A 144,179-nucleotide genomic window follows, 5' to 3' on the forward strand; every position below is an offset into this window, starting at 1 on the left:
GTTTGTCTGCTTATGTGTCTGTTAATGTGCATATGAAGGTATGTCACTCTATGTATTGTCCATATACACCCATTACAACCCCCATTAGCATACTGTACATGTCTAGGGATGTTCTGCATGTAACATGTAACCTGGAACACACCTCAACCTAAACGCTGTATGGTGTGTGCAATGGAAGCCACACACTTCAGTGTTACTACATACCTAGGTAGGGGTCTAGTCCCACTGTTTCCAAGTAAGAGTGTGCGTGTATGTGGATGTGTCTACATCAGGTTGCAGATTATACATGCCCCAGTGGGACACCTGTCTATGTGGCACAGGCAATAACTGTTATACAAACCTGTGACATGTGTTCAGCTGTACCCCAGATATGTCACGGCCATGGTGTCACCACAGTGCCATACCCCATTGTGGAATATGACTGCAGACCATCCTTGTGCTGACACATGTACACCTACAACACAAATGGCTAACATTATGGAGACCACAATCAACAAATGTTACTAACAGCTATAATGCATCATTGCTGGGCTGCTACACTACCTGATATATATGCATTACACTTTACTCCTTACAACATGTTACACTGCAGTACTGTGGTACACTGTAGTACAGTCACCGTGTGCATCAGAAAAATATTAGCCTGTCCCTGCATCGATGGTATGGATGACAAGGATGTGGCACAAGTATCATCATATGCACAAGGTGTGTTGTTTGTTTGCCAGAGGCCGAAGGTGGGCCATACATTTGAAACCATATGTGGGGGTGACGGGTGTAATGAGGGGAACTGGGCATGGTGATCTGGTGTGTGTAGGTATGGAGTTGCCCTAGGTGTGTTCGTATAGTGTGTGTGTATGCATGCACACAGTGCTATCATGTGGCTGCCCTACACAGGTGTTTATAGATAGCTGCAGACCATACCTAGCAGAGTGTGCAGTTCACTGCCTCCGGCCACAGACATGTGGACTGTGCCTGCCAGGGTTTCCATGGGCACGTCCTGGTACAGGCCTCGATGTGCTACTCTCACCTGATGATGACAAATATCCACTGGAACCAGTTCCCTCCTGGGACTCGCCAGGACCACGTTCTCATGGCCTGCTGTGGTGTGGACAGTGCCCCCCCCCCACAGTGCCGGAGCTGGTACTGCCACTACAGGAGCCCCTTGGTGTCCTAGCATGTCCATGTTGACTGCCAGCTGTTGGCGTAGGCTGTCACCTTACTCCCACCACATATTCAAGCACTGACAGACCACTGTTGATGAGGGCCATCATCTCACCAGACTGTCTATCCATGAGCTCAATTAATGCACGGATGGCACCAGACAGTTCCCGAGAGTTGTCACTTGCAGATGTGAGAGCAGCCCTCTGCAGCCTCAGCCCCTGTCTGGTGTAATGTTCCATATGTGCCTGCACCACCATGACAGCCTGAAACATGCACCTGCTGGTACCAGCTGTGTTGCATCTGCTAGGGGCATGATGACCAGTGGCCCTATCACAAGCACCCTGGGACATCTGCCTATGTGGTGCCCTGCCAGACATCCAGCTATGCCTCTTGTGACCAGACAATGCAGGCATGGTGACCACACCTTCCTGTGCACTGCCACCAAATGCCAGCTGTCCCTCTGCTATGGCCACTGGTGATGGGGTATGTATAGGAACTGAAACTGTGTGCGGGGTTGGGGTGGCTAAAGGGGGATGTCAAATGATGGTGCTGTTTCAGCCCCTGACAACCCCACCTGTGCCTCAACAGTACTATCATCATCTTCGGTGTCTGTATGGACACCAACATCAGATTGCATGCAGGAGGGACCCTGACGCACCTCGCCACCTGTGGGGGAAAGCAATAAATGCACTTTAAAACCTGTACAGCATTGCAAAACAGTACACACACACACACACACACACACACACACACACACACACACACACACACACACACACACCACCTTAATACCTACCTGTCCATGACTTTACAGACAGTCCCACGTATATTTCCACACTTGGTAACATACACTCATTGATACCACTCATGAAAGTATCAGTACTCTAAATGCCTAGACAAGTGATCACAACACAAGACCTGTTACTACATTACCTGCCTGACCTGTGTGTAGTGGTTTTAGATGGCCTCACTGCTGTCATTCAGTGTTCACCCTGTGTATGTCCAGACATCATGAGCATGGTCCCATATGTGCAGGCTGCTATGTTCACTCCATAATATCACACACTGGAGTGTCATGTGTATGTATTGCTCAGTACATGCCTGATATGCTGCTCAGTCAGCCTATCATGTGACAATTGTAATATGTGGATACACTCCCTGGTGTTGACTAGTAATTCCCCAATATATTTGTAGTGCTGCATATGTGGGTTGTCGGTCACCTCTCTGCTGAATGCGATATTAAGGGTATACCTGGTGTCTACCTACCCTCTCAATGCCTGTTCCATGCTACATACTTTATTATGCTATCAGCTGTCCTGTGATTACATACATGACAAGTATAACTAGGCATGCTATGTGGCAGTCCATGTCCATGTACTGCACTATTCCAAAGGGAGGTACTGCTGTATGAACAACCCCACAATCACACATGTGCATACATGGCCACCCACACAAACACAGACACATGCACACATGCATCCTACATGCATCAACCTCCCTCCACTTCACCAAAGTGACCCTACAGACAAACTAACTACCCACCAAGATGCACACACACACACATACAGGTGAGGTTGCACAATAATAGTACACACAGTCCTCCTATTACCCATTTGTCAACGAGCATAACATATGGTACACAACAGCATGCAGTGCAGCTATAGTCAATCCATGCTAGCAACAGTATACATGTGTGTGATGCATGTGCTGTGTCACTAGGTGATTACCCTTCCCCTGGATATCACTGCACCCATATACACCATATTGCTGTGCACCTGTACTGTACCCTGCCATAAACTGTGCACCACACCCCACAGTTGTACTACCCATTGCTGGATGTGTAGTACTGTGTCGGTTATGTCAGCTTACATGCTCATAGCCCCTATGGTTTTCAGCAACACATACCTGGGATGATATGTGGACAGATGTCATTTGTGAATCCCTGATGTCTGATTTACAGCTCTCAACATCAGAGGACCATGTATGACCAATCCAATACTATTACACTGACAACCATCAGAGCATACCATGGCTATGGGGGGTGTACACACCCTTATTGATATGATGCAGCATTCCTTGATCTGCCATGGGACCATATCACTGCATATATTAACAGAACATGAGCCCGGTATGTGACATATGTCCTGTACTTTTACATGCAGTGTCTACAAAATGTGTTGGGTGTGCAGATGCTGACCCCAATGTATACTCTCTGTGTGGGGATATGTGTGCACACCCTTATCATGACGGTTTGTTGCACCTATTTTTATGTGTACTACAGCACTCACTACTCCTGGCAGGAGTATACTAGCGTGGGCCATCTGCATTTGCCAGTGATTGCAAGGTCTACTCATGTACACATCCCTTGGTGTTCACACACTGCTGTCACTATTGCTGTGGGGGTAGGGTTACATCTGCCGCAGTTCCTGAACCTGGCTATGTGCAGATGCACCCATTCTTAGCATCCTTAGGATCCCTGCTGCAGTGCACTGATGTGTCATGCTGACACCCCCGCCCACCTTCAGCCTTTTTGCAGATGCTTGACAAGTAAGGCCCACACATGTGTGTCAGTTTGCAGTGTCCCATACACTGAACACCACATGTTACACCCTAATGCTTTCTGATAATGTGGACCACAGTAATATGCTATGCCATAGTGTAACTCTGCAACAGTTGCCAGTGTCCTACAGGTATATACACTGATGTTGCACTGTTTATGGGTGTTGTTCCAAACATGTCCTTACTGTAGGCCTTGTCTCCCACCATTATGTTACTCCCTGTGGACACATTTTACAATGACAGGATGTTAGTTATCTTGCAGGTGTCTGACATACACTTCCAATACCTCATCATGGTCACCACTGTACATGCACATGTACAACATGCATTCAGGGTAGGCATGTTAAATGTGTGCATGGAATATACCATAGCCATTATATGCCCAGTATATTGGAAAGCATATACATAAACCATACTCACCAGCTACACGCTGCTGTCTTGGTGGTATACCGGAGAAACCTACATAAGAGGGTGAGAGATGAAAAGTCAGTGGCCACACCTGTGGCATTGCTACAGGGTGGGTGCAGCATTACAATACATCAACAGTATATATCCACAATACTACCACATATGCACACCTGTTTATCACTACTAAGCAGCAACAAACTATATCTATGACATGTCAGATATGCATGATCTACCTGTACAGATGCAGATGTATACGCAACAGTGGTCTACTGATGTGCCCTGTGGCCTTACCTGCACATTCCTCGGCTGGTGTGTGGGTATCACCCACCTCCACAAAGGTATCCGGCGGTTGGTGGCTATGCGGACGAGCAGGTGCCATGAGGCTGGCTAGCCACACGTGTCGGGGGAGGTGGATGGCATGCCCCCCCCCTGTGGTGAGGTGATCCCCCTGGACTGCAGCAGCATTCCGACGGGCATTGCGAAGCAGGTCAGAACAATGATGCCGGTGCAGTCTGACATCATTGACCCTGTGGACTAGGTCATTCCACAGGGTGGCCCGCTCCTGCAGATCATGGGTGGCCCGGCCAAACAAGACAGGGTAGTGCTGTATTAGGTCCACCACCACAATGTCGTTCTCAGCAGCTGAGTATGCTGGAAGCCTTCCATGGGACATCTTGCCTGAAAGACATAAAGATGGACACAGGTGTGAGCAAATCATGCAGCAAAGTTACCACAGTTCTTAATAGACATCACTGTCACTCCCATCACATCAGTGACAACAAACTGTACACACAGCTCAATAGGTATGGCTACAGCTTTCCTACCAGTGGGGCAGATATTGGATTGTACCAAACTTTGTGTAATGTATTTGTAGCCATTTTCCTTATGTGGACAATCATTACTGGCCTGTTACAGACTATTCACCTGCATGGCATTGTCAGAGCCACTATGGTTCCATATATGCCTGTGGTATGCTTGCTATGTGGTTGCTGCACATCTTAAATTCTATGTTATAAGGGTTATCTATGCATGCTGTTGGACATGTTTCGGGATTGTGTAGATTATTACTACTAACATATGTTCTATAATAGTTATACAATAGCATGTATATGTACTATTGGCCAGCAGAAACACCTCTCCAAACTCATCTGCCCATGTTACCAGGCCACATCACAAGTGTGACCCAAACTGGGGCCTCCTCATGTACTGGTCAAGCAAAACCTTCAGGTGGAACCAACTCAGGGGATGTTGTCCCCCCTGGGGATACACACAGACATGATCTTGTCCTCTGAGGTCAGTTCCAGGGTCTGTTCCATAATGGGCTCCACAGACACATGTGGGATGTGCTACATCACCTTGAGGCACCAAGTACACATTCACAGGGCCCACATGCTCCTCCTGCTCAGCCACCAGGCCAGGCACCTTCGGGACGTGGACTGCTGTTGTGAGTAGCAGTGGGTGGGAGGTTGTTCCCATTGTGTCCATATTGGGACCCATGGGGCGCCCACATCACAGACCACACACACACACCATCCACGGTGTTTACCCACCACATGTGTCATATACCACCCCTGTAGGCTGTCCTCTATATCTACCAACCCTGATCACCTCCACAACTATACCTGCCATACTTCCCCATACTCCCATTCCATACTTCGCAGACAAGGGCAATGTGGTCCCAACAAGAGGTTCACATGTGACATACCTGTCCATGTTGCACACACTGACAGCTGTAGATATCTGTGTGTATTATTATGTGTGCTGTTCCCTCACACATAGCATGCAGCACTGTGGTGGTAGTATAGGGGACGTATTTACATACATATGTTTGTGTGTGTGTTTGTATATATGTAGACATATGCATATAGGTATATATCTATATATATGTAGATATATATGATGTATATATGTGTTTATATATATGTCTACACATGGGTATCTGTATATTTGTGGACATACATGTAAATATATATATATATATATATATATATATATATATATATATATATATACACACACATATGCAGACCTATATATGGGGTACATTCAGACATCAGGTCCACAATCTCACAACACCTTCCTGCACAGCTGCACTGTTCTGCCTTGCTACAACACAGACGGGTGCCCCATATAGACACAGCCTGACATTAGGGGGGATATATGTAGGGTCAGATTGCAGATAACCCTATTACACACCTATGGCATTCCTGCATGCTACAATACAGGTTAACCTGAGTATCCTGCAAAAGGTGGACTGGGGAACCCATGTGTCCATCATTATGGCATTCCTTCCACCACCAGCTATTGGCCACAGTAATACACATACTTCCCATTACAAAGCACACACTGTGATAGCTTACATCTTATCAGTCAGTGCTGCTCTGCACAGTTGACAGGTATGGCCCACTGCCCACAGGGACAGACTCTATTGTCCTTAGCAGTTGTTCATCTGAACATCATTACAACAACACCTGATGGCACATATAAATCATTCCACATCATCTATACCTTTATTATGGACCAAGTACTATGGTCAATTACACGCATATATACTTCACATACCTGTTCTGGGAATGAAGTCTCCTCTGGATAGTTTGCTGGGTGTTGTTTTTTTTTTGTGGGGGGGGGGTTGCCTCTCTCTCTCTCTCTCTCTCTCTCTCTCTCTCGCTCTCTCTCTCTCTCTCTATCTCTCTCTCTCTCTCTCTCTCTTCCTCCCTCCCTCCCTCCCTCTCTCTCTCTCTCTCTCCCACTATCTCTCCCTTCAGTAAATAGATTGAGCTGCTCTGAATAGATTGCAGCATGGATTTTGTAGGTAATGCACATGATCAGGTGATGTCCTCTGCACCAGTCAGTGTCCTCCACTTGCTACCTACATGCAGCATGCTGTGTAGTACTTCCAATTACCACTTTCATGACAACCAACTACTATAAATCCCTATATCAAGTGGGTGTGATCCCTTTACCTTTCCTGTATGGTGGACATCCTTCCTGTGTGTGGGCAGCAGTGTTACAGACAGCAGGTAGCAATACCTCTTACAAGAGAACCTGCACATGCAGGCCAGCTACATATTTGTATGGGGTTCCAGAACTACAGACAGAGTGTGCGTAGTGCTGTTGTATGCATTGTATAGCAGCAGTGTTACAGGGTCTGTGTGTACATACTAGTTTAACTTGGAATGCAGTTTGTCTGCATAGATTTAAACTGTGGGCCTATCCACTTGATGGCCAGATGTGTGCCTATTATGTTTTTTCTGTCCACCACACTGGTCTTGTGTCAGATATATCACTGGCAGTGTGTGTGTTGAGTGCTATCAGTACATGGCTATATCCATGTCTGTTTAACTTCATATTCCTGACTAAGGGTATGTTGCAGACTATCCTGTAATGCCAGCAACTTGCTTAGTGTATGACAACAGTATTTCACATATGGGCCTGTGTTCCAGCCTCTGTCCTCCACCTACATACCAGGCTTTGTACATATAACATGCTGTCAGGGGTTGTTATGTAGTGGGCTGTGAGTATGTCATGCTGCCATTTCTGCCACCAGTCCACTGCTGTTGTGGCCCCCACACATATTGTGGTCTGGGTCCATATATGTGTAGGCTTCATCTACACAATACATGTGTGCCCTTATGCACTCCAGAGGCCAGTGTATGTAACAGTTGTATATAGCCCTGTATTATTCAGTCTTTGGGGGGGATGTACCATAACTAACCTAGGCTGTTACAACATGTGGGGGTATCAGGGGTAAGTTGCCTTTAGGTATCTGGATGTACATTACCATATAATTCACCTTGGGTAAATGCAAGCCTACTGCTTCCTGCCATACAGATTGTTCTGTTTGTCAGTGTGTTTGTGATGGTGTCAGTTATGCCTTGTTATGTAAGAGATACATCCCATTGTGAGAACTGAGGTCTTTACCCTCTAGTGATTGTGTATAGAGTGTAGTTAGAGGCTGCTGGACTATACATCTGCATTACTTACTGTTGATTGAGTGTTATCCTGTGGCCCAGTCTGTCTTTACTATTGTACTACTTGAAAGCCTCGGCCTGGACAGCATCATATGTTAACCTTTCCAGACTACTATACTAATATAACTATTTCGCAGTTGCATTACTCTGCTTATATGTATGTCAGAGTTTAAACAGCTATATGATATAGCATATACAACTGTAATAGTACAAATAAAGCTTGTCCATGTATGCAAACCTGTGTGTGTTGTTATATCTTTTGACCTCTCTGTGGGTATATGTTGCAGGCAACAATTTTCATTCATATGGGTGGCTCATACAGTGTCCAGTTGGTCAGGTGGCAACTGTAGGTATAGTGGCTGTTCCGTATTGTGTGCACGTTCTACATATGTATCATCCTATACATATCTGCGTGTGTGTGTGTATGTGTAGTTACATATATATCTACATATATGTATGTACACATATATATGTATCAGCATATATGTGGCTGTGTATATGTATCTTAGGAATATTGATTGCTTATACATTGTACATTCCCTATGGTAGCCAGACTGTACTGCATGATATGTTACCGATACCAGTCTGACATCATACAGGTGGGATGAAGTACTGTTAACATCTTGTGCTCATGTTGTGTCAGGTCCTGGTTATGGGATTTGCAACAGTTGGTATTGTATTTCAGAGCAGATGTGTTTGGCTGTGCGGTGGGGAATATCTATATGTACAAGATGTATGTTGTTTGGGCCCCCTCATCCCCATTAACAGTGCATGTGGGCATATATGTTTTAGTTAGATTCTCTTTTATATATATCAATATATGTCTGTATATATCTATATAGATATATATTTATGCTTACATATATTTATTGCTGTATATATATATATATATATATATATATATGTATATATACACATATATATATATATATATATATATAAATAGATATGTGTATATCTATTCATATATATATATATATATATATATATATATATATATATATATATATAGATAGATATATATATATATATATAGTTATATCTATTTAGATATAAATATATATATATATATATATATATACACACACACACACACACACACACACACACACACACACACACACACACACACACACACACACACACATCTACATGTTTAAATACATTTCCTATACTGTTGAATGACTATGCTGGATGATATGTTTGTGAAAACATCAAGGTTATGTATATCTGAAATGGCTTACTTTGGCTATGGTGTGCAGGGTCCTGGGTTTGTGCCTTGCAAAGGCTGTTTATTTTGTTGCTGGGCAGAATAAGGGCCGTTGGGTGCAGAGTGATTAAGGCACTTTTAAGCAGTTGTAAGTGGGTGTGCATGGGTTTGCATGGAGGTAAGCAGTGCTAACTTCCAGTTACAGTTTCTCATACTCAGTTAGCTTCTAAATTGTTTAACCTGTGTAGGCATTGATTACCCCCATGCAAACAGGCTTAAACCCACTTACTGCTGCTTAAAAGTGCTTAGTCCCACTTACCCCCGTGCTGATTTCTTTAAAAGAAAAGAAAAAAGGGTTGATTGCAAAGTGGTGAAAAAGGGGCACAAAGAGGGAAGGACAGTAGGAAATATAGCTAGGGATGAGCAGGAGAGTGTAGGGAAGGTCCATAGCTGCCCATTTGTTCTACAGCAACAGCTGTGCATATACACTGATTTGGATGTAGATTTGGACACTCAAACCCCTGAGAGATGGATGAGGACAACAATTATATGTTGTGATGCCAGTTAGACCAGATTACATGTGTCCAGTGGACATGTGTATGAAATGGACAGCTATGTATGGGGCAATTTTTTGGGGGAAATAGATTGCCTTTTTTTTAGGTGTGAGTGAGATGTTTGGGAGGGATAGTAGGTATATTTGGGGAGGTAGGCTGGGTAGGTTAACAGACAAGACAAACAAGATGCATACAGGGGTGTTATATGACACATGTGGGGGTAAACAACTTGATGGGGAGGGGTGTTGGGAAATCAGAAGCCCATGAGCACCCTAGTGGAAACAGTGTTACTGAGGTTCCCACCCATGGGCAGTCACCACTGCACCTTCACACCCCGAAAGTGGCTGTGCTGGGGGCTGAGAAGGAGATCCAGGCTGACCCTCTAGTCATGACATGCAGCCCTCGAGCTGGCATAGCAGATCTCTGACCTCCCTGCTGAGCTCACTATGCACCACGACCCGGACCTGGCGACGGGTGACAGGTTTCTGTCTGTGCTCACTCCCAGGGGGGCGAGCCCCATCCCCTGAGGCAGTTCCACCCAAAGGTGGTGCAAGATCAATGGACAAGAAGATCCCAGGTTGGGCCCCAGATGTGCTGGTGTCTGGTGCCACGGCTAGCTGAGGTGGGACAGGTGGGTCCACTTTGACCCGCATTCTCATACGTGCTATGGTGTTTATGGCTTATCAACATATGTGGGTTAGTAAAAGTTAATACATTCCAGGATTAAGTATAACAGCATGCATAGATATTCCCATAAACCCAGACACCAGATATGGAACAGTTGCATAGCACACGGAGCACATGCATATATGGGACCACAGTGGTAATAACAACATGCAGGTACAGTGATGGCACCATGCCACCAATGTTGGAGTATTTCAACATAGCACATGCATAGAAACAGATTTATATAATTATCAAACAATAGTGCATATGTCCCAAAGGGCGGGCACGGTGGTGCAGCGGTTAGCATTGCTGCATCACAGCAAGTGGTTCTCTGATTCGATCCTCGGCTGGGGTGCCTTCTTTGTGGAGTCTGCATGTCCTCCTCATGGTCGTGTGGGATTCCTCTGGTGCTCTGATATCCTCCCACATCCCAAAGACATGCTTTAGGTGGATCAGACAATCTAAATTGGCCCTAGGTGTGAGTGTGTGCGTGTGTGTGCCTTCTGTGGAAGGTTGAGCACCGGGCTGGCAACTCAACACTGTAAATCTCCACTGCCAATCATGAGCAGACAGGTGATCAGCTGTGGTGACCCCTAACCGGGAAAAAGCCGAAAGAAGAAGTACATATGTCTCAACATTACAGTGGTATTATCACGTACCAGTTGAGGTGGGTATTTAGTGTATTGTTGGAGATATGGTGGGGAGAGAAAGATGTCAATTAACAACTAGTATATTCCTGTAGTTTGCATGACTTTCCTAGTCAGTGCTATTATCTGTACCTTACAAGTATTACTACACTATCCTATTGCCTTAGTTTGGACAGTGATATGGCTGTTGACAACTATATACATGGACTGTTTTTACCTGCAGTATACACTTCTTACCTGGTATACTTGTGGAGGAATTGTTTGTTAACACTAACTGTTTCTACAAATACTCCCAGATTCCAGGTTGATGTTATGCACATACCTGTCCATCTCTTTTTGTACAGACTCTGTTCATGTCTTGACCACATGCAGGTAAACCAGGGCATATGTATACTATTGCCCTATTCAACCTTTAGTGACTTACAACACTGTTAATCTGGATTTCCTAGATAGTTATATTATGTAGCACAGTGTGGTTAACAGTGATCAGTGATACCTTATTATTCAGAGCAACTGCAACACCCACAATGCCATACAATACCAGAGTAAGCAGTACCAGTACAGGGTATCAAGCTTTTATTTCTCGGCACAGTGTTTGTATTTGATGATGTACCTGTGGGAGCAATGTTTGTTAGCACTACCTGAATGTTGCCATACAAAGTACCAAATTTCACATTAGTATTATGCACATACATCTCACTCTGTTACTGTACACACTCTGGTCACAGCTTGACAACATGGGGATGTAGATGGGACATAAGTGGCTTATTACTCTCATAACATTTTGAGGAGTTGCTAGTGTGACAAGTTTGTTCTTATAGATGTGTGACAATCAGTTGTATTTCTTGTTTGCTGCCTGTACATCAGGGATCATGCCACTGATTTCCCAGGGGGACAGAGTGACAGGCAGCATATATGGGTCAATTTACTGGACATTCTGGACATATATGTACAGTTGTGGGGTATGATTCTGTATGCAGACTACTACCTCTCCCATGATTCAAATCCATGGCTGCGTGTGCTAAAAATACAACAGTTCACATCTCAGTTGCATGTGCTATTCAGATTTTGTTGTATGTCTTTTCATTGTTTTCTGCCTATGTCTCTCTCAGTTGTACTAAATATCTTCTGGGGATTACACCAGTCATATACAGACATTCCTACACATTTTATTTATGTTGCACAGTGTGGGTAACAGTGCTTAATACAACAGTACTATTAAGTGATTGCAAATCTACATTACCATATGAAACCAGAGTAAACACATGCAGTCCAGCAATTAGACCTTTATTGTCTGGCTATTGTGCTTTTATTTACATACAAACTATATGAGACTCTTTCTGCCATATTCTCTAGTGTATGTAGCACTTGCCTTAAACAATACAGGTTTTATACTGGCAATTAACTTGCTAATACATTTAGATTTATTTTCTGTGACAGCGCATGCAAGAGTATTACTAACCTGCCTCACGTCGTAACCTCTCCAGGTGACATCCATGGGCATCCTTGTTCGCGGCCTGCTCACTTGCCACTGTGAAGGACATAAGAGGAATATTTAGTCATACCTATCCATAATATACATGAACTGGCAATTATTAAACAGGTAGTGGAGTGATACTTACACACAGCTGGGACCTCCCTTGCCATCCTAGCCTCTTGGATCCACTGATCCAAGAGATCCCCCTTTCACCACATCAGGTCAACATAGAGATGCCTGACTTGCTCACCAGTCCCGGGTATGCCAGTGGCACTGATGAGGTCATGGGCGAGACAGTCCCAGGCTTCCGCTTTATATTGGGAACCCTGGTACTGGCCCTGCAGCAGTCTCTGCTCATGGTCTTTGACAAGGAGTTCTGCCATGACTCTGGACTCCTGGATGTCCCAGCACTGCACCTGAAAGCACACTCCCTCTCCCATTCCTGACATGGTCCCTGCAAGGGGAAGCTACAACCAGTTATGAGATGTATTCCCACCTGTTGGGTTTAAGTAGGGCTGATTTCCCACACTTTGCCGTAATTGGACGGTTTTGAAAAAGCTAAGCTATGGGCAAACCTGCTTACCTAAGGTCGGCATTGTTATACCACTGGGAAAATTGAGTTAGCTGGCCTACACATTGCTAACACATACTAAGTTGGCCTGTGCAATGCATAGTGTTGATTTATATTTACTTTGCATTATATTTGCTTTTTGGCATTGATTTATTATTCATTACATGTTATATATATGTCTGGTATCCATGATTCATGTGCACGTACACTGTATGGGGTCCTTGTGTTTAATAGGGGACTTCAACATTCTATTACAATTACACCTCAAATCTGGGCTTACTTCAGTACTCCAGGTCACATATTTATGTTATGTAGTAGGTTATAGAACATATGACTGTATACTGATTCCTTTCACATGTTCAGTTTGATTTTACTATAGTGAGGATTTGTTTGGTGATACCTCAGTCTTATGCACTGCTGTGATGGCTTGGTGGTTAACTACTGTGACTATAGTTTATAGGGTCCTGGGTTCAAGATCTGCAAGGCTGTTTATTTTGTTGCTGGGCAAAACAGCGGCTGTTGGATACAGAGTGATTAAGGTACTTTTAAGCACTTGTAAGCAGATTTGTGTGGGTTTGCGAGAGGGTAAGCACTGCTAACCTTTGGTTAAATATGCTTACAGAGAGTTAGCTTCCATATTGCTTAACCTGTGTACACATTGCTTACCCACAAGCAAACAGGCTTAAACCCGCTTACTGGTGCTTACATATGCTTACTTCCACTTACTACTGCTTAATAGTGCTTACACTTGCTTACTAGTGCTTACTCCCACTTACCACTGCAGTAATTTAGACAGTAATGTCTAATGGTTCTTGGGAAGGTGGGGGATTTGGAAGCTGTATGGAGTCCTCATTCATTACACATTTTACCTTCCATTTGTATCCCTGATTCCTGTGTACATATACTGTATGGGGCACATGTGATTATCTGTGGACTTTGCAACGCTACGACACTGACACCTCACATCTGCATGTAATGCAGTACTCCAGTTCACAAATATATGTTATTTAGTAGGTTATGCAACTAAAAATATTGGTCATAATGTGATTTGACATGGAAAATGTAATGTGCTGTAGTGGGACTCGAACCGGGAATGACTACTCGTAAGGCGAATGCTCTGCCCAGTACACTGTTGCTATAGTGCTTCATTTGAATATATCTTGCTTTTTATTCAGTTCTGCCATTTAAGCTGCATTAACCGTAGCTAAGCGATGGGTAAGCCTGTGCACCTATGGTTAAATTTAATCTGTTTCATTAAAAAAAGTATCTTTATATTTTTAGTGTTAACTATTGCTCCTGTACACATGGGAGGATGTTGCTGCAGGTATGCATACACCTATGAGCGGTCTCACTCATTCTTTTAGGGCTTTCCGCTTTTCTTCATTGAATGGGCATGTATATTCTGAGAGCTCTGCTCTCAGACACGCCCCCTGTACTCTTACACACTCCATGTAAGATTAGGAGCTCAGGCAGCACGCCTTCATTAATATGCATGGTGCACTGCCATCCTGCTCCTAAACAGACACTTCCATGCAGGACTAAGCTAGTCTTGCATGGAAGAATAGTAAATCCGGGGGAATGCAATGTAGATGAGGAGTGACATAAATCTTCATATAGGTTCAGAGATTCATAGGTGGGTACTAGGCTGTTGGCCCAAGGGCCTAAGTAAGCCTAGCTAACAAGGTTCCCTGGCTTATGCCACCCAAGAAAGTTAATTTCCTGTGCCCCTGTCGAGCAGAGCCACATAAGTGATCCCGGGGTGTATTTCCTATTTCCCATCCACTCATCAAGATTTATCTTGAAGAGTGCTAATGAGGAACTTTGCTTGACATAGATGGGGTAGCTTGTTCCAGAGTATAGGAAGTCTCTGGGACAGGAATCTATCCCTCCAGCATGTCCTGTTTATTGTGGTGACAAGATTTAGGTCCCTAGAGCATGTAGCTTGGAGGGATTGAGATTTCTTTAAGTCTAGCATGTCCAACAGCTATGGGTTTAACATAGCTTCTTATGTTAGGCAGAGATCTCCTAGGAGTAGGCGATATGCTACAGAGTAAAACTGGAGTTTTTTGAGATGGTCAGTGTAGGGCATATGTTTGAGGCCAGTAAATCCTCTTTGTGACATACTTCTGTGGCCTTTCCAGCTGCTGCAGATGTCTTGTGAGGTACATTCCAAAAGGGCCGTTGTACTCTATAATGGGTCTAATGATTGCTGAGTAGAGGGGAACAATGACCTCTTTTTTTCTGGATGAGAACCCTTTTGTGATGAGGTGTGCCACATAGAAGGATTTCCTGACTACTGTGGCGATGTGATTATCAAAGGAGAGACTACTGTCCACCTGGGTCCCAAGGTCTCTTATCACACATTTGGCGTTAAGTAGACTACCGTTTTTTGTGGTAGTTCATGGGTACAGAGTTTTTACCAAAGGAGATGACAACGCACTTTTTGACATTAAGCCTGAGGCCATGTCTCTAACACCAGGTATCTGTCTCAGTGAGGTCCTTCTGTAGGATGTCCACATCATTTGGGGACTCGACTATGGCTCCTAATTTGCAGCCATCTGTGAACTTCATTAGCCAGAGACCTTCTGTGTTAGCCTGTACTTCAGAGAAGTAGATACCAAACAGGAGAGGTCCCAGGACTGAACCCTGTGATACTCCACTTGTCACTGGTTTGAAGTTAGATTTGGAGTCTGCAACTTTTACAGTGTGGGTTCTATCAGTGAGCCAGTTGGCAACCCATCTTATGATGTAGGTATTTTTACCTAGTTTAGTGAGTTTAGCTATAATTCTAGAATGGGGGATGGTGTCGAAAGCCTTGGCGAGGTCAAGATAGGCTGTCTGAACCACTTTACCCTCGTCTACAGCTTTGGTGACTGCTTCATGTCAGGACCAAGCCAGGACTATGCATGCTTTTTTATGGACTGGCACAATTCCCTGAGTCATATGCTAATGAAGTATGTTTTACATAATTTGCGATTCATAGTCTTATTTTCCTGCTTTTACCCACTGGTTGCTGATGTGCTATATAAAGAGAAGCCTTGGAAAATCTGTCATAGTTGCAGTTGATGAAACTGCTTTCACTTGCTGCTAGCTTTGCTATTTCCATGTCTGAGCTGCTTGTCATGGCTTGGCTAAAACTGCTTGCCCCCAACAGTGCTCACTGACCAAAAAGGCAAAAATATAAGCAAAGGATATCTCATTATAACTATAATAATCATGAAATCCTTGATAGATTCAGAGTTAACAGGGACATTATAAGGGTCTTAGGGTATATCTTTGACCCCCATAGTGGCACTGGAAGAATGCATGGACATCTCCCTGTGGACACCAAGGTATGTAAAACCTTACTAAACTTGGCACTGGGACCTTCCAGAGACAGGCTGGGAATGTCTTGGGGATCTCACAAGCTTCTGCCTTGGAGATACTGCAGTAGTTCCTGGATGTACTCTTGTCAAGTTTAGATGGGTATATCCATTTCCTCGTGTCATGTCAGGACCAAGCCAGGACTATGCATGCTTTTTATGGGCTGGCACAATTCCCTGAGGTACTTGGTGTGACAGATCGCACCCATGTTGCAATTAGGGCCCCTCCTGGTCCACAGGGGGAGCAGTACTGCAATATTAAGGGCTACCATTCCATCAATTGCCAGATAGTGTGTGATGCATGGGGTACATCACAAATGTCACTAACCTTCATCTTGACAGTGCTCATGATTTCCATAGAAGGCTCACTCTACTACCTCTTTCTGCATGGTAGGATGCCCACTGGCCATCTTGTTGGTAAATGGAAAATAATTTGTTTTTGTTTATATTGTATTTAAGTAGTTATTCATATTAAAATGTATTGCTAAATACTAAACTTTTTTTTTTGCCTTTTCTCTCTCTTTTTTTTCTTTTTTAGGTGATGTTGGATATCCACTGTAGCTATGGCTCAAGTCACCAGTAAGAAATACAAGTGAACCTGAAAAACAGACATATAACACATCCCTGTACTTGACCCACATTGTCATTGAAAGGGTCTATGGCCTCCTGAGAAGCCATTTCTGTTGCATAGATGCATCTGGTGGTGACCTTCAGTTTGACCCAGCTACTGCATGCAGAATGTTTACTGCATGTTGCATTCTGCAGAACATGATCATGAACCACTCTAGAGATAAAGTTATCCATGCTGTCACTACGGCTCCAAGTGCCAATTGAAATATGAGTAATGAAGACCAGCCAGCAGTAGTGGTAATGAAACCCATGTGTCAGACTTGTGCACAGCATGTGGCTGGGCAGGAGAAGAAGAGACTTACAGTCCACAAGTACGGACTATGGCATTCAGGTTAGTGTTTCCTTTATTGAAAAATACACACAAAATATAACAGATGCATGTAGTGATATCTGTGGGCTATGGTGTGTGGTGCATGGCCTGCTGTCACTGTGCATCTGACATTCTCACTCATATTAAAATATGTTTTATTATCTTTTAGAAAAGGTACTCCTTTTATTATCACTTAAACTCGTGCCTGAGTACTCACTGACTCCTGTGTCGTAAGGCATCATATAAAAAATAACTTACATTTTTGTCTGCTTTGATGAATAAGTTCTGCTTTACTGATTACTCAATTATATAAAACTAATGAATATTGTCAACAGTGAAATACTTCCTGAGTTAATGCATCACAAATTTAAGGAAAATGTAATAGACTGCTTTTTTATATTATGTCACCTCTTCTTTAATTATTTTGTGGTACTGCACATCAGATTAACTTTATACTGTCATGCACAATAATTTCTAACTTTAGAAACATAAAAAAATAATAATTTGGGCAGTGGGTAGGGTGAACAGTGTAATTTTATATGCCAGGATATTCATTTTAATAGGCCACTTGCTTATGATATATTTCTTCTGAATGTTTTTGTGCATTACTACTTATATGTTGTAGGTAACTGCCACCTGTAGGAATGGTGATACAAGTAGCATTGTTTTTGTCTACCTTTCATTGATGGTGTACATACTACAATTGCAGAGATGAAATGTATATATTTGAAAACTTCCCCCCAAACCCCCATTCCAGTTAAACAGACATCTGTGTCTTTAAAGCTGATTCACAGTAGCTCAAGATGAAATGAGTCATACACAACTTATATAGATAAGCTAGGTGATGGTGCAAGTGATCTTGAGGAAGGGCTACCATAAGAACTGTAAGGTGAGTTGGTCTGATGTTGTGACCTACTTGATGCTGGTGATCCTGCTGTCACTGAACTGGCAGTGCTGCATGTCTGTGATTGTGCCCTCAAATGTGAGGTTTTTCTAGGTGTAGATGAATGCTGACATAGTCTGTGTGAAATATCCTGCACTCACTCACCTTGACTACTGACATTACTGTCCTGAGAAGCAACGGTATTATTATGTGATCTCCCCCACATGCCTGGACAGTACCCTATCCTATGCATCTTGCAAGACTTGACTCTGGTATGTCCTAATTAATGTACAAATGGAGGCCACCACTGATGCTTTGTGTACCACCATAATATGCATGTGCATGATGATGGTATTATTCCTACTCTCTGCCATTTGCAAGTAGTGCTGGAAATCATTACTCATACTTGAGAGGAATATGACCATTTCCATCTTACTATCTGTGGGAGTACTCTGAGCCCTAACAATAGCATGGCTCATTTCCTGTTGGGTAGCCTTCCTGGGATAGTTGTAAGGAATTTATGCGCTTGGCTTCCCTTTATAAAGGTGTCATTGTGTTAACTGTTACCTCTGAATTCTTGCTTTCATTCTCAAAGTGCTCCTCTGGGTTTGGAGATACTGGTGTAGAGGTGCCAGGACATTCCTCCTGTCTGAACATAAGTGACATAACAGCTTGTGCTTGACTTTGCGATGCACTGTCACTTTTTGCAGTGTTACTAACATGTTGTGGGGTGAGAGATCCTGCCATTAAACTCGGGGCTGTCTGCCACTTTCCTCAGACTGCCTCCTAAATATAACTATGTTATCGTTAGAAGCAGCAGCAACAACTTCTATTTGGCTGCTGATGTCATCAAAAATTTATTGGTATAGTTCAATTGTTTGTTTCTAATGCTGACACTGTAAAAAATTATTTGAAAACATTAATAATAATGGAATCGCATAAAGTAATACATGCTTACAAGGGAATGAGTAGGACACTTACCATGCACACTTCCTTTATTTCCATTCTTTGCTAATATACAATATTCACCTAATAATTTTTCATTGTAATGTATTTAATTACCTCATTCCTTGTCAGCCTTCAGTTCTCTCTGTATAAATGTATGTTAATGATTTCAGACCAACCTTCATGAGCAGATGAGTATTGCTTCTGCTGCATACATTGGTAAGATGGAGCAGTGCCCATGCCTCCTCTAATTATTACCCCAATCTTCTATGTCATAGTCATCCCCATGGATGGACAGATGGTATTCCTTATCTGGTATTGAATAAGATCCAGAGCCCCCATAGTGGTATGGGAAATTGCATTATGGCTTGCCTTCCTTCTAGGATATCCTACCATATAATTTGCCCTTTTCTTGCACTGTGTCAGTACTTGATTTCTGCCACCCACTGCATTCATTTTAACAACTACTTGATTCCAGGTCTTGTTCCTCTCAGCTTGTCTGGGCCCCTTTTACCAAAAATAAGTTTTCCATATGTCCTAAGTAATTCCATGACGACACGGTTTCCCTCATGGTTGCAGTTATCCTTTATCTGCTTTGATCCTTTATTTTCCATCATTACTACATGTGCTAAAAAAGGGGCCACAGCCCAAAAGTGTGACAATAATGTTTTGATGTAATCAGATTTTAAAATACAAAACATTGGCTAATTCATCCTTCTACCCACATTAGATAAAAATGTTAATTAACACAAACCATATAATTACATACAGAAATCTCAATATAGTCATGTAAAATTGCAATATATTAATTACAGTTAATTTAGGTCATTATTATTTATTTATTTGCAATTTGTTTGCCAGGATTGTCCACTGGGCCACAAGGAGCCTGTTTTCAATGGAGCCCTGGGGAGAAAAGCTCCAGAAAAATACAAGTACATAGTAGACATTGAACATATACATTACAGATTATCTCATAGGAATACAAAGTAAATATGATAAGAAAAGGTTAACAATGACAGAATGCATCAGTATAGTTCATTAAACAGCAATAAAAAACAAAAGTAGCAGCATAGGGTAACTCTTAAGTAGTTGGTCAAATAGTTCAATAGAGCTGTGGAACTATAGGAGGCAGTGATGGCATATTTAGTTCTAGGAGAGTAGGAAGTAGTATTAGAAGGATTAGGTAGGATGGGAACAGGAGCACTTCTGTTGTGAGGTTAGGTGTGAGTGCAGCAAGGTTTTATATGAGGAGAGACTGCTGGTGGTGCGGATAGGAGATGGCAGAGAATTCCAGAGGCATGCAAGAGAGAAGGACATTAGGTGATTCCCAGCTGGCCGTGTGGGTTTGTGCAATTTAATTCATTTTTGGGAATTAGATCTTAGAAGTCATTTTGGTTCATGCATTTCAAAGGTAGTGGCTAGGGAAGGACAAAGAGAGGTGCTGTAAATGGGTTTGTGTCCTTGGATGAGTTGGGTATAAGTGAAGAGGTTAGGCAGCTCAAGCCAGTTTAGTTGGTGAAGATAATTACAATGGTGAGAAATGACTCTGTGATCTGCTGCAAATTTGGATATCTTGTTATAGCAAGAGGAGAGTTTTGTTTTGAGGGAAGATTGCAGGTTGGTGAGGATAGATGCACCATATAAGAGGGATGGGATGAGATAAGTATTGGCTAGTATGAGTCTGGTGGAAGGAGAGATATAACAATTATGGCAGTATAGCATACCAAGTTTTTTGCGTTTTTTTTTTATTTACTTGTAAATGTTTGTCAAATTTTAGTTGATCATCTGTGTACTCTGAGTAGTTTAGTGTCAGAGACTATTTCTAGGAGAGTATTGTTTTTGCTGTTGAATATGAATGAGCATTTATCTAGGGAGGAACTTTTGGAGGCAGTGAATAGCATAAGTTTAGTATTGGTTGCATTAAGAGCCAGATGGTTGTCTAGCAGCCACTGCTCAGTAGATGAGAAGATGCTTTGGGTAAGCCTATTTAGAGTGGTGATAGAAGGGGAGGAGCAGATAATGGTAAAATCGTCGGCATATTGGATGAAGCTGGAGTTTGGAATGGCTTGGTAGAAGTCGTTAATGAATATATTGAATAGTAGGGGGCTTATAATGGAACCTTGGTTGACACCTGTGGGAGTATTAAGGAAGGGTAAAGTGGTTTTATTCCATTTGACTCCTTGTTGTCTGGTTGTGAGGTAGCTGGAGAACCACTTGGTACAGGAAGGGGATAGGTTTAGTTTGGAGAGTTTATTAAGAAGCAGGTTGTGGGAAATAGTGTCAAACACCTTGGAGAGGTCAAGGAGAAGAGTGGACATGAAATGGCTGGAATCACAGGATTTGTTAATTGTTTCAAGGAAGGAGAAGAGGGCAGTGGAACTGCTATGACCGGGTCTAAATCCATGCTATGTGTCGGTAAGAAGCTGGTTGTTGATGAGAGGGTAAGAGTTGTTGGTGGATACATTTTTCAAGAAGCTTAGAAATAGGGGATAAGATAGCAATAGGGCAGAAGTTTGGAATGTCATTATTATTGCCTCCTTTATGTAGAGAAATAATAATGGCTTTCTTCCAGACCTGGGGGACCTGGCTTTCTAAGCTAGACTGATTAATTTGTATACTGATAGGGAGAGCAATGGCTTCTGTGGCTACCTTTAGGAAGTAGGAGGGAATTTTGTCAGGGGCATTGGAACCAGGTTTTAATTTTAGGAGAAGTTTTTTATGGTGGCTATAGAGATGGGATTGATAGAGAAGGGTGGAGGTTGGGGGCAAGGGATGCTAGGGGAGGAAGGGATGGGTGCAGGCTGAGGAGGGATCGCAGAGGTGTTGGTGAAGGACGATGTTAGCTTGCTTATGGACTCTATGAAGAAAGAGTTAAACTGGGTGGCTAAGTCCATATCAGAGGCATCTGGGTTAGGGCAAGGGTTTTCTTTTTTTCCCGGGTTGAGGAGAGATGAGATTCCTTTCCAAAACACTTTGGGACTGGTGTTGTGGTTGGTTTGGAGAGTGGAGAAATAGGCTTTGTGGTTTGAGGTAATCAGTTTTTTTACTTTATTTTATATGCATTAAGGGTGATAATGGTTTTATTTTTATGATAACGTGTCCAGGCTATGGTGTTTTTGTTTAGCCAGGGTACCAGGTTACTTTTTGTACATTTTGTTTTTAGAGGGGCAAATGAGTTGAGCAGGTTTGTGAAGTAGAGTTAAAGTAGGAGAGAGAGCATTATCTAGGGGAAGAGTCTTTAATAGGTTCCAGTTTGTGCTTTTTAGTGCATTTGAGAAGGTTTCAGAATTGAAGTTTTTTTAGGCAGCGAGTGGAAATATAGGTGTGAGTTAGTTGTATGGAAGAGGGGAGATGGTGGGCAAAAGTGAGGAAGTGGTGAGCTAGTGGGTCTGGGAGAATACCACTATCAGAGATATAGTGAGGATGGGATACTAGAATCCAGTCTGTTGTACATCTAGTAATGGAGTTCTTGGAAGGCCTGGTAGTGGAATTGATTAGTTGTGTAAAGTTATATAAGTTAATATTGAGTGAGTTAGTGGGAGACTGGATTGTGGCCCATTTTATGTTCATGTCCCCCAGGATTATGGTTTCATGAGTAATGTTGTTGGAGACCCAGGAGAGGATATCTTCAAGGGATGAAATATTTTCTCCAGGGTGAATATAGAGAGAGAGAACAAATATTAGTTTATGCTTGTTTAGGTGTAGTAGGGCTAGTATCATTTCTGCCTTGCCAAATATGGAAAAGGGTTTAGTATAGGAGGTGACTAAGAGGGATGCTGAGTAAAGGAGTGCTACACCACCCCCTTTTTTGTGTTCTGTCATTCCTTAATATGCGGAAGTTGGGAGGAGTTAGTTCAGAATCTTTTATGTGGGGCTTAAGCCAGGTTTCTGCGATGGAGAGAATATCAGGCTGGTTATGTAGAAGCCAGGCATGAAGGTTTGGAATTTTGTTACATAGGTTCTGAGTATTTAGAGCTTAGAAGTGGAGGAGTGTGCCTGTTGCTTGGGGGGGGGGGAGATGCGGGGCTAGATTCAGTGTGGTAGAGGGACCTGGGTTTGGGGGGATATCCCTGGAGAGAAGGATAGAGATAAGATGATGGATGAGGTATTTGATTTGTTTGGGTTGTAATATACAGGTAGAGAGTTTTGTGGACATTAGACTAATGTAGTTGGGAGCAGTGTTTTTAGATTTAGGTAGGAGTCTATAGGGGAAGAGCATGCTAGTGTTGAGGGGGTAGAGACTGGGAGATATAAGGGTAACAGTAAATGTGTACTTGTATGGGATGGGGTAGTGGTGTGAAATAGGGGGACTGGTTTGCATTGGTAGGTTGGGTGATATAGTTTAGGCAAGTTAAGATAATTAGAAGTATTATTTGAGTTAGTAGGGATAGATGCTTGAGTGTCATGATGTTGGTTTTAGGATAGTAGTAAGGGGTGCGTTAAGTTTGGAAGTTAGGTCATGAATACAATCACTTTTGCCTCAAAAAACATCTTCTTCCTGCCCTCTGCCTTTGTCATGTACTCATATGCTGCCATTTTTTATTCATCACTGTCAATCCAAAAATCTCCAGTTCATCACACAGGCCTGTTGATATCCTTAGCACTGAAGAATGTCAGTCATAAATTGCTGCATTTATAACCATTAATGCACAGTCAGTAAATTATACTACAGTAATCATCATTTTCTTTCATCAGTAAACATTTCCACTGCTGCTGTCATAAAATGCAACTTCCAAATAATATAAAAATTCATTACATATGACCCATTTTAAGTGTTTTTTATTAAATTATTATAGTTTTAAAAACATTTCCTTACTGTAATAAGTATTTGGTATCTTAATGCATTTGCCATCTGTCTCAGCTGTTTGTGAATTAATATGGCACTGCTCAACTTATTGGTGAAAATGTAAGGCCATTTACAAATGGCATATGCAAATTAGTCTAATTTACATTCATCTTTATGACTCATAGTAATATGTAAATGTATCCCGAGATGCATCATGGAATTTTGTTTTTTTTTTGACAATCATTAATGCGTGGCCAAAGTAACATGAACACATATCAGACTCACATGGATGTCCTGTAGACAGCTGTCTGCAGCCCTCCACAGCTGTCCCAGCTTGCTTCAAGGAAGTGCAAATGGCCATAGACTAAGCAAAATCAGAATGTGGTTAAAGAAAAACAAAATGGAGTCATCTGAATGTCCATGTCAATCAATCACATATTACAAGAATTTCAATTTTTTTTTTGAAATGAGAAACATCTTTATTAAATTATCACTTACAACATAGGCAATCATACATTTATATAAATTAAAACAAACCATACTGACGGATTTTAGTTGCAAATATTATACTTCACTTATAATCTATACAGACGTTGTCAGTCAAACATTACACTGGTCATTCAACTCCTGCATTCTTTTGAACCTCATTCCTCATTCAAAACATTATTCTGCATGTATTGTTTTCATAATTCTCATTTGTTCTGTGTAAATTGCTCCTACCCTTTTCTAAAGACCCCATTTCCAATTGTTTTTTCTGTGTTTCAAAATTCACTACTTCTAGTACAGCTGGCTTAGAATTTGATTTCCATTTTCTAGTAATTGCTTTTTTAGAAGCCACCATAATTAGACCGAGCAAGGCCTTACTATATCTAGGCAATTCTGATTCTGCATCATAGCTCCAAAAATCATTTCCTTAGTTATACCAATTTGCTCACCCAGTATTTCTGACAGAGTAGTATTCAGGGAATTTTTAAAGTCTGCCAAATCATTACAGTCCCAAAAAAATGTTCCCAGTAACCTCGTTCTTCCCCATCACACCTCCAACATTTGCTATCTACCTGAGGAAAATTTCTTTGGAGTCTACTTGGGGTATAAAAATACCTATGTAAAGACTTCCAAGCAAAGATTCTAAATCTTTTAGATTTTGTTGCATATTCAGGGATCCTAAATATATCCCCCGCATTCTTTCTTTGTGAATTGCTTATCCAGTGTCTCTTCCCAATCCTTTCAAACCTCCACTGATTTATTGTTATGGTTATCATGCAATATTTTCTATGCTGTACTAATTAATCCATTTTTAACAGCAATGTCTGTTCTAGATGGTACTTAAAACTGTACCAGTGCTCGTCTTTAACTTAGTATCCCCCTATTTCTTTCTCTTTACTTGTACTTTGATATCAGTCCTTGATAGGGAAGGCAATATCTAGCCTGCAGTCCAAATAAATTCTTGGCCTCTTCCCATTCTATTACCATTCACATTCACACTCTAATTATTTGCTTCTAATACATTGGTTCCTTTGCCAGTTTTCTCCAGTAAACTCCAGGCTCCTCTTGCCTGTTGCCTGTATCCCTAATTGCAGTTATCCCTATCGGCTGAATCTCCTTTCTCCATTCCTGTGTTGGCTTAGTTCATAGAATACTTTCTGACACTTTATAAATATAATATTCTGTATGGTTATTATTATTCTCTTTAAGGACATGTATCCAAAATAAAAAAAAACGATGGAACCAATTGCTCACAACAGTCTAACCAAAACACGAAAACCAAATTGAGCAAAGCAGAGTAAGAGGCTCAAATCCTTGTAAAACGTATCACTCTTTATTGTATAAAAATCAGAGAACTCCAAAGCACATTAACACTTTTCAAAACCAACAAGCGTTTTCGTTTCGAATGACTTCTTCAGATGAACAGAATGCATATCTTACAACACTCCCAGCCTTATATATCATTTGGTTAACTATCTAGAATTATTCAATAAAACAATAAAATAATTAAATAATAATTCATTAATTTAACCAATCCTTCCCTATATACATACATACACCTAACCTGGGAAAAAAACAAACACATATTTTTATAATTATTATTTAATTATTTTATTGTTTTATTGAATAATTCTAGATAGTTAACCAAATGATATATAAGGCTGGGAGTGTTGTAAGATATGCATCCTGTTCATCTGAAGAAGTCATTCGAAACGAAAACGCTTGTTGGTTTTGAAAAGCATTAATGTGCTTTGGAGTTCTCTGATTTTTGTGCAATAAAGAGTGGTACGTTTTACAAGGAATTGAGCCTCTTACTCTGCTTTGCTCAGTTTGGTTTTCGTGTTTTGGTTAGACTGTTGTGAGCAATTGGTTCCATCGTTTTTTTTTGGTTTTGGTGTAATTTTCGATGGACATGGAGGAGGCTGCAATGGCTACTAAGGCTATGGAGAAGGGAGGCGGCGATCCTGATATGATTGACAATCTAACTGACTAATTATCACAGCTAATCAAGCTGTTAACGCCTACTTGCCACTCACCACTGACATCACCGACTGAAGTACCGGGGAACCAGGAAATGTTAGTGAGGAGGTTCAATGGTGCGAAAGGACCCGCAGCAGCTGGAATACATGGCAATAATTATAAACATCATTTGGACATGGAACCAGGTACTTCTGGTCAGGACTTTCCTTCGATTTTTAGATCTAATTCGAGTGTTGTGAGTACTGATGCCCTAGGTAGGGCGGACGATGGACAAAAATCGACTGGTCAAAGGTACAAATTGGACTTTAAAAGCATTATGCATTTGAAATATTGTTTCAATGAGAAAAAATTATCTTCACATGTTGAGACTGATGTTAAATTAACTTATGAATATAATGTTAAGATGTTGGATGAGATGTTGTTTAAGTACAAGAATATTGAAATGAAGAATGCATATCTGAGGGAATGTTTGAGGCTGAAAATAGTGCCAAAAGGCTTAAGAATTTGTAAATATCCTAATAAAGTGAGGGGAAGGGAGTGAGGTTCATTATGAATTAATAGGCATCTTTGATAATTGTGGTTTTGAAATACTGAAAGCTATCATAAAAGAAAATGAGAGGGAAATAGAAAATTTACATAGTAAAATTGAAGGAATTAATTCTAAAATAACTGAAGATTTATTATTTTCTATTGATGAATGCCAAAAGAAATATTATGATACATTGAATAAAATTGAAAATAGTATTAGAAATGTTTATGAAAGGAAATGTAGAAAATTAGAAAGGGATATTAAAGAATACAAAGAGAAGGTTAGTTACCCAAAACCCAGAGAATATACTTTTAGGAATAATGTGTATGAGAATGGTTGGGGTCATAAAGAGCCCCCGAGAAGGGAGACACATGAAACAAGGGATGATATAGGTAATTTTAGTGATTATTCTGAGTACCCCCCTTTAAGGAGATCGGAAAGAATAAAAAACAATTATCAAAAAAAACTACAATTATGGGGGGGGGGCAACAACAACAAAAACAAGGGTTTTCAACAGTGGTAAGGAATGACCAGTATTCTACTGAATCTGAATATATGCAAGATTCAATAATTGTTGAAGGACATGTATGTAAGTTTAAAGATTATAACATTTATAATTATAGTAACAAAGAGCTTAGTGAGGTTCATTTTTCACTTTTTTCCAAAGGGCTCAAATTTGTTCCAAACAAGAAGGCAGATATTAGTAAGGTATTAATAGACTTAAAATTATTTTTAAGAAAGAAAAATTTTGAGCATTTGTTTCATGGACAGAATTCAAATGGCCCTAGAACAGAGGAACTAAGGAAAAGGAGCACATATAATCTCCCCCCTTCACCCACAACTGAAAAACTTTGAGGCCCTTATGGAAAAGAAATTAAGGGTAGAACTCCCTAAGAACAAAATTATATATAATCTTACTAAAGAAGAGAACAATTTATTAAGGAATATAAGGAGTGATTCATCAATAAGAATTATTAAGCCAGACAAAGGGGGTGGGACTGTTATTATGGATCAAATTATTTATGAAGCAAAAATGATGGATATACTTGAGAATTCGGAAAGATATGTTAGGGCATCGATTAATGAAATAAATATAGGGAATAAAAAAATATACTTTGTGTTAAATGACTTATTGCTGGAAGGCTCCATGAACTTACAAACTTTTAAATACCTCCATGTAGAAAAACCAAAAGTCCCTACATTCTTTGGAGTGCCTAAGGTGCATAAAAATGTTGAAAACCCGCCATTGAGACCCATAGTGGCCTCAGGGGCTTCAGTTACGGCACCTTTGGCCAAATGGTTAGATGTAAAATTAAAGGATTTATCCATGGAAGGGCATGGTGTGGTTAAAGACTCTTGGGATTTTTTACGGAATTTAACACATGAGGTTTATGACAAAAATATTACTTTTATCAAGATAGATATAGTCTACTTATTTTCTTCAATACCATATGGTGAAGGTATGAAATGGTTTGAAGAAGCTTTAGTAAAATATGGAAAATTTAGCAATAATGATTTTTACCTTATTTTAACGTTGATGGAGTTGGTCCTAACGAATAATTATATTCATTATGAAGGCAAATTCTTTAAGCAAATCAAGGGGGTAGCCATGGGGGCGAGATGTGCCCCCATATATACTAATATCATTTTGTCCGCTTGGGAGGACAAATATATTATTAATTCTGAATATACTCACTGTTGGAAATTTTATAGGTGTTACGTGTATGACGTGCTTCCTATGGGTGGCATCAGAGGATGAATTTTCAGCATTTTTTAAACATATCACAGAATCAACTGAATTTTTGGATTTCACCTATCAGTTCGATAAGAATATCTTAAATTACCTTGATATCTCTATAGGGAAGGGTGATGAAGGCTTCTTTTCAAAAATTTTTAGGAAGGAAACCTTCTCGAACTCTTATTTAGCTTATAGTAGTGCCCACCCTTACCATCAGAAAAAAGGTATTGTCAAGGGACAATATGTAAGGGGAAGCAGAATGACATCAAGGGATTCAGATTTTAATGAAGAGTGTATGAAGTTACGTGAAATGTTTAGTGATAGAGGATATCCCACTAAACCTATAGAGACAGTGGAAAAAGAGGTTAGGATAGGAAGGCAGGACAAATTTAAACCCATTTTGGGTGATAAAAGTGGATGGAATAATGGAGAAGCAAAACTAGATAAGTATGAAGGGGGAAGCAATTTTCTAATAGATTATTGTGGGGAAGCTGTAAAGATAAGGAACATTTTAGAGGAGGAATGGAGTAGATTTAAAGAAATTTTGGACCTTGAAAGTTTATTTGCTTTCCCCCTAAAATGTACTTATAGAAGGGGGAAGAACTTAAAAAACAGTTTGGAGGGTAAAAATGCAATTAATTTAGTTAGAGATGGAAAAGTAGGTACTTTTAAGTGTGGGAGATGTTCCCAGTGCCCTTTTATTTGTACTAGGGAGACTATTTACATTAGTAGTAGGGACTTTTTGATCCAGAGCAGACATTTCACGAATTGTGAAACCAGTGGGATAGTTTATATAGGGTTATGTGACCACCGTGATGCGTTCTATGTGGGGAAATCAGAAAGGAAACTGAAAAATAGAATTTATGAGCACAATTATGAAATAAGAACAAAATGCACTACTAATGCACTTTATAGACATAAAACATGTTTCCAGGAATCAAATTTTAATTTTTTTGTTTTAGAAGTGGTGGAAAAGGATGTAAGGGGAGGTTTATCGGAAACCTTTATAGAATATAAAGAATTGTTGTGGCAATTATCTCTGGAAGCCAATAAACCCCCAGGTCTAAATGATATGGTTTCCCTTGCTCCAGTGTTAAAGATGAGAGCAGCAAAACTTTAGGTGCCTACATGACTTGAATTTGTTCTATAAAGATTTTTGCTTTTTTGTATTTTTACCTTTTCTTTCATGTGTCGTACAAATCATTTATATAAATTGTATTTTTTGTATTCCAGCTTGATCAATTTTATATGTATTTATCTAAAGGTGCCATTGTTATAATTTATCAAAAATACTATGAGTATTATATAAAGTTTTTATTAAAGTTTTTATTGTGGTTTTAACATGTATTTAAAATGATTATTTATAGAATATATTATTAAAAAAAGTAGTATTTAGGGCTGTGTTAAGTGAAAATATGTGTTTGTTTTTTTCCCAGGTTAGGTGTATGTATATAGGGAAGGATTGGTTAAATGAATTAATTATTATTTAATTATTTTATTGTTTTATTGAATAATTCTAGATAGTTAACCAAATGATATTTAAGGCTGGGAGTGTTGTAAGATATGCATTCTGTTCATCTGAAGAAGTCATTCGAAACGAAAACGCTTGTTGGTTTGGAAAAGCATTAATGTGCTTTGGAGTTCTCTGATTTTTGTGCAATAAAGAGTGGTACGTTTTACAAGGATTTGAGCCTCTTACTCTGCTTTGCTCAATTTGGTTTACATGTATCCAAAATCCCACACTCTCCTTGTTTTTTGAGCTTCCCCTCTGTCTCGTCATCATCCCTTTCCACTATGAATTACAGCTTTCTGCTTGTGCTATGTATAAAAGCCTTACCTGTGTAGCTCTGTAATGCCCCTTCAGATCAGGTTATCCCAAACCACCTTGTTCTATTGAAAAAATCTGCTTATACCTCTTGACTCTTTCCATCTTTCCCTCACAGATAAAAATCCTTCAACTCTTTATTAATTGCACATCCACAATGTTTCCTCTGGTCGATAAAAATATGTCTGATCTGTGTATAAAACTAAGGGGACTAAACATTTTGACTGCTTGTATCTTGCTATCTATATCAAAACCAGACATTCCAGTTTCTCAGTTTTTCTATTATCTTTTGTTTAGTCTCTTCCCACATATTCTTAGCTGCCATAACAGAATCCATTTAATCGATACTCCTGAGTATTTCATTTTATCATGTCCCATAAATATGGGTTTTGCTGAGCCAATTTGTGTGTGGCTACATAGTTTACAGCTATTGTCTTTGTTTTATCTTTATTAATGTTGTATCCCAAAAAGACTTGAAGCTGTCTCAAAATGTTCCAGAAAACTGAAGTGTACTTTTCTGGTTTTATCAAGTATAAAATAACATCATCTGCAAATAAAGCCAGCTTTTCTTCACTAACATGCCAATTATATCCTTGAATTTCTGTCCCTTATTTTCGTTGGCAGTGGTTCTAAATATAATGAAAATAAGAGATGGGGAAAAGTTGCATTCAGATTTGTTCTAAGTCTGTAAAAATACATTTGTGTCATGCACTGATGCACTGTTCTATAAATATAACAGAGTGTCGGTGTCATGTGATGCATTCTTCTATTAGTGTCATTTGAAAAGTGTCAGATTACCTTTTTGAAATCCTTTAATGATGTAGGTCATTAAACTAAACATTAGAGGTGTTTGACATAAACTATGTTATGAAAGATTCGCCAACCTTAAGGTTCCTCATCTAGCCTGAATCCCAACTGATGTATATAAAGATATAGTAACTCTCACCCAACCCATATATTAAAAATAAATAAGGAAATGTTTATGAAGGGTATGTCTTGACCCCCTGCCTCTTCTGGTAATCTAATTTCCAAAGTACCTCTTTCATTCCTATTTTCTGTTGTGTAAGCTATTTAAATACTCTTTCCACCCATTGATTTTCATAGTCCATGATACAAGATACTGAGTGGCCACCCAGAAAACCAGTATTGCTCTTGAGTAAACCTCCTTGACTTTATATTGTCACCTAATCATTTTCCCAGAGCTACCATCTGCTTGGTATCCTTGCCACACTCATTGAGGATTCTGAATGAATCCTGCTCCATCCTTGACGGATATTATTTTGAACTTCAGTTATTTTTTTTAGATTGGTATTACTTTCATTTGATTTATTTGTTGATGTTTCACTTTAAATCATTTTAAAGGTCCCTAACACTTGAAATCACCTTGTCCAGGTAGTTTGTTTAAGTTGTTTTGTGATAGTGTTATGCTCTCAAGCAATCTTTTTTGTGCTTTTATTTAAGAGGGCAGGATAGTCCATCTAGTGGTAGTAGGTGGTAGCCTGGTCTTACTCAGTTGGGAAATGCATAAGAAAACTATAAGTGTAGTTATTTTATTAGCCAGAGGATGTAAGGGCCAGTTTCCTGTGTTTTCAGTGCCTGTATAAATTTGAAGCATTTGGGTGCTGCTTGCCCTATAAAACCACCTCTGAAACTCTATGAGTAACTTGGTGATGAGTAGCATACAGCAGCTAGTTTGCATGCTGAAGAGACCCATCCATTGAATTTAGTATTATATAGACCTTAGCACCTTAGTCAGCCCATTATGCACCCCCACATGTATCTCATCATTGTAGCTCACCAAATAAATGGAGTCCATGGATATGGACTTTTTTAATTTCTCTACAGCCATTTTGGTGGGTATGAGTATATTGAGACAATGTAACAATTGTCTAATGTTCACTGTCAACCATTTACTCCTAAAAAAACAAATACAGTATGGAAGAGATGTATATATGCAATATCTCTGGATGAAAGATTCTTGCTTACAAACACTCATAACAACAATCTAGTTGTCAAAAACACACACACACACACACACACTACACCTATCAAACATAGTATGCACTCCACATATAGACCTACTTGTATTGAAGCACTTATATGCAATCTTCCCAAACTCCAAAGACCTCCTAGGCATTCCACTTACACAAATTGTCCCAAACATACCTGAAAGCACTAAAGAGAAACAACACCTAACACTGCACATGCAGCCACACCCAGTGGAGCCTTAACAAACAAGTTGAATTATTGATAAATGGAGTCACATTCCTGGAACCCCCAGATATAGGAAATGTTCTGACTGAAAATTCAGATCCAACTTTACCCCCTACCCCCATATGCCCCCCAGAAAATATCATCTAAAATAATACCCCAACTATAAGTAGGGAACAAGTCTTAGATGCACTCTCTAATGGCAAGAATACAGTTTCAATGGATTTTGATAATATCCTAGGATCCCTCTTATATAGCCTGAAATATGACCTGTCAGGGTCACTGGTGTTAGTATTCACCCATAGTCCTCACACAGGCTTCATGCCACATGAATTGAAGACTGCAATGGTCATCCCTCTGTACAAGGGTGGACCAGAAATGGGTCCTGGGAGCTACAGACCTATTAGTCTGACTAGTTGCATACACAAAGCTATGGAAAACATTATCATGGAAATGATTAAAAATGACATAGAAAAAATCCAGACACTGGACCAAACCCAGTTTGGTTTTGTCAAAGGCAGGTCATGACTACTGATCCTAGTATACTTCTTTGAGAAGGTCACCAATGTAATGGATGGGGCAAAACTGTGTATACTGCCTATCTTGACCTAGCTAAGACATTTGATACAATACCTGACTCAGGCATTGTAAACAAAATCACAGAATTAGGCATAAACTCCTGGGCACCTCATTGGATAGCCAGCTGCCTCATAGACAGGACCCAGGAAGTTAGGATTGGAGAGACCACCTCCACAATCAGGCTGGTTATCAGTGGTGTCTCCCAGGGGTCTCTGCTGGGTCCTTTCATCTTCAGCATCTGTTTGTTATAACTCCAGTGTCAAGGCATTTGTCATACCACATTTGTTGACAATTTCAAGCTAAGAGAAATCATAGAAAGCAACCCCCAAATATACTAATATCTTACAAGAAGGCCTAACAGGGACAAATGTCTAGTGTCAAAACCATAGCTTAAAACTCACTCCCAAGAAATGCATAATAGTACCTTTTAGAAATTTAGCCACCCAGGGAAACTACATCATTGATAAAACACCCCTAAAAGTTGACACAATAGTCAGGAATTTGGGGAATCATGTAGATAGTAACTTGGCTTTCAAATAATATGTGTCTAAGGTTGTAAGAAAATCACTCAGCTTATAAGTGTGGTCATGGCATCTAGATCCAGGGAAGTTATCATACCACTGTACTCAGCCATCACCAGTCCCATCATTGAGTATAATGCCCCTTTCTGTATGTACCTGACCAGATGTTCCTCACAAAAAGAATACAAAGGATAAACACAAAGCCCTATGCAGATCACCTCAAAGCCCTGTCTCTATACTCTGTTTTCTAAAAACTGCTGAGAGAGACCTTTTGCATAGCTTCAAAATGAACAAGATTAGAACTACTAGATCTAAGGATTTAAACTTTGCCTGTGACTTAACTAGGACATGTTGGAGGGACAGATTCATATCTCAGAGAATTATCATTCTCTGGAATAAGCCTCCCATCCATGTAAAGCAGAGCCATTCCCTAACCCTATTCAAGCTCAGCCTGGGCCAGTGGATTGGAAATTGGGAATTCAACCCTTGGTCTGACAACTAAATATGTGGAAGCCATTAAATCATGCCCACCTAACACAAACCACTTTAAAACAACCTCTAAGGTGCAACAACATGTGGGATACATTTGGGTTACATGGCTAAGCTTATAAAGGCTATAAGAATAGTATAAACCTATGAACCTATGAATCTTTATTACTGCTCTTCCAAACTTGATAAAAACACCTCAGACATGGGTTAAGTACACACTGATATCTCTAATAAATGCAGAAACCAAACGTCATACAAGAATATTGGCAGCTAGATTAAAACAATTTTTGTCATGCCAAACTCCCTCCTACAAAGATGGTTTCATCAAAGGATATTTCAGCACAGATCACCTTGACTCACTGATCACCCATATTCATGCAGAAAGGAATCTGGCTCATCCCTTATGGCCATTATGGATTGACTTAGAAAAAGCCTTTGAGTCAATTGATTTGTAGGTACTTTTGGTCAGAACAGGTAGAAACTGTAAAACTTTCTTGAATGCCCCACCATTCCTAAATTTGTTGCTTGGGGAGGTACTAGTAAATGTGGGGCATGTAACCAATGTCCCCACATTTTAGAAGATGAGGTCTTTGTTTTTGATAGTTTTCCACATAAAGTTTTTTTAGCATTAGGCAATTGTGCCAGAGTGGGGGTGGTATGCATTGCAATTTGTAATGGTTCCACTAAATTCTATGTTAGAAAGACTTAGAGACATTTTAGGAAAATAATTTATGAGCACTAATATGTATCAAAAAGTAATGTCAACAACACACTATTTAAGCATACATTGGAATGTCTTCTTCTTCTTTCGGCTGCTCCCATTAGGGGTCACCACAGCAGATCAACTGTTTCCATTTCTTCCTGTCTTCTGCATCTTGCTCTGTCACACCAACCACCTTTATGTCCTCTTTTACCACATCCATAAACCTTATCTTAGGCCTCCCTCTTTTTCTGTTACCTGGCAGCTTCATCCTTAGCATCTTTTTCCCAATATACTCTGCATCCCTCCTCAGCACATGTCCAAACCAATGTAATCTTGCCTCTCTGGCTTTGTCTCCAAACCTTCCAACCTGGGCTGACCCCCTAATATACTTATTCCTAATCCTGTCCATCCTCGTCACACCCAGTGCAAAGCTTAACATCTTCACCTCTGCCACGTCAAGCTTTGACTCCTGCCTTTTTGTCAATGCCACTGTCTCCAACCCATATAACATAGCTGGTCTCACTACCCTCTTGTAGACCTTCCCTTTCACTCTTACTGGTACTCGTCTGTCACAAATCACTCCTGACACTCTTCTCCACCCACTCCATCCTGCCTGTACTCTCTTCTTCACCTCTTTTCCACACTTACCATTACTCTGAACTGTTGATCCCAAGTACTTAAAAGCCTCCACCTTCGCCACCTCCTCTACTCGCTGCATCCTCACCATTCCTCTATCCTCTCTCTCATTCACACACATATATTCTGTCTTAGTCCTGCTGACCTTCATTCCTCTTCTCTCTAGAGCATATCTCCACCTCTCCAGAGTCTCCTCCACCTGTTCCCTACTCTCACTAAAGATCACAATGTCATCTGCAAACATCATAGTCCATGGGGATGCCTGTCTGATCTCGTCTGTCAAACTGTCAATCACCATTGCAAATAAGAAAGGGCTCAGAGCTGATCCTTGATGTAATCCCACCTCCACCTTAAACGCATCCGTCACTCCCACTGCAGACCTCACCGCTGTCACACTACCCTTATACATATCCTGTACCACTCTTACATACTTCTCTGGCACTCCCGACTTCCTCATACAATACCACAACTCCTCTCCAGGCACCCTCTCATATGCTTTCTCTAAATCCACAAATACACAATGCAACTCCTTCTGACCTTCTCTGTACTTCTCCATCAACACTCTCAGAGCAAACATTGCATCTGTAATGCTCTTTCCTGGCATGAAACTATACTGCTGATCACTAATCATCACCTCACTTCTTAACCTAGCTTTCACTACTCTTTCCCATAACTTCATGCTGTGACTGATCAGTTTAATCCCTCTGTAGTTACTACAGCTCTGCACATCACCCTTATTCTTAAAAATCAGTACCAAAACACTTCTTCTCCATTCCTCAGGCATCCTCTCACTTTCCAAGGTTTCATTAAACAATCTAGTTAAAAACTCCACTGCTATTTCACCTAAACACCTCCATGCTTCCACAGGTATGTCATCTGGACCAACAGCCTTTCCGTTCTTCATCCTCTTCATAGCTATCCTTACTTCCTCCTTGCTAATCCACTGCACTTCATGATTCACTATCCACACACCATCCAGCCTTCTCTCCCTTTCATTCTCTTCATTCATCAACCCCTCAAAGTACTCTTTCCATCTGCTCAACACACTCTCCTTGCTTGTGAGTACGTTTCCCTCATTATTCTTTATGTAAAAATTCTAATTTTGTATTTGGATTATTGAAATTAGTTCCTAGTGATTTAAGAGGTGGCTCCTGGGAAAACAAATTGGAGTACCATGAACTTATTTGGCAGCTTCATTTGGGTGCATCCCAGGGTCTTGGTCTTAATGACCAAGTATCTATTTTTCCTGTTTTAAAACTAACAGCAAACAAAAGCTAACATTTTCCTCATATCCATAGTGTTTTAGGAATTTTATAAGAAGCTATTTGTTATCTTAAAATTATATTTTGTTTATTGTTTATAATATGATGGATGTGTTTGGATCATTTTTATGATTGGAAGAATTTAACATGTGACCTAATGGTAAGATTATTTAAATTGATGTTTTTAACAGCAACATGGTTCTGAAGAAGTCTCGTTATATGTTTAAGGGGCAAAAGTGCTTAACCAGTTCCAACTAACTTTACTTGGATTATTTTACAATAAACTTTAATTTTAAGATATGGTGGTTCCAGTCTTTTTATTTAGTGGTTGTAGAAAATATCTTATCTTGGTAGAGCACTACATGAGCCTGTTGCTTGTTTTTTTCAAATGTGAGCTTGTTGATATGGATCATTTACTTTTATATACATGTTAGTTTGCCTATGTCATAAGTGATAATTCAATAAAGCCGTTTCAAAAGGTATTTGGTCTTCAGGGGACAACTTTAAGACAATAATCAGATTTTAGGAATGCTAAAGATATTTTCATATTTTTACAAACCAGTTTATAATCTCCTATGGTTCAGCAGATTATAACTGTCCAGACAATGAGTATAGATACTTAAAGGTTAGAAAAGAAAGTTCTTGCAACTTTATATTTTGTCAAGGCCCTTGGAAGGGGATAGCTAAAACTGTTTTATCAGTTTTCCTGTATATAGTATAGATCCATTACGACCTGTAATCAGCAGATTCAGGTCATACAACCAAGTATTCTGAAAGTCAAATGTCAAAATATCAACAGTCAATATGTTGAAAATGAAATTAAGTCCATCAAAAACATTATTTTTGCAGGTGGATAAGTCCTACTACAGACCCAACACCAACTGTTAATTAAATATACCAACTCAGAGATCCCACTGCATCAGGGAAATGGCCTGTTCCCTGATCTTCACTGCACAGTGATCCCGCATTACACATTTCCCATTTCTCCATATACATCAACATTTTGTTTAGCCTGCTTTTTTGCAAATCTGAACATTTTAACATGGTTTGTTTACTTTTATATAAATGTTAGTTTGCCTATGTCACAAGTGATAATTCAATAAAGGTGTTTTTAAAAGATATGTGGTCTTTAGTGGACTACTTTAAGGCAATAATCAGATTTTTAGGAATGCTGAAGATATTGTATTTTTTTTTACTTGCTTATGTCACAAGCGATAATTCAATAAAGGTGTTTTTAAAAGATATTTGGTCTTCAGGGGACTACTTTAAGACAATAATCGGAGTTTTAGGAATGCTAAAGATATTGTGAAATTTTTACACACCAATTTATAATCTCCTATGGTTCAGCAGATTCTAACTGGCAAGACAATGGGTATTGATACTTAAAGGTTAAAAAAAAGATGTAACAATTCTTGTAAATTTATATTTTGCTATGACCCTTGGAAGGGATGATACCTGAAGAACAGATTTAAAACACCTAAGTGAGTTCTCAGAAAAATCCTCAAAATATATTTATATGTCACTTATTTTACATTTGCTTCTTCCTAATGTTAAATTTTATTTGTTATATGTCTGTATAACTTGGGCTGATCCTGAAAATGGGGCAATTGGATCAGTGCTCTATCCTGGTTTGTAAATAAAATAAAATAAAATAAAATAAAACAAAATAAAATAAATAAATGTTATACAAATGGAGAAATACCACACTGATAACAATTTGCCATTATTAAACAAAAGTATAAATGGAAAGGTCCATGGCACAATATAAGTAGTTACAGGTTAAAAAGGTTTATTGTTTAAGACAGGAAAAATCATGGGGATGATCATTTTCAGACAGCTTACACAAAGTGCTAAACAAAAATGTTTTGTTGAACATTTATCAGTTTTCCCGTATATAGTATAGAGCCATTGGAACCTGTAATCATGTCATGAAACTGAGTATCCTAAATGTTAAATGTCAAAATACCAACAGTCAAGATGTTGAAAATGAAATGAACACCATTGAAAGCACTATTTTTTGCAGGGGGACAAGTCCCAATGCAGACCCAGCACCATCTGCTAACTAAATATGCCAACTCAGAGATCCCACTGCATCAGGGAAAGGGCCAGACTGCACAGTGATCACACATTACACATTTCCCATTTCTCCATATACATTGATATCGTCACCATTGATATATACATTTCAATATTTTATCATTTGATGTTTACGCCTAGCAAGATTTTGTCAGATAGCTTAATCAGTTTGTTTTGCACTTATGTGACACTGATGATTGAAATGCATATACAGACTGGGAGGGTACATTTGCTGTTGAGTTTGACTGAATTAACCATGACCTTTAATTAATTAATCTGGTTAAGATCTACATATCCAGACTGTTTGTAAATTAGATAGTGGCATGGCTATAGAACAGAAATGACAGACTGAGAATGATTGCTGACATGGGTATGGGATGTGGTAGGGGGGTACCGCAAGTGTCTATTCTGAGGCCATGGCTTTTCAATGTTTTCGATATCAGAATTCCATCTGATGTCTTTTATTGCTTGAATGTAGACTATCTAAAACTATATGTAACAAGTAAGGAAGATCAGGCAAAATTCTAGTATTGTCTGGAGTCTAGGGAAACTATACATTTAGGCAAAAACAAAAAACAAGAAACTTGACGTAATTGAAACTAAGTAGCTAATTCTTGCCCTTCACAGTTGCAGTTCTGTTATAAAGTTGAAAGTATAGGAACAAAATAGATGTTTCTACTAAATGATCTAAGAAAACTGATTGATGGCAAACTTTTTTGGGGTGTCTCATTGATAATGTTGCAAAATTGTGTTTTATGATCACTGCCTATGTTATAAAATGTATTAAATCAATAAATAATAAAGACTATTTATACTAATCTAGTAATACTGAAAATCAAGTACAGAAACTACATTGATTTTCCATACACAAAAGCACAAAAAACACTATTAGAAAGATTACAGAGGATATATTATTGGCCAAAATCTTTATGGATTTTAGTATACTGCAATATAACCTTGACAAGGTAAACTATACTGATTAAAATCATCATTAACTAAAATCAACTGATCATCTGAATATAATAAAGATGATAAATAATTTGATAATTCCACTTTTGAAAATATTTTCAAAAAGTTTGCTGAGGCAACTTCTTTCGGTAATTTGAATAAATAATCACATCATTTTTTCACATATGTGGGGTAACATATTACAAAAATATAATAAGATAAAAAAACAACTGTTTTCAATTTATGGACATTATCCAATTAAAATTAATAATGAAAAGCACAACAAGATTAGTAAAACTTTGCAATTATCAATATCAATGAAAAGTATTTAACTATGAAAGAAAGACAGCAAAATATACTACACATAAGAAAACATGCTATGAATATACTAATAGATATACTATATCAGCAAATTGTCACTTTTTTTAGTTAATGCAAAATTGCATTATGAACCTTCTTTAACTGCTAATGAATTTAACCCAAGTTTTATTGCTTTCTATTATATTGTTATATCAGACTACCCTGATGAGTATGATGATAATATCTTTCAAGATACTCCATGTCCATGTCCATTTATAGCATGGGTCCCAGCAACATTTCATTGGTTTTAAATCACAATATAAGAAACTCAGTTATACCAGCATTAAAAACAATATTTAATAAAGTATTATATTGTGAGTTGGCTTCCCAACAATGAAAAGCATCAAATGTGACACCAATTTTTAAAAGACTTCTTAGGCCTGAGGTGAAATATTACTGTCCTATAAGTCTGACAGCTATATTGACAAAGCATTTTGAACATTGTTTCATTGATCTAATTCATATTAAAAATGCCTAAGGATCTTTAGCTATGTCCCAACATATTTTATCAAAGGCAAATCCATCTTAACTAATTCTATTGAATTTCATGATGAGTTATTCATAGCACGTGATGAATTTTCTGCTAGCGGTATCTGCCTAGACATTGCTAAAGCATTTCTTTCTTTAACAACATTAACTATTATAAAAGCTAGGAAGAAAGCCAACATTAATCCATAAGGCATAAGATGGATTGATAACTGGCTGTTGAACATAATCAGCCATTGTTCAAGGAGAATGATTTTGTTCTCTCCCTTTTCATTACAGAGCTACACATGGCTCACGTTTCAGGCTCTGTGTTTTTTAATATTGCCTTTGTAACAATTCCCCACAATAAATCATATTCCCTCAGTAAATATGCTGATGGTTTCAAAATATGTTTCATTATATCTAGATCTAATGATGTAATTAATACCTGCAATTATATGAATTAAATTTTCATATGGGCCAAATCAACTAGTTTCAGTTTTATTATTGATAAATACTGAGCTGTGTATTTTGGAAAGCCAGTGAATAAGCACACTGTACTTCTGAATCCTACTGACTTATCTGAACTTTTATATTTTTAAAGACCATGGAGTTCTAATTAGTAACATTTTTTTTTAATTTGGGAGACATGAAAAAACTATAAGTAATCAAGCCATTAAACACTTAGGAATAATTAAAAAAATGTATTTATGTTATGGCTGCAGGGTGCTTAATAGCACTTTACAAATATTATGTTAGACCTTTCCTAAGATATAACAGTGTAGCTGTATGTTCAGCAAGGGCCAGCTTTACATGCTAGACAGAATTCAATGTAATCTTAGTAAACAAATACTGTGGCCTGAAACACTGTATTATGAAGAAAGATGAAAAAATAATAATTAACTTACACTATATTTCTGCTACTTAACAAGTAAGCTTAATTTAGCATTTAAGAGGTTTTTGACCCATTTAGTCAAGATATATTTGATGCTAAAAATTAAGATTATCTAATATTCATAACAGTCATCTCAAGTTGTGCATTACATTTTTAGGACAAGGGCTAGGGAAACTTTTTAACTGTTAGAATAAAAGTTTCATGGTACAGATTGCTTTCCTTCATTAGGAAATCAAAGCAATTGGATAGATTTAAAATAAAGGTAGACAGATGGCGTGGTGACCTGGAACTTAAATGAGATTTGATGGGATTCATCTTTCTTGATTGTCTTCAGACCTAAACCATTGTCCAAATTGGGACTGTTCTCTGTAACTTATAGGCATAATTATGAGAACTTGATTCTGATATACAAGATGGCAGAGTATCTAGCTTTGCCATATTATATTGGCCTAAAAAAGAAGTGAAAATACAAAACATGGAAAGCTTTTAACAACTTTCAGGATAAAGGGCAATAGACTGGTGGCTAAGTGGAGTCCCACACCAACAGAAATAATGAATAACAAAAACCTAGCATGTTTTAAGAATGCTATAAATAAGTTAAAAGGGGAGAGACTTATGAGAACTGACAGAGTGAACAGCCCTGGGCCTGAGTCTGAAAACTGTATTATATTGTATTGCATTGCATAATATTGTGTGAAATAAATTTTCACTTGGAATGAAATTCCATGAATAAACGCAAAATTTTCTCTAAAGAGCTTCATATTCAACCAATGAGTCAATTTTGCTCAAATTTTAAAATGCAAACAGTTATTGCCAATTTATTCTTTAAAGCATAAGTATTTAAATTAAATGATTTGATAATAGTGCTTGCTTTAACATTTGGTGTTATGTATATTTTTATGTAAATATATGGTACATTGTGGCTTAATAGTGATCAAATTAATGTTAATACAAAACTATCACCTCTTGGTAATTTATAATCATCCCAATTCTCTTCATCAGATGTAATACACAATACATCAGACATAGGAGATTTTTATTACATTTTCTTTGATGCACAAGCAAACTATTGTGACTATTTTTTAGAGGTTTGAATAATGGTAATATTTTAGTGAGACTGAAAACAAATAACATGGGTATAAGTAACAATCAGCCACTCAAGCTATGTAATATTCCTTTATTCTTAAATTTGATTAAGTCTGTGGTAGATGTGAACATGAAAGCCTTAAATTCCTGCTGGAACAGAAGATTTTTGTTTATCTTGTTAAGCACCCATCATCACTATGAAATTCTAGTCTGCTGCTATAACATTAACATATGCAGCCACCACAGAACACCAGCAAGAACTTGAAAAGAGCTTTAAAGCATTAAGCTTCACTTAGCATGTTTTAGCTAAACTAAGTTTTAACTTGTTTCATTGCTCTTTGTTCTAGCTACTGATGTTATATGCTAGTCACTCACTGTGTGACAGTACAACACTTAGCTTTCTAACACTTTTGTCTTTAACTACTGTAGCATATGGAAGCAGGTTAAGCTGCATGCACTACAAGGAATTATTATCAAGCCTGTCAGATCATAACCCTTTTTATGTGTTCTATATATGGGCACCAAGATTTAGCTCTCAGTCTTCATTTTCATGCTAAATTTCTTGACATCCATATCTGCAACATATAACAAACTGATCATGATTAGAAACCTGATCATAATCCTCTGTTTTATAAATGCTCACTCACATCATCAAGTTGACATAGAAGTAGATGCCTCCTGAACCTGGTGGATTTCTTTGAGACAGTTACTCAGGCTATAGATAAGTGAAAGGAGGTACACACGGCTTACCTTGACCTTGCTAAAGCATTTGACACCATTCCCCATTCGGGTATTATTGATAAGCTCACCAGTCTGGGCATAATCCCCTACGTCACAAGATGGATTGCAAACTGGCTCACAGACAGATCCCATAAAGTAAGTGTAGCAGGATCTATGTTCGAATCCAGACCAGTAATGAGTGGTGTGCCTCAGGGCTCTGTCCTGGGGCCCCTCCTGTTTGGCATATACTTCTCAGAAGTACAGGCAAGCATGGAAGGGCTGTGGCTGACTAAGTTTGTGGACAACTGCAAACTGGGTGCTATAATGGAGTCTCCGGCCGACATGGAGATCCTCCAGAAGAGCCTAAATGAGACAGATGCATGGTGTCAAAGCCATGGTCTCAAGCTAAATGCAAAAAATGCGTAGTAATCCCCTTTGGAAATAACAGAGTACCCGCAAACTACAACATAGGAGGTAATCCCCTGAAATCTGAAGAAGAAATAAGGGATCTAGGGACCCAAGTAGATAGCCAGCTTTCCTTTGATAACCATGTTGCCAAAGTGGTTAGAAAATCCTTCTATGTGACCCATCTGATCATGAAAGGGTTCGCGTCAAGATCTGAGGATGTAATGGTGCCCCTCTACTCTTCCCTCATCAGACCCATTATTGAGTACAATGCACCAATTGGAATGTACCTGGCTAGACATCTCCAGCAGCTGGAGAAACCACAGAGGTACCTAACCAAGAGGATTACTGGCCTCAAACAGTTGCCCTATGCAGCACGATTGAAAAAGCTAAGACTGTTCTCTGTTGCATACCGCTTTCTCAGAGGCGATCTCTGTCTAACGTACAGAGCCATGTCCAACCCAGAATTGTTGAACATGCTCCATCTTAGCAAAACCAAATCTACTCGAGCTACATGCTCTAGGGATATAAACCTCAACACAACAATGAATAATACATGCTGGAGGGATAGATTCCCTTCACAGAGACTTCCCTTACTATGGAACAGAGTCCCGATCTACATAAGACAGAGCCCCACACTATCACTCTTCAAGAGGAACCTTGATGAGTGGATGGGTCACAGAAAGTTCACACCGGGGATCACACCAACAGCACTACTAGATAGGGGCCAAGGGTACTAGCTGCTAGTACAAGGGTCTAGGGGACTACTAAAGGGGCGGTGAATACCGCACAATGTGGCTGGGCTAATATATGCCTTCAGGCAGATAGCTCAGTACCAACCTATGAACCTGTGTCATCCAAGCTATGGCACATCTATACTGTCATGCTCTTAACCTCATTCTACCTGAGGGGGATATTGGTTGTTTGGCTACTTCTTGCCATTCACCATTATACATGACTTTACTGAATCCCAATTCCAAAATAAATTCATACATTAATTATTGTAGTCATGTAAGCTCATGAAAGGATTAATTCAGGGTAAAAATGTGTGGGGTACCTGCATCAGCAGAAAGAGAAAAAAATATGTAACAGCAAGTCAGTGAATTATATAAAGACACAGGCAAAATGAAAGGCAGCTACTGGTACCCAGATATGCACATATATATGAGTAATACTTTACTTATTGGTCTGACACCTATTACAGAGTATTAAGCCCCCAAACTGGTAATGAGCTTATTCCTGTAATGAAAGGTACAGAGATGGATCCCTTCCACTTCCATTATGTCTGCTGTATTAATCTAAGCAAGCCAATTAGCCAGAAAATAGTCAGTCCCCGGGATTCATGAAGCTTCCGCCAGGCGCAGGCGTAGCGTAGGCGGTATAACGCCAAATATGGCCACCGAGTGATTCAGGTACGATCCAATTCCACTTGTACTACCAGTGTATGCCAGATCTGCGCAGCTCTCTGCGTAGGAATGCAAATCACCATATGCGCAGTACTGCAGCATGCAAATGAAGGTACATAGCGATTCATGAAGTGGCGTAGTAAGCCTACAGAAATGTAAACCAAAAAAACGGTTTACATTTTGACAAACAGAACATCAGAGCCAGGAAAGTGGACCACACTCATGTATTACAAAGTTAACATATGCCAATGGCTAAATATACAGCCAATGGCATAGGAAAAGATGCACAACACATAAAAAATAACATTTAATGTGATGGCCACAGTAATGCAAAGTACAACCGTAGGGCATGTGTGCACAAATGGGAACACAAGGAAAATATATACAAATGTCATAAAATAGCAATGTAACACAAATCATGATTTCACCATAATAGTCAATGGTATGCATGCTACACCACAACCAAGCTGTAAGGGTTGCTAAGGGCCTGTGACAGTGTTCGGCGCGGTAACTATGAATTAGTAGTCAATGCCATGCAAATGAGGCAAGTAATAGTGAATCGCAAACGTCCCGCCGGCCTAAGGATGTACCATACAGCGCAGCACTACAACACCGAGGAGTGGTCTGGAGGAATACATTACATCAGCAGTGGGGTGTGCCACTGCAGCTGTAAGCACATTGGAGCAATGCAAATCTGGGCTGCCTGTTGCTAAGCAAAGCCGCAGGATAGGGGCGTGGATGTAGGTATAGCTTTGCTCAGCTAAGAGCACACATGGTGCCCGAAAGTGCATGTGTACATGGATGAAAACGTGCCCGAAACCCGGTAAGCGGACGCACGAGCCACGCACCACAGCCCAAAAAGGAAGTTTAGGGAAGACAATAAGGAAATGCCGCAGCAGGGTAATTGGAGTACAACTGAGCAATTAACACCTATTAACTCACAGTGGGCCATTGATGGCAGCGAATAAGGCTGCTAGTAGCAACCTGCAGAACAGGATAGGGGAGGTGTCAGATTGCAAAGAAAAGAGAACTGTAACTGCAGAGCAAAGCAAACCTGCAGTAGATCGGCTATAGAACACATTTCGCAAGACAATCTTGGTTCGGGAAAGTACAAAACAAGAAAGCAGGCTGCTGGATGCATGCCAGACCATGGGAGGGGAATCATTAAGAAAAGGTGAGGCAAGGGCAAGAGGTAATCCATGGCAGCTAAATGTAATTCAACACCAAAGGCAGCACAATAGCAGTACCTGTGGTACAACACATAAGATACCCTGCAGCTCCGAATGTACATACACATCCTATGACATCATCAGTGTTCAAAGCACAATAGTATAAAGTGTGAAGGTACCTCACAAACACTTGTGGATTCCCAAACACTGTCCCATCGGTGTAAACAGATGGAGAACTTTTACAATGTACTTGTTGGGAGCTGCCATAGCTGTGATTCATCAGCATGTGTTGGAGACTGAAGGTGTTGTGGAGGATGATGCTGACAACCACCTCAGGCCCCGGAAGAGGAGAAGAGTGTTTAGACCAATGGTAACCTACCAGGGGCTACATGATCTGGAGATAGTAGAGCATTACAAGGTGGACAGGGACATCATACAGCAAATAGTTGAGCTGTGCTGGCCACACCTGAGATCCAGAAATAAGAGAGGGGAACCCATCCCAGTGGACACGAAGGTATGTGTAAGCTTGAGAATACTAGCCACAGGTACCTTTCAAAGGCCAACTGGAGATATCATGGGGATCTCACAGTTATCAGCATCCAGGGTACTCCACCAGTTCCTGGATGCCATGTTACCACATGCCAGTGAGCATATATACTTCCCCCAAACACAGGAGGAGTTGGCCAGCAATATGCATCTCTTCCACCATGTGGCACACTACCTGGAGGTACTGGGTGCAATAGACTGCACGCACATACATACATATCAAGTCACCACCCGGTGAGCATGGTAGGCGCTACATAAACCGCAAGGGATACCACTCCATCAACTGCCAGGTTATGTGCAATGCCCCGGGCATTATCACGGATGTGTGTGCTGGCAGCCCTGGAAGCTACCATGACTCCCACATCTGGCATGCCTCACAGCTGTATCTGGTATTTGTCAGGAGGGACAGCCCATATGGCCACCTTGTGGGGATGCTGGCTATGCACTGGAGCTGTGGATGATGACTCCCATCTAAAATGCACACACACTCATGCAAGAACGCCATAATGAGGCACACGCACAAACCAGAATCATCATAGAGCATGTGTTTGGGATGCTGAAATCACGGTTCTGTTGCTTGGACATATCTGGTGAAGACTTGCAGTACTCTCCAGGCACGTGTGCCCACATCTTTATAGTATGTGCCATGCTACATAATATAATCCTGCGGAAACAGCTGCAGCAGGGAAATAATGGTGAAGGCCCTCACAGCCCACCGCAATTCCCAAGGCCATCACAGGCGCAGAGGGATTCAGACCAAACGGAGGCGTGCCCAATATGCCCATGCCTTGGCAAAGAGGGAATGTATAGCACATACACTGACAGTGTAAGCCCCGAAGGACTGACACACTTCTCCACCTGCACACACAGTAAAACGGATGGCACACACACATGACAACCTGCAAATTGTAATGAATAGGTGGCCTACTGTGTGAATCCTACATAGTCAGCCCTCAACTATTGCACACACACAACAGCTACTGGAACAAGGAAAGTCAACACCTGAACAGTAAACAAAGCTAACAGCATATGTTGATACTGTATGTATAGGTTCCTAGGTACATCAGTAGGCACATGCTCGATTGTCAGAGGCCATTCATCAGCCTAGGCAAAATGTGTCTGCTATCGCCACCCTATCGATTAACCAATAGTCCCTCTGTGGAGCAGAGCCAATTGCGGGATCCACGAGTGTAACCACTGTTCCCCACCTACTCTGCATGGATTCCCCAGTGTGTTAATGAGGGCCTCCATATAATGTAATCAGAGATGTAGTGCCAAAGCATGGGGAGTACCCATGACAGGTATCTGCCACCCCAGCATTCTCTAGTTATGGTTGTGTCAAGGTGTAGCACATTACAGTGTGTGGCTCACTGTGACATAGATTCCCAGTGCTGGAGCACATCCATTAAACATCACTTGGACATACCATTAATTGGTATCATCCATATGTAAACTAACTGAGTTACACATTTGACTGCAGTATGGAGGAACAGCCATAGCACAGTCCACATACAAAACACCATAACACTTGTACAAATCCCAGATGACCAAGTGGTAAAGCCACTGACAGTGTCGTGCATGTACCTGGTTCCACGTCCTGCAAGGTCCGTTACGTAATCCCGATGGCACGAATAATGGATGTTGGATGCAGGTCATTAGAGCACGTTTAAGCACGTTAGCGGGTTTATGAGGCAGCAAGTGACGGTAAGCATCGTTTAAACATGACTACACAGATATGCGCAAAACAGGTCTAAGCTTTGCCGAATTCTGCGCAGATCACAGTCAAAGATGTCCAGAACAGGTGAAACCAGCATTATTCACCCTTGTACTAATAGTGCCTGCTCTGAGAGGTAAAACGACCACTGGCAGGAGTAGAACACGCAACCATGTACACAATCACCTACCACTAAGCTACCCGAGATGTACCAACAAAAGGTGTATTGTGACAGGTTAAAACACAAAAGGGCGGAGTTCAGCAAACAGTATACACCGCCATGTACCCAACGAAAGGTGTGTACACTTTCTCTCTTTCTCTCCCTGTCTATATATATATATATATATATATATATATATATATATATATATATATATATATATATAGGGATAGAAAGGGTGAAAGAGAGATGTATGTCGATATATATGGATATATAGATATATATATATATATATATATATATATATATATATATATATATCTGTGAATATATAGACAGGTTAACGACTTGTACACAACCATGGAGGTACAAATAAATAGGATACTGCCAACTACCGAATGCTTTACATACCAACACACGTGATCACGAGGCTCAAAGACAGAAAGACCACAGTACCGGAACACCATAACCGCGAATAATATTATCATGATGTTAAGGGACATTTAGTTATTGCTGCTAGTGCTGCGGTCCAGGTAGGTACTGTGTTTAAGTGTGGTTCCGATTGCTGTAGTGTGTGTAAGTGCATGTTGAGAGTGCGGTGTGTGTTTCCATGGGACTGTAATGTGTGTGTGTGTTTGCATCGTGTGTCTGTTCTTGCTAACTCGGAGGTAGATTATTACAGTAGTTGTGGTCATAGCTGGCCTTAGGCATATGGTTACCACCTGTCCCACTTTGAGAGGGACAGTCCCTCTTTGGGCAGTTGTGTCCTGACAACAAATATTAAAAAGGGCAAATGTACCGAGATTGTAGGACATAATGATGTCCCATATATTATGTAATAGTTGCATTAAATAGTTATTCCTTTATCTAAAATACGTAAATTGTACAAGAAACATAATAAGCAACTAATGTGCTACAAGAATAAGGTTTTATTTAGGACAAAAGTAAGTTCTATCCTTTGTACTGACAGTGGGTATGTGTCGGCCTCTAAACACCGATGTGTGCCCTGCAAATGTCCCACTATGGCCATTTGAAAAGGTGGCAACCCAAGCCAAAGAGGTTGAGTCACCAACACAACTGCAATGAGTGCAAATATCTGTGACAGAAATACACGAGACAGCTTTCATGTAGCAACATTTCATTACATATCAATGTATTTCGGAGGGATTGAAGGATCAACATCACCTGCATGCTATATAGGAACCAATTAACAATGGCTTAATGAATAAGCCTGCAATAACCATAGTATTAGTCTACTAAATGACAGGTATTTAATTAGGGAAGGGGCCCCCACACACATATGGAATATGTATAAATGCAGTCCCCACAAACCTTTATCTGCTATGTACACCCACCTACATCTCCCCCACACCCAAAACAATTGCAATACAGACTGTAATAACATCACAAACATCCACTCACTCAATGACATCTGCAGAAGTGTTAACATACCTTGTAAGAGAAACACTTGTAATGGCGCCATGTGAAATCATTGCTGTTGTACAATGGAACAGACGCCGATGTTACAGGTTTTGTTTGCAATAGTCTCATATCAGACGGTTGAGATAACAGCTACACTCACATGTAAAACTATATACTCTAGCCATCACACACAATCCACGGGGGACATGAATTCAAAATATCTGTGTCTCTCCATATAGCAGTTGCAATTCATCACAATAAAACACATCCAGACAGTCTCACTCGAAGGTAGGGCAAAAGGACAATGCCCAAGTGGAGTATTCAATTATACCCCACTGTTGCCATGTAATTGACCAATGGAGTAGCTGCACAGCTGATGTGCATGTAATAATTTACTCCGGGACACAAATTGATGGCAGGATACCACATGTTACAGATATCCACGTATAAAATGATGGCTTGCCATACATTCAAACCATATGCTCATACCATAGAACCGTTTGAAGAGGAAAGGAGTAACACAGAATTATCATAAACTCGGACCACTAAGAAGGTATGTAGAACACTCAGTATGTTAGTGTATGTAGTGCCTGTTCTGTGTTAATGAAAGTGTACACAATGCATACAGTGGGAAAAGGTATTATGTAGTGATGTCTTGTTGAGCATAGTACGCTTGTAGAGTACTGCTGTGGGCCACAAGGTAAACACCTCATACACCACAAGGGATGCTACATAAGGGCTTTAAACATAACAATTCCACTCCAGCTGCTGTTGGTGGTAGGGTTTGTCCAACAAGTACGTGCCATAACAGGGGATAGTATATGTTGATATACTGTAGGCATATGTATGGGCATATAATGAGAATAACATGCCTAAGGTGGTCCTGCTGTGTAATTATGCTTTGCATTATGGGACATGGTTTAAAAAATGTGAAAAGTACAGTATTGTAGGTAGATATGTCAAATATTTTACATAGCATTACTGTTATATTATGCAAACATAAGGTATGTCTATTGGAATGTACAATACACAATAACAGGATGCATATGTCTTGTAGTCACCAGACAGTGTAACAGCATGATAGCTAATTGAAATGGAAGAGCTACTCAATTATCCATGCACAAAGGACATGTAATAGCTTCATAGGTTCATAGTTAGGTACTATGCTGTCTGGCCAAGTCCATTTCTAAGCCCAAATACAGTGTTTTCACTGGCGGCACCTCCCTAGGTTAGTGTCCTGTGCCTGTGAACAGCACAGCCATTTGTTTCCTGCACCTGTGTATAGTACAGCCACTGCAGTGATCCCTGGCATACATGTCTGTTCCCCATCCACCCATCGAGGTATCTCATAAAGAGTGCTAGTGAGGGTCCTGCCTGATGTACATAGGAATCATGTTCCAAAGCATGGTGAGTGTCCGTTTCAGGAATGTATCTGCCCAGCACGTGCTACACATCGTTGTGTTTGGGTACATATCCCAGAGCATGTTGCTCTCAGTGGCTTTTGCTCATGTTGCTTATGTGGAGCATATCCATCAATATTGTTGTGGACATGGGCCTTGTATGTTCAGCAGAGGTCACCTCTGAGTATGCAGTATGCAAATGAGTACAGTTGGGGTTTCTGTAGTTGTGCTGCATACGTCATCCTTCGGAGGTGAGTAATACTGTTGGTGTGTTAATGTTGTGGTATTTAAAGCTGTTGCTGCTCCGTAAGGTATACCCCAAATGAGGTGTTGTACTCTTGAACATGTTTCATAAGTCAGGAGTATAGAGGTACAATGGCAGCCTTTGTTCCGGCTACAAACCCATTACATATTAGGGTGGCCATGTAGAAGGATATCCACACCCACTTGGCAATAAGGTTATCAAAGGAGTGGGTGCTATCTACGTGTGTACTAAGATCCCTTATAATGTATTATGTATGTAGGGGACTACCATCTATGTGATAGTCACTGGGTGATTGTTGTAATCCAAAGGGGATGTCTATGCACCTTGTGGCATGCTGCTTGAGGCCATTTTACCAACACCGGGTATCCGTCACAGTGATACCCTTATGGAGGGTGTGTGTATTAGCTGGTGAATCAATCATGGCCCCTAGTTTGCAGTTGTCTGGAAACCTATTCAGGGAAAAGTCTTTCTGTGCTAGACTGTACCTCAGGGAAGCATATAACAAACATGAGAGGCCCTATGACCGAGGACTGGGGTACGCCAATTGTAACTGATGTACAGTAGGAACTACGGTATGCTACCCTCACTGCATGTGTCCTGTCCGTGAGCCACTTTGCATAACATCTCAAGATGTATGGGTCGCTGTGCAGGTGGATGTGTATATTGACAATACCAGAATGGTGAACGGTGTTGAAAGCCAATGAGAGGACAAGGTAGGCTGTGTGGACCTCCTTACCATCATCTACTACCTTGCTAACTGTCTCAAAGGACTCCACTAGGTGTAGGAGCCATGTTGTGGCCCTAAGAAATCCAACCTGGTGGTATCAAAGGTTTGGAGGCCAACAATGTCTCTGTGAATGACTTCCATGATGATGTTCTCCATAGCCTTGCAGAACAGTCTAGTCAGGCGTATAGGGCAATAGTTCCTCTGGTCCATTGTGGCACCACCTTTGTGGAGTGTGATAACTGTTGCTGTGTGCCATTCAGGGTCCAGAATGCCTGATACATGGCTATTAGTGAATCTGGTGTCCAAGTGGAGAGCCATGTTGTTCTGAGGTTTGTATAAATCACAGCCTGGGATGTTGGACGGTCACATGGAGTTTGTGTTCCAGGCTTTAGAGAGAGCATGTTTGAACTGCGTAGTTGTGACTGCAGGGACTCTGCATTGATCCTGTATAGATTTGGGCCCTTTAGGGTGTGAGAGGGGTGTAAAGTTAGCTGCCAGGATGTTGCCAATATCAGATGGTTCTGTAATGTTTCTGCCTAACCATTGTATGTCAGAGCAGATGTGGGTATTGCCATCGAGAGTAGTGACATATCTCCATAACACTTAGTGGTAGTCTTTGGAATGTGTTGCAGTAATGTTTATGTAGCTAGCTTTGGAGGATCTGATAAGGGATCCCAAATTCCTACTGAGGCTGACCAGGGAGCTACCCCACCCATGGGAGTGTACCCTACTTTGCAACAGTCTCCTCCTTCTGTCGTGCATTATGTCCATGGCAGTGGACCCCCAGAGTGGCATCCGTTATCTGGTGGGTACCGTCATGGCTCTGTTTGGGATAGCATGATCCATGCAGTCATGTAAGTGCTAATGAAGTGCAGTTGTGAATGTTTCTGTGTTTGTAACTATATTGTCCATCTGCACAGGTGTCATGGCATTTACTACTTCTGTCATACGAAGCCTGAAGTTGGCTTTGTAGAAATATGGTACTGAGTTGTCTGTGAAGGGTGTGGTGCCGGGATGTGGATAACAAGGGTGATTGGTATACATTCGGAACTGACCAACGAGGGGATAACCCCAGGTGTGGAACACCAGTCACACATGTTGGTAATGTCCAGGTCTAGGATATTGTTGGCCTTGGTGGTGGTGTGTATATGTTGATCCAGCTGATTGGAGTTTATGAATCCCTGAAAGTGTTGGCCTAATGTGTCGGTACATGAGTAGGTATCACAGTTAGGTGTGGGGTACTATCAGTCTCAGATCAGTAGTTCCTGTTTGAACCTTTCCAGTACACCAAGAAATGAGGGCCGTTAACCATGGGGTATGGTGTGGAATCCATAGCTAGCTACAATTTGTATAGCAGTTCTGGCCACAGTTAGTTGCACTTGGATTACCTCTGATGCATTGTGCTAAGCAACCAGCATGGAGGTGTGTACATCCCTGTGAAATATGGACACACCTCCGTCATGGGTGTTCCGGTCCTGGTTACATGACTGAAAGGTGTAGTCTGCATAATACTGGAACAACAGGAACCAAAGCAAATAGCAAAAAAACAACAGGAACAAGTTCCACCAGGATTTATTGTAAGCAAGAAATCTCTCTCTCTGACGTCTCGGCCAAAGCCTTCAAGGAGAATAAAACACTTACATAAAAAAGCAGTTTATATACACAAGCATAATGAAATGATTATACAATTAATCAATTAACACAACAATTCAACAAGCTAATACTCTCCAATTGAGCTCTTCATTTAGCCCAAAAGGAAACATAGTTTTGAATTTTAAAATATATACAGTTTCTTTCTGCACTAACTTAGTTTTAACATCAGTATCATTAAACATAGAGACACAAACTTGTTCTAAAATAGTTCCTTTCAAACCCTCATTACATTTATTATGTGCTTCTAGAAAATGTGCTGCAACTGGGCTGTCTTCTTTACCATTTTTGATGTCTCTTAAATGCTCTAAAAATCTTATTTTAAAAGCCCTCTTTGTTTCACCAATGTAAAACTTATTACAGGGGCATTGTAGAGCATAAATGACACCCACAGAATTACAACTAAATACACCCCGACTATCAAATTTAACCTTATTAATAAAGTTAAAATTGGATACAATGTGTTTGCAAACCTTACATTTCCCACAGGGAAAAGTCCCAACTTTAACAGGTTCCATATACATTCTTAACAAGGGCATCATAATCTTAGATTTTATAAGAAAATTTTTTATATTCTTACCCTTACGGTAGGAAAACTTCATATTTACATCAAGCCATTGTTGAACATTTCTAAGAGAAGTAAAATAAAGCCAAAATTGGCTAACAATGTCAAGAAACTGTTTAGTAAAGCATCCATAAGTAGTTACAAAATAAATATTTTCCTTAGTTAAACTTGTATTGTCCTGGTGTATCCTGCTACAAGTCTTCTGATAAATAGATTTTTCATGTCTAGGTTTGACCCCTGTACACAACCTTGTAAAACTTTTTTCCAAAATATTTTTACCATAACCTCGGGTGGAAAAAGATTCCACCAAGAGGCACATTTCTTTATGGAAAATATCAGATCTATTACATAACCTAGAAATACGTAGCATTTCACCATACGGTAAAGCCTCAATTACATGGAAGGGATGCCCACTATTGCCATGTAAATACTGGCATGTCCCTTCAAATTTTTTATTGGGCGAGGTTATAATATTCTCCCCATCTGAAATGTCTAATACTACATCCAAAAAGGGGATAATATGTCCAACGTTTAAGCCATCAAATTGAATATGAAATTTATTAACATTAATTTTATTAAAAAATTCAATAATTTCATCTCTATCACTATCCACCAAAAATATTAAATCATCAACATACCTAAAATAATGAATAACATGTTCTTGAAAAAATCTTTGCTTATAAATCACATTTGCTTCAAAGAAACCCATGAAAAGGTTAGCATACATGGGGGCAAATGAAGCCCCCATTGCTGTACCTTGTAACTGATGATATAAAACATTGTTAAACTCAAAAAAATTATGTGTTAAACAAAAATGAACCATTTCCATCACATATTCTGAAGCAGGTGAATTTCCTAGGAAGAACCTTAAAGCTTCCAAACCAAATTCATGTCTAATGCTTGTATACAAACTTTTTACATCAATACTGACCCAAATCATATCACGATTTATCTTAACATTTTTTACTTTGTTCAAAAAATCAAAAACATCACTTATATAAGAAGGCAATTTAATAACATGAGGGGACAAAAAATGATGTAAAAAGACACCTAGGTTATGTAAAAAATACTCCGACCCTGATACTATAGGCCTACCGGGGGTTTGTGCAAATTCTTATGAATTTTAGGCAGGCAGTAAAATAAAGCCATTTTGCAGCCTTTTACCTGAAACTTTTTTCTAACATCTGACTGACAAAAATAGCCTAATCTTAGTCCCTTATTAATCAACTCCATATATTCATTAATAGCTGTAAAAAAAACTTCAGGTTCCACAGCCTTATATGTGTTAATATCACAAAGATGTTTCATACACATATCCAAATAGTCAGAAAAACTCATGCCCACCAGTTTATTGCCCTTGTCAGAGGGCTTGAAAACAATTTCATGCTTCTTACTTAAAGTTAACAAAGCCTTCCATTCTTGAATAGACATATTGTAGACTATGTTAGACCTATTGTTCATGAAATCTTTATATGCTAACTCAGAAAAATAATTCACCAGGCTAACAAATTGACATACCTCCCCATTGAGAATTTCAGGCATAAAAGTACTATGCGAAGGAACATTAGAAGTATCAAACATAAAATATGCATTATTTTCATTATCAGAAGCACATGAATAAAAACTATCTGTAGAACTTTCTAAACTCTCATTATCCATTTCTAATATAGAAGAAATGTTCTTACTAAAAAAATATTTCAAATGCAGTTTCCTAGAAAAAGAAAACATATCACTTTTAATGTCGTGCAAACGAGTAACTACCGTAGGGACAAATTTAAGTCCCTTATTTAGCACACACATTTCAGTATCACTAAAAATATAACTCGATAAATTAACTACATATTCAGTTGCATTAAGCATTACATTAGTATAGGGAACAAAACAGGAATTACCGCCTTCCCCGTTTAAACCCCCTTTGTCCAAAACGCTGCCCACCTGGGTTTGCAGACTGTTCCCAGGTCCGTTTTTGTACCTGGGCTGGAGGAATCGAGGAAGAAGAGGAATTTCCCCGAAAAGTGTGACAAAATCTATCCCTTTGCTCAGCTGCTGGAAGTCCTGGGAAGTCGCCATCATTCCAATCTTCTTCATGCGAAGTGTAGCCTCCTTCTGAAGCCGAGGAATTGAACGCTTGATTGTCAGCGTCATCTGGGTAAAACCTAACCTGTTTACGGCGTTTAGAGCGTTCAGTCCTGGATATGAATGCTTTGTTAGATTCATAGTCACGAATGTCCCGCAAGAGTTTACCTTTCTTTCTGTTTACCAGAGTTACTTCATACTCCTTCAATTTACCGTTGGTTTGCTTAAGAAAATCATCAAATACGGACAGCGGAACCGCATTTGTCAAATCAGTACATAGTTTTTTAATACCAGACCACAATTCCTTATGTTTTATCTGGTCACGTTCTATAAGTATCTGGAGCCATTCACTCACACATTTGTGGGCAGCATGTACCCACCTTTTGTGGAAAGAAATGTCTGTCTCCACACTCAAATCAAATGGACTGGAGGGATCCTTGAATACTCTCAGACCCCTAGGAGTAGTATCAGTCTCCACATATTTTTGTAGCCCACAGATATTGTAATGCACTGAAGTTTCCTTCCACATCAATTTCTCCAGTTCATCAAATAGTGTTTTATGTTCTGTATTGACTGCTAACGAAATTTTTCTGCCCACACCAGAAAAAGGATTAGTGGGTCTCGAACGTCTGTCCTCTTCCCATTTTTCCCAAATACTGGTGCCTTCATTTAAAACTCTTTGTGGAGCTTGTCTCTCACCTCTGTCCGCTTGATTAGAAGCAGTAGAAGAATTCACCAGGAAATTATCCAGGGACATTTGACTTCCCTCCATATTATCTCTAAAAATCCAAGGTAGATGGAACTGTGGATCAGTAGGCATAAAGCTGGAACAACAGGAACCAAAGCAAATAGCAAAAAAACAACAGGAACAAGTTCCACCAGGATTTATTGTAAGCAAGAAATCTCTCTCTCTGACGTCTCGGCCAAAGCCTTCAAGGAGAATAAAACACTTACATAAAAAAGCAGTTTATATACACAAGCATAATGAAATGATTATACAATTAGTCTGCATAATAACCTGTCAGTGCAGGGGTGCTCTCTGGAGCCTAGAAGCAGGTCACAGTCACTGCAGAGATATCAAAGTGGTCCATTATAAGGACTGCCTCAGCTGAGTGCTTTTGAGATGAAGATGTCAAGCACTGAGTAACATTACCCTCAGATTTTGCTTGCCTGTACCTGTTCTGGTGGTGAATATGTTATTTGAAATGTGTCTAAAACAGGCAGTATAGAAGCAGCAAAAGCCTTAGATGTTATCCATAATCCCAGGGCTGACAGGTGCAGGCCATCTGTGCCAAAGCATTGTGGTTTGTCGACCATGTCATTCAAAGCAGACAGATACTGGATACCCTTGGAATGACACCAGAAGCATAGGCAACTGTTGAAGTGAATAATTCTGTTGTTGTACTGTGTCATCAGTCTGGACTAATGCAGAATGCTTCTCAGGGCTTGGGCGATACCTGCCTGGGCTACAAGATCAGAGAGCTATTGCATGTCCCTGTCCACATAGTTCAGAAAGTTACATCTCAGGGCATTCACACTAATGTGGAGAATGACAGTCATATTGTACCTGTTGAGGAGTGACCTGAGTGCATAGGTTATGTTGTGGATCCTGTTACCGACAGCCAGATGACAGTGACTATCACCTTGTGTAGCCTGCTGAGTGGGACATCAGTGTGACCGCCTATAGAGTCCCCTCTGACTAGTGTGTTGGGTATGTTATAACACCCTATTGGCTGTAGTTGATGGACAAACATGAGTCTGTGGGCTATAAGTAATTGGTGTTGTGTTTGGTGATGGGGGCTGCCTCTGTTGCCTACACAGAGTAGTATGGAGAGGCTCCGCAAATGTTGTACTCTTACTTTGTGTGGCCTGTGGTGGTGGAGATCTAGTGAGACTATGTGATGAGTGGGGCGTGCTGCAAATGTTTAACATCCCCACATGATTGTCACGTTAAGTCTGGGTTGGAGAGAGCATTACCTCCAGCATGGCTACATATCTGCATCTCCCACAGGCTGTAGTGTCATATGTTCAGAGGTGAGCATTGACTGTGTACATGAGACGATTGCTATATTGCCTCATGTTGCCCACATTCATCATATAGACAGGCAATAACACTGGTAATTGACATTTGGACATGCCTGTATATTCAACCATTTCTCACAAGATGGGGTAAGTGTGTACAACAGCTGTTGTACTGTAAGCATGCTGGAAATGTAAGGACAAACAGTGTTTACCTGTAGGAAATGAGTAGGATTGAGTGATATAGTAATTAGTCGCTCATGAAGTGCGTACATGTTCTGAACAAGTGCTGAGCATGAATAAGCAATACAGTTAGGGTGTTGGATAATATAAACTCACTGCCCCTCCAACAGGTACACAATCACATATCCATGAACACTACAGAGCCCCTGTAACCATAACTATGATGGTACAAGGTGCACTCAGGCTGCATGTGACCTGTTCAAATCCCTGGTCGTATAATACACATATGGCAAAACAGTTTGCTGTACACATACACTTCCATGTAAAACATAGGTTCATGGCAGTCTATGAAAATACTGAATGGATCACACTAACAAGTTATCACAACCCAAAAAGTGGAGATGCCACTCATAATGGGAGGGCAGCACTATTACCCTGCTGAGTATGGTCTGAAAGTCTATGAACCTTAATCAACGTAGATGTTGTTAGCAGTACAGATGTAGATGACAGTACCGATGAATTCACACTGCATAGCATACCTGTGACAGGTCATAGGATATCATCACCCATACTGTGTTCCACCTACACTCAGTATACTACATGTACCTTCGTATGTCACAGGAGTGTTCTACCAGTGGCCTGTTCACAGAAGCAACACTACAAAAGGTGTCTGAGTGACATGTGGATATCACACCAGTGGCAGCTACAGTAAAACAGGGTTAATGTTTTGTACTCCCCCGTCATTGTATCCCATACTACACAGACAAATGGAAGGCATCTGCATATGTGAGTATGTGAATGGCCATGACCTAGGAGCAATAGCTGACTCAGTGTTGTGGACAACATACAGAACTAGCTTTGTAGGTGAGGTGCGTGACATATGTGCACAATCTGACAGCTGCTTATTGCATTGTCACCGCTATGTTAATAACCCTGTACCCATTAACTACCACCTAGGCAGCGGTCAACATTATGGACACTGTGTGTAAGGGATGGTGCTGTGCAGTTTACCTCCCTGAGCTAGTGACATCACCAGGCCTATTAAGTAGTCATAAGAGGCAACCCAAGTCATGACAGGGTGCCATCCATGAGCATGGAGATTATTGGACAGCCATACTCAGCACTCAAGTGACCAATATCGGATCACATACCACCTTTAAGGGGTATTGGCCATGCTTGGATGGGCAACACCAGCCTTCACAATCCTCATCTCCACCATGCAGCATGCTGCCTACCCTGCATAAAGACATGTGCAACACTGTGATGTTGGACATGCTACATGTACATATCCTGATCTGAAAGACATACGTCATGGACAGCCACCTTCCTAGTACAAGGGTCGCCACATGCTGGACAGATTCCTGTGCCATACATGTGACATACTCCTGCCATACAATGCAACCCTGTCCAGCAAAGCTGCATATGTCATCTCTGTGATACATGGTGCGATGACCGCATGGTAGATGTATCATTAACTGTCTGGATCAGTAATGTGGCACTCATTCACCTGTCGGCGGGAACATGGTTGTCAGATACAGCTAGAAAACCTTACATCCTATGCCCATACATGGCCCAGGGCATACACACTACTACATGATCTTGGCCGTACATGCTATAGTTGATAACCATCCCTGCGAATACCATCCGGCTAGCCATTTTCCCATGTGTATCACATGTGCAACACAGGCGATACGTGGCAGGATGTTGAACTGCTGTACAGTGCCGTGTAGATGTATATGGCAAAACACATGCATGTAAAGGTTTCCGTGTGCATGTCTGCATTGTCACTGCCCATATCCATGAAGGCAGTGTATGTGATGATATGTGACGTATACACAGCATCAAGGTCAACAGCATTACTGTGCACACATCCAGGCATGTGCTGATAGGTAAGAACACCAGTACAAGCAAACAGCCATGCTCACATCATGACAGCATTCATATGTAGAATGAGCAATGTAATGAGGTGACACACGTATATGGTGATAATATCCAATCCCCATCGGGTGTTACATGTGTGTGAAACAAACATGTCAGTCATGTCAGTGTCATGACGATTTGCAAAGACAACTGTTCATAAGTACTAAATGTAATGCACATGTATGTACATCTGTATCTCTGTGCATCTCTGAGATGCTGTGAACTGTCTCCATCATTATGTCTTACAGATAATGCCTCGATCACGACTGCCAGCATATAGCCGCTTGGAGGACGATGCCCTCATACCATACCTCCAGGATAACTATGAGGTACTGTTCAGCCATGTGCCACAGCATGCCCAGCAGCGTGATGTCATGTGGCAGGAACTTTGCAGGAGGGTTAATGATGTGGGTGGCCATAACCGCACCTACCAGCAGGTGCTCAGACACTGCACGGACCTGATCTGACATGCGAAACAGTGTGCCAATGCAATCACCACAGAACAAGGTAGAACAGGTGGTGGGCCACCAACCCAGCCCCCACTCACACCTACCGAGGAGCTACTGGCCAGCCTTGGGACCCCATCATAACAGCATCCACAAACTCTAGCTGCCATCGTGGAGGTGGGTCTCTCCCAGCCACAGAGCCTGATGTTGCCTGGTAAGTCACTACTGCACATATAAATATTATATCCCATTTAGTCGCATGTGTCACTGTACACTATGTAATGTAACATCATATGCAAGGTATGTTTACACACACATGCGCATACTATACTATGCTACCCTGTGTATGCACACATGTCCATACTCCATAGTATATGCTATTGTACTGGCGAATGTGTTAACATGCAAAGTGCACCCTATAGCTGTCAAACAGTCATGGATAATGATCAAACTGCTATGTCACCCCTATAGAGGTACCTCTGGCGTGCCGCAGAGACAGCAGTCCATTGCAGGTGAGACAGTTATCAGTATCAGGCATGTGAATGCACAGATCTATTCGCCATGTGGCCAGTTAACACATGTACACATAATGCATGGTCCAGTCACGATATACAGGTCGCAGCTTTCATCAATCACACTGGCTACCCATGTGCAATACCATGTGCAATATATACAAACCAAATGAAACACCAATATGAAACCACAGTAATTGTCATTGCTAGATGTGAGGACAGCTGTGCATACAATGGTGGAGGCATTGTTCAATGTAGGAATATGTACTATACATCAGAACAACACATGTGGGGTACACAAACAGTTCTACACAGTGAGCTGGGATATGGGCAGCCCACATGATTCAGCATTGTGGAATGTGCCCCTGCAATGAGTGCAGACATTGTGATGTGCCATCTGACATGTCCCAGACATGTAGTGGTCCGGCTGCAACATTGTCACACTATCCCATAAAACATAATCCACATACCAAACATACAATCCTTTGTCTGTATAACCCTGTGGATACTGGTGTATCTGACATCTATGGGTGTATGTCATATGGGACAACACAGACATGTGACATAGATGGCCATCACACACATCTGGCCAACACATGTTCACACATGGCCATGGAGGATGGCCAGAGACATGTAGTAACACACAGTAGATGTGATGTGTGTGTGCACACCCTATTGCACATTGTCTACACATGGTCCAACTATAGCCTTTGTTGAATGGTTATATAGTAAATGTGGAACACTGGACATCCTAACAGCCTGTGCACAGCTTGTGGAGGTGTCACTTAACTCGACCACATAAGATGTGTTGCACATCATGACTGTGTCACAGCATGAAAGTAGTCACCTGTACAGCTTCCACATACATACACAGACAGCACATCAGGCCAGAGATACCGTACATTTCCCTTGCTGCTGTTGGACATCACTGTCGGCCATGCACCTCATGTGTGTGGTACATAAATATCATGTGGGACATGGTGTATTGACCAGTCTGCCATGTGTGGACACGGTTGCCAGGCATCTAAGAAATGTTAGTAGTTGAGCAGGGGTGTCATCAGTATGTCTTCCGGTGACCTGTCACACATGACACAGCATGGTTTAGTGTGTATACACCTCAGCGACGTGGGTCACAATCCACAGTATGTATGTATTGTGTATGCACGCAGTCATGGCTATGCACTGTATGTGTATTCCACACTGTATAGCAATAGAGATGCCTCATGATTCCATGCAATGGCATTGTCTCTGTACTTCACACTGTATAGCAATATAGATGCCTCATACTACCCTCAATGGTCATGCACATCTGCTAACAGTGCATTCTATCTGTATGGCATACAGACAACACTGCAATGTGACACCATTACACCGCTCTACACCATTGTGTCAAACATGTATGCATGTCACTGCACACATCAGCAGATTACATGTCATACTACATGTTAATGTCAAGGACATATGCCTCACATCAGCCATGTGTACTGTTAATCTGTGTATCACAGGGATGCATGCTTACTACCATGATTGTGTGAAATGCATGGCTTCTGCTATGACACATGCTTGCTGTTGTGTGCAACCCAGGGATGTAATCTAACTAACACTATTAATGTCTGAGCTGCATGCCGTCTGCTGTATCACATGCATGCTGCATGCCTTCTGTCATATCACATACATGGTTGTCTGTGTGTGTCTGTGTGTGTCTGTGTGTGTGTCTGTGTGTGTGTGTGTGTGTGTGTGTGTGTGTGTGTGTGTGTGTGTGTGTGTGTGTGTGTGTGTGTGTGTGTGTGTGTGAGTCTGTGTGTGTGTGTCTCTATTGTAATGTAGAGTCTTTGTTTGCCTTCACAGGTGATGTAGATGCATTGCCCTCCTGTAGTCCATCTGATTTTAGTGTCCCCACAGACTCTAGCAGTGATGAACATATGCTTGAGGTACAGGCAGGGTTATCAGCGGCTGAATCTGTGCCTTTGGTTGCCATCCCACCTATATCCCTCTCTTCCCCGCACACAGTTCTCATGCCAACACATACCCCATCACCAGTGGCCATAGAGGAAGGACAGTTACCATGTGTTAGCTTGGAACAGGAACGTGTGGTGGCTACGGAAGGTGTCTTCACACCATGGTGTCGGTGTAATGACTGCAGATGTGCCACACAGGCATGTGACCAGTGCTGCTCGTAGGAGGAACTCTGGCCGACATGCACCTGCACGACAGATCGCAGCAGCTGGTGTCACCAGACACATGTTTCAGACTGTAATGGCGGCACAGGCACGTGCTGAATGGCAGAACAGAGAAGGGCAGAGGCTTCAGAGGGCTGCTATCTGTTCTTTAAATGAAAACATCCAGGCATTGGCAAATGCTCAACAGCAGATTGCTGACGTTTTAGACAGGCGATTGGGTAACATGGTTGGAATCCTTGACCGTAGCATGGCAATTTGTGAATGTGAGCTGTCTGTGCTGGAACATCTGGTAAGAGTGAGGCATAGGCCACATGGACGTAGGCCAGCTACACCACCTGGTGCAGGTCTACGCAAATGAGCTACCTCACATGCCTGCTCCCATAGTGCCGGTAGCAGCAGCAGTGCAGTTGGTGCTGCGCTGTCCACAACGGGACACAGCAGGCCACGTGGACGTGGTGCTGGATGGTCCCAGCGGGGACACAGTTCCAGTGGACATGTGTCATCGGACAGTACCCAATCTGTACCTCTGTCTGGTAGTGGCCGTGCAACCCCTGGCAGGCACAGGTCACATGGCCGTGGCCAGACACAGTGAGCTGTAAATCCTGGTCTGTACAATCTGGAGCTGTCAATAATACCCCTGTGTAGGCCGGATACATGGCAGAACTGTGTGCACACATACATGCACACACCAGAAACATCTGTAGGGCACCAACACCCACATAATAACCACACATGTCCAATTAGATCACAGGCCCTAACCCACACACACATGATGTCATCCACTGGTGCAGCCTAGGCCCCTGGCAAACATTATCACCCTGTGCATATGATGATGCCTGTGCCGCATCCCTGTCATCCACACCATAGGTGCAGGGACATGCTCATATGGTCTGATGCACAGGGTGAACAGAATAGTGAGATAGGTGTATATTACAATTGTTGTGTACTGTTGACATGCAGCAGACATACCATGTAGTACAGGATTAGAATGCATTGTTTTATGTTCACAGTATGTGTCTTGGTAACAACAGTAACAGCATGTTGGTAATGATGCCCTGCTTCCCTCCTTAAGGTCTAATTGCATGTGCCATTAAGTACCAGTGTTTGTAAATGTGGAGTACTCACAGGCATGGATGGCAATACCAGCATGCTATACGTAGCCTCAACCTCACTGTTAGAAAGGCTGACATTCCATAGATCTCTACACATCTACTGATCTAGGAGCATGTGAGCTGTGTACAGTGTCTATAGATGTGACATCCATACCGGGTGACATCATAGGTACAGCTACATGGTGCAGGGGGTTTACACAGCAGTCTAGCTGATGTCAAGGGTAGGGACCAGTTGATAGCATGAGGACTCACTGTGTAGCAGTAAAGCACTGTCACATTACAGGAAGTGAACACACACAGACATACACAGACTCACACAGTAACACGCCCACACTCACAGGGTCAACGACACTATAACACACACTTGATAGTGTTGAGGTGAGGACCCCTGCCTATGTGGTAATCACCATTACAGTACTGTGCACCCACATGATGCGACGCAGAGAATGAACATGTACAGGTAGTCAGTAATGCCTAAGACTGACGGCATCAACAGGGTAGTAGATTGTATCACCTTGAGGGGTTAGGGGCCCTATCTCTTCTCAATGGTAGCATACATCCTCACTCCATGCACCGGACAGCCATACATACATACACATACTCACACTGGAGTCCACACATGTCATACACATACAGATAGCTAACATGTGTGTGATACACACACCACCCCTGCCTATGTCTTGCTTTCTACACTGCAGTATGTACAGATCTCTACAACAGTGTACAGGGGTGTGTAACAATTGGGATGTATTCCCCACCATACGTGGCATATATGGTCACACAAGCAAACACACATGGCAGTACTGTGAATCAAACACCTGATATCTATGTCTGACAGACATGCAGCAGTATTGTCCTCATTACAATGTGTACCGACGCTGCCTTCAGCAATTGTGCTGCTATATGCACACGGGAGGACTTAAGTGTTACAGGTGTCAACTGATTTACAGTCAGTGACACCCTGACCACTGTGTAGGTTGTATATCTTCACCTTCAATTACCAGAAACATAGCTTACTGTTTGCACATGTTATGGTAGGATGGCTTGTGACACACCTGTGAGCTGTCTTCAGCAAATATCCATCTGCAAAGGTGGCCCACCACTTTATGTACACACATCCATCCATACCTGATGTACATCTTACCATACTGTCAGTATTTCACCATATACAGGTGTCAATGATGGGGCTGCATTGCAACTGCATCTGCATGTTGTAGTAGGACACAGATGAACTGCAAACATCAGCTACTGCTCATGCATGGTAGCTGAATGCACACCACTACATGTACATGTGTATAGGTCCTACATTCCTGTCATGTAGCCATGTTTGTATGCATTGAAATTGGTGAACATGTGTGACATACATGACACATGGACTGTTGTATGATATGATAGTTGTCATGGGTAACCAGTACAGAGGGAATGTTAACTCAGTTAACATTGCTACCTTATGTACTGTTAGCATTCAACAGCCATGGACCTACCTTCCATGTGCATGCATGTAATCACTGTAGCCACGTGTCTGCATGAAGGACAGCATTAGCTATGCTATGTACATATGTGTTGTGTGTATGTGGGGCATGTACATATCCGTGGTGGTTACATGTATGTCACATCCAAACATGAGTGTGTTGCCTGGTGTACAGCAACAGTTATCTGTTACAGTTGTATAAGACCCAGGGCCCCTGTTATGTGTACAGCCAACCTGGTTATGAATAGTGGTATCAGTGCGTTGCATAACACATGATGGAACACTGTCAGTACATGGGTAGTCTGCACAGTTGCTGTAGAGCTAGGTACAGGCCTCTGGTCATGAGTAACATGGTGTTGTACTAATGTTTGGATGTGTGTTGCTGGTCCAAGGACACGGTGATGTGTGGGGGCTACATACTACAGTGCGGCATTTACGACTGTGATCTGAACCTGACACATCTGTGATGGCTTTTGAGAGTGTACTGGTCAGTACATGTGAGTGTCCTTCATATACGTGGGGACACTAACACCTGGAGCAGTCTGTAACGGTCTTATGGCCCACATGTCTGTATCTGAGGTATACAGTGGTAGTGCTATTGTGCACAACTGAGCCTTATGCCAGGTGTTCCTCACTGCACAGATGTCAGTATTCCCCATTGTTGGATCTTGATTGGCAGCTATGATTATGAACACTACACATCTAGCACTATTTAGCATACACATACAATGCAGTTGTCCTGTAGGTGTCAGGGTGTTTACCTGATCTCAGGTTCTTCGTCTATGTATGGTACTACATGTGCAAAGTACCCACTCCTGCCAGGACAACACCACGGGTGGTATTAGTGTGCCATGTTTAGATTGGTACAGCTAAGGTGATGGACAGCAGCAGACATTGTCTAGAAGACCGGTCTCAGACATATGTCGTACAGTGTTCATGCTAACAATGATGACTATCGACACACTGTGCCCTTCCCTGTTTAGAATCTGTGTGCATACAAGACAGCCCTTCGCTATTAAGTGTGTGAGCATGCCCAGTACGCCGTTGTGTAGATGGACACATAGTGCATTCCAGACTGACGTGTGCTACTAAGTGTATGAGCATGCCCACTGACACCTTGTGTCGGTTGTGTGCCTCTGTGTATGGGCATGACCATTGTTATCCTGTATAGGGATAGTGGTCATCCAAGCAACAGATGGCCATACCCCACTTCAGGATGGATTCCTACATTTAACACACTGGTTCACAGGTATGTACACCATAACTGCCAGCATTCATATCGATGTCTGCATTCCTAGAAGGTCATATTGACTGTCTTGAAAGGTGTACTGTCTGTGGCGCATCTTGTATCTATATAGTGTTGTAATAGTGCTCCATAGATAACCAGTTGTCCTGCTCACACCACTGCCGTGTGTTCATCTCCGTCTGCCTTGGGACAGTAATATGCTTTTAGACTGATCACACTCCATACAATCGCTATCGGCATCTTTGCCTTTGCTGATAATGTCACCCACCTAGAAGTATGCCTCTGGGAGTGCTGTGATCCAGTAATCTCGGTAGCACATTTTGTAACTGTGTAATGCTGTAGTGTGATAAGGTAGTCAGGTCTATGTTCTAATCCCAGCCCTGGTGTGTGTGTGTATGTGTTTCCAGCTGCCTGGGGACAGAGTAATGCTTTTAGACAGCTCACTCTCCATGCAATCCCTATCAGCGTCTTTGCCTTTGCTGATGATATCACCCACCTAGAAGTATGCCTCTGGGAGTGCTGTGATCCAGTAATCTTGGTAGCGCTTTCTGTTACTGCGTAATGTTGTAGTGTGATAAGGTAGTCAAGTCTATGTTCTAATCCCAGCCCTGCCATGTGTGTTTGTTTTCAGCTGCCTGGGGACAGAGTAATGCTTTTAGACAGCTCACTCTCCTTACAATCCTTATCGGCGTCTTTGCCTTTGTTGATGATGTCACCCACCTACAAGTATGCCTCTGGGAATGCTGTGATCTAGTAATCTTGGTAGCACGTTCTGTAACTGCGTAACGCTGTAGTGTAATAAGGTAGGCAGGTCTATGTTCTAATCCCAGCCCTGCTGTGTGTATGTTTCCAGCTGCCTGGGGACAGAGTACTGGTTTTAGACAGCTCACTCTCCATACAATCCCTACTGGCATCTTTGCCTTTGCTGATGATGTCACCCACCTAGAAGTATGCCTCTGGGAGTGCTGCGATCCAGTAATCTCGGTAGCGCATTCTGTAACTGCTTAATGCTGTAGTGTGATAAGGTAGTCAGGTCTATGTTTTAATCCCAGCCCTCCAGCTGCCTGTGGACAGAGTAATGCTTTTAGACAGCTCACTCTCCATACAATCCCTACTGGCATCTTTGCCTTTGCTGATGATGTCACCCACCTAGAAGTATGCCTCTGGGAGTGCTGTGATCCAGTAATCTCGGTAGCGCGTTCTGTTACTGCATAATGCTGTAGTGTGATAAGGTAGTCAGGTTTATGTTCTAATCCCAGCCCTGCCATGTGTGTGTGTTTCCAACTGCATGGGGACAAAGTAATTCTTTTAGACAGCTCACTCTCCATACAATCCCTATCGGCGTCTTTGCCTTTGCTGATGATGTCACCCACCTAGAAGTATGCCTCTGGGAGTGCTGTGATGCAGTAATCTTGGTAGCATGTTCTGTTACTGCATACTGCTGTAGTGTGATAAGTATTCAGGTCTATGTTCTAATCCCAGCCCTGCCATGTGTGTGTTTCCTGCTGCCTGGGGACAGAGTAATGCTTTTAGAAAGCTCACTCTCCATACAATCCCTATCGGCATCTTTGCCTTTGCTGATGATGTCACCCACCTAGAAGTATGCCTCTGGGAGTGCCTTGATCCACTAATCTCAGTCACAAGTTCTGTTACTGCGTAATGCTGTAGTTTGATAGAATAGACAGGTAGGTGCTCGATTCCAAGGCATGACAGGTGTGTGTGTTTGGCAGTCATACCCTATGTGTTGGTATCTGTGGGTGGCTAGATTCAGGATGTGTTAAGTGTGTTTTGTTGCTTTCCTATATAGTGTCCACAGATCTCATAATCGCCCAAGACACTGGGTTGTCAACACATACATTCGCCAATAGGTCTGGTGAGTAAATGTCAGCAGCCCTACTTTTAACCTTAATACAGTCTGACCCGTGTGACGCAACAAAACACACTTGCCTTGATAGTAACACCACTACATAATGCAGGTGGCACATGTGGTTTCCTTTTCATTCTTGTCTAATGCTTTGGTGTCATGTGGCCCACTGTTGTGATATAAATGCAATATCTACATATGTGTGTGTATATGTATATGTGTGTGTATGTATGTGTATATATATATATATATATATATATATATATATATATATATATATGTATGTATATATATATATATATATATATATATATATATATATATAATATATGTAGATATAGATAGATAGATAGACATAGATATATACATATATGTATGCGGACATTAGCACTATTGAATGTTTGTGCTGGATGATCTGTACGAGATCACCTCAAATGTATGTATATTTGCCATGGCGTAGTGGTAAAGCACATCGTCTGTGGTGTGCAAGGTTCTGGGTTCTATTCGTGTAGACACCGGTTATTTTGTTGCTGGAAGACCAAGAGACATTGAATACGGTGATAGCAAGGCACCTTTAACCAGTTGTGTATGAATCTGAATGACAGTAAGCAGTGGTTATTAATTTGGAGGGTCAGTATGGGTCATATAAATATGCATTAGAAGACTATACTATGCAGATGAGGTTGATAATAGTGAATCCCGTTTATCCCCAGGGTGTGATGCAGATCCCAGGAGTGTATGTGTGTAGATAGCCTGGTGCAGGGCTTAAATATAGGTGAAAGCATGGGAGGGGGGTCAGGCATACTGTACGTACATTGGAGACCTGTGCCTCGGGATTGCTCCTGCCTTAGCACGCCTAAGCTAGGGGTGTGTCTATACCTGCCTGGTGAAATTGGGAGGGAAATAGCAGTAGTAGAGTAGTCAAGGTGAACAGGCTGCACAAACAGGTGATAATCAGCACAATCAGCAGATTACATGGCCAGCCCGCCCCAGAACACTATGGTAATGTGAGCAAATACCATACACACAGGTTTCTTCCACACTCTACACCACCAGTGTATACATGCGGGGAAATTTCTCAACACAGTCCAACCAAATGAGAAGGGCTGCAGTAGGCAACATAGACCAACATGTGCAGAAGGCTGAGGGTGGTGAGGATGTGTATGCTGCCGAACAACCCTTAGTGAGGTGACATAAGACTTTACAGACCCAGGGTAACTTACCAGGGCCTACATGAGCTGGAGATAGTGGAGTGCTATGGGGTGGACAGAGACCTCCTACAGCAGCTTGTTGAGCTGTGCCGGCCACACCTGACACATCGAACAGGCCGAGAGAAACCCATCACAGTGGATACCATGGTATGTGTTGGCATAGGTATACTAGCCACAGGTTCCTCCCAAAGCACAACTGGGGATATCATGGGGATCTTACAGGCATATGCATCCAGAGTATTGCACCAGTTCACAGACGCCATGTCACCACATGCCAGTGAGCACGTACATGTCCTCAACAAACGTGATTTGTTGACCAGCAATATGCGTCTCTTCCACCACATGGCTGACTACCCTGGGGTACTGGGTGCTATAGCCTGCACGCATGTATGCATCAAAGCACCACCCGGTGAGTGGGGTAGGGCCTATATTAACTGCAGGGGCATACCCTCCAACAGCAAAGCCATATTCGATAGCCAGGGCATTAAACTGAATGTGTGTGCTGTCTGCCCTGGAAGCTATGACGATTCCAATATATGGCATCTGACGCAGCTGTACCACACCTTTGCCAATATGGACATCCCCTACAGTCTCCTAGTGGGGGATGATGGGTAACCACTGGAGTCGTGGCTGATGACACCCATCAGCAATGCACACACACCTGAACAACCACACCATAATGAGGCAGATGCACAGGCAAGACATATAATTGAGCATGTGTTTGCGATGCTCAGGTCACGGTTCTGATGTCTGGACACATCCGGTGAAGCCCTGCGGTATTCACCAGCTACATGCACCCAAATTGTTATGGCATGTGCTATGCTACACAATCTGATCCTGCGGTAACAGTTGCAGCAGGAACAGCATGGGGCAGGGCCACACAGCCCCCACCAATGCCAAGGCCTGTACAGGCACAGTGTGACTTGGAGGAGGAACTACCCGAGCTGGGCCCAGTAGGCGAAAGGGCCATGCACAGTATGACCTGCCCTTGGCAAAGAGGCAACACATGGCGTATGCACTGACACAGTAGGTACCCAGGGATTTCACACTCTCTGACTCGCACAGACAGTACAATGGATGCCAAACATGACACTACCTGTGCTCAGCCATGTATAGGAAGTGCACTGTGTGCATCCGACACAGGCAGCCCTCCAGCACCGTCATCAGGTCTGGAACACCCCCAAGGTAAGTCAATCGACCTACCAATTGGCAGTTGTATTAGAATGTGTATTTACCCATTGCTATGGTATGGATGTGAGCATTCAAGGGAATTTTTTGGCCGACTGTTAGGGCAGCAGACAGTACACATCCATAGTGGCACCATGACATCTGTAGCACATACCAGGGTCACAATAGTAGCCAGTAGTACACAGGGTGTCCTAACCCAGTTTAGGTTATGGGCTGAACATCATGTGTGTCCATACAGCCCACACAAGTCTCATACAGCTGGACAGGTGTAGACCAATACAGACAAATGCTATACAATGGCCTCTGGATATGCCCAATGAATGACCCCAACCCCACAGACACACACACACAGACTACAGCAGGTCAGGCAGTTGGATGTAGGTTGTGAAGGCTAGGATGTCCGGCACCACTATGCTGGTAATTAAAGCTAGGATCTGACATACACTGGTATGCCTCCAACCAGCAATTTAGGTAGGTCCACACACTGAAATGGAGTACCTGGCATACCAGTACAGTAGTGGCAAATGTGTGCAATTGTCAGTTGTGCCCCCCTTCCAACGTACACATGTGAGAGTCATGTGCGCCACCCCTGGTGCTGTGTAGGACTGTGGATACAGTTGGATGTCTCCCCACGCTGTGCAGAAATGTAGCAACTGTCAATGCCACATGACCATTAGCTACCCTGCAGAGACAGCATGCTACCTGTCGGTGTACAACGCAGGGCTCGGCACCATAGTACTGACTATCTGGGCATGTGACACATGCGATCCAGTTGACCATACTTGGCATGCTCAAACACATGAAGGTATGACTGTAATGTCAGTCGACAACATGCGTAACAGTCATACTGGGCATGCTCACACATTGAAACACAGGACGGCCAGGTCTGCAAACACCAGTGGTCCGGACATATTTGCCAGTACATTGCTATACTGTTGGATGACTGTGCTGTATGGTATGTGTGTGGTACTGTCTATTGCCTGTACATATGCTATGGTGTATTGGTAATTCACATGAGCTGTGTGCACAGATTATTGCTACCAACACGTGCAAAGGACAGTTCTTTGTTTGCGGCCAGAATGATGCCTTTGGATACGGAGTGGGTATGGCACATTCCAGCAGGTGGGAGAGTTGTGCATGGGTTTGCACGGTGTTAAGCACTGCTGACCTCTGGATAAAGCTCCTTATACTCGTTTAGACTCCACATTGCTTTAACAGTGCACTTCTAGCATACTGGTAGACAAATACGCTTACACCCGCTTGCTCACTCATTTGCACATGCACCGACATTTGTGCTTACATTTGTCACTCACGCTGGGTGGGCGTGATCCCTTGTGATGCCTATTACATCGGACTACATGATTACAGTATCGGGTATGTCTAACCATTAGGCGACGGCAGGCGTTCGACTGTAATGCTGAGATATAAATGTTATTTGGGAAACGCAGCTCTCTGCCGGGTCATGTTACCGCATACCTATTCTAGGTTTTCCACCTTTTAGATTGGGCGACGGGAGACTCTAGGAGTAACACCTTTCCCACTTTGAATGGGACAGTCCCTCATTAGGCATATGTGTCATGCAAAAATACTCTAGCCATTGCAACTGTCCTGATTAGAGGACATTCTTATATTCTACATGTCTGTAATAGTTGCATGTAATAGTTCTTGTATACATGACACGTCAATATGTTATGTGAAGTAGCATAAGCAACTTGACTGCTGCTAGACTAAGCTTTGATTTGTGCTAATATGTATATTTCTGTACTATGCATGGCTGTAGGTATGATCTGCCCTGGTACGTCTGACATTTCTACAGAGCAGGTCCCACTTTGACCATTCGGAATGGTGGCAGCCCTATAGGACCTATATGTAGAGCTATCACATTTGGCAAGGCAACACATACCCACAGCCAGTAGTAAACTGACTACTTCACCGGTTTGCATACGTTAAGGTTATTCTTGTAGCATTATAGTTGCTAATATTGTTTCCTATAACATGTAGCTGTTTCTGATATAACAAAATCATTTTATGACACCACTACACACAATATATGACCTCCTTTCCTGAAATCACAGGCCATGTGCTGTAACATTCATTTTGCAGGACACAACTGCCCAGAGTGGTGTGTCCCTCACAAAGGTGAACAGGTGGTAATCCAAATCTATTATGCTATCATCTACCTAAGGTGGTCAGCGGAATATGTGCTTTCCGTCACTAGCAGACTCACATACCAATGGGGGAGAATGAACACTGTATCAGGGACACTGCATAACACCCTGAGGGACACATTTAGATGATTGGTTCTATTAACCAGTCACACTGACAGTCACGGGGCATATGTATTTATTCATGTTTGTAGAGGTACATGCTGTTTATGACTTATACATGTTGTCATCAGTCATTACCTGTATTCCGCCACTTGTCCACCTAATATCACTAGTTCTGGAAGTGTTTAGTTGGACTTTGTTACATTCTGATTCATAAATATGGATGTCCATGCTATTCAGGTACACGGCACTGATATAGTCCCTATGTGTTCCCCAATGGATTACAGACTATCCAGTAGATGTGCTCTTCAGGTTTGGGAGGTTAAGCGTCTGCTATGCCCACATAGGAATATTAATTACTTCCACTGGGCGGGCCTACTACATCTCTGCCAACCAGCACCTGCACACTTAGGCCCATTAGTGCATACCCATGATTCACCTACCTGACACCCCTCTACAGCACTCATGACAAATACTTACTGTGAGCGCAGCTGGGGTATGAGCACACCCCTACACATTGCCCACTCTCCCCGTCTAAGGGACACATGTCATACATTTTGTCAACCCATGTGTTATTACACTTGCACAACCTACTGTTCCATGTACACCTACATCCTACTCTCATCGATAACCAAGGGTTCACACGTAAAGTGAATTTTTGTTGTCCCGCAAGGGACTCCGTTATCCATGTTTAAAGTGTAGACCTTGCAGATCTCTCCCAATGGTACTTTCCTGCCGGTAGTTTGGAAAGCAGCAGTGTATTTATCTTTATTGCCGCTCTGTATGTCTGAATGGCCTAGCTGGGTGGTGTGGGAGGTAAACGTTTGTTTATTGGACCTCCCAGTAACATATGCCCTGTCTGAATATATGTTACCAGTAATTGCTGTAAAGTAACCTAGTTATGTACATGTGTATATCTACAATGACATATATATTTGTTTTGTGTGTATATGTGCATATATCAATAACTGTTGTATGTGTGTATATATATATATATATATATATATATATATATATATATATATATCTATATATATATATATATATATATATATATATATATATATATATATATATCTATATCTATATATATACATATATATATATATATATATATATATATATATATATATATATATATATATATATATATGTATATACATCTGTGCGTCCGTTAACCGATACATTTCCTGGACATGCACACTTACACATGCGTATTGGGTTTTATCTCTGCTTCAACAGCATACTATTGCCTTAGTCATTATGACACCGACACTTCACTCCAGTTAACTTGTAATTAGTATACAGCACGTTATACAGTGGACAGATGTTGCACTTTGTTCATGTATGGAGTACCGCTGATAAGTGTGATGTGATACAGTGTCATTTGACCTATTTCTCGTCTGCACAGCCTATTATTCCTGCTACTGTATTTGTTTCTGTGCACATTCATATTATTTATGTTAATAAATGGTGTGCATGTGTTACAGAGAATGTACGCCAACATATTGATGTCTGCATGTTGTTGTGTCTTTCTGCTTTTCCGGGTTAGGGGTCGCCACAGCAGAACTCTAGTCTGCTAATGATTGGCAGATAGGTTTTACGTGCTGAAATGCCAGCCCTGACGCACAACCTTCAACAAAGGTACGCCCATTCACGCATGTCTCCACGCAAAAGGCGCTCTAGCTGGGAATCACACCTACATACTAGCTGACCTACACAGGCCACTCCATTGCAACCAGAGCAACCAACCCTGGCAGTCCTGTGTCCATAATCGCATAGCCATAGTTTCTCCAGCCCACCCGTGTTGAGTTTCCATATGTAACAGCCATTATCCACCTGATATCGCAGGCGAATGCTCTAACCACTACACTGTTGGTGTTCTGCCTCATTTATATGTATACCCATGGTTCATAGCTACCCTAACCTATGCCTCACTGCTTCACTTACACAGCAGGCATCCATTCTCCTGCTGGGAAAACTGCAGTACTACACATGCGACATTCCCTATTCCCTACTGCTCTGGACCCATGCTGCATGTTTACTCACTCCAAGGATATTCAGAACTCCAACGCTTATAGTCCTGGCACATACGTGTGTTTGATTGTCAGGGTGTTCATGTGCTGGTCTGGGTTTAGGCTTGTCTGACTGGTGACTGGAACTGTCCTGTACCTGTTCAAATGTCAGATGTGGCACATGAACAGAGTTGGTCCCGATTTTAACATTCTACATGTGTTTACAGACGCAGGGGTTTGGGCACCTCTGACCATATTATTAGGTTGGCACTACATAATATAGGGTGGGGAGTGTTTCCACTGGTGTTTCCCTTCACATTTGGCTATATAATTAATTCATATATACGATGAATATTATTCTGGACATCACTTATGAATTCACTACAGGTATGCAATAGTACTGTCAACAAATGTGACGGTTTGTGTACATATGTGTATGGACCTCTGTGATACTCAGGGACTAATTTCAGCAGTGACAGGGACAAGGCAATGACAAATCAGGGACAATCACGGACACTTCTACAATATTAGTACTATTAACTTGAAACGTGTTGACAGATTCAGATACATATGTATTACTACTTATTTTCTGCAATTAAAAGCGTCTATTACTCTTAATTATTTTCATTCTCATTCAACACCTTTCCTCCAAAGGTTACTGGCTTTGTGAGTGATTAAGAGGCTGGCCAGTTATTGTGTGAATGCTCTGACCATTGGTAGTGTTGCCACATTTACATATGTACGGGATGGGATATATTCTGGAGACACCAGATTGTTTAGGCCAACACATACCCACGGTCAGTGCATGGTTTAGAACATTCAATGTTTTCCTAGCTGAGAGCCTATTCCTTTAGCACTTTAGTTGCTTATTCTGTTTCTTGTACGAATTATGTATTTTATATCCAGAAATAACTGCTTTAGGCAACTGTTACATGAAGTATGGTACATAGTTATTTCCTACAATCACAGGACATTTGCCATTGTATCATTCTTGGTCAGGACACACCTACCCAAACAGTGACTGTCCCTCACTTAGTGGGTCAGGAGGTACCCTGTTTACATCAGCGCCTTAATCACCCTATTTCCAAGTGCCACTATGCGAATGTGTACAATATATTCTCTCGATTATTCATGTGGGGAGACGTGCGTCACGGGCAGGTGTTTTATCCTGGGTAGTAGGTTCTGCATGACCATCTAGAGGCTGAACAGTCTCGTGCACCACTACTGCACATTCAGCTTGTGTCCAGATGTCTACAGGACTGGACATCGTGTCGTGATATCAAGTCTGATGTTTACACAGGTTACTTATCCCATGAGGGATATCCAAAAATTGAACAAGAAAACAACCTTCGATTTTTCTGGACATATGAAAATGTGATGGGGTTTTACATGCAAGGGATACATAGTTTGCAATCCTGACACTGCCTAGGATGACACTGCCTACTACATATGAGTAGTGGTCAGTATGTGTAGATATGGTTGCGCCAAGCTAGTAGCCCGTGTATGGCTGGATTTGGTGGACGTTCAGGTATGGGGGCGGGTTGTGTGCTGTGGAGGGGATGATGGGTATTCAATTATGCATCCAGGTGTGTTGCATTTGGATGGGCCAGTTCTATCCAGATCATTCTGTGGGTATGTGCCGGTGACGTTTCTGTACATGTGTATCGCACATTTTAATATTCATATGTTTGTGTGATTGTGTTCTACAGTATGGCCTGTCAGGTTGTATTGCAGATGTGTATACTTGTTCTTTGTGTTTCTTTCTGATTCACCCGCTGCTCCCTCATACACTTCCAGTTCACCTATTGTGCATCCAACATAGTCTCGCCTTTGTGGATTATACCATTACCCATCCCCCCCACACACATATTCCTGACACTCCATCCATCCCTTCTTTGGTTGATGGCCCATGACACGGTCAAGGGAACACATTGCATACACTACATATGTCAGGTACCTGTATGGTTGTGTGGACTACCCTGGCATTTTTCACCTTCACATGCTGTACATCATGCACATAGGTACATGCACATATTTAACTTTCATGACATGGTAGGTACACCCGGGTAATACCCGTTCAATTGTGACACATCCTGACAAGAATGGCTTGGAGCACATATGGGCAGATTTTGGCCAAATGCTCTGACCATTGGTAGGGTTGCCACCTTTTCATATGGCCAGGATGGGATATATTCCAGACACAAATCACATTTTACAGGACAGCACATACCCATGGTCAGTACTACAGATAATACTTTTGTTTTCTGCCTACATGTTAGCTTATTGTTGTAGCAGTTTATATGCTCCTTCTGTTTCGTTTTCTTGCTTATTCTATTTCTTGTCACATGTGGTATGTTACATATGGACATACCTATTGTATGTTGACTATTACATGCGATGTGGGATATAATTATGTCATACGGTCGCTGGATATTTTACATTTATAATGGTTTTGGTATGGACACAACTGCCGAGCTGTGTACTATCCCTCACAATGTGGGACAGGTGGTAACCCTGACCATTGGGCTAGATGTAGCTATTGGCAGCGAGCTAACATGATGCGTTTTACTTCCACTTGGTATAACTATCTACACTGCGTTAGAATACGGGCACACGGTTTTAAATGTTATTTGTTCGAGGGATGGAGACTCGATATTCGCTACCATGCATTTGTGTTTGCTTCTTAATTTTGTGTTCGCAAGAACTGTCTTGCATGCTTTGCATACGTTTCAGTATCCACTGACACTGACAGGTGTGATTACTATTGCAGGCAGATTGTTATATTCAAGCATTTTAGGTTGCACGTTGATAGCTGACATTTCCACGCCTCTGTGCGGCACTTCGACATGCCCTATGCACTCGCGCTCATTTTCTATGCACGTGGCTGTGGTGGCAGTGCGCCTTCATTAATATGCATATGGCGCTACTGCGTCATCTACACACCGCACGGTTGTTGCAAGCCTAATGCTGGCCTTGCGCCGAGTTTCATGAATCCCGGGCAGTGTGTATCCTCTACCCCAGTTAACAAATACAAATACAAATATGTAAATAAATAAGTAATCTAAAATGTATACTAACTCTGTACCAAACGCACCATTAGGCATCTTCTTTTATATGTCTGAAACATTTTCTTTTTAAGTCTTCACATGCAGAAAGTTTACCTATTAGATTACTGTACTACTAACATGTCTTCTCTAAACATCATTTGCATTCAGTTTTATGTTTCTTTTCTGGGGTTTGTCAACTATTGATTTATTATTCAACATTTTAACACAAAAAATCAGGAGAAGCTTTCCATAACAGTATAGAGAACATAGTTTGCCATAAAACTTTACAACAAGTATAATCATCTAAATTATTTTGACTTTATAACACTTATCCCTTTGAAATAGTTAACAGATCATATATAGCATTAATTAGGTTTGCACTGCACCAGGCTTATGCTGACACAGAATCAGATAAGATGGCTTCCCTGTCTTGGGAGACATAGAAATTTACATGTTTAGATACCAGAAATATATAAAGTAAATACCAAGATTTATTTCTTCTGAGCTTCACAATAGAACCAAGAGTCACTTTGATGCTGTTCCTATTTATATGAAAGATAATCTAATGGCAAGGCCACAGGAGAATAATTTTAATAAAAAGTTATACATATAATAAGTAAAGTCAGGTATGCAGATTATAATTTTATAGGATAATACCTTATCATGCCCACGTCGGCAGCATTCATCGAGATGTACAAATCAAAAACAATACAATACAATACATGACACAAGTATATGGGAAAATTTAATGGCAAATGCTTATGAAGGATGTATAAAAATAAATAAATAGGAAAAAAACAGGCACAATATGGATTCACTAAGAACCTTAACCTTATCAGGTCTAACCAGACAAAATTAAAAAAAACTACTCACTGGTCCTATAAAGGCATCAGGAGTGAACTACAAAACTAGTCTAGTCAACAAAGTAGAAGGCAAAAATAATACCTTCTATTATTATATCAGGAAATTCTAGAAAACAAATCGCAAGCATAGTATTATGACAGTAAACAGCTAAGAGGTCAAAAAACTTAATGGCATAGTAAATACTTTGGCAGACATATTATTTTCAAACACCCAATAGCACAAAAGATCACCTCACATAAACAGAGGGCACAGGACACCACACATCATGGTCACTATCTTGGTGTATGCAGTCCTGTGAAGAACACAGAAGGAGATCATTCACAAAGATACTGGGATGCATCTTTTTTATCATCAACTGTATGGACTTGATACAGATAGCTTGAGACTTCTAAATCTAGCGTCATTTTATAGAAGAACAGAACACAACTCAACTGCATTAGGCCAAGACCTTGCAGTATATGTAGTTTATGTGGACCTAATTAAACTTTTCATGCTACACCACACAAGGGACTGTAGGCAAACTATATAAGGTAAATCCAAATGGGTACATTATTTAATGGAGAAAACAATGGCTAGTTAAATAGAACAAAACATGTCCATGTGAGAAACCTTTTTTAGCTCCTTCATATGTGGCCAATGCCATATCATGGGCCTCTGTTCAGGTTCTGTACTATTTGTGATATGCAGATGACTGCAGACTTGAAAACATAATTACATTCTGCAAAGATGCCAGAGTATAACAAGAATGGATATGCTCTTGGTGTAATGATGGTAGTTTTCTGTCTTCTTTTGGTGTGGTCCTTGTAATTTTGCTTTACTTACCTTATCTGTCTGAAATTTTAAGCTCTGCTTGAGTAAAGTTCTGTTCAATCACCTTACTGGTAGCTCTACTGAGATGTCTATGAACTACACTACAAGTGAAGCTTGAGGAAGAGTCCAGAAGACTATGAGTGGTATGGATTTATATGATGAAATGTTAGCCTTAGGCTTATGGCAGTGACTTAGCAAGACAGGTATATAAAATGCCTTGATATGGCTTCATTGTACAACAAATTGTTTATTTGCTCAGGAGACTAAATACTATGGTAGTTCAATGCAGTAAAGTCTTTACATACAATTAAATTATGAATCTAATGTGTTCCGATGGACTAAAATATTGGAAACAATAGTGTTTGTATTCTCATTGCCTTAGTTTTAGGAAATAATAAAATTTAGATTAGGGTTACATTGTACTCAAGGAAAGGATACTTTGTATGACATATCTGTACTAAAGAGGGATTTCTTCCAAATGCTGACCATCTGAAGATAGAGGCTCAGTCAAACTACAAGAATGAGGTAAATTGCTTGTTGAACTTCAGACTGCTTTGTGCTTGAATCACTAAACAACTGATTGCAGTTGAGCTAATCAAATGGTATATTATCTGTAGTTTCTGAGGCAATGGATTACTCTGTCTCTTTTTCTGGTACTGAAAAGGAGCAAGAGCCTAGTACCAGGAAGTAGTACAATTAGTCCACATGGTGCATGTATGCGTGTATGTATGAAAAAAGAGAAAGAAAAAGAGAATTAAAGGGAATACACATTACTATTGAGTGAGTTTGTTCAGTTGTGTAAGTAAAGTTACCATAACAGTAGATGTAAGAATGATCACTGCTGCAGTACCCTTAGCAGCATGGGGTTATCTCCTCCTGAAGGTATAATAGCCAGCCAGCTTCCAAAGCTTCAAGGCACCTGTGACACCCATGCACTGGCCCAGCAATCAAGGAGCCTCAATCCTCACCACTAACACCAGTGAGGGATGTCCACATAGGGGAGGATAATGAATACACACACAGTAAAGTACAATTTCCCTTAAGAGCACACAGACATCACAGTCAGTCTGGGGCTGGTTTCTCCCTTTCTCTCCACATTTCCAATAAGACGCCCCACTGGCACAGCTATAGGGTCCAGATCTGTGTCTAGTGGGCAAACTAAAACCTCCAGCACCCTCTCTGTCCAACCAGTGCTTCATGTCCCTGCCCAAGTAGCTGACACACATACACACACACACACACACACACACACACACACACACACACACACACACACACACACACACACACACACACACACACACACACACACTTTGAGATATGAGTTATATACAAACACACAGACACTACTGGGGAAGGCTGGCACAGATTCTCCAGCTGTCCCCCCTTTCTGCCCAGTCTAAAAGGTAGTACCAGCTGTCACCACCCACTAATATTTATCAGCTACTACAAAGGCCCTTACTAAAAGGTGTCCAGTTATTACTGTGCAATATTATTATCCAAATGTTAATTGTGATTGAACAGCAAAGCTTATTGGAGTGACTTGGACAGTATCACTATATACATGCAATGTACTCTAGAGCTTAAATTATCTCTACATAAAACAGCCACAGTTGAAAAGTTTACAAAATATTTAATAATAAATAATAAAAACACAATACAATACTTCTTACTACACAGTGCTAGTCAAGAGTTCAGAGATCATGGAGAAATGCTTAAAATAATACAGCAGAAAAGTTCTGACATCAATACAGAAAAAATAATCTAATCTTCTTATTTTCTAGGTGCATCTAAGAGAAAACACAGTTCTAAAATAAACTTACATATAGAGCATAGGCAGAGTGTTGGTGATGTTGGATGTTCTCAAGACAAATGCAAAATGCTCTGAGTCTCTATGTCCCTAAACTGATAACACAGTATCACTGACACATTTCAGATTACATCATTATTTTCTGTTTTCCAGGCTAACAGAAGCTCAGAGTGTAACAGCCCTTTTGATCTTGCACCAGGTCAGGAAGCTACAGCAATAAAAGACATTATACATGCAAATTCTAGCAATTAACTCTAGTCTCAAAACAAAAGCAAGAATTTCCTCATCCCAGACATCTCAGCTCTGGGTTTTGTGATCAAACAATTACACAATGCTTGACTTATCAGCTTTCCTACAGCAGAGTGCACTGTTGTTACATTTTTGCAGTTCCACATTTAATACAATTTTCTTCCATTTAAGAGAACAAGCCTGTGGCTTATATTAATATTTACAAATAACAGAATTAGCTACAAAATTCTATCCGGCTAGGCTGGCACCCTTCACCTATTTTCACAACACCTTCCACATGCCCAAACTGCCAGGCAAGTTGAGCTGAGTTGACTAAAGGACAAGTTTGAGTGGCATGCCCTTCAGAGCTTTCCTGCAAATGGAGAGAGAGGGAGGCTGAACCCTGAAAGGATAATGCTAGAAGGAACAAAAAGCAAATAACCACATCCCGTCTTGAACACCATATTGGGGGGGGGGGGTAGAGGAAGGGAGTGGCTACTGCAGCAATGATCATTTAAACATCTACTGTTATGGGAGGTTTACTTATACAACTGAATTATGTTCATCATATTGATCATAGTAGCAGTAGCTCTAGCTATATGGGTAGAATACACTATGGTCCTTGCAAAGCCTGATCTAGACTTAGAGAAGGAATCAGGCCTATAGTGTTTTGTTAAAGTATGCACAGAGGACCAAGCTGCTACTCTAGAATATTTCTAAAATCTAATCCTTTCTAAAAAGCCATAGATGAAGTCAAGGCCCTGGTAGAGTGGGCTATAACCATGCCTGGAATAGTTTTTATTGTGGTGAGTATTACAAAAGATTAATAGCCCCAGACAACCATTTTGAAATAGTCTGTTCTGACACAAGTTGTCCCTTCTTCTTACACTGACAAGAAATGAAAACTGAACTGAAGATCTGAAATATTTTGTTCTGTCAAGATAGCACCTGACTTTTCGGTGGATATTAAAGGTATGGAGTATCCTTTCTCCCTCACTTTTTGGTTCAGGAAATAAAATGAGATGCATAGCTTAGCTTAACGTAAACTAGAATGCCACTTTAGGCATAAAAGAAGGATGAGTTCTCAAAGAAACCCTGTCCCTGTAGAAAATGAGGTAGGGGTGACTGATCATGAGAGCTTACCACTCAGTACTCTTCTTACAGAGGTTAGAGCAATCAGTAAAACTGTTTTCCATATTAAGAACCTCAGGTCTTCCAAATTAGCTGGTTGAAGAGCAAGTGTTAGTTTCTTGAACACAGAATTAAGACCCCAAGGAGGGGTCACAGTTTTCTCGAAGGCCTGTTGTGCAGAACTCCTTACGAAAACATTTTTACACAAGACCACATTGAAAGAGGAGGACCCATGAGGGGACATGCTGAAATGGCTGATTAATGAACCTTGACCGAGGAGTAAGAAAAGCTGTAGGATAGTAACTCATGCAAATATCATAAAGCCAGAGAACAACTAGCCCTGAATAAGACCTTTTTATGTTGTTGGTGCCAACTAGAAAACCTTTTCCATTTACTAATATAAATTTCTAGTAGCAGGTTTTCTTTCCACCATTTGTACCTACTGCACATTCTCATAAAAGAGGTGCCTAAAAGGAATTAAGACCTATCGTCCAAACAGTCAATTGAAATTGATTGGTCTCAGATTGTACAAAACACCCCATTCTTGTGTGAGTAGTTCCAGTCTATGAGGAGGCTTGTGGTAATTGTCCCAGGCAATTTTCTAAAGAAGGAAAATCATGGTTGCCTGGACCAGAAGGGAATCACCACAATGATCTTAGGAGATTCCTTCTGAATCTAGGAAGGAAAGGAAAGGGATGGATAGGAAAGGAAAGGAAATGGAAGAAAAGGCAAAGAAAGGAAAGGAAAAAAAAGGGTGGATAGGCATAAAGGAACACCACTGTCCAAGGAGTCTTCCAGGTCTTCTTGCTGGAGTCCTGGAGCAGAATCTTGATGGCTGACTGTTCAGAGAAGAGGTAAATAGATCTACTTTGAGAGCTCTCCACAAATGGATCGAATCTTGAAAGACTCCCTGATCTAGTTTCCATTTGTAACAGTCTGCCTTTGCCCTGTTCAGCTTGTATGCAACACAGTTTTGCTCAGACAAAAATGTAGGATGCCTGTAGAGTGAGACTGTGCTGTGAAGCTATATCTACACTAACAAGGCTAACCTGCAAAGGGAGTATGACCTGGTTCCCCCTCTCTTGTTGATGTACCACCTAACTGTGGTATTATCTGTAACAATTTGAAGAGGTCCTGGGGATGAAAGATGATTTAGAGAGCTGAGTGCCTTGATCACAGCAAGCAACTCTTTTATATTTATGTGCTTACATCTCAGATTAACCAAGAACAAGGGTGAATTCCGGTGATGGTAGAAACACAAAACTAAGAACAGCAAAAACCACCAAATTGTCAGTGTGTGTTTGTATCTATCCTTGGGTGTCCCATATAGCTTGCATTTTTATCCCTCTTGAAACTGCTCCCCAAGCAAAGTCTAAGGCATCTGTGGTGACTGACTGCTTTAGAACCAGGAGGGAGAAGGGTACACCTGGATTTAAGGATATCTGTTGTCTCCACAAAGTGATTTATCTTCTGACAAACCCCAGCTTTTGAATTTGAAAAAACAAAGAGTGTCAGTGTTGGGGCCAAACAGACTTTAGAGACCCTTGTATCTTTCTCATGTTGAGTCTTGCCAGGGGTATCATAAGAAGCATAGAAGCCATGAAACCCAGAATCCTAATGTATCCCCTTCACAGTGACTGAAGTGTCAGTGGAAAGCCCTCAAAATGGATCTAGATATTGTGCTATTTTTTCGCCTGGTAGAAAAGCTATTTGATTTGTGGTGTCTAGTTGGCATCTCAGAAATACAATCCCATGAGTCTTGAGAAGGACTCAAGAAAGACTTTTGAATGTTCTCTCACCTGAGAGAAAGAGATTCCTAACACTTTGAAAAGGATTCTGCAAATATAAGTAAGTTGTCTAAATATGAAAAAAATGTCTATACCCTGTAGGCTGCAATGAGACACTTTGTAAACACTCTTGGCACATCGGATAGTCCATGGGGTAAGGCAGATAACTGATAATGTGAACGGGACAGAAAAAAATTCAAAAGGAATTTTGGATGGCTAGGGACATGATAATAAGCATCTTTTAAATCTAGTGTTACCTGCAAGCTAGAATGAGGAAAAAAAGATAACAGGTTATAAAGTTACATCATTTACAATTTAAGCACTATCACAATCAGGTTTAGGAAAGAAAGATCTAGAACTGATCTCCAAGCATTTTCTTTCTTCCTTTGGCACTAAAGACATCAGTGAATAAAAACCCTTCCCACCTGTAAAGGTGGACTGGTTCTATCTCTCCTAGGAACAGCATGTGATGAAGGACAGGTAAAAATAAGAGTCTGGTCAGGTCTGGAGGATGAGGAATTGCCCTGTGGAGAGGAGGAATTTTCTCCTATTGCCATTTGTAACCTTGATGAATAATCTTTACAACCCATTTGTCTAAAATGTTCCATTGCCAAAGAGAAAAGTCGAGATTCAGGCCTTCTGGAAGGCAAAAGGGGGTTCTAGGGTGTGAAGGGGTAACAAAGTTTCTTAAATAGTCATTCTAACTTACTGGACTGTCCTTTTTTGGGGAGTTTCCAGAATTCTTCTTGGAGCTCCCTTGTCATTTTTTCTTAATGTCTGTTTACCTGCATTTTGTTGAGACTGTTTATTTTACTTCTTACCAAAACTGGATGAGGAGTTAGGGAATCCCTTTAAAAATTAAGAAATGGGGGGGCTGAAAAATCTTAGAAATTCTATGTATCAGCTTACCCCCTTTCATCAAACTTTTTGATCACCTCTGCAGAAGAGGTGCCAAAACCTAAATCTGTAACAAAGGAGAATTGAAAATGTAATTTTTAGCTTCCTGTGGGAGGTTCTGAGATTGCAGCCATGGAGACCTGTTAAAACAGTACCAGTGTCCATATAGGCCTTGAAGTAGTATCAGCAGAGTCATGTACACACTGCATGCCATGAGTCGTGACTTGAACAATTGAAGACATTTAATTATTCAAAGCAGATCTTTCCTAATAAGAAAAAAAAAACTGCAGGCAAAACATTCTTCATACTTTCAGAATTAATAAAGACAAACCTTAACACATGAGCTTGACAATTCAAAATTCCGAAAGTCAGAAGTGTAGAAGCATACAATTTTTTCCATACTTATCAATAATCTCCACATCCTTATCCAAAATACTAGAACTGGAATTAACTAAGTGTTTAGCAACAGAAGGATTAGCCAAAGCTATAGCTGCTGGGTCAGGTTTGGGAAGAGTGCATACAAACTTAAAAGACAGGAATTTTGAACATTCTATCTGCCTTTTTAGCAGCAGCTGGCTGACTGTCAGGAAAACTGTAGGCAGCAGCACACATCCTTCAAGTTAGACACAACCAGAAGAATGGGTGCAAGTTCTGGAAATTCCTTCTGTAACAGCTCACAGTATTTTCTGGGGAACTCAAAAACCTCACTGTTTGCCCACCGAAAATACTGGCACATTCTAGAAATATCCAAAAAATCACAAATCCACCTCAAAGGATAAACGAAGTACCTAAAAGAAAATTAACAGCGTGTAAAAATGAGAACCGAAGCATAGTTAAAAGCAGAAACTTTTTACTGCATAATTAAAAGCCTCTGCTTTTAACTGTGCTTCAGTTCTCATTTTTACACACTGTTGAAAATTCTAGAAACAGTCTCAAAGAAAGAGCACCCCCTACAGGGAGAATCAGAAACTGCGCTCTCTGCTGAGTTTGAATCAGAAATCTGAGGAGAAAGCCCAATATCTGACCCTTCATCCTCCTATCCTGATTCAGAATATTGAATCTCTTCAGGAAAGGAAGTATCCCTCTTTCTTTTTCCAGAAGTTACCAGACAAGAAGGATCAATAGTCTGAATTCAACCCTAATCCAGACCCAATAAACTACTCCTGTCTAAGGAAATTTGAGGAGCAGTAGATACATGCATAGCTTTCTGTTTCTTTATGACATGAAAATGGGATCAACAGTGTTATTAGTGGCAGCAGTTATTCTAGGGATGAGCACAACATTCTGACAAAACAGGGAAGTCTTCCCTGTTTCCTCTCCCAGGACTGACAAGAATGTCTCAACCCCAACACCCACAGAAGATGAAGCTGCCCTTGGCCCATAGTGGCAGTAGGTGTCACACCTGAGAGATTCAGGGTAAAAAATAAGTGGTCTGAGGTACAGAAAATGGCCACAGCAGAGTCACCCACCTGTGGATGAGGCAAATTGCTATCCTACTGTGGTGGCAAAAGCTGTTTGCTTAACTTATTCTTTTTGTGGCTGGGAAAAGGACTAACTATAGGACCAACAGTTTGTTCTGTGATCAAGGGTGCCTCTTTTCCATAAAAAAACAACAAACAGCAAATGCCAGTAAAAATAAAACGCCTTTAAAAGATACTTTTCCCCCAGACAATTATAGCAAAAAGCACTTTAAAACACTATGCCAGCCCTACAAAGTAATACAAAGTCCATTTCTCCTCAGAAAAATGGTGTTCGGTTACTTTAAATAGATTTTAAACTTACAGGGGAAAAAGCACTTCTTTTTAAAAGCACAGTATAGTCTAGTGACAGTCCATTAAAAAACTCCCAGCTTTCATATAACTTGATGAAGTAGAAAGTATAAATAATAAGCAAAATTATTAAATGGAAGGTTTTTCTCCCTAAAGGAAGCTTATCTGCTCAGCAAAGGAAGAGAATAAGCCAGCCATCAATCCTTGAAAGCCTCAGAAGAGTGTAAGTCTTTGGCATCAGTAAAGCTCTGAAGGGATTGGCAAACAAACTTGTCTATAGTCACCTCACCTCAAGCAGCCTGACTCTTTGAGTACATGGAAGATGCCCTGAAGGTTTGGAAGCTGATTGGCTGTTATATACCTGGCAGGATATAACCCCATAAAGCTAAGGACACTGCAGCATTGATCAATATGATTAGCATCTATTGCTACACTTATAGCTGCACTGGTCCTTACTGCTATAGCCAGTTACACTGGTTCTACTAATCAGCTGTGATATGATAATCGTTTCAGGGCATGGATGGAACTAACAGATCATGGCTAGCTAAATGGCAGTGCCATACCTCTCAAGTGTCCTTTGTTAAGAGGAACATGCCTCATTCTGAGTCTTAAAACTTCTATATTCCATGCTGTGTCACATTGAAAGAGTCTGGCAAACATTAATGGCAAATAATTTTTTAAAAAAATATCCATGGTAAATAATGCACTGAATCATTTTAGTTAATCAAATTAACTTTTGGGAAGTATGAAAAAGCACTTGTTAACCATGGCTGTTAGCTTGGCAGCTGATTCTTTTAGTAAGGGTTTAGTAAATGTTAAACATTTTGAATTTCTTCCACACTGTGAGAGGTAGTGTTCCACAATGTTGGAGGTAGTGACCCTGTATACTGGAGATGGAAGGTTGAGAGAACTCTTGTACCAGTGATATTCATTACTCCAGCATTAGTGGAATTAGGACTAGTGTTGGGCAGTATTTTCACACAAATTATATTAGTTCATGTGACACCCTGCGAGGAACCACAAACTAGTGCCCCCCAACACAAAGTTGAGAAAAAAAGAGTTCACAAAATAACTAAATAAAAAATACATTACGCTTCTCCACTGCTGTAACTGTAGCTGCTTGCTAAGAGTATAACAAACAGCTAGCTACAGTTACTACACACTCATCTCACATACTGTTTCAGCATTTTAGTGGTGTCCACAAATGCAGTAGTAGCATTCATTTACAAAGCCACAATATTCCTACTGCTTCATATATAAATGCCAGTTCTACATATCGCATTATCAACACCAACCTGTTGAGTCACCTGATAGCTTACACATGGGGCAGCCACTCTATTTGCCCTCCCTACTTATGACTCTGGTTTCTGACATAGTGGTAGGGTCGAAGTTGATATTTAGAGTCTTTCCCTTAGAGTAGCTAAGACGGTACCGCCATGGTCTTATCTCTCTATCATCCTGTACACGTTCACAAGCTCTGCACAATTCTCAATGTTCTCTGGGGTCATGTGAGCTTGTATTTTTAAATTAATTCAGCCTACCATCAAATGACTGAAATGCATTTGTGTGAGTGATCATAACGCCAAACTAAATTGTAGAAATTTAAAATATTTTTCCTCCCAAATGTCAAACATGGTAAAGCTGGATTTTGACACTTGATATTTCCTGGATTTGAGCATGAAAACCCATTTGCCATCCGGGATGTAGAACAGGAAGAACATTTTGACATTGTAGATTCGGCAAAAAAAATCGACATTCCAGAACATTGAAACTACACATTTGATCAAGTATATGTTGAATGAATGCATTTGTCATTTGATGGGAAACCATTTAATTCTTTGCCACCTTCCATCTAGACAGTGCACCTCAACTTCTGCCGTTCTCCCATGCATCCTGTGTCTTCTCCTCACACAGTATTTTATTGTCCTCTTAACTCTTTCCGTGATATCTTGCTCATCTGTTGGCAGGTTCTGCTGTACTTCAATAAAAAGTAATGGCTACTCTTCTGAAGTTCAAAGCCTCTTTAGTTCCCTGCCACCTTCAAGCTAAGCCTAGATAATTGGATGGGCATCTTTAAATTTTCACCTGGTCTGTATTTTGCTGTCGTCCTTGAGGCAGGAGGAAACTTCTTAATATGAGATATTAGCTAGGCTTATAATATTCTGCAGACTGCTTGCCTAGTACTTACCTGTGAACCCATGATGCCTCTGATCTGTGTTGTTCATCGCTTATTGAAAGTCTCACTTTCTCCATTTTGTTGTTTACTGAGATAGAGCACCTAAAAATAAAATGGACTTTGTTCTCTAATATCTCTTCTACTTCCTAAATCAGTTAGTTATTATATAGATGAAATATTTTCAATATCATATTCTCTAGGTCTTCCAGTTATGGCTGGTACCATGAAATCATATCTCCTTAAGCAGGAGCTCCATATTAAGTTTTAAGTACTCTCTTTGAAGACTCTTCTGCATTATTTGCCCCTGCATTTCTGTACCTTTCATTTTCATCTTCTTGGTACAGAAAACTACATTAACTTTTTTATATCTGTTGTCATTGTCCTCTCCTAACTTGTCTTACAAAACTTTATCTGCTTGAGAAAAAAAAAGACAGTCAACACAGTAGAGTATGCAATTTTATTTACAAAGCTGCAAACTTTCCCGAGAGTGTTTTTGTGGCTGTTAAGTTTTTTGTTATATACTTTCCCATTTTAACCTTGTGTTTTACCTTCGGTTGCAAGCATACTAAGGAAACCTAATTCATTTTTTATTCACTTATCTTTGTCTTCCTGCATGTTTTATTCTATAATAAAATAATGTTTTATGGCAGAGTTATAGTCAGGTCACATTCTTCACCTAATTATGCACTGGACACATTTCAGAACTACTATGTAATATATTTACCTTACTTATAATATTGCATCTTGCACTATGAACATTGCTGAGTGATGACAGTTAATGTACTTTGCCATGATCAATTCTGCTACAAACCATTTTTTATTATCCTACGTGAAGACAATTTTCATCAGATATTGTTTGTTAGACAGCTGGATCAGCAATTCTGTGCTAAAGTTCATGGTTGTCAGATTTGAGTTGATGATTACAAGGAACAGAAGTTTGTTGCTTTGTTAAGTTTCTTTTTTTTTTTTTTTTGGGGGGGGGGGGGAGTACAACCAGCAGGGGAGACGACACTATGTCTCATTAAAGGTGAAAGATTTTGTCACACTCCAGATAAATGACTGTGACCAAATCTGGATTAAAGTACCTAGATTATTATTTTAACATAATTAATACAAGTTTATGCAAAGGATTAAGGATAATAATTTCAAATTGGGCTTCTTTGTTTAGCCCTGGGTTTGATTCCCTCAGTAGCCATTTACCTATTGTATCACCTAACCAAGTAAGGCTAGTGGGCCCATACCTAGCTAAGAACATATATATTGTCAGTTATTCTAGATATAGCATAATGTAGAAGACACACGTCTTTGATCTGCCACAGTTTATAATCCAAAACACAGCATCCCTCACTACAATTACTAATAAAAATATTCTGTTCAGCCACTGTTGTTTAGCCAACACACAGCACTTCTTACCTAAATGCACAGTTTGTGAGTAGTGCCATACCTAGTATTCACAAATGAAATGCCATGTCTGTAAGAAAGTCTTTTCAGCATTTATGCATTACTCCTCTACCTAAATATCCTCCACAAAAAACAGGTACTTGCAAGGTAAAACAAAGGCACACAAGCAGAGTTGATTTATCATTACCTACCTCTCACTGACAGAGCTAATCAGAGTGCCATCAACAGTCACATGCATAAACAGACTTACTGAAATAACTAAGTCTGTAACATGCATGTTATACAGGGTTTGTACAATGGGTGTAGGACAGTTAATACATACAATTTAGTTGAATTTGGTTTAATCGGATGTCACACTGAATTGTTTCAATATGTATGTCACACTGCATGAAAGATAACTTCATTGAGTGCCTCAATGACTTTAAGGTTAGAGATGGGGTCTTAGCTGGAGTTAAATTTAAAGTTTAAATATTAAATTTAGGTCCAGATTCACTAACAGCTACTCTAAGTGAGCTATTCAGGAAGCTATAAAGCAATCATGTACACTAAGCATAGACTTTTGCCCTGTACACCAAAACTCTTTGGAATACGGCACAATTACTCTTAGAAAAAGAAGCATGTTAGGGGTTGCTGCTTCTATTATGCTGTATGTGTAACAGGCTTTATATCAGGGTGCTTCTGCTGTAAGACGTAATGGAGATGAAGGGTGTTTAGACACCATTTGAATTATCATGGACTGCATGACACAAACATTGCTGAGAGATACAGGGTGGACAAGGAAACATTGGAGAAAATATACGTCTGCCACCCCTACCTCTGTCCCAAGGGAAATCATGGAGAACCCATTGCATTATGAATACTAGCTACTGGTACTTTCCAGAGACCCACAGAGGATGCATTAGGGGTGTCACAGGCATCAACCTTAAAAATATTACATCATTTTTTAAATGCAATGGTACCGCATGCAGGGCATCACATCTGTCTCCTATGCACCCCACAGGACAGAGCAAGAGGCATGCAGGAATTCTATGCAGTAGTACATTTCCCTGAAGTGTTGGGGTCCACAGATTACATGTACATAGAAATAAAAGCTCACTATAAACTTTCAGGTTGTCTGTAATGCCCAAAGGATCATCTACAGTGTCTGTGCAGGTAACCCAGGCAGCTTCCATGACTCACACATATGGCAAACTTGTGAGTGCACACCAGGTTTGCTCGGGATGACATTTCTCACGGGCATCTAGTAGGGGATGCTGGTTATGCATGGGAACACTGACTCCAGACACCCATGAGAGACCCACACAACCTCACTGAGCAAGGATACAAGACCACACTCAGACTAGGAATATCATAGAACATGTGTTTGAATTATTTAAATCAAGTCTGCAGCATCTAGACACATCAGTAGGAGCACTGCATTATGGCCCAGGCACTACTGCAGAGTCTGTGCCATGTTACACAATATAATTCTCAAGAAACAGCTTTAACAAGGATAGCAAGGGGCAGGGCCACAATTTCAAGGAACACAGGCAAGGGCAGCAACAGGTACAGATGAAGAGACTGAGGGAGAACAACCAGCTACAGATAGTGCTGGCCGACAGAGGCATAAACAGTTTGACCTGGCTCTGGCTAAGATGCAAAGGATAGCACACACAATCACTACCTAGATCAAATCTAAGATCCCATGCATATACAAATAGGAGAATTGGTGCCTGTTTGACTCGACAGCCTTTACTTAATCATGTAATGGCTGTGTTCTAATAGCACCAGACAGGACAGTCCCCAGGGCACAACTTGTACTTGCAGTAATGACAAAGTAAGTATGGAACCAGTAAAGAAATAAAACTTTTAAACTGATTATTCCCATATGAAAATTTGTATATGCCCCTAAGCAGAGTGTTTGTCCGAGTTGTACAATTAGGTCAATAATATCTCCTGTGTCAGATTTTTACAATATACAGTTACGTATTAGAACCGATACTGTGAATCAAACATTTCAACTGACCGTGGAAAAGGTCAGTTATACCCTCACTTTCAGAACTATACCAAGAAGTACCTAATTCTTCCACTGCTTTAATGGCAATACTTACTAAAATACAGTGAGATTTAACAAGTATAGAAGCAGTCATTTACAAATGAGTAGGAACAAGAAATAAAAAACTTTTCTTTTGCAATACATATCGATAAATGCAGGCTTGTGAATAAGCATTCATTAGCGAGTCACTATGCGAATCAGACATACATAAACCCCTTTGCAAAGGGCAGGGCACAATTATCATTCTTTGCATGGGGGGGGTGTTAGGAGGCAAGGCTGATGTCAAAGAAGTGAGCGTGTGCAAGTAAGAAACACATGTATCTATCAGAGCATAAAGTGTTCAGGGCCAGTAACAACAATTTATAGCACTCAACAGCAGATCTGCATCATGACTGAAATGGGCCCTAGACAGGGTAATGAATTAGCCCCCCCCCCCCCCCCCCACCCAGCAAACACCCACTCTGCAGAAGAAATTCCAGTGTCACATTGCTTGGCTACTTCTCTTACTGTAAACACTGTTCAATCTTGTCAGTGCATATACTATTTTCATCTTTATTTCAACAATGATTACAGATATTTGGATTTAATTTAAAACATTTATTTAAAATTTTATAACGCAAACACTGACAGCCATTAAGTCAACAAAATAATGCAGTCTCAAAATGAAAACAGACCTAGCATGAACAGTAAACTTTTCTGCCCTTGAAACTCACATTCATTGAAACAGCATTGAGACCCACATTCAAAGAAAATGCATCTGTCCAGAGGCAGATTAAGTTTACAATTGGGCTGTTTTTTAAATTATAGCCCCCTTGCATACATGTTTAGGACCATGTAGACATGCTGACATGCACGTGTTCTTTAATTCATCTTTCTGACTGTATTAAATTATATTCTTGTATGTGATGCCCCAACACTGGCCCAGTAATCAAGAAACCTCAATCCTCACCAATGGCAACAGTGGGGAATGTACACACTGGGAGGATGACAAGTAAACATACAGTAAAGTACAATTTCCCTTAAGAGCACACAGAGACAACAGCCAGTCTGGGACTGGTTTCTCCCTCTTTCTCCAGATTGCCAATAAGACTGCCCACTGGCATAGCTATAGAGCTGAGTCCTTAGCCAGGGTTCCAAACTAAGTCCTCCAATATTCTCTTGGTCCAACCAATGCTTTGTGTCCCTGCCCAAGTAGCTGACACACACAGTCTTGGAGATTTGTTTCACACACACACACACACACACACACACACACACACACACACACACACACACACGCACGCACGCACACACACACACACACACACACACACACACACACACACACACACACACCTGGGAAAGGATGTCACAGGTTTACTAGCTGTGCCCCCATTTGCACAGACTATAAGGTAGTTATCACTGCCACCAGAACCCCTTATCAGCTACTTTAAAGCCCTTAACAAAGGGTATCCAATCTTACAGTGTAATGTTACTGTTAATGCAAATGGTAGTTTGATCAACAGCAAGGCTATTAGGAGTGGCCTACACAGTGTTACCAAATTGATGTGCAAGTACTCTAGGAGCTTAAAATATGTCTAAGAAATATCAACCACAAAGATAGGTTTAAATATATTTAATACACAATACTAAATATGCTTTCACAGATATATCAGGGTTCAAAATCACAGGAAATATTTAAAACAACATTGAAGGACAGTCTCAAATAAATACAGAAAACATCTAAACTAACCTTGCTATATTCTTTTACTGAATCTAAAATAATTTACTGTACCCTAGTTAACTTACTTACAGCAAGTCAAGACAGATGTCCAGGTCAAAGACAAAATACAAAAGGTGCAGTCACTCTCTCAGAGAGTTCTTAAATTAATATCATATATTACTGTTAGGATACTTGCTGCATGACATCACTGTTTGTCACCTGACTTCAGTTCCCAAGCTCAAAAACAACAATTGATAGAAACTGCCAGCATTTAGCATCTTCCTGTGAAAATACATAGCCTTCAGATGTTTGCAACTGCTAGAAGACATAAAACAATAAAACACAATATAATGCAGAAATTTGATGTTTAAAGATGTTATTAATTTAGCAGAAGTTGTTTGTAAAAAAGAACTGCAAACCATGTGTTATAGAACATTACTCATAAAAAACATAGGATGGCAAAAATTGGAAAACCTTTTGAACAAATACTGATAACTTCTCATGGATAAAATGATTGTTTATCATGGATGAATGTAAATATTGTAAATAGTTTTGTTATTGTTTTATTGTATTTGTTATATGTACATCTGCATATGTTTATAAGGAAAACAAAATAAAAATGTTTTTGAGAAAAAAATACAATTCAGAAGGCTCCCTGGTTTTAGACATACTGTCTCCTTGCTGCATTGAAACTAAAAGATAACATCTCTTTTATGTCACAGTTCTAAAACAATTTAATTTCAACTATTTTACTAAAGTTTTGCAAATTAACCTTCTATGTGTCATTTTCCACTGTTAAAACATATATATATTTACATGATTAGAATAGTTTATATACATTTCTGTTCTTTTCCATTAGGGTACACTGTGTATACATCTTTAAGTGCAGTACTATACAAACCATTTCACACATACACTTCTTTACCAGCAGCTTGTTATGCACATAATATACAGTTTTAATACATTTGGTAACACAAACATGTGAATCATGTTGATATTCACAACTGACATGTAATTATTTGCAAAATTCCAGCTAGCTGGTCTGGCAGTGTCTGCTTCTGTCACACTTCTATATAAATCATATTAATATTCACAAATACCATATAATTATTTACAGAATTCCAGTGAGCTGGGCTGGCAATATTTCCTTTTGTGACATTTCTACCCCGCCCCCAGAAGACTCAAGCTAGTTTTTCAAGTGACACTTGAGAAACATTACTTGAGAGGAGTTACTATCTGAGAATACATGAACCCATACCCTGTCTTGAGATTCTAGCTGCCCTGGCATTGCTGACCCCAGTACAGTGCTGCACTGTCCCACCATATGCCTACAACCCTAGGCTCCACCTTAGTAATTTGGGATTTGGCTGGCTGGCTTACTGTAGCCAAAGATCCACCTCAGACTCCTCCTGCCTCCTATTACCAATACTTAGCACCAGAGCCTCCCTACCATGGTAAGGTTTCATCATGTTAACATGGTACAGTTTGTGCCCCTGCCTAGCAGTTCTTTCATGTAGTTAACATCACTGACCTTTCTTACCACTTTGAAGGGTCCCTCCCAAGCTGCCTGCAGCTTGTTGTGTTTGTCAGGAATGAGAACCATTACCTGCTGCCCCACAGCATACTCTCTAGCTTGCATCCCTGTCATACCAGACCTTTTTCTGCTGTTGGGCTTCTGCCAGGTTCTCCTGGGCCAAGCCCATGAGTTCCCTGAGCCTTGTTCTGAGGTTTAAGACATATGCCACAACAGACTCCTTGTGGGATTCATACTCACCCTCCCACTCATCTTGAATCAAATCTAGAGGTCCCCTCACCCTTTGCCTATACAGTAAGTCAAAGGGTGAAAAACCTGTTGATTCCTGGGACAACTCTCTGTAAGCAAACAAAAGTTGGGGCACATATTTGTCCCACTACCTCTCAATCTGGTCTGCAAATATCCATAGTGTGGTTTTTAGTGTAGAGTTTAACCTCTCTACCAGACCATTAGTCTGGGGATGGTAGGAGATGGTCTTTAGGTGCTTCACCCCACAGTGCTTCCACAAACAAGTCAGCAAGTCTGACATAAAACTGAAACATCTGCCAGTCAGCATTTTTTTTCAGAAACCCACCCTGCTGAAAATCTTTACAAAGGATTTGCCAACTTTTCTACTTCAATGGAGGACAGTATCTGGAAGTATAATCTACTACCACTAGGATTTACTTTTCCCTGTGGAACTTGGGGTACTCAGAGGCTTCACAATATCCATAGCTACCCTCTGAAACAGCTCCTCAATCACAGACAAAGGCATCAAATGAGCTTTTCATTTGTCTCCTGCCTTGCCTACCTTTTGGCACTGTTCAAAGGTCCCACAATATCCTGTTACATTTCTGGAAATCCCAGGTTAATAAAAGTTCTGCATAATATGTCTCTTTGTATGTTTTATGCCCATATGACCTGCAAAGGGAATATCATGGGCTATGGCTAGAAGTGACAGATGGTAGGCTCTGGGCACTACTAACTGCTGTATTCTTCCAACCTCTAGCCCTTCCTCAGGGGTCCACTCTGTATACAGTTACTCTTTGTCTAAGTATACAGATTCCCCTTTTCATTCATAATCTGGTGCATCACTGGCTACCTCCCTCAGGCCTTGTAATGTAGGGTCTGTGAGCTGAGCCTGTCTCAACTCTTTCTTGGTAACCCTTCCCACTTCCCTTCCATAGGAACTCTAGCATCTTCTGACAGCAGAGCCTCACTGTCAGCCTGGGTACTACTATTCACCTCTGCCCTTGTAGTCACTCTGTCCAAGGGAACATCAGTGCCCACAAGCAGCTGTGGCTCACCTTCAGTCTTACTGCTATAGGGTAGCTCCCTATCTGAAGAAACCACCACACCAGTCCTGACTTCAAGTCTGCGGTCAGTCTGGGTCTCCCCCAGGCTACCAGATCCACATGCTTTTCTCCAAGCCTGGCTGCAATTCACTACATGCACTCAAGGTACTGCATTATCAAAATCATTCCCTAACAGGACATCCACAGGGATATTCTCAAACACACTTACTTGCTGGCTTCCTTTCCCACCCTCCCAGTCAAGATGAATCCAATCCAAAGGTAGTTGGAATGGGGCCCCTTCTAAAGCTCTGACTGGAGTAGACTGCCCAAGCAAGTAGTGCTCCTCTTTAACCATTGCAGGCATTGCAATGGTTAGGGCAGAGGCTGTGTCTCTCTTAGCAGTGGCATCTTTCCCATTTACTAAGATAGGATATAATCTCTTGTGGTAGTTTGGTACCCTTGTTGTCTCGAGACAACTTACTGCTAGCATTATGTCATTCCCACTTACTGGCTCTCCCACCTTTTTTTCCTCACCTTGCCTCAATGGACATCTATATGCTACATGGCCCCACTGATTGCATTTAAAGCATTTAACCCTTGGTCCTGGACATGTACCTGGACTAGTGCCTTCACCTGCTACTGGCAGACTCTATTGGGTGGTTTAGGCTGCCCACCATGGGTTCCCTTTGACCCATCAGCAACACTGGGTATCCCTTTCCTGTGCAGTGATCCCCTGCTTGCTAGGTATAGGTCTCCCTTCTTCCCCAACTCATCTGCAGTATTGCAATGCTTATCTGCCAACCAGATTCTCATGTCCTCAGGCAAAGTGCTAAAAGATTGTTCCCTCACCAAAAGGTCTGCCAGCCCTTCAAGGGTGGTGACCTGACACCCACTCACCCACCTGTGAAAATAAGTGCTTAGTTCAGAAATATATTCACACACTTTCATCTGCTTTGCATCTATGCTTATGAAACATTTTCCTATATGTTTCAGGTGTTAACTTAAAACACTCTAAAAGACAATTTTAACAGTATTACAATTTAAGCAATCAATATCAGACAATTTAGAAGTAGGACTTACAGCTTTACCATGGAGTATGGGGTTAGGAACCATACCCAGAGTCCTTGGTCAGCATTATACTGTTTACATACTCTAACTAACATATGAATTAAACTATCAAATTTATCCCCCTCTGTAAATTGTGGAAGAAATTTACTGACCGTTGTTGCTTTTAGGATTTGGTTACTCCCTTCCCTATTACCTCCATGAACCTGGTGAAGAGTCAGCATCTTCTTTCATGTTGCCTCTGCCTCTCATTCTCCTCAGCTTCCAGGTGTCACGGTTTTTCATTTTCCTCACCTTCAAGAGTCTCAGATTTCTATTTTCCTCAGCCTCTAGACATTTCAGTCTCTCTGCTGCTTTTATTTCCAAATGTTTGGCCTCCAGTTCAAGTCTCTTTAACTCCAGATGGATTTTTAAGTTCTCTGTGGAAAGGATGAACTCTCCATTTTCTGGGGGTTGTACATCTCCAAGGCCAGTCTGATTGTCCTCCTGATTGTTGGTATGTGATGCAGCTGTGCCCAAGGCTGCAATCATTTCTGCTTTAGTCAGGATGCAATGCACCAGTCATTTAGCCTGGCACATCTCAGCCAACTGGCTCTTTGTCAGCTTGCCATACTCCTCTGCTGACATCCTTGCTTGCTCTCCCTGACTAACTAAGCTAACAGAAAAATGAATAAATAAATAAAACAATTGTGATATGAAACTCTGAATGTTCACTTTAGTACAAACACCTTCCTTAGTGACCAATGTTTACAGGCTACAGGAATTCAATATCCAGACCAGTGAATCCTAATATGTGGATATCCCACAGAATTAATTTGTGATGTGGATATCCCACCACTGCCCAGCAATTAACATGCGATGCCCCAACACTGACCCAGTAATCAAAGAGTCTCAATCCTCAACAATGGCAACAGTGGGGAATGTACACACTGGGAGGATAACAATTACACACACAGTAAAGCGCAATTTCCCTTAAGAGCACACAAAAACCACAGCCAGTCTGGGGCTGGTTTCTCCCTCTTTCTCTAGATCTCCAATAAGACTTCCCACTGGCACAGCAATAGAGCTGAGTCCTTAGCCAGGGTTCCAAGCCAAGTCCTCCAACACTATCTCGGTCCAGCCAGTGTTTCGTGTCCCTGCCCAAACAGCTAACACACACACACTTTTGGAGATTTGTTTTACACACACACACACACACACACACACACACACACACACACACACACACACACACACACACACGCACACACACACACACCTGGGAAAGGCTGTCACAGGTTTACTAGCTATGCCTCCTTTTGCCCAGACTATAAGGTAGTTATCACTGCCACCAGAACCCCTTATCAGCTACTATAAGGCCCTTAACTAAGCATGTCCAATCTCACTGTGCAATATTGCTATTAATCCAAATGGTAGTTTGACCAAGAGCAAATCTATTAGAAGGAGCCTGCACAGTGTCACCAAACAGATATGCAAGTACTCTAAGAGCTTAAAACATATCTCACAAATATCAGCCACAAAGATGGGTTTAAATATATTTAATAATAAATACTAAAAAAACAAGACAATACTAAATATGTCTTTACAGTGACATCAGGGGTCAAAATCACTGGAAATATTTAAACAACATTGCAGGACAGTCTCAAATAAATACAGAAAACATCTAAACTAATTTTTGCTATATTCCTTACTGGATCTAAAATAATTTACTGTACCCTAGTTAACTTACTTTCAGCAAGGAAAGACAGATGTGGTGAGTGGATGTTTCCAGCAGATGCTGCCAGGTGAAAGACAAAATACAAAATGCACAGTCACTCTCTCAGAGAGTTTTTAAATTAATATCAAATACTACTGCTAGGATACTTGCAACATGACATCACTTTTTGTCACCTGACTTCAGTTCCCAGACTCAAAAACAACCATTTTTTAGAAACTGCATACTATTTTTTCTTTACTTCTACAATGATTAAAGATATTTAAAACTTTTATTTCAAATTTTATAGCAAAAACACTAATGTATTTTTGCTAAACAAACAAATACATCTCACAATGAAAATAGACTCAATATAAGTAGTAATTCCTTCTGTCCTTGAAATTCACATTCAGTGAAATGGCATTGAAACCCACATTCACAGAAAATGCATCTGGTCAGTGGTGGATTAAGTTTACCTTTGAACTGTTTTCAAACCATAGGTCCCTTGCACACATTTTTAGGACCATGTATCCATGCATGCATTTTTTCATTCACTTTCCTGATTGTATTATATTATATTCCTTGTATAATACAGCATCACTTTTTAGAGTGTGTTTTAAATTTGTAGGTTTGAGCAATTTTCCAGAAAGTGATGAAACAAAATGTATGAGCCAAGAATGCCTTAACAAATCTGTCCTGGTTAGAACTCCAACAACTATTAACCTACTATCAACTAACCATGGTCCATAAACTCTTGCACCAGTCAGATAAAATTCTAGCCCTATCATAACTTATACAACCCTACTCCAACAATCAACCCTTTTGCTCAGCTAATCAGCCACTCCTAAAAATTACCAAAACCAGTAATTCAGCTGGTGATTCTCTTTGCTCCTTGTATGTTGCTAAAGCCTGGAATCCCTTTCATCCTGACATTAAAACATTTTATGTTTTTTTGTATTTTATTTATTTATTTTTATTTTACATTTGTTGACTGGGATAGTCCGACTGGATATATGTCCATTTTCAGCAGAAGCCAAGGGAGAAAAGCTCCACATACCAAAAAAGAGACAGTACATACATAACTATGTGATAAACTCATGCAGACCTGTTTAGAAAAATATAGACAAAGAATACAGGCAGATATCAATATACACAATGTGCAGACTCACATCTGATTGACAAAGATGTATCAGAAAATGTGAACATAGAATACAATCAGATCTCATAATTCAGAATGCTTAGACATTCAAATGCTATGAGGCATATATACTTGGCTAAACAGCAGGTTGGGTAGCAAGACATGCATTAGTGAAGTTGTTAGTCAGGTTTAGAACAAGAGCACAGCCAATGAGATGTGAGGTATTTTTGAGTTCTCTTTTAAATAGGGGTAGTGAGGTTTCCTTGGTAATGGTAGTAGGGAGTAGATTCCAGATTTTACCAGCTGAGTTGGCAAATATAGCATCACCTGTAGAGTTGTTGGATTTGTGGGTCAGTATCATTAGTTTATCAGTTGAGTGTAATGGCCTGGGGGCACTATGAGGGATGAGAATATTTTTGAGGGCAGGGGTGTTATCAGGTTGATGGAGTATTTTATGCACTACTATAAGCTGGTTGAACTATAGAAGGGTTGGATACTCTAGACATCCCAGTGCTTTGAGGTTCTGGCAATGGTGGGTCCTAAAAGCCATGCCAGTAGTGAATCTGGCTATACGATTGTAACATCCTGATAATTTGTTGAGATCGGTTTTGGATAGGTTGGTCAGTACACGGGAGGCATACATAAGGGTAGAGAGGAGGTGTGATCTTGCAATAGCTACCCTAGCTGGGGGGGGGGGTGAGGAAAGGTTTGGCTCTGTACATGGAGCAAAGTGTTTTGTTGATGGACTTAATAGTGTGATTGGCATGTTTATCAAATTTAAGGTTGCTGTCTATTATTACACCTAGAAGCTTTGTATGGTCATCAGGGGAGATAATGGTGTCATTGCTAGATTTGATGTTGAAGGACGGAGGAGAAATTCTACAGATAGGGGAGAAAAGTAGTAGCGTGGTTTTGTTAGGATTTAGAAGCAGGTGGTGATTAGCTAGCCATGTTTCTACCATGCTGCAAGTGGTCTGGGTAAGGGTTAGAAGTTGTTGGAGGAGGCAAAGCATATTAGCCTTGAGTCATCTGCATATTGGATGCAGGTGGCTCCTGGGATGGTGGTGTGCAGATCATTGATAAAGATAGAGAAAAGAAGGGGACCTAGTATGGACCCTTGTGGGACACCTAGGGTTAGAGAAAGTTGGTATGACAGATTGCTCTGCCATAAGACAGCCTGCTGTCTACCATTTAGGTAGGAGTGAAACCATTGTACTGTGTGTTGGTCTAAACAGATGGTTTGTAGGGTATTGAGCAGTAGCTGATGGTTGACCATATCAAAAGCTTTTGAGAGATCTAGGAAGAGTGCTGAAGATAGTTTGTTGTTGTTACAATGAAGATTTATGACATTAGGGAAAACTAGAACAGCCGTGGTGGTACTGTGGAATGGCCTAAAGCCATGCTGAGAGTCGGCAAGCTTTCCGTTTTGAATAAGAAAGTGCGTGATTTGTTTGTGCATGCTTCTTTCCATTATTTTAGCTAGTGGTGAAAGAATGGCTATAGGTCTAAAGTTAGATAATTCTGTGGAACTTCCTCCTTTATGGAGAGGTATAACATGTGATATTTTCCATATTGCTGGGATGGATCCTTCTGAGATTGATCTGTTGATCAAAATAGAAATGGGAAGTGCTATGGCATCAGCTGCTTTTTGAAGATATTCAGCTGGGAAGTGGTCGCCAGCTAGTGTAGTAGGTTTTAGCTTTTTGAGTAAGGTCCAGATCATGTTGGTAGGTATGGTTTGAAAGGTAAAGGTGGGTTGGGTGCTGGATGGATCAGTGCTAGAAGTGCCAGAGCTGGTGTTTGTGTCCGATGGAGTGAGATGGGTAGCTAGAGAATGGATAGTTTCAGTAAAGAAGGAGTTGAAGCTGTTTGCAATTTCTACAGTGGATTTATCAAGGGCAGTTGATGGAGTAGGAGTGGCAGAATGGCTTAGGTGGAAAAGATTGTTAATACCAGTCCAGAACTTTTGAGGTTTTAGCTGATATTTTTGTTGTAGGAGGGTGTAGTGATTTTTTTTTTGTCTAGAATGACAGATGTTTTGGTCTGGTTTCTTAGCTGCCAGTATCTTACTTGGTCCATAGGGGCTTTGGTAACATGCCACCTGGCCCAGGCATTGTTTCTTAGTTTAATTTAGTTTTTTTTGTTTCTTTAGATAGCCACGGTGAAACTGTGGCTTTTACATGGATGGTACAGGTAGGAGCATGGTGGTTAAGGATAGCCAGAAATCTGGTATTGAAGTACTCAACTGCTTCTTGTAATGGGAGTCGTTTCAAGACATTCCAATTACATGCTTTGAGTTCATTTTGGAAGTTGTCAAGGTTAAAGTTCCTGACGTTTCTTATAGTTTTGTAGGTGGGCTGGTTAGGAATGTCGGCTTTAAGCCTAATAATATAGGTAAGGCAGTAATCACTTAGATCATCGGGTAATGTGCCTGACATGTACTTTTGGGGGTGGCTGTTAATAAGTATCCAATCAAGGATACTATCTCTGACTCTATTTTTACTAAATCTGGTGAGGGTGGCAATGATCTGAGTAAAGCTGTGGAGGTTTAAATGGGTGGAGGGAGTGTCAGAGGAGCAGGTGTTCCAGTCAATGCTGTTCTTCAAGACAATGATTTCCTGGGGATAGTTAGAAGCTAGCCAATGTAAGATATTTTCTAGAGCATTATCATTCTTGCCAGGTGGAATATAAATGCAGACAATGTATCTGCATTTATTTTTGTTTATTATTAGTTTGGTGATGAGAATTTCTGCATTGCCAAACTGGGGTGGCTGTTGGGTGTCAATTGTTATTGTTAGGGTAGACTTGGATAGTACTGCTACTGCGCCACCTTTCCTAGAGATCTGGTCCAGTCTAAGGATGTTGTACTGTGAGGGGTTATTTTGTTATCTTCGGTTATTGGTTTTAGCCAGGTTTCTGTGAGGCAGAGGATATCAGGGGAGTGAACAGCTAATAGTCCATGTAGGCTATGGATCTTGTTGTTTAGGCTTCTGATGTTTAGATGACAGACCAGAAATGAGTTTAGAAGTCTATCAATCTGGGTAGTACATGTTGGGTTGTTAGATGGTGTGCTTGGGGTCTACTGTTGTGGATGGGCCAGGGTTGGGGTGGATGTCTCCATCCTTCATAAGATTAATTTTTAAGTTGCTTATGAGTCTTAAAAATGTGTTTATGATTTTTTTGTAGCTTTTGGTTTTTAAGCTACTGTAGCAGTATTTAGTTGGGTGATAGTAATTGGTGGACAAGGAATTAGGAGAGGGGGTGGTTATGTGGTGGATAAACTTATTAAATGCTGGGTTGGTGTCTGTTTGAGGTTTGGGTATTGGATTTCAAGATGCTGTACATATTCATAGGAGCTTAGGTGATAAGGAATGAATAGCAGGGGTACTAAGGGTAGCAGCATTAGTGTTTTAGCTGTAGTCATAGTAAATTACTAGGGTGGGGTCTGTATTGAGTGTATGTGGTGGATAAAAGATTAGAGAGAGTAGAATAGCTGTGGGTGGGTTTATATGGATAGTGGGGTGGATAGAAGGTGTATTATTGTGCTAGGAGTTTGCTGGGTTCCAGGAGCACATGTAGCTGGTTAGCTAATTAAGGGGTTGTGCCAGTGGTATTATAAATGTAGTACTACTGGGGGTGTGTGGGATATGGGGGCAGGGTGGGGCATGGAGCGAGTGAAATGAGGTAGCGGGGCTAAACCAGTAAAGCAGATGCCTAGAGGCAGCATGTGCAGGTATGAGTTACAAGCATGCTTTTTTGTTTCTTTTTATATGCCCAATACTCTGTTCCTCAGCCCTACTGTTAAATGAGTTACAAGCACACTTTTTTGTTTCTTTTTATATGCCAAATACTCTGTTCCTAGGTCCTACTGTTAAAAACTACACAGTTCCCTGCCTACTTCTCAATTTACAATGTAGAGAGCCTGTTTTCTAATACCCTTTCATAGCACGCTTGCTTCACTAAGTTTATTGAGCAATGCACTGTTTGGAGATGCAGAGCACACTACGCTCATCTGTTAAACAGTAGAAAGCACACTGTTTTTACCTTAATTGGGGAAAAAAGAAGGCTACAGGAAAGTCTAACCCTGCCAACCTAATGCTTATCAGCATAAACAGATTACAAGCGGGAGTTATGGGGACATCCACCAGCGCTTTTTTGGACCAGTTTGTTAGGTTTACAGGTAGCAAGGTATTTAAGTGGATATTGACCTTATTAAAACAAGTTCCATGGTGGGGTAAAGTCTTCCATGCTTGTTGTTATTCCTGGAATGACCCTATATGCTTTGACAAGCCTTTCAGGGGGAGGTGAGGTAGGAACACCTAAAGAGGGGATATGATTATTAGTACTATACCAAGAACAGAGTTAATCATTCAAACATTCAGTATACATGATTATCAAACAAGTCCATGTGCACCTTTTAGTATTAACAAACAGCAGCACTCTTTCCTATATATCTGCCTTAAGGGCTCAGTTAATATTTATTCTTTCTATCTATTATCAATGCTACACTACTTGTTCATTATTTCTGTCCCTTATCAATGCTACACTACCCAGGACAGATCAGTAAGTCAATGCAAACAACAATAAATGGATACAATGTCAACAGCAGTTTATGAGTAATTTGTAGCAGCCAGTACCAGTTTAACATGCTTTAATTCATTAAGGTTTCAGTTTGCGAGTAAATGCAGTAAACAGTTAGTACATCGAGCTCAGATAAAGAAACAAAAATTACATACATAAGTATGTGAACATACCTCAACCGACTGGGACCTGATGCACTGGTTAATTTGAAAATGGCTGGTCAGGTAGGTGATTATGTAACCTCTGATTACTTGAGAGAGGGGGGAAGTTAAGGGCTGAACCAGGCTAAACCAGTAAAGCAGATGCCTAGAGGTAGCATGTGCAGGTATCACTAATCACTAATCATAACAGTTTTAAAAAACGTCTCAAAACCCACTTAACTACAAAATGGTTATGCCCATTTAACAGACAAGACTAAGTATCCTCCCTTTTTCCCCCCTCAATCTTGTCCCAAATTACTATCAGAATCACTGTTAGGTCACGTTAGTAGTTGTTGCTCTTTCCATAATGCACAGATATATATATATATATATATATATATATAATTATTTTACAAAGAAAGTTTCTACCTCAAATGTTTCTCAATGTCTAACTGCAATTTTTCTACTGTAATACTATAATTGCAAGTGTGTGATTCAAAGTGTCTGTATTTACTATTCTGGAGACTATACCTGCAACATTCTGTACTCAGATTTTTACTGTATATATTCTCTAATTCTTAATATAACTATATATGTAATATTTTATTATCAATGTTCTGCATGGAGCCTTTCTCCGTGGGCCTCGTCTGAAAATGGATTTTCCACCTAGCTGGACTTTCCTGGTAAACAAATGCAAAATAAATAAATAAATAAAAAGAATTACAAAACTACCCTTTCCATAATATTTTAACCATAAAAGGCCACTCAAACTTCTGTCATTACAATCCAAAAATATCAATAAATATACATAATCTCTCCAGAAGTAAAAGTCATCTGAATAATTCCACATTAAAGAATTCTATAACTAATGAAGACGTTGCTGCTGGTAAACAACTTTACAGTTGTGTTTCATGTACAAATTCAGTGGATGCTGCTTTTGAAGAATTTATTGCCCTTGTTACAAAGAAAAGTGGTAAGCTAGTAATATTGCAATAGGGAGTGCCTGTCAAACCAACAACAGGTTCACAGTTACTAGGTATCTCATCCAAAAGAGGACACACTCAGGAGTGCAGCACAGGCATCCCCCGAAAGGAAACATTGCAAAATCAGCACTCCATCTACATGGCGTGGGAGAAGACCCAGCCTTCCACACCAAAGGCAACTATATTCTGTTACTAAAGGTGTTTTTAAAATTTATAACATAAACACTGATGATGGCCATTTGCTAACTCAAATAGTTACAGATTGAAAATACTTACCATGAGCAACAATATGCCCCGGGATTCATGAAGCTCGGCGCAAGGCCGGCGTAAGGCCTGCGCCGGCGGTGCATGGAATATCCGGCGCAGTAGCGCCATATACATATTAATGAGAGTGCACCGGAATCACAGACACGTGCGTAGTGTACGTGAGCGAGCCCAGGTAGGATGCGTCTGGAGGCGTGTCTAAGCCGGCATGAGGTGAGCAACCTAATGTGCTGACAGCCACGGTCCGCCCACAATAGTAATGGCAGCAGCCAGGTCCTGTGCAGAATGAAACGCACGTACAGTATGCAACATAGTCCCCGTCCCAAATTAACGGAGAAGCAAATAGAAGCCACGAAGGCATAAGTGTACCGTCCAAGGAGCAAAGGATACGCATAAGACCGCGTTCGTCCCGCAATGCACTGTCAGTGTTTACACTCAGAGAAGGTGTACAGCCGCATGTCAGCCCGCCAAGACCGACATAGGAGCAGCGACTAAGGTCACCACCTGTCCCACTTTGGTTGGGGCAGTCTCTCCATGGACAGTTGTGTCCCGAAAAAACGTATTAGAAATGGCTGATGTGCTACGATTGTAGGACACAATGATATCCCGTATTTAATGTAATGGTAGCATGAATTGGTTATTTCTGTAACAGAAATACCTAAATGACACAATAAACAGAATAAGCAAGGAAATTGCCACAATAATAAGCATATTATTTAGGCAAACAAGTGAATTTCTATGCGATATAGTGACCGTTTGTATGTGTCGGCCTGTAAAGTCAGATGTGAGTCCCGGAAATATCCCAGATCAGAAAATGGAAAAGGTGGAAACCCCAGTAGCGACATGGGCATGGTCACCAGGGTTACCTGCTGTCCCAATGTGCCATGGACAGTCCCTGATTGGACAGTCGTGTCCCTGCAACAATCGTAAAAATGGAAAATGACCTCCGATCCCCTGCCACGCAAATTCCCGCAATATACATGTAAATAGTAGCATAAAACATATACATTACGATATGGAACACAGACATGGCATAAGAAAATAAATAAGGAACCCAAAAGCTTACAGAATAAGCTCATAGTATGGTAAACAAGTGAAGTTCTGTCAACTGCACTAGCCCTGGGTATGTGTAGTCCTGCAAATTCCGAAGTGTCCACATAACATGCCCCACTATGGGCATTGGAAAAGGTGCCAACCATAATGGTCACAAGCAGTAGTGACAGTACATAGCCGGGTAGCTGTGCTGACATAACAACAGTAAGGAAGCAAGATACCTCAAACACAGGCAAACATGTGCATAGCAACATATCCCAGACCCAGCAACGTCTCTGTTGCATACACTGGATGGTGTATGATGAAGTGTAATATCCAGAAGCAGAACCCATGCATTCGGATGTACTACACAATAGCCTCATTGTACATGTCAGTCACACCCATGTATACCCCTGCACCCAAACCTGCTAGCATCCGTGTGCAGCTATACAACCACACACAATGTGCATACCTGAACTGTGGTAAGAAGTTTGTGTTAGGCAATGCCACGCTGGCAAATCATACCCACATGTCACCAACCCACCGCAGGTACAGATATGTAAATGGCTGCATGTGAATGTGTCAGCAGAATGTGTACATCCGCATGTAGTATGTACCCGTCCAAACCATCTAGGTTTGCATACGACACGGTGCACATAAGTGTACACATGTGGACAAGTCGGTCGTTGGACCACCGCATCGATGATTATCTTTGCAGTGAAGTCGATCACATATAGCGGAACAGGTGCCTACCACACAGGACGTCCTAACAGGGTGCTACAGGCAAAGAAGGGGAAACTGGGACATCACATGTGGAGATTAGCGTGGCTGGACGGACAAATACACACGGTCAAGGTAAAGGACGGAACAACATGCATATGGCTGGATGGATGTTGTTCGTAAAATATATAGAAACACATATGAAGTTCCAGTTTACACTCTAAATACTATATAATGTATTGAATTGTACCGCACAATATGGCAGTAGAACTAAGCCTGCATGTAATTGGTGAAGCTAAGCTGTACTGTGATGGAATTCTGAACCTGGCAGTAAGCAGGACAGCAGGCTCATGTCTGTCATCATTAATTATTTGCTGGGTTACAGAACAATAAATGTATGTACATGCATAACAGCACTCCTTCCCCAGAGGAGGATGGCCTTGTGAGCTCAATCGAAGATAGCAGTACAACTCCTACCAGAGAGACAAAGCAACGTATTAAGAAATTAACTGTCCACTGTATCGTAACAGTCTAGGGTCCTTGAAACAGCTACAATCACAAAAGGATACTGTAATGTACAAGGTGCCTTGCAAGGCTGTGTTATTCCCATGAGAAAACAATTTAAAAGCACGACCCCAGCACCCACGTATGTATAGACTATTGCGGACCATAGTGATGGAAATGCCCTGTGACCGACCACGTCAGTAAGGTGGGCAAAAGCTGATTGTAAACACTATATAAAGAAACTGCTTACTGTATAGAGTCAGACAAAACTCTCATACTTGGACTGTATATTATTTAGCCTGCCTGTGTACACTACTAAAACGTTCGAACCCGAGCCTCCTGTGTTATCGGCTGTCACTTAGAAAAGCCTACTGATAACTACAGTCTGGTTGTAACAACTTATTTCACATTGTGATCCTTGTAATCCGGAATTCCTTGGTAAGCTACAGGTCAGAGTGCATGGCTGGTTAGACACTGGAGAATATGCATAAATGGTTCTTCTTGAATGAAAAGACCTCCGACTGAATTGTTGTGTGTAAAGAGGCTGTTTACTGTCTGATCTGTGGCTGAAAAGCGGAAAACTGGATCCCAAGAAGAAAACGTGCAGCCTTAAACAGGAGGCCCAGGTAAGGAGTGTCTGCCTTTTTGTGTCTATTGTAGATCAGGGACCAGACTACATTGTGTTTCTGTTAACAGTAGTGATATCGGGTCGAAGACCTACCCACATACTGTTAAATCTGAACATAGGTCAGGGGAACACACAGCAGAGTAAATAGTGATTGTAGACACTACAGTGGATACAGGGAAGGAGACACACGTGTTATGACAGAAGGGTTCGTAGCAGTCGTGTAGAGGATATGGGAGATTATCGAAGCAACAGATCATGTGATCCGCGTTTGACGGGTGTCGTGAAGAATATGCAATCGCAGAGAGCACATAATTGTGAGTTACGCAGCAAAATGGGGTAATAAATATGACATTGATGGTATATTAGGCAACATATCGTTACTGAAACATTGTAATCCCTGAAAATTTGATGCATATGTTCCAAGGTAAACACCTGTTCCACCCTGAGAGGGATATGCCCTCTCTGGCCAGTCGTGTCCTGTAAATAAACCGAACAAATGTCAAATGTCCTGATATCTCAGGACAAACATTTCCCAGATATATATCAAGATGGTAGCGTAAAACAGTAAATTTGTATGTGGAACAGCAAAATATAATAATAAACAGAATAAGCAACTGAAATGCTACAACAATTGGTCGCTCTCCTGGCAAAACGTGAATACCTGTCCTATGTACTGGCCGTGGGTATGCATTTTCCAGGCAAATTACACGTTCCGAACACTAATGTCCCACATTGTGCATTGTAAAGGTGGCAGCCCTAAGATGTGCAGGCGACAAAACAGCGACAATTGGGTATCCGTCATGCACATCGGTGGACTGAGGTAGTGTACCGAAGGGAATAGAACACTACAAATGGCTAAGCATCATACGTACACAGAGAAGATCATAATACAGTAGTACCGACCGCCCCCCCCCCCACAACACCCTACCACCTCAGATACCACATGCAGGATATTGCGGGAGGGCAGGCTAGTCCCCACACGTTATCCTGTGGCAACAGAGGTAGCACAACGAACAAATGTAATAGAAGCTATTGAAACCACATCCCAAACACGTAACATACCTAGGGACACCCGAGTAAGAACACAGTACTAAAACAGAGTGAGGATATCTGTCAATTAATTGAAGTACCGAACCATCATGCAGGACAGGAAGGCCAGGACCCAACCCCCATAGCGTATAGACCGTGGACACCAGAAGATATCTGCAAAGTCAGAGAGGGAATTCCCCATCCACAAAGTAACCGCTATTCACCATGCAATACCCCTGTATCTCCTGATCGGAAACCAAAAGGGGAATGGCGGATGGTACAGTATGTATAAGCTGTAAATAATGTAAGAATACTTAGGGTAGCGTTGGTGCCAGACCCACACACTATATTCAATGCTATGAACATGCCACAGAAGTATCTTACCGTGGTACATATAAGCTATGCTTACTTTGCAATACCTATACATCCACATAGTTCGTATTGCTTTGCTTGTACAGTCAGGGTGACAGATACAGCCATACCCGGCTATCGCGGGGCTACTGTGAAAGTACAACGATATTCTCACAGGGGATGGCTAGCTACATTCTGGTGTCAACTCCACCCGGGGCCAGTCAAGCTCCACTTTAATTGGATGATATTCTGCTTGCGGCCCCTACCCAGCAGCAATGTATGGAAGATACAATAGCATTACTGAGATAATCAGCAGAACAGGGACATAAAGTAAGCAAGCATAAATTGCAACTACAGAGAATACAGGTCAATTACCTGGCATATCTGGTATCCAAGTAGGGTAGAACATCACATGACGATAGGAAGGTAGCAATATAATAAGCACCCAAGCCAACTAACAAGAAGGGAATGATGTCGTGTCTGGGCCGACTAACACATGTTAAATCTGGATACCAAACAATGCTGTGGAATCCGCTGTATTGTTTGCCTTAACCTTTAATACACCTATGGCAGCACAACACATAGTACACGGATTACAGTAGCAGAAACAGCGTTATGCAGACTAGAACGATTGATAGCCTTAACAGCTGTAGTAGGTCTCGTGAATAATCATAACACATGTTGTCAGACCGTAGATTGTAAGCGGAGATATATGACGTCAGTCTTGATGCAACAGCAGGGAAGTAAGCAACGCTAAATAGATGACTACTCATTGCAGTTGGACACTGTGGCATGGTCACTGCCACATTGTGTACAGGCAGTTGTTGTAGCACCCATGGCAGTACAGGCCCCAGCCGTAATGTTACTAGACCACCCTCTCACTGTGAGAATGTGTCATGCAGTTGCGATCAATCTGCTGCAAGAGAAGATAGAATTCCTGACTCGTGCTACACATTTGTCATGTCTGACCATACCACTGAGTCAACCTCACATGGTGATTGAACGTTGTACAACATGAAACCTATCAACGTCACGTCTGACACCTGTGTATGGCACATCACACAGTAGCCTATACGAAATGGATTAAATAACTACACACAGACATGATAACACTGATATACCCTTAGATGATGCAGAGGTGACAGTTAATGTGTACGGATCATGTAGACAGAGTCCTACAGGAACGAATGAAGTAGTTTATGCAGTAGTTATTGATAATGACATTGTAGACGGCCAAACCCTGCAGCATAACGTGTCTTTTCAAGCAGCAGAATAGATAGCTTTAACACGTGCTTGTACTGTAGCGGAAAAATGATGTGTGGACATATGTCCCGATAGTCATTCTGTTGTCTGTGCAGTGCATGTTTATGAGCAGCAGTGGAAGAATAGGGGAATGATAACATCCACCGGTAAACCGATTACTCATGCGCATACGAACCTGAATGCATTAGACTACATGCAGTTACCCACTGAAGTAGGTAATTGTAAATGTGCAGGGCATAGAAAGCAACAGGATAACAGTAGGAAAGTTGAGGCATGAGCTCATGCACCTGCAAAACAAGCAGCGTCACAGTTGGAAAGTGTCTGTGTGAATGAGGAATGACAAACCTCAGACTGTTTAGATGTAGAAACTGTACAAACAATGCAAACAGCAACTACGAAAGCAGAAAAGCCGACGTGGTTATGACGAAGAGCAATCCTTGAACACGGACTGCACATATCCACAGTGAGAAAGCCAATATTAACGTCTAATATATTCAGATATGCGGCTTTGTGGAGCCATGGGTACAGACATGTCTCAACAGGGGGGATGGTACATTTGGTTAACAGAATACCCCTAACATACGGAATTACGAACCACATACAAACCTCATGAGCAGCGTGTCACGTTTGCCGTAGATATCATGCACAGGGAGTATTTAAACCGAAGGGAGTGAGTTTACCTACACCACCCTAACCGTTCCGTGCTATTTGTATGGAATTCATACATCTGCATAAATGTGAAGGGAACAAAGACTGTTTAGCGATTACACATATAGATAATCAAAATGGGTAGAAGCATTCCCAACCAGTAATCCGGATGCAGCAGCAGTGGCAAAGGTGCCAGTAAAATTAAGTATCCCTAGATCTGGCATGCTGTAAAGAAGCTACAGTGACAATAGAACACATGTAGTTAACCAGACAATCACGCTACCTGGGGATTACTTCGTATTACCATGAATGTCAATTGCATGTACAACCCACACTTAGCGACTGCTGCCGCAGAATGGGATCCCGAGAAATAAGTAGAGGAGTTTGGTGGGTGACATCCAGACGAGTTACATGAGCTGTCTACCTCTAGCATTGCTGAGCATGACAACAGTTCCAAATGTAAAGTGCTGCACCCACTTCAAGTAGTATGTGGAATGGCATATCATGTGCCAGAGTGGAAAGCTGTCATGCCTGCAGAGCCGGAGGTCGATGACTCAGTAGTAGGTGACATGAGAGGATTGTTAACTAGTAACACTGTTCCTCAGTTAAAGTCTGTTACAGATAAGAGCAAACGAAGATGGAAGCATAGCTGACACCAGTATCCTGTGTGTATGTCACTGTTATCCAAAGAACATTATTGCCAAGTGGACAGTGCGAATGTCTGTACGGGTACTGTTGGCAACGCCTACCGCAGTAAAGTTTGCAGAGAGGTCGTCCTGGGTCCACCTCACATTTCTCAAACTGGTAAAGGATATCAAGTCTGATTGACATCTTGTAGCTGATATACCAAAGAGCCCGAATCACCCGGCGAAGACTGTATAACAATACAAAGCAACCCCAAAGACATTTATGTTTGCTGTCCTAATGATTATACACCTATTAACCATGTTTGTGTTTACGTTACAATTTCCGGGACCTCACCTGCATATAACTACACGGATACAAATACTGATACGTGATGAACTGGCCACAGAGTGTCTTCCACACCTCAACAGATACCTAGGCATGATGCGTGTGCATATAGAGACCAGGAACACTTTAAATTGCTGTGTTTGTACTGCCATACCTACATCATATGGAGGACTTCCGATGCATGTGGTCCCCTTGGGGATAGATTGAGACTTGTGAATATTTACACTTTGATACAGGTTCTGTGAGATCACAGGACAACGTGGCAATGTACTTACCTGTTACACACAAAGGAATTGTATGTTATCATAAACATGGTACAGTTGCAGTTGGTGGGAGTATTTGTAACATAACTGTGTCTTACGAATGTCATATAACAGCCAAAGATCACAGTACTACTTGTAGCACCATTCCTAATTTGTATTGAAACATCATGAGAACAATGTTGAAGGATGTGCAGAAACATCCTGAATTGTATAAACAGTACTCTGTTAGAGACAGGAATTTGTTACATGCAGAGGTAACCCGCATCAGTAATAAAGTAGAATATAGTTATGTTGTTTGTGGGAAATAAGCATAGCAATGGTTACCTGGGAATTGGTCCCGCAGTTGTTATTTGGGTTATCTGGCTCCAGTCACATGACATACTGTACAATTGCCTGTGGGTGCGAAACGAACTATAACACATATAGCTCGAAGAACTGGGAACACAGTCGGGAAACCTACTAATCCAGTGGGTGAAATGGAAGCTGTTCTGACATGTCAGTCCTCTGCAAGAGATAAAGGAATACCGATTCATATGGACTTCAGTGACAGCGTCACAACCTGGGCTGGAACACCCCCAGCTTCTGGAGTAGTGAAAGCAATCAGGGAACAGAGGAAGTTATCAAAAACTGTCGGAGGAAGGATGAATGTGACTTCCCGCTCCTGAACATGTGACTGATGAACTGGATGCAATGAGAACTGTTGTGTCACAAAATGTAATAGTGCACGACTGCACCGTGGCGCTGAGAATTGGTACGTGCACGCTTACTGAAGAAGATCGCTGTGTCCAACTACCACATGAAGAGACCAAAAGCAACGCCCACCTACAGGTAATATAGCAGGTGTCATCCATGGCGGAACCAGGCCCAAACCCACTGCCGAACCATTTCCACAAACCATTGGGTGGATGGGGTCAGTCATACTGAATATCATGAATGCCATTTGTGTTGTTCTGCTCATATTGGGAGCATGTGTCTAGTGCGGGATACTGTGCATGTAAGTATTAGTCAGGGACTCTGGCAACATACCTGTACCTGAGACTATGGATCAAGACCTGTAGTGGTATTTGTCAATAGAAAATGCAATCCTACTTGCAATGTACATCAAATTACCTGCCTAGTTAAGCGTTCCACAGAGGAAGACGCCAGGGAATGAAATAATGTTGTATATGTCTCTGGATAGAGTAGAAGCAATCAAAGGAGGGAGAATGTTAGCAAAATGCATATTTAAACATAATATGACGTGCAACTTTAGAAGCTAATAGTGTATAATGCATATTATTCTACCTGACAATATAGCAGTACAGCTTCTCATGCATGTAATTGCTTGTAGTGTAGCTGCAGTGTGATTGAACCCTAACCCTAGCAGTAACCAGTGCAGCAGGTGTATGTCAGTCAGCATTAGTCATCTGCTCGGTTACAGAATAATACATGTATGTACAGGTATATCTGTCATCCTTCTACTGAGGAGGATAGGCTTGTGAGCTGTAACACAGAGTACAGCTGCTCAGCAGAGAGACACAGGAACCTAGTATGACACGGAGTGAGGACTGAATATGAACAGTGTTGGAACCGTGTCAGAGCAGAACTTACCAAAGTACAGTCTAACTGAATATGTGTCTCGCAAGGTTGGGCTATCCTCATGGGAAAACATGTAATAAGCATTACCTGAGCACTGTTGTAGGAATACAATGTTCTGTACTCTAGCAATGTAAATGCCTTGTGACTGACAACATCATTAATGTGTGCAAAAGATGATAGTATACAGAATGCTCATACAGATGTAACATGTATAGAGTTGAACATATGTCTAAACTTTGACTGCATACTCCTTTGCCTCCTGCTGCACAGTAATAAAATGTTATTAATCCCAGCTTCCTGTGTTAATGAGTGTCATGTTGAAAATACGAATGAGTGTTACAGTTTGATTTAAAAGACTTAATTGACAGATGTTTACGTTCTAGCATTGGAATAGGTCAAGACAAACATCACAATGTCCATGTGTACCACATACACACAGCCAGTAACATGCAGTAGTAGTGCATGAAGGCATACACGACTGTGGGAATAGTACAGGACATATGGCACGTGCCAAGTGCAGATGCATGACACAAACACCAGGATGGGTGTCCCTGCAAAGAGGAACATGTGCCAACTACACCTCCCACAGATGTACTGGCAATAAAAACACATGGCAAACACACAGACACACTACTGTCCAACACATTACTGCAACGGAGCCTGGTCAAACACCAACATGAAGCATGCACAAACAGGGACTTGAGTAATGTTTGCCTTAACACCCCCCCATAGGCCAAAGAAGAATATAATGGACATATGCATGGAATGCTGTGAAGGATGTGTGGTAGTCCTCAGTATCACAGTGTTAGGGACACAGATACACTGTCATCAACTGTGACGTATGTGCAATGTACACAGCATACCTGCATGTAATACAGAGGACAATCATGTGCCACAGAAATATACAGTGGCGAAAGACTATAGTGGATAGACAATTGTACATGTGACAAACTATGAATATACAAAACTGTACCACTCAAACGGATACAAAACTGGAAAAACTTTGAAGTATCAGAGCTTAAAAAAGATGCAGCCGACAATATTGTTTAGCGCTTTCAATCACTTTAATTTACGTGACCTTCCTCAGAAATGACATTTAGAATCAATCACTTCCTTTTATAATCTTGTACAGGAAATTACATCATTATAAAACATTAAATTACTTATAAATGTTTTAAATGTCTTAAAAAATTCATGTAAAACATGTATTTATCATGTGTATTATGTAATATAAACTGATGCTTCCAACTTCTTATTATTACCTATAGGTTAGAAAACATTTTAAATTTATGGTGTCATTTAATCCTGGATGTGTGTCAGCTCCCAGGTATAGCTGCCAATATGCCTCTTTGCATTCTAATATGTTGTTTAAATCCCCTGTAAAACTAACATTGTCTACCCTATCCATTACAAAAAATTCATATTTTTTGAAATCCTTACACATGATGGAATGTCTAAACAAGGCGTTAGATTTGTCCTTTTTCTTTATGGCCAAATTGTGTTCGTAAATACGCCTTTTCAAATTTCTTTTGGTCTTCCCAATGTAATATACCTTACATGTCACACAGGTTGCTGCATAAACAATCAGCTCACTATTACAATTGTAGTAGTTTTTTGCCCAAAACGTCTCCTTGTGTTTTCCTAAAGTGATGAATGAAGTGTTGCTTATATACCTACACTGCCTACAGTTATTACAACTATATGTTCCTTTCTTTATTGTACAAGCTCTAGACTGTTTAGATGTCAACATCTTCTTGTTCTCCAACATACTTTTAATGTTGGTGATCTTCTTGAATGTGAATCTTGGAGTTAAACCTATTGTATTGGCCAAATCTTTGTTACCTATAATTATTTTCCAATTTTCTGCTATTATGGTTTTGATTTCCCACATTTCGTCCACTATGGGAATTGGAAAACTTATCATATACTCATCCCCTTCTCTTTTTGCATGTTCTCCAATGAACTGTCCTGCTTCCACCATGATGTCTGTGGACTGTAATATAGGCTTAGCTACACCTTTTCTAAGCGGAAAAACTTCCTTCTCTATTTGTTTTATCCACTTTTTATCATAACCCCTCTTTTGAAATAATCTACTTAAAGTTTCACCTTCTTTTAGAAATGTTTCTTCACTAGTTGTAAGTCTGCTGAGCCTAATGTACTGTCCTTTGATGACTCCTTTCTTCATGTGAGGGGGATGTAAACTTTCACTGTGCAGATACTGATTAGCAAAGCATGCCTTCCTATAAATTCTACTTGTGAAAATCCTAGATTCACTATCAATGGTTAAGTTGATGTCCAAAAAGTTTATATTCTCACCAAAATTACCAATCTTGAATTTTAGAAAAGTAGTTGTGTTGTTTAGATCACTCACGAATTCTGTAAATTCCAGTTTGGTTCCTGCCCATAAAAAAATCAAATCATCTATGAATCTGTGATAGATCTTTATTTTTCCATAACTTGGGTGTAATTCTAAGTGCTTTTGCTCCCAATTCGCCATTACAATGTTCGCGAATGCAGGAGCGACCCTAGCACCCATGGCTACACCCGCAGTTTGTTGGTAAGTTTTATTGTTGAATGTAAAAAAATTATTCTCTAATATTAAATCCATCAGACTACAACAAGTGTTAATTTTGATGGTCGTTAAACTGGTGTTTTTGTTTAAATATTCCCTCATATACTCTATTCCTGTCTGTTGATCTATTGATGTATACAGACTTTTTACATCTAAAGTCCCAAAAAATATAGATGTTTCATCCATTTTGTAATTTCTTAGTATTTCTAATAAATGCCAGGAATCTCTCAAATAATATTTTGACTTTTGTACTATTGGATTCAATATTTTATCAAGCCAAATTGAGATATTTTCTGTTTTTGCCATCTTTGCTGATATTATTGGTCTGAATGGTATGTCACTCAAACTGTCCTGTACTTTTGGAATGCCAAATAATTTCGGCAGTTTAGGCTCTTCTACTAACATGTACTCATAACTGTTTATGTCTATTTCACCCTGACTAAACATATCAAATAGAAGACTATTGATGGCTTTGTATTTTGTCCTTACTGTTTCTAAATTAGTGGTCTTGTAAGTATTTTCATCTGCCAGGGACTTTTCTATGTTGTTTACATACTCTTTAGTGTTCATGATGACAATCATCCCTCCTTTGTCTGCTCTCATCACTCTAACATTACTGTCTTCACTAAGAGTTTTTAAAGCTTTGATTTCACTTTCACTTAGATTTTGCTTATACTTGTTATTATTTTTAAAGAGCCTAAACTCTTTTTCACATGAGTTCTGGAAGACCTGTAATGTATTCATTAAAGGAGGGTTGTACGTGCTCGGTTTTTTGATTGTACTCCCCACGTCTTTGTTCCCTTGTGTTATGTCATGTAAAATATAATTTAAATTCAATTTTCTTAGATACAATCTGAAATCGATCAGTAACTTGCCAATATTCACTTTGTTTGTTGGAATGAATGAAAAACCTTTCCTTAACACACTTGATGCATCTTCACTTAATACAACATCTGACAAATTTAAAATAGTAATTTCATAACTCTCAATGTCCTCTACCACCTCTTCTTGTTCCTGCCTTTTGGCTTGAACTTTTTTTGGGTGGCATTGTACCACCGTGTAGTCCGTTTGTTCTGGTTGTTGTTCCCCTGAAAAGGGACTGCTGAGCTACTAGTTGAAGTATTAGCTACTTCAGCATAGGTGGTATTATTTGTATTGTTTCCATTATTTTTGTTTCCTTGTGTTTCCTTATTGTTTGTTTCAAGGAACACTGTTGCATTAGTTGTATCACTTTCTGCATGGATGTTTAAATTGGAAACATTATCTATTGAATTGGTGTTACAATTAGTGATATTTGCTTGTATCACATTCATATTGTCACCACCAATATTTTCATTTATTATATATGCCTTGTTGTTGTTGTAAGCCATGAGATCTCTCTTAAATTTATTTTGCTTTCTAGTCACAATAGTTGCCTTCTGTCTCTCAGCCTTCACTTCCACTCCATTATATAATACTAGAAAGTTACTGAAAGATTTATTGTTCTTTATTTTGGCATCCAAATTTTGTATAACCTCTTTTAACCTTGACAATTCACCTTTATAATGTTCAATTAACAATGTCATCATCCTTATTCCAGTATCGTTATATAGTTTTATCAAGTCCAAACAAAGTTTGTCTCCTGGTGTCACACAGTTAGGAAATTTGGCTGTGCGTAACCCTTGAGGTACTACTTGGCGTCTGATGCATTCATCCAAGTACTGTACCTCGATGTTTAAAGAAACATATTTAGATACCACTCTTTCCAATTCATATATGCATTTACGACAATTAATGTATTCAAAATTGTCCGTACTTACAACATTGGAGTTTGCATTCGTGTTTTCTAAGTTTGTGAAAGGGTTCGCACTCTCTTTAGAAACATATCTCCACACATCTCCTTCGTTTTCGCTAATCCCAGACAATCCTGTGTTGTTGGTGTTGTCTGTACAAAAACGCTCAGAAGCTTGTCTTCCATGACTCGATACACCTTCCGTTGCAGAGTTCACGTCTCCACGCCCAACTCTGCCCCCCGGTGTCAAACTCACATTAGAAATAAATGTTCTGGTCGAGTCGGAAGGTCGTATACCTTCTGAAATGTCAATATGCTTACTTTTTTGTTCAGCAAAATAGTCCTTGATGGTTCCGACTATTAATTTTTGTAAATCCAGTTTGGAGAGACCCAGTCTCTCCCTCCTGTTGTCAGAGTCGTCCTCGATGGAGTAAGTAGACAAATTAAGCAACACTTCCTGTGTTGCACTCTCCGCTGCCATCAGTTTAGCCCGAAACTTCGATAAAGCAAAAACACAAAACTGTACCACTCAAACGGATACAAAACTGGAAAAACTTTGAAGTGTCAGAGCTTGAAAAAGATGCAGCCGACAATATTGTTTAGCGCTTTCAATCACTTTAATTTACGTGACCTTCCTCAGAAATGACATTTAAAATCAATCACTTCCTTTTATATTCTTATACAGGAAATTACATCATTATGAAACATTGAATTACTTATAAATGTCTTAAAAAATTCATATAAAACATGTATTTATCATGTGTATTATGTAATATAAACTGATGCTTCCAACTTCTTATTATTACCTATAGGTTAGAAAACATTTTAAATTTATGGTGTCATTTAATCCTGGGTGTGTGTCAGCTCCCAGGTATAGCTGCCAATATGCCTCTTTGCATTCTAATATGTTGTTTAAATCCCCTGTAAAACTAACATTGTCTACCCTATCCATTACAAAAAATTCATATTTTTTGAAATCCTTACACATGATGGAATGTCTAAACAAGGCGTTAGATTTGTCCTTTTTCTTTATGGCCAAATTATGTTCGTAAATACGCCTTTTCAAATTTCTTTTGGTCTTCCCAATGTAATATACCTTACATGTCACACAGGTTGCTGCATAAACAATCAGCTCACTGTTACAATTGTAGTAGTTTTTAGCCCAAAAAATCTCCTTGTGTTTTCCTAAAGTGATGAATGAAGTGTTGCTTATATACCTACACTGCCTACAGTTATTACAACTATATGTTCCTTTCTTTATTGTACAAGCTCTAGACTGTTTGGATGTCAACATCTTCTTGTTCTAGACTCGTCCATAGGTACAGGGTAGGCCATCGTCCCAGGCCCAGCCATAATACTACACCATAGTTAGGATGACTTTGCCAACCTTCTGTGCTTCAGATGAAATACCCATGATATTGCTGTATCTCCGTCAAGCAGTGATAATGATGTAATCCCTGGCCTATACCTGCAATCCTCCATCCAATGGACAACATAGCTGTGAACAAGGCTAGGAAGGATGTCTGTCTCACATGTACTGTGATGTAGATCCACAGCATAATGATTGTCTGGGTGATATATGTGTCACCCAAACACATCCCATGAATGACCGTGACAAGGTAAATGTCACCTGCCCTAGTGATTCTGAGGGATGCGGATACAGTAGGTGAAGCATACACATGACATATGGGTTGACATGGCCTTGTATGTCAGGCACAGGTCAACAACAAACAGCAGGTATGTGACGTGATGTGGCAGGAGCCTACATGTGGGGCAGCATTACACAAAATGGTGTCATCCTGCATCTGTACAACGATCAACCTATGTGGGCTTCCCAGCTGCTGTAGGTGTATGGTCAGATACAGTCTGAATGGGGCAATGTAGTAGATCATAGGTGTAACACGTAATGGGTACAAGGGAACAATGACCTAGCCTGATGTAGATGTGAATCCCTGCACCAACAGGTGGGCAATGTAGAAGACCCACACAACCACGATAGCAACGTGTGTGTGGAATGAATGGTGACCATCCAACACTGTCCCCTGATTCCTGGTAATCACCCCTGTGCTGAGTGGACAGCCACCTATATGCTGGACAGGGGTGACCTAGTACTTCTCCACAGGTATGATGTTGCATGACGTTGCATTTAGCTGTGGGACATGTCCCTGACAGCAGATATGCATATCTGGGAGGCGCCTTCGAAGGATATCTGTGTCAGATGTCTGTCCCACTATGGCACCTGTTTTGCAGTCATCTACAAACACTGTTGCCCATAGCACCCCTGTGTGTGCCTGTACCGTGACGATGTAGGTGTATGACAGGAGTGCACACATGGAAGGGCCCCATGGGACACCACTTCTGACAGGCAGTAGGTCTGATATGCTGCCAGCAACTATGACCGTGTGGGTTGTGTCACATAGACAGTTTACAACACATTCTGTGATGTGCGTGTTCACATCCCAACCAATGGGTTTATCAACGATACCTGAGGGGGGTAATGTGATGAAGGGCTTGGCCAGGTCGAGGTAGGCTGTATGGACTGCAACACCCCCATCAGTGGCCTCGGTGACTGTCCTGAAAATGTCAACCATGCTTTAAAGGCATGAACCGCCCCTGAACAAGACAAACCGTGTGTGAGGCAAAGTAAGTATGTCCCCTATGCAGTCATGTACGAGCCACAGTATGATCCCTCCCCATGTCTTTGCAGATAGGTCTCCTCAGGGTAATGGGACAGTAATAACCAGCCTCAGTGGAGGTATTGGCCTTCTGACGTGGGACTACAGTTGCCATGTGACACAACCTGGGTACCCTACCTGAGGTGAGGCTACAAAGAAATAGCTGTCCTAACTGTGGGTCCAATTCATAACCGAGATAGTGGAGTACACAGCGGGGTCACCAGCTGGTCTCATCGATGCTATGTCCACTACCCTGGAGAGAGCATGTCCCACCTGTGTGTCACAGAACATTTGGTGACCACAAACCTGTGGTACACACATCACCTCATGTGTGGGGGAGGGTGTGGAGATGTCCTCACTGGACTTGTCAGCCTGTATGTTGGCAATGTGTGTATGTTGAGTAAACCCCACCTCTATGTGAACCCAGTCAGAGCATATGTGGGACTGAGCTCCCAGGTGTCCAGCATAGCAACTGAAGGTGGTATGATTGTTAGCCAGGTCCATGTAGGTATATCTGTGGAATGTGCCCTGGACTATTTCATGACAGTGTGTAAGTCTACACATATGATGACCAAGGGTGTCACACCTCACAAGGTGTCTTCTCCACCTTGTAGTAGCCACCTCCTTGTGTTGTACATTTTGTGTATGGCTGGGGTACACCACACTGGATGCTTGGCATTGGTACAGTGAACCACAGTTGGGTAAGTGAATGACTGGCTCATGCAGTCCTGTAGGTACTGGTAGATGGCAAATGTGATTGATGCAGTGGCTGCCGTGCCATCGACCACTGGCTCAGGGTCCTTAAAGGAGACCACAGTACTGCGCAGTATTGTGTAGTCTGCCTGTGAGCAAGCAATGTGTATGGTAACTGGCAACACTCACAGCAACGGATGCCAAAAGCAGAAGCCAATGTCCAAATAACATAGATCAACTTCTGCATGACAATATGTGTTATCATACATGTATTGACATGTGTCTGCCAATTACAATTGGAAATGGCCGGTAAGACTGGCCTAAAGTTCCCATGATGTACACAGTGTGGGGGTGTTGTTCTGATAATAAAGTGGCAATACCTCCCAATCGTGACCTCTGGGTATGGTATGAAAGTGGTTGTTAACCTGCAACATTGGATGTATAGCATTGGTTTCTGGTGTCGGAAGACATGGTTCCTGTAGCACAACACAGTATGGGTAGTCAAGCACACATACACGATTGCTGAACACACAGCATCAGTGAAACCCACTGCTCACAAGGACACAGTCCGACAAGCTCTACACTTTACAAATGCACAGTGGTGTCCATTGTAGGACCCAAAAATTTGTCTAAAGACAGCTCTTCCGCCTTATTTAATCAACTAACGGAACTCATTGTAGTCACAGGTACACATATGCACCGCAAGCGTGTTTAATGTTGCTGATAGCTGTCCATGTCATGCAGCACAGATGCACAGGAATACCCAGGGTACCGGGTCCATAGAACTGCGTCCACATCACAGTCCCGCACACATGACGGATGTGTAATGGGTACTGTCAATTGTTGCAGTCAAGGGATTCTGGGTATGTAGACTCTGTGCTCGGTGTTGTTTCGCAGGCAATCCTTTCTCCCACCCCGTGGGAGGGATGTGCGTATCACCTGCCTTACTCTCCGCTAATAATGCAAACCATACTCCGGAGAATGCTAAATGTAGGTGTGGAATGTGTACAGCCCTATACTAGTGTCCAGTAGGCAATTGTCATGGATGGACACCCGTATGGGCAGGATGGCACCCACAACTGCAAACCCGGGGAAATGACATAGCCGCGGGAAGGCATAACACAGGAAATACACATAGGGACTACAGTTGACATTCCACATACAAAGCCGGACTGTCGTGCCAACACCGGCGTACACAGCACTCAATCTGCCAGCAACAGACTGAGGAGCACCCGCTACCGTACAGCGGAACAGATGTGCGACCTGTGGAACACATACTAATGGCACACACACAACGTCACGTAGGATATGTAAACTATGGCATTCCCACCTATGAAGACAACATGGTTAAATGAATGCATAGGTAAGCAACATGTTCCGGTGGTGTTATATTGGTAATATAGTGACGGATATGTCCCATTGGGATGTCTGAGGTGTATATGAAGCAGTTGCTAACCAGCATCTTTGGATGTATGTAATTTGTTCACAGTACTAAATCAGCTGGTTATGTAGCACCATGTGGAATGGGTAGTCAAACAGACATCCGCGATTGGGGAACATACACCAGCAGTGAAAAGCACTGGGCAGGTGGACACAGTCCAGCAACATCTAACTTGACATATGCACATCGGTGTCCATTGTAGGACCCAAAAATTCTGTTCAGAGAATGCCTGCTAGCTTCCTGCATTACTCACGTGACCTCATTGTCGTCACCACATCACAGGTACACATATGCACGCAAGCGTGTTCAATGTTGATGATAGCTGTCCATGAACTGCAGCACACATGCACAGAAATACCCAGGGTATCGGGTCCATTCAGCTGCGTCCACATCACAGTCCAGCACACATGAAGGATGTGTAATGGGTACTGTGCACTGTTGCAGTCAAGGGAGTCTGGGTATGTAGAATCTGGCCTCGGTGTTGTTTCGCAGGCAATCCTTTGTCCCGCCCCGTGGGAGGGACGTGTGCATAGCACATGCGTCACTCTCCGCTATTAATGCACACCATACTCCGGGGAATGCAAAATGCAGGTGTGAAATGTGTACAGCCCTATACCAGTGTATAGTAGGCAATTCACATGGATGGACAAGCGTATGACTAAGATGGCACCCATAACTGCAAACCCGGTGGAATTACACTGCCGTAGTAAGGCATTACACAAGTCATACACATAGGGACTACAGTTGACATTCCCCAGACAACAAACACAGACAACCGGCTGATGAAGTCTAAAGCAAAGACGAGGTACTGTAGGGACCGTCAGTGACCAACCAGAGCACACCAAGAATTAAAGGCAGTCACCATAGTCTATTGGAGCCCACGTCGTCTGCTTCATAAGCAGACTTATTCAGACTACATACAATGCAGTCCAACCTACTACATTTACAAGCATTAATTGGTCAGTACATTACATGTGCTAGGTACTAATTACATGCCTTAAAGGCAGACAAGCGAACAAACCTTACTTGGGTTACAGATCCCACACAGTGAGGACATCAGACATTGCTTCGAAAGGTACAGTCTTCATCGGAAAATATAAATATATGTACATATATGAAACATGAACCAACATAAAATGTTTTCCAAATGTCTGACTGTGTAAGATACATATATATGTCCTACGGATTGTGCCAATATATTAACAGAACTGCAGACACCTAGTAATATAAATGAACCATAATATATACACATAAACCGTATGATTATGACTACTGTAAAATAGACCAACGAAATGTAAACATTCACAATGTGCTAATGTAAATATTCAGTTAGAAGGTTACTTAAATAAATCAACTCAGTCATCCATGTGTAAATACTAACACAAGGCCAGCGAGGTGCTTGCCCTCACATGTACTGGGATGTTGTTCCACAGCATAGTGAGTGTCTGGGTGATGAATCCGTCCCAACAACACGTTCGATTAATGACAGTGTCAAGGTGTACGTCAGCTGCCCTTGTGGTTCTGAGGGATCTAACTTATTTACGTGAAGCATAGTCATCAGATCTGGGTCCGACTTAGCCGTGTATGCCAGGCACGGGTCACCTCTGGGCAAGTGGTATGCAACTGTATACAGCTGGAATTCTTTCAGTCGGTCAGTATAACACATATACCTGAGACCCTGCATCTGTTTGTCGAAGAACTGTTGGTGCCTTTCCAGCTGCTGCAGGTGTTGGGTCAGATACATTCTGAATGGGGCATTGTACCCAATCATAGGTCTATTGAGCAATGAGTACAAGGGGACAATGACCTCCCCTGATCTAGATGTGAATCCCTTCATGATGATGTGGGCAATGTGGAAGGTCTACCTAACTATGTTAGCAACATGTGTGTCTACCGAACGGTTAACAACAACACATGTCCCCAAATCACTGGTAACCCCCTCTGTGCTCAGTGGATTGCCACCTATATGGTAGCTCGGGGTAACCTTGTTCTTCCCGAAGGGTATGCCTATGCATTTCCTGGCATTTAGCTGTAGGACATGTCTCTGGTACCACTTATCCACATCTGTGAGGCACTCCTGAAGGATATCTGTGTCAGATGTGTGTCTGACTTTGGCACCTGGTTTGCAGTCATCTGCAAACATTGTCACCCATAACCCCCCTGTGTATGCGTGTACATTGGAAACGTAGATGATGGAAATAGTGGACCCAGGACTGAGCCCCATGGGACACCACCTGTGACTGGCTGTGAGTATGACATGGCACCAGCAACTATGGCCATGTGTGTTCTGTGACTTAGCCCGTTTGCAACCCATATGGCGATGTATGGATTTACATTCAAGATGACGGGTTTATCAATTATACCCGAGGGGGGTATTGTGTCGAAGGCCTCTGCCGGGTTGAGGTAGGCTGTATGGACTGCTTTACCCTCAGCAATGGCCTTGGTGACTGATTCTACAAAGTGAAACACGTGTAAAGGGCATGATCTGACTCTGACCAAGCTAAACTGGGTTGTATCCAAAGTATGCGGTCCCCTATGTCTTTATCTATGTGTCCCATTATGATCCATCTCCATGGCTTTGCAGATAAGGCTTGTCAAACTAATGGTATGGTAATAACCAGGGTCAGTGGAGGCACCATCTATGTGGAGTGTGACTACAGTCGCCCTGTGCTACTACTCAGGTACGTATCCTGAGGTGAGGCTAAGATTAAACAGCTGTCCTAAGTGTGAGTTAGAGTTCCTGGAGTACACAGCTGGGACACCATGCATGGATGCTGTGTTGACTGCCTTGGGGCTGGATGTGGGTAATGCTGGACATACCCACGGCAGACGTGGCACGTTCCCGAGTCCGATGCCCAAGGGACCACACACATAGCCGGCCTTAGGCATAGGCCAAGTAGGTAGCCGTCTAGGGTGTTGCTCTACTCGGGGCACCTTTCCAGACTCTATTTGGTGTAGGTAGACCAGGAGGGGGGTAGCGGGTGATGTATCGGTGGCAACTTCTGCCTAGGTCACCACTTACCCTAAGGCCACTCTTCCCGTGGGTAATACAGCAGTACCCACACCCAGGCGGGTCATTGCTAGGGTCATTGCTAGTATGGCACATCATCTATGTAAGGAAACCATATATCCCCAGACATAATGGCACAGCATAATGCCTGTTCGCCGGCCAAAGGCAGACATACGTCACCCGCGGCGGTGCGGACGTACTGCGCGTGATGTCCGTTAACAATGCCGACATTGTCTCGCTTTGTGAAACAAACTCCACAGAGACATTCAATAATAGACAGCGACGGACAACCCGATGTCCTCGTGTCTGAGCTGTTCAACCTGTTACGCCATGTTAAATGTGTGTAGCACAGCGGAACCGGGCCAAACAAAGCAACGGACATGTCTGTGGCTCAGTGAAAGTCGTCACGCAATGTTAAACCCTTGTAATATTGCGACACAGGCCATACATATGGAGGGTTAGTAATGGAAATTGGTTATTTCGAGCAGACCGTGTGCAATTAGTATAACGACATCTACAACGGGTACACCGGCCAATCGGCGCACACGGTTACGAATAATTGGGGGGGGGCGTGACATGGTACCATGGACACGGACAAAACGTGCCCATGTGACTCATCTAACATTCGTACAGGGTCAGGGCAGTCCCGTACAGTGGGCGGCCAAGACCAAACCCAAAGCACCACAGCAACACCCTGACAATCGAAGGCCTGTATGCGTATGGGATATAAGCAGCTGTCATCTGAACAGCCCTGCGGTGACGACATATGCATCCTGGGCCATGGCGAGGGAATTAGGAATGTTCAACATGCAGTACCGCACCTTTCCCAGCAGGAGAATGGATGCCTGTGACGTGCGTGTGTGCGGGGGGGGGGATATGTAAATGTACATGGGTACCATGGGTATGCATATTAATGACAACGAACAGCTAACGTGCACTGGTCACAGTAACCGTCAAACGTGAATGCAGTCACGTTTGAATTACGACTATTTTTATTTATTTTATTTTTATTTTATTTTATTTTACATTTGTTGACCGGGCTAGTCTAGCTGGATATATGTCCATTTTCAGTAGAGGCCCGGGGAGAAAAGCTCCACACATAACATGATAATGACAGACAGACATATTATTAATAAAGACATACAATAAAAATAGAAATATAAATCAATTTTGTTAATAAAATCAACATACATTAAGGAACACAAACAGTTTAATATCATACATAATGTTTGGTCAATTTCAAAGCATTTTATCTAGTACATAAAGGTTATGCAATAAGGCATTTGCCATATGGATAACAGTTGAAGCTCAGAAGGATACAGTAGTAAAAGGGGAATGTAAGATGAATAAAAGGGAAGAGGCAGGGGTTAGGAAAAGAGAGAGGAAAAGAGGGAAGACTATAGAACATATAGATGTGCACGTGTACGTAAAGCGTCCATGCTGCAAAGACTGTTACATATATAAAGCTGTAAGTGCTTTCTGCACACGTCCGTCAACTGGATCAGACATATGTTACCGGAATAGTCACAAGTAACGCAAAACACGTAGCCACACAGACACTGTAAACATATATAAACGGACTACAGATATGCATGTGCGCGTGCGCGTAACCCACAATCCGGACATGCGAGTGTGCGTGTGCGTGTGTGATCCAGTGGAACCAGGGAAGGTTACGGATGTCTCCTCCACACGTTTACATTCATAATTGTCAAATATATGCTTAAATAGTACTTATTAATTCCATGCTTTGTTATCGTAATGCTACTATTATACACATTGATATACAATAACCTGATCAACACACTACATTCTAAGGTGCACTCACAACAATTATCAACTATGTGTCCGGATACTGATTGTATTTACCAATATTGTATATATATTAACACATTGTTGCCGTATTATTGTTTCCATGAAGTAAGGCATGCAACACTGATATGTATATGTCACGTTATAATCAAGACTTGGAGCACTGTCCACCTAACTATGAGCTGGTTTATTGATTATTTCGCTTTAAACCGACTCTGAAGGAAGTGTATAAGGGACGGCTATGTCATGCATTCCGTACTCCGACGATGACCCATGTTAGTAGGTGAGAGAGCTCAGTATCCTTTCACTGTGGAGTCTATCGTATTTGACAGTGTCTGTTTTTGCCGATATATGTTCCATAATGTCGTTTATGAAGATGGGCAGGACGCAAGGTTTGCTGTATTTCCGCATACTGGCACGTGGATATAGATAGGCCATGTCATACAAACGATGGGTAGTCAAGCAGACATCCACGACTGGGGAACATACAGCGGCAGTCAATACCACTGGCCAGATGGGGACAGTCAAACACGTTCTACACTTTACAAATGCACATCGGTGTCCATTGTAGGACTCCAAAAATTAAGGCGTTAAGACCTTTATCCATCGAGATCAGCCAATCAGAGTACAAACCGTGACTACGGCACAGCTAGACATATGCACCACCAGCGTGTTTAAGGTTGATGATACCTGCCCATGACATGCAGGACATATGAACAGAGGTCCCCAGACTGCCGTGTCCATACATGTGCGTCCATATCCCAGTTCCGCACACATGAAGCATGTGTCATGCGTACCGTGGGGGGTTGCAGCCATGGTATCCTGGGTATGCAAAATGGGGCTTGGTGTTGTTTGGCAGATAATGCGTTGTCCCGCCCCGTGGGAGGGCTGCGGGTACAGGACGTGCCTTCCTCCCCAGTCAGAGTCCAAAGCATGGAGAGGCTAAGACTAGAGGCATGTGTCAAATGTGCTCAGCCCTACATCAGTGTCCAGTAGGCATTTCCCAAGGATGGACAAGCGTCACGGACAAGATGGCACCCATAATAGCAAACCTGGTGGAATCACACAGCCGTAGTAGGGCATGACACAAGACATTAAGATGGAAACAACAGTAGATACACCCTGTAGACATCCATCCTGCCGTGCGAATCCCAGCGTACACAGCAGCGAAGGTGCTATCAAGTATGTGGGGATCACCCGCTTCCACTCTGCGGAACATACCTGCGACCTGTGGAACACATATTAATGGCACACCAACAACGTCAACTAGGAAGGTCATACTATCGCTAAAATATGGCGTTCACACACATAAACGACATACTGTCATTAATAAATAGGTTCTACATGTACCGGCTGTGTTATACTGACAATACAGTGGCGGATAGTTCACAATGGTACCTGTGAGGATTATCTAAAGCAGTTGCCAACCTGCAGGACTACAGTAACACCCTATGGGTAAATTGTGGAAGGACACGGGTTACGTAGCACTACATAATATGGGTAGGCGGACAGACATCCGGGAATGGGGAACATACGGTGGCAGTCAAACCCACTGGCCGAATGGACACAGTCCAACATGTTCTAAACTTTACATATGCACATCGGTGTCCATTGCAGGACCCAAAAATTACTCCTTAGGTAAGTGTAGGCAACATAGTGTGAACCGGAAGAGGTGACAGCCGTGACTACGGCACAGGTAGATATATGCACCACAAGCGTCTTCAAGGGTGATGACAGCCGTCCATGAAATGCAGGACATATGAATAGGACTCCCCAGGCTGCTGCGTCCATACACGTACGTTCACATCCCATTTCCGCACATGAAGGGTGTGCAAGGGTACTGTCGAGGGTTCCAGACATGGGATCGTGGGTATGGAAATATGGGCGGCGGTGTGGATTGGCAGATGATTTGTCGACCGGCCCCGTGTGCGGGGCCATGGCATATCGTTACTCCGCAATACTAATACCGATCATCCACGGAAATGGAGAATGCAGCTGTGAAATGTTGACAGCCCGATACTAGTGTCCAGTAGGCAGTTCCATGGATGGACAAGCGTGCGGCCAAGATGGCACCCATAGCTGCAAACCTGGGGAATCCACAGCTGTTGCAAGGCATAACCCAGGGAATACAGATACGGTCTACAGTACACACTCCCCATTCAAAGCAAGACCGCTGGGCAGATACCGGCGTACACAACACTCAATGTGCCAGCACATCTATGGGGATCACACGCTTCCATACAGTGGAACAGATGGGTCACCTGTGTAAAGATACCAATGGCACAATCTCCACGTCTGCTGGGAATGACATAGGATGGTCAAACTATGGCGTTGACACCAAAGAAAGACATCCTTCGGTGAATTAATAGGATTGATGTCAATACACCATGGCAAACACCCAATGAACAGGGAAGACTTGCTGGCACCCTATGGCCACAAACCATGTCACACATAGGTAGATGGAACAGTCAACATAAACATTTCGTCCACGACAGGTCGCATATGGTATCCAAAGGTACTTCATAGACATGTATGCGCTATCACCCGTTGGCCTCGTGAGACTTACACATAACATGGAAGTATCCAGGCTTTAAATATCCACCCTTACACTTCCATTTGTCACTTTCTATGCGAGCAATGGAGATGTAGCCACAGCATAGAAAGCAGAGGCGATACTGCTAACGAAACACACACATGTCAACATCACAGAAAGCATACTATGAACACACTTATTACATGATATTGTACTATGAAACACAAACAAACCAGCAACCTGCAGCAAGAATAGTCCCGTAGTTCGACACAACACAAGTCTTCGTAACATTTAAACAGTTCATTAAAACATGCAGCGTTTCCCTTGTCTCCACAGCGTGTGCAGGAAAAATGCTATGTCTAAGAATGTTAACAATCAACAATGTGAGTCTTAACATGATTTTAAATATCACATTGTTGATTGTGAACACTGTAACAATTTGCTCATTCAGTTGTATTTTCGAAAGCAACGGAAACACACACACACACGGAAGGGACGGAGATGAACCTCGCCTATTTACATGAACTCAGTACAGTATGAAGCATTTACACAACGCTACCGAGTTAACTGGCGTGGCGCTGTCAGAGGCATACATGTAGGCTGCTGGCGCCACCCGCAAGACAATATTTGGAAATAGCCAAGGCATGTGTTGCGGGCGTCTAAAAGCATAATCAGTCGCAGAGGCAGCTGGAAACACACACACACAGAGACACACACACACACGGAAGGGACGGGGGCGAACCTCGCCTATCTACATGAACACACTACTGTATGAAGCATTTACAGAGCAGCTACCGAGTTTACTAAACAGGCGCTGTCACAGGCATACTTGTAGGCTGCTGGCGTCACCCGCAAGACAATAGTTGGCAATAGCCAAGGCATGTGTTGCGGGCGTCTAAAAGCATAATCAGTCGCAGAGGCAGCTGGAAACACACACACACAGAGACACACACACACACGGAAGGGACGGGGGACGAACCTCGCCTATCTACATGAACACACTACTGTATGAAGCATTTACAGAGCAGCTACTGAGTTTACTAAACAGGCGCTGTCACAGGCATACTTGTAGGCTGCTGGCGTCACCCGCAAGACAATAGTTGGCAATAGCCATGGCCTGTGTTGCGGAGCGTCTAAAAGCATAATCAGTCGCAGAGGCAGCTGGAAACACACACACACAGAGACACACACACACACGGAAGGGACGGGGGATGAACCTGCGACTATCTACATGAACACACTACTGTATGAAGCATTTACAGAACGCGCTACCGAGTTTACTAAACTGGGCGCTGTCACAGGCATACTTGTAGGCTGCTGGCGTCACCCGCAAGACAATATTTGGCAATAGCCAACGCATGTGTTGCACAGGGTGTCTAAAATCATAATCAGTCGCAGAGGCAGCTGGAAACACACACACACAGAGACACACACACACACGGAAGGGACGGGGGACGAACCTACGACTATCTACATGAACACACTACTGTATGAAGCATTTACAGAGCAGCTACCGAGTTTACTAAACAGGCGCTGTCACAGGCATACTTGTATGCTGCTGGCGTCACCCGCAAGACAATAGTTGGAAATAGCGAGGCATGTGTTGCGGAGCGTCTAAAAGCATAATCAGTCGCAGAGGCAGCTGGAAACACACACACACACAGAGACACACACACACACACACACACACACACACACACACACACACGGAAGGGACGGGGGACGAACCTACGCCTATCTACATGAACACACTACAGTATGAAGCATTTACAGAGCAGCTACCGAGTTTACTGAGCAGAGCGCTGTCAGGAGGCATACCCCTACGTGAGTGGTATAATTTGCAGAGGCAATGCGCCCGATCGGGAGTTCGGACAGAGTGCGCAGTCACGCAGTCTGTTACCATCCCAAGGTCGCCGTACACTAACACGTTAGTGCTGCAGTCGGGAATAACAAGTAACTACTGATCAGTACATCACTGCATACTGGGCATGCTCAGACACTTAGACTCGGCACAGGGCAGACATGCATACACATGTTGCGACAGCATGGGTGGCGGAATGTGGACCGTCGTGTGTGTCCAGCCACACAACAGGAACCTGGCCATGCCACAGACGTGGCCGTTGCGTAGGGGATACAGGCATGCACCGGGGTATAACTGCAGACGGGCGCGGTGTGCACTGTGCTGTGTGTCTATCTACACAGCTGCCTACTGGGCATGCTCAGACACTTAGAGTCGGCACAGATCAGACATGCATACACATGGTGCGACGGCATGGGTGGCGGAATGCGGACCGTCCTGTGTGTCCGGCCACACAACAGCAACCCGGCCATGCCACAGGCGTGGCCGTTGCTGCGGGGAATATCTAGGTGCAATTAACCATGTGTAGGACTGGCCTACAGTTTGTTGCATGCTACAGACAACCCTCCCAAACACAGGATACCTTCACAGATGTCCTGAGGACACTGGTGAGTGGGCATGCTCTCACAACAGCACCGTATTGGGTGACATGAACCACCCATACATAGCCTGGGAACATTACCCATGGCACAACACAGTACGCCAGCAGTCCCAGGTGTTCACACACCTGGCCACTGTTAAACAGCCATGCACCATACATACTAGGGGGGGATGTCTGACAGTTCTGCCCATCACACATGGTGAGGATATGCCCCACACAGGATGTACAGCCCTCAATGGTGATGCAAGACCGTATAGTGGATCCACTGGTCATCCACTCACTGTAACCAACACCAGCATGGGGGACCTCAGTGATGACCTCTCCACAGAAAACCACACACATCATACGACCGGTGTGGTACCCTACAAGTCCTCCATGCCAGTGTTGAACAGAGGCCAGACCTGCAATCGCCTAACGAATGCCTTCCCCGACCACCCACATGCATGTCTGCAACAGGCAAACATGATGACATCAGGCCCTTGTCCACCACAGGTAGGCACATGGTGTGGTGGACTGCAGCCACTGACTACCTGTACATCAACAGTTGGAGCTACTACATGGCAGAGCAATGACAGTACCACGGAAACCATCACCCATTCATACCGGCGTCACCATACGGCCCCACATACCATCATCCAGGTCCGCTTGTGGGAGTGGTACTGCAGAGGGCACATGAGACAACCACAGGGCCTTCCTAACTGTGGTAAGGACATGGTTGGGGGCACACAGACTTGCCTGGAAATGGTCCAGAATGGTACAACAGTCACTGCACCCACAGACATTGTCTGCAAACCACAGGACATGTTCCATGCATACATGCCCAACAGGGAACATATCCATCCCACCAGAGTGTATCCTCCCAAACATGTCATATGGCCTGGAGTGATCCCATATCTCTATGGCGGTTGACACGTCAGCAATGGGCACCGATGGTGTCCCTGGCTGTGTGCTATCCATCCTCATTGAGGCCCTCGGCCCACACATGCGTCCACTGTGTCATGTTAGCCTTACTATGGGCTATGTCCCCAATGGATGCCATATGGCATCTGTGGTCCCACTATGCCAGGGTAGTGCTCCTATGGACTGTCAACAGCCACACCCTCTCCACCTGGCACGTGTTGTCCGCAAAGCTGTGTGGAGGTCCATACAGGTGGCCATGGTTACAGATAGCGGTGTACAGCCAATGCGGAACATACCCACAACTACATAGTCAAGGGCAGATCCTGCCTCCCGAACCTGCTCGTCCAGTCTGGAGTGGTCACCAAGGCCATTGATGGGGATACGTGGGTTTGCACACAGTACCATGACCTGGTGGGAGCGTTCAGAGCACACTACACATGGGACCCATAGAAGGCTCGCCAGCATACATGTGGGGACATATGTCACCCGATGCTTCTCAGACAGGTTGGAGGTCACACCACACAGGGTTGGTGCTCAAGGTGCCTTGTCACACTCATATCTGGACCCAGTGGAGGCCCACAGGGCTCACTCCTGTGCCCCCTGCCATATGGCATCCGACCTTTCAATGTGCATGCAATCATAGGGGGATTGTAGCAGACAAGGTATGCAGATGACTACGCACCGGCCAACATACCCAACACCCCATGTTACACGGACATCCACCTAGGGCGTCATAGACAAGGATGACTGGTGCCAGAGCCATGGCCTGCTACTAAATGCCAGAGAAGGTGCAGCCCTACCCAGTGTGAAGGACATGTTCGTCCCAATGTCACATGTGGGTGATGCGCCATTAAAGATGGTGGGCGTGTTCAGGAAATGGCTACCACACCTGTCGGCAACCTCTGTCAACACACACAATGGCAATGTGGGTGTGAAGACATTCCATTGTGGCCTCCTGGTCTGGATGGAATGGCAACCACATCAGGGGTGTTCATTGTACCCCTGTACACATCACACACCAGAGCAATGACTGCATACAATGGCACATGTGGCCTGTAGCTAACCTGGCGCCTGCAGCACTCGGAAGGACCGCAAGCGTTCCACAAGGCGGGATAATGGTGCTAGGACATGTGTCACAAGCTGCACGGCCAAGGGGACACCGGCTGTGGATCTTCACAGCACAGCTGCTCCGTGGTGATCTGTGCCTGACATACACGGCCATGTCTGACCTGGGTGACATGGGCACATTCCACCTCCCAGGCTCCATGCAAACACGGGCACAGAAGCGACTGTCAGACACCTCAACACAAAGATGAGTGGGGCGTGCTGGGGGAACAGGGTTAACGGCCAGACACCCCTACAACACGGGGAGGAGTGCCAGGCCATGTGAAGGAAAGGCCCTGACTGCCTTTGTCCAGGACTGCTAATGACATGTGGATGTGTGATGATAGTTATGCGCCAGCCAACCTCTGTGTGTCACTGCTAGACCAGGGACTGGGGACTGATGGATATGGCATCCCCATCCTGAGGGGTGTTAGGCGCCACACACAGTCATGCTAGGTCCACACATGTCGTAGGGCACATATCCTGTTACGTTCATGTGCGCCTATGTACCTATGTAGGGGTCCATGGCGGATGCGGGTAACTGTGCTATGCTGATGTTGCCAGACATGCCTGTGGGTACCCCACGACTACATGTGGGGAACTAATTACAGTGCTCCCAGTAGGCACGTGCAAGTACACCATCAGTATCATACGGGTTAACTGCACCGACATGGTGCTACACATGTAACCACCACACATACTGTGTACACATATCAATGAATGCTGCACCTGTCCTGCATGGTATGTCTGCTGCATGATGTCCGTGCACAACCCACATCACATACATACCTGTCACCAGCCATACACACACACCACAACATACACATCACGTATGTCACGGACACAGGTATCACATACACCTCTCACTATCGTGTCCACCCTGTGCATCAGAATATGTTAGCTTAACCGTGCAGTGATGGTGTAGCTCACAGTTATGCGGCAGAGACTTCATCATATGCACAGGGTGATATGTGTGCCACAGGCATGGGCTGTACCAATGGATGACATCATGTGTGTGTGTAAGGGCCAGTGCATTGAGTGGGCATGACTATGTAGATTGCATGTGGGTGTGGTGGAGCCCTACAGTTGTGTCTGCTGTGTGTGGGTGTGTGTACACAGTTCAGTCATCTGTGATGCCTACGGGGTATGCTTGGCACACCCTGAGTGTACAGGGCAGGTGTTACGGCTCCCTGTGTCTGCCGGCGACCTGACCAGCGCCTGCCTGGGGTCGCCGGGCACGACCGGGTGGAGGTGCGGACTGTCCACTCTCCGATGTCACATGTCCGCTGGAAACGTGCCCACGGCGGGGCCGTCCAGGGCCACGTCCACGTGGCCTGCTCTGTCCTGGTGTGGATGGTGTAGTAGCAGCTGCACTGCTGCTGCTACCAGCACTGTCTGGGTGGGCATGGGAGGTGGCACGCACACGCTGACCTGCAGCAGGTGGTGTTGCTGGCACACGTGCCCTATGCCTCACCTAACTGGTGTTCCTGCACGGACTGCGCACGCTCAAGGATGGCCATGCCTCGGTCGAGGATACCAGCCATGTCACCCAATCTCCTATCCAGAACATCGGCAAGATGCTGTTGTGCATTCGCCAATGCCTGGATGTTGTCATTCAGGTGCGGATTGCGGACCTCTGCAGCCTCTGCCCTTCCTGGTTCTGCCGTTCGGCACGCGTGCCTGCGCCGCCATTACAGTCTGGAACATGCGTCTGGTTATACCAGCTGCTGCACCTGTACGGCAGGTGTATGTCTAGCGGTGCTCCCCTACGAGCAGCACCTGCCACATGCCTGCGTGGCACTGCACCAGTCCTTACACTGGCAACATCGTGTGTACCCACACCTTCTGCAGCCACCACACATTCCTGCTCGGGGACAACAGGCGCTGACTGACCGTCATCTATGGTCAGCGGTGTTGGGGTATGTGTCGGCATCTGAACCGTGTGCGGGGATGAAAGGGACGTATGTGTGATGTTCTCCACTGGCACAGTGTCTGCCTGTGACGACCCTGCCTGTGCCTCATGCACATGGTCATCACCACTAGTATCTGTGGGGACACTAGCATCAGATTGACCGCAGGAGGGGAACTCACCTACAGCACCTGTCAATACAAAGACATACCATCGGTTATAATACAGACACACACACACACACACACACACACACACACACACACACACACACACACACACACACACACACACACACACACACACACACAGACAGCATGCATGTGATAATGCAGGTGGCATGCAGCATTCACACAACACAGACCAGTGAATGCAGACCAGACATTCATAGTGGCAGTATGTACACTGCCCTGGTGGGGACAGTACAACAGGCAGGTGTCATTTAGTAGGCATGCAGTACACACATTCATGGTAGTTTGCATGCATCAGCGTGATACACCGTGTGGCCGCAGGCGAGTTGAGAGTACACATGGCTGCCGACAGTATGTAATGTACACCGCAAACATGTGCGGTATCATGTGGACATGTGGCGATGGTGACCCACCGCATGCACCACATCACAATGGCTGTCACGGTGCAGTGTTATGTGTACAGTCTACAGATACAATGTATGGGTAACAGTGATGTCTGTGCAGGTACGTTTGCTGTGAGCTGTGTGCATAGCTGTACAGTGTGTAGTGCGGGCTCTGTGCCACTGCACAGTAGCAGGACACAGCTATGTGTCTGTGCAATGCGTGACCTGGATGCATTACATTGCCATGTCTGTAAGTCAGTTCAGATGCTCAGCAGCACGTATATGGTGGACATTGGAGGCACCTGTAGTAGCTGTGGAGGCGTTCCATGTCACTGTTGTACTACATTGGATGTCCAGGGGTCCACTACAGTGATGAGCCCACTATGTGTGTACAGGGTGCAGCGGTGAGTACCCACTGTGGATGTGCTGTGTGGCAACATGCCTGTAGGTATCAACCATGGCCTTGTCTGTCTGAGTCATTGACTATTGTGTGTGGTAGACATCGTGCACACGGCCCTGTGGTGGCCCATGTGACATACAACCATAGTAGTGTGAGGTGTCACATTCTGTACGGATATGCTGACAGTGTGGATGTCTGCTATGTTGTGCATAGGTCATGTCATGGTGTGACAATGCTGCAGCCAGACATCCACGTGCATGGGACATGGCATGTGCCATGTCACAACGTGTGCACCCGATGCAGGGGCATGGGTCACATTGGTAACACCTGTGCTCTGGCCAGATCACAGCTCACTATGTGGTACTGTGTGCATACTGCACTGGCATACCAATGCATACTACACATGCAGCCATTGTGTAACACCTACACCATTGTATGCATAGCTGACTGCACGTAACACACCAATAGGTTGTGTGGTGTCATAGCACTCTACGCTAATGGGTGTATCTACTGTACATGGGTGTTGTGTGTGTCGGGTGGTGCGAGCTGTATACCGTGACTGGGGCACACACAGGTGAGCATGTCATGCTTAGACACATGGGGAATATCAATACAGCAGAACATGCCTTTGACTAGCAACAGACTTACCTGCAACAGACCCTTGTCCTTGCGACACGCCAGCCGTACCTGTAAAGGCATTGCACAAAGGTATACACATTAGCCATTACTATCTCCACAGTCAGCACTGTGCATCTCACATCATGCATGTGTGTGGTAGCATGTGCTATGCACATGTCTGCTAACACAACATAGCATACTATAGTTTGCATCTTGTGTGGCCATATACCTGGCATGTATTGCTATATCATGTGTTGTACTATGACACCCACACCCACGTCGCCTATCATACAAACATGCAACACTGACTTACCATGCGGCTCCAGGCTCATATCTCGGGAGACACCCACCTCCACGATGGACGCAAGTGTTTCTGCGTGTTCTTCCGTGGGTGTCCCCAGACTGGCCAGGAGCTCCTCCGTGGCTGTGAGTGGGGGCTGGGTTGGTGGCCCACCACCTGTCCCACGTTGTTGCCTGGCGATTGCAGCGGCACGCTGTCTTGCATGCTGGATCAGGTCTGTGCAGTGCCTGCGGATTTGTTGATAGCTGCGGTTGTTTACCCCACGCTGTTCACCCTCCTGCACATCTCCTCCCACATCTCCTGCCGTTCCTGTGCCTGCTGTGGCACATGGCTAAATAGGGCGGCGTGGTTGCCATGGAGGTATGGAATGATCACCTCCTCCTCCTGTCGGCTGAATGGTGGAAGACAGGAACGTGGCATTATCTGGAAGACATAATGATGGTGGCAGGTCACATTCACACTGCTGTGCTGGCATACTGTTGGAAATACATTGCTATGACATGTACATCTGCACAGTGATCTGTGAAGGGCATCGTGGCAGTGACACAGCCGATGTTCTGGCTTCACACCATTGAGCACTGGGTGTCACATCATATCTGTGTGCCACCCCATCACACTGTACACGCACCATGTAGATGTTAGCCTGCCATGGACATGTGTACCTGGCTGCACCTATGTCCATATCAGTTGGCATAGGTCCCCATGTGACGTCTGTGGTACTGTTCACCTGGCCGCTGTGTATATGTCAGTACACATCACGTCTGTGTCCATTGTGAGCGTCAGCAGCGGCACTGTACACATACACATGGACACCTGCACATGCATGTGTTGTGCCATGTACTTCCACACAGCACTGTACGGTGCTGGACAACTTGCCACAGCTCACCTGTGTTGCATATGTGATAGACATGGAGCAATGTGTAACCATGACACATTAGCAGGAAAGGCCATGCATAGCATGTACACACACACATTGTGCAGAGCATCACACAGCACCTGTAACATGACAGGGTGCATCGCCGCCACATTACTGCTGTGTATGGTTGATAGTGAGAGTGCCTTTTGTCCATTGCACCATGTGGGACTGTGATAGCTCATGCAGCCTTGCTGGTCAGCTCTGCATGATATGGCAGGGTATGCCACATACATGGCACTGGGTGTGATCCACCTGGGGTTGACGGTATTGGCAGGGTGGCTGTCCATTGCATATGTCATAGCTGTGTGAATATGGACATTCAACATGTTTATCACCATGGTGTGGGCACTGTCCTCGGCGAGGTATGCTGTACACTGCTTGTTGAGGGT

Source organism: Protopterus annectens, chromosome 8.part0, assembly GCF_019279795.1.
Source record: "Protopterus annectens isolate FY-2018-M chromosome 8.part0, PAN1.0, whole genome shotgun sequence".
Lineage (NCBI taxonomy): Eukaryota > Metazoa > Chordata > Ceratodontiformes > Protopteridae > Protopterus > Protopterus annectens.